This window comes from Desmodus rotundus, chromosome 1, assembly GCF_022682495.2.
Source record: "Desmodus rotundus isolate HL8 chromosome 1, HLdesRot8A.1, whole genome shotgun sequence".
In the NCBI taxonomy this organism is placed as follows: Eukaryota; Metazoa; Chordata; class Mammalia; order Chiroptera; family Phyllostomidae; genus Desmodus; species Desmodus rotundus.
The window spans coordinates 133196840-133318735 of NC_071387.1; the positions used below are offsets into that span (position 1 = coordinate 133196840).

Genomic DNA, 121896 nt, shown 5'->3' on the forward strand with positions numbered 1-121896 from the left:
GCAGACTTGTCTTTTCAAATTAAAGAAGAGTGGTTGGACATTGGGGTGCATGGGTTCTTGTGAATTGGTGTTTCAGGGCTCTTAGGGTATAATCCCAGCAGTGGAATTGTCAGGTCAAAAGGCAGTTTCATTTTTAGTTTTCTGAGGAAATTCCACACTGTTCTCCACAGTGGCTGCACCAGTCTGCAATCCCACCAACAGTGCGCTAGGGACCCATTTCCTCCACATCCTTTCCAACACTTGTTTGTTGATTTGTTTATGATGGCCGTTCTGACTGATGTGGAGTGGTATCTCATTGTGATTTTAATTTGCATCTCTCTGATGGCTACTGATGCTGAGCATCTTTTCATATGTCTCTGGGCCCTCTGTACGTCCTCCTTGGAGAAGTGTCTGTTCAGATCCTTTGCCCATTTTTTAATTGGATTGTTTGTCACAATCTACAATAGCCAAGTGCCGGAAGCAAACCTAAGTGCCTGTCAGTAAATGAATGGATTAAAAAACTATGGTACATTTACACAATGGAGTACTACACAGCAGAAAGAAGGAGCTCCTACCCTTTGCAACAGCATGGATGGGTCTGGAAAGCATTATGCTAAGTGAAATAAGGAGGCGGTGAAAGACAAATACCATATGATCTCACCTATAAATGGAACCTAATCAACAAAGCAAACAAGCAAAATATAACCAGAGACAGTGAAATTAAGAACAATCTGACAGTAACCAGGTGGGGGGAGCGATAAAGGGGGTAGGGGGTATTCAGGAACAACTATAAGGGACACATGGACAAAACCAAGGGGGGTTGGAATCGGGAGCGAGCTGCTGTTTCTGAAGGGAGTCAGTGGAGTGAGGGCGACAAAGGGCACTCAGGTGATCAGCACAAACAGGAGGCACCAGACACAGCAGGGAATGCCAGTGACACATTCTCCCCAGACTGTTAGGGCTTTTTACATCCAGAGCCTTTTCATTTTAATTCTTTGTGGTAGGATGTGTTTGGTGGATGTTTGGTTTGGGCTAATATACAAAATATTTCCTGGGGTAGGGGAGAGTGGTGGGGAGAAAATGGAGACAACTGTACTTGAACAACAATAAAAAAAAAATGGTTGGGCTTGTTAGTGAAGGAATTTGACAGGAAAGAATAGAACAATAGAGGATTTTCCTTTTCATACTGGGGAAGGTGAGTGGCTCTGTGATTCATTGCGTAATTGAAAGCATTGGAATGAGATGTAGCTCCATTCTTAAAGCTTTGATACTTGGAGAAAATGTCGTCTCTCAAGGTTATCAGCTGACATAAACTACACAGAAATGGCCCGGGTGGAAGTGTTCAGGACCTCTAGACATGGCGCACCCAGCGAGACATTTAACAGTCTAGAAACTCAAGGGTTGGGATGGAGGAACTGTATCTCCGGACAGGCGGATGCAGTGCCCAGGAGGGCAGGGTCTGGCAGGGCTCTGGTTTTTGCTGGTCCAGCTCGCTCTTTACGCAGCCTTGAAGCCTGTCTGAGAGATCTCCAGGTTCTCTCACACAGGAAATGGAGTTGGGGGAGATGACAAAAATGATCTACCTTTTCATCTAGATACCAGGTGTTACACTTTTCTGAAGACTTTCATTTAAAATAAGATTTACAGATTGCCTACAGCTAAAAATTGATCCTCTGCATTTTGGCAAAACCAAGCAACACAAACACAATCCAGCTGATTGCCCTCAAGTGCTAACTGGATTCTGTAGAAGAGAAAATGAACCATTATAACTGTTTGATCCGGGGTGCCCTGTCTAATTTAAAGAAAAATATATCTTAGAAAATGCAAAACTAGGAAGTACTACCTCACTTTCTTTGATAACCTTAAAAAATCCAGTGACTGAACACGGCATAAGGGTGTTGTGAGCATTTAAAAAATTACCTTTTTGGAATGTCTAGATTAGCTCAGAGATTTTAGATTGAATGCATTGTTTTAAGTTTTTTCGCCCCAAGAACAGATGAATGAGAGCTCATTGCTTAGTCTTTTGAAATGCATTTTATAGATTTTTATTTTAGGTATTGGAATAAATTCTATGAATACAAGTTTACTAAATAGTACTATGTTTAGATCAGCCTGGTTGGCCAAAACCTCTGAAAACAGGTTTAGCATCTCCTCTTTACCCTTTGAAAAACTTCTCTATTGAAAGACTAATAAAGATACAAATGAAAGACACTTAGGAAGGCAAGGCATTGAATTATTTTGGTCAACATTAACTTGCAAAATAGCAAAGCCATTTGTAGAAAAAAATCAATCATGCTATCATTACTGATTGTTAAATTTGGATTGTACACAAATTCTATTTTGGCTAATTGAAATGTGGAAAGTTGTAAGTCTAGGGGCACAGAGATTTACTTACACTAACATCATCCAGCAAAAGCTCTGTCCCTGATAGACTAGCAGCATCGGTTTTGAAGTGTTTTAACACATAAGAAATGTGATGCGGACAAACCTCAGCTACCAAGAGGCCTCCGGGATGCGTGTGTATGGGTTTATTCGTTCACTCTGGCAGTACTGCTTTATTGATGACTTGCCCTGTGAAAGCCTCCCCACCGGGAACAGTCTGGGGAAGAGTGAGCTGCTGTTTCTGAAGGGAGTCAGTGGAGTGAGGGCGACAAAGGGCACTCAGGTGATCAGCACAAACAGGAGGCACCAGACACAAGCAAGGAATGCCAGTGACACGTTCTCCCCAGACGGTTAGGGCTTTTTACATCCAGAGCCTTTTCATTTTAATTCTTTGTGGTAGGATGTGTTCGGTGGATGTTTGGTTTGGGCTAATATACAAAATATTTCCTGGCTTCTTTTCACAGAATAGGAAATTTTGCTCCAAGGTCAGAGTCTCTTAAAGGGGGCTCCAGTCTAATTGTCCACAAACTGCTGCCCAGTGTGCTCTGGACATACCCAGCCCCTGTGACCAGGGGAAGGGCATAGGTGCAACATGGGCGATGACGGCAGCTTGACGTGCACTGAGCACTGAGCTCAGGCACTGAGAGCCTGGCCCTTTGATCGGGGCTCTGTGTCTGTTACCCAGGTCTCGTGACCTTGTCAGGTTGTTCCTAGTAGCCTCACACGCAGCGGTTAAGTACCTGGAGCTGGGAGTTGCCATGGCTGCGCTCTGCTGTACGCTCCCCCACCAGCCGTGTGGCCCCGAGTATTCCTAAGGATCAGCGGTGGGGAAGGGCAGCTCTTTACTACATATACCAAGGGCAGTGTGTACAGACTCTCTTGGGAAGGCTAATTGTTCACTTTATGTACAGTCACTCTTGGTGAAAGACAGTTCTGACGGCTGTTGCCGGTTGCGCCAGGTGACCTGGAGTCAGTGTGCTGCAGGCATTGCGCAGCCCAGCGCTTTCGAACTTGATCGCTTGCAGGGTGAAGCAAGTAATACAAAAGAAGAAGAAGAAGAAATGGGACAGGTAGGCCTGGCACATAGGAAAGTGCACGTACCTTCTTCAGGGCAGGCCCTACTTAGTGCCACCGGGTTGCTACCCTGTGGTAGCAGAACTTCCAAATTTTCTAGAGAAATAAAAAGGCAGAGTTTTTTGACACTGGTCTGTAGGCCATGAAACCTGCTTGTTAATCTAGCTCATCCCCTGCACATGGTACTCTTCTAATTCCTCCTCATGTCGGATCACTACTGCCCACTCTCTCCCTCTCTCACCTGCAGTCGTCTCAAATTTTGATACCAATTAGAATCACTTGGAGGCCCCACATCAATGGAACCAGAATCCCCATGGGTGGGACCCAGATACTGTTGGGATCTCTACTCCCCAGGTGATTCCAGTGTGCAGCCAAGTCTGAGAACCAGTGCTCACTGGGCCTTGCTACCCAGCGTGCCCCTCACAGCACCAGCAACCACCACACGCTCATGGCAAGTGCAGAACCTCAGACCCCAGCCAGGTAGTACCGAGAGAGAACCTGTAGCTTACCCAAATTTCCAGGTGATTCCTACACAGGTTAACGTTTGGGAGGCATTGCCTAATAACTCTCAAGTGACAGGTCGAAAATCCCTCTTAAGGCTTAGGACAGGATCTTAACCACAGCTACACATTAAAGTCCCCAGGGAGTTTCAAAATTGCACCCATATCCCAGCCTGTCTTGGAAGAGTCTGATTTAGTTCATCAGTGTTGAATTCTGGCCATCGGTTTTTTTTAAAACTGTCCCAAAGTGAGTCTAAGATACCACCAGGGTTGAACATAACTAACTGCCTTAGCGCAGTTTTCTTCATTTTGTAGTTCTGTGAGCTTGTCTTCACACAATAAATATTTCTACTATAAAGTCATCGGGTAATTCATATTGAAAAAGGCTCTGGGAGAATTTTGCATGCTACCAAAACTATGTGAGCAGTTATATCTAGGTCTCAATGTTTCTGATTATGTATGCTAATTAACACTTCAACTGGCACTTTTGAAGATGGATTTAAGAGTTAGTCTGCCCTAGTTTGTAAACAGGCAGTCCTTTACTCTCTGGTTTTCAGTCCGTCTACATAGAAAAATCACGAGGGGACCTTTTCAAAAAACTAGGATACCTGAATGCAACTGCATGTACTGTGCTTTCCGAGAACTCAAGAGACCATTATGGGGTGAAGGGCACGACAGAGCTCCAGGTGTCCCAAACACAGGCCACCAAAACACTGCCAGGTTGGCTCAGTCAACCAGGTGTCTTCCTTGAGGGGACTTAGAGATCACTGGGAATAAGTCAAGTTCCTCCTGTGAGCTCCAGTTTCTTCAGCTGTAAGAAAGGAGATAGCATCTCTTACGTTACTTATGAGAACTTTATGTGGTGTTTACAACACTGAGCACAGTGTCACCTCACAATATGTACTCTGGTTTCTCTTCAGATCATATAAATCTTTCACCTCTTTACTCTCAGTACTTCCCAAAGCCTAATCCAACAGGCAGGCGTCTTCCGACAGAAGACATTCTTAAACGGTGCATGTCAGTACTCTGGCTCCCCTTTCTCTAACTTGAACCCAAATTAAAACAGCTTTCTAAAACCAGTTGCATGCCTTTTAATCATAAAGATATAAAATAAGATATACCTTATATCTTTATATAAAGATATAAAATAACTACCTTTCCCTATGCAGATGGCATAGCTTACCATAAAGAACCAGAAGGATCTCCAGTAAGCCAAAAATGTTCCCCATTAATGTGAAAACTAAGGTCTGCCCCCTGACAAACTGAGCAGTTCAACTGAGCAATTTAGTTTATTCAGCTTTGTGGGGCACGCTAGAAAGCTAATTCATGTGGACGAGTGAGCCATTTCACATACTTTTAGACTCATACTAAGGTTCTTTCATCAGAGTGGCCAATAGATTACACATTATTCATGTCTGATGGGTTAATTTACCTGTGGCACGTGCTACAGTGGCTTCCAATCTTCCTGTCATATCAGAAGTTAAAAAGAAAGGCTAACATCAATAGGGAACTTGGAGATAGAAATAAAGATAAAGCTCATCTAGGAGAAAGAACATGTTCAAATGCTCTGGCTGCTCCGAGGGCTGGAAAGATCCGCACAAGCATCCTTGTATGCTTGTCGCTTAACACCTGCGCTAGAGGTTCTACAGCGCCCCCTTGGGGCACATGGGAATAAGGTTCTCAATGTGGCTTCATTCACCGCAGCTCAGTTCTTGGGTTTTCTTATTTACGTTCCACGTAAGTCTTCATTTACAGAAAAGTAAAGAAAGTCTCTGCCTTTCTGGTGCTATCTCAGATTTCATTTTATAAACACGGATCCGATAACCCAGCAACATTTGAAAATGAAAATACTGATTTCCTCTCACTGATACATTCCCAACACTCCTTTTGGAGTCTGTTTTATTGACAGATTCTTAGGTGTTTCCCCCTGGTTTTCTGTTCTTGTTTGTGAAAAAGCATATATCTTTTGTGTTAATCGTAAGAAATCTAGAGGGTGAGATACACTGAGCGATTGTGAGTGCTTAGTTAGAATTCTTCTGTAAATTCAACATTAGAAGTGACCACAACCAATTCCCTTTTCAGAGGAGATACCTTACCTTCCCAGGCAGCCACCTGTTCAGTGGACTTCAGTGTCTTCCTCACCAGGCCCCAGCAAGGCCGTCAGGTTCCCCCACAGCTTTGAGGGGATATTGTGTATTTGGTAGCCTCAAATATAGAAAAACTGAATCAAGCTATGAAAAAAATGAAAATTCACTATTATTGTTTATAAACATGTACATTTGTATGTCAGAATATTATTTTTGAATCAGCATGCCTACTGTTTTTAGCTAACAAGAAGCATACACTATTTGATATAAATTTCTGAGATCTTCTCATCTTTGCTCTTTAGGAATCCATAAATTTGACCACTTGTATTTAGTGCCTCCTCTGACTGAATGCAGTGACACCTGACTGAGGACGTTGCAGTGCGGGGCAGAGGAAATGAGCATCTGTAGGAAGATGCTCCAAGGCCCACAGCTCTGCCGAGAGCCTTGCTTTTCAGGCCTTGCTTTTGGTACTTGGTGGTGCTTTCCAATCTGTCTACTTCTTTTATCCTAGTCAGAAATCTGACTAAAATCAAGGTAGGCTTAATTTTCCTTTCCTTTCTCCTGGCTGAGTTCTGTCTCTAGCCATTCTTCTCTCTGCAGATTCATTCTTTCAACATAGATTTCTTTAGTGTGTGTATTTTCCACATGTCAGATGAATTCTGAAGATACCGAAACATAGTCCGGAATGGTCCTGTCTTCAAGCACTTCTCTACTCTAGAGGGAAATTCTGACTGATCTAAGAAGCCACAAGTGAAACAACCATTATTCCTGCCAGTAATAAATAATGCCAAATGTAATAAAAAAAACTTAGTTTTCACTCAAAAATATTTAGTGAAACGAAATTCTTAGTTTTGAGTACTTGGAAATATGTTTTTTTTTAAGTGGAGTTAGAGACTATCGGTATAAGAAATGCTAGGAAATGCCATAAATTTAATCAGATAAAGACTTTGGCAAAACCATAATACAGCAATGTGTTTTTTCCTCCAGTGAATTCTAGTGTAGTTCTATGATCTCAGACTGTTAAAAACAAAGAAACACCCTCTTTATGCAAAGTTTAGGAGTTTGCATAAACAACATTTGCATTATGGAAATAATGCAAATACAAATTAGTTTGCATTATTTCACCTAAGTATTAAAACCAAACCAAAGTGAATTTCCAGCATACTGAATGGGACCTACTTTCTAGGTCATTTTAAAAGCAAGATGAGACTAATTCGTTTTGTCCTTTAAAAATAAATTTTAACTGAATTCAGCTGGGGTGAGCTGGAAAGTTCGGGGAAATACTGGTTTATATCTATAGCCTCTAAATATACAGGGGTCCAGCACAAATAGCACCCCTTTTTTATCACAATATCTTTTATTACAAAATCATAAGGATGTAATTCTGTAACATAATATCACATTCAAGCACACCATACGACGTTTTAGGGGAAATGTTCAAATTAAAACTATAAATTACTATGCCCACATTATTACCCTACCAACCACACTTGGGCAGGCCTTACTTCTACCAGACCCTATAGTGTCTGTATCCTCTCAGGGAACCACACTCAGAAGTTCATTGACACAGTAGACTGGGCTGATGTGTAAAATTTCCCCGCAGTGGCACAAGGACAGACGTAGGAGACTGAGAATATCAATCAACAAGATCTTTAAAAGATGACTGAGACCAGAAAATGAATAGTCATTTTTCTTTTCATGGAAAAAAACTAAATGGACTTTTTGGCCAACCCAATACCTCTCTGGGCCCTCTCCAGGCTTGGCCAGGCTTTGGGTCTCAGCTCTCAGCTCAGAGGCATTCCCTGAATCATCACCCTGTCTCTGATTTTCAACCCTTTTCATCTCATGGCACACATAAACTAATTACTAAAATTTTGCAGAACACTAAAAAATATTTTTTGCAGATTTGACAGGAAAATAGGCATAATTTTGATTCATCCACAGTGGACAGCTGTTGTGCTGGCTGCTGTCATTTTTTTATTTGACAGTCTAAGGGAAAAGAGGTCAGCGCCTCTGAAATAGTCAGGTATTGCATGTTTTAAAAAATTCTTGCAGCACACTGGTTGAAAATCGCTGCCCTATCTAAAGGAGATTCCACAGGGTCTCTGTTACACAGTTCAGCTTATTTGTGTCATTGAATTAATTACAATCAGTAATTATCTTGAGTATAGGTTGTTGTGCTTCTTTATTCTTTCTTTCCTTACAGCATTATGAGATCTCTGCGGGTGAGGACCTCGTCCTTCTCGCTCACCACCTTTGTCTTCAGCACTTAGAACTGTGCCTGGCAGAGTAGGTGCTTAATGTGTTTGTGGAATGAAGAAAAAGTTCTCCTTGGTTATGGTGGACACCGAGGACCTATTCTCAGCCTCCTGTGCTGGGTGTCCCCCTTCTGCCTGTGGTTCCTATGCCAGGAGAGACCCTGGAGACAAATAGCTCTAACTCACTCTCCTGCCCAGCTTCATATCAGTGACTTGATGGTCCAGTCCCCCAATAAGAGCCAGAGGGCAAGGAAGCTCAGTTGACACAATCCCAAATGTCAGTTTCCCAGGGCACAGAGTCAAATGGAACAGTCATTTTCCAAGCTTACCTTATTCATTCTTAAGGAAGAGTAAATGGTAATAAAGTGTTATTCAAGGGGCACATTGTAAAAAAAATTCTAAATATTCATGCTTCTAGTTTGTATTTCTTTCATCAAACATTAACTTACTAGGTGATCAATTATACTTTTTCACAAATTTCTCATAATTTTGAGGTTGTGGAAGAAGTTTATTTATTTATAATTTATTTTACACTGTAAGTGGTGTCACATTTCCCAAAATAAAGACACCTTCACCAAATTGAACTCTAAACTAATGATTCCCAAATGTAACGAGCATATGTACACCTTTGGTTACTTTAGGCTTATCTCAGGGTTGAAAAAAAAATCATAAGAAAATACTAGGAAATATAACCACAAAATAACCAAAATCTTATATTGGACAAAACCCTATAATAGTAAAAGGCAAACTTCAACTGGGAAAAATTCTGCAACATTTAATTTAAAAGAACTTATATTCTTTTCAATGTAAAGACTTATCAATTAAAATTTGTTTTAAATGGCAGCTTTCCCACTGGAGATGTGGCAAGTAGGAAATTATCAGGCATTTACCAAAAAAAGAATGCAGATGACCATAGCATGAAAAATAAGTTCAAAGTTATTAATCATCAAAAGTGCAAATAAAAATTGGAAACTACCACTGTCCACAATACTTGCAAAAGCAAACAAAAAGGCAATCTGATACAGCTTTGTGCATAAGTGGGCACAAACTTTGTGGAGGGCAGATGGTAAATTAAAAATATTCATGTTCTTTAAATTCTAGTATAACAATTACTCTTAAGGAATGAAAATCAAAGAAAACTTACATAAATAGATGTTTATGAGGGAAATGACATGGGTGGATATAAGTGATTGAAAGAAAATTTGTCAAAATATCAATAATAGAAAAAAATATCAATAGGAGTTATCATTGACTTTTCCTTTTTTTAAGATTTTATTTATTTATTTTTAGAGAGAGGGGAAGAGAAGTGGGGTGGGGGTGGGGGGGACAGGGAGAAACATCCATGTGAAAGAGAAACATTGTTTCTCATTTACACCTCAATCAGGGACCAAATCTGCAGCCCAGGCGCGTGCCCTGATCAGAAATGGAACCAGCCAGCTTTGTGGGACGATGCCCAACCAACTGAGCCACACAGGTCAACACTATCATTGACTTTTCAATCACAGTGAACAAATATTTATTGAAGGGCCAGTTTGACTAGTGCCAAGGACCAAATTGCTGTGTGTACAGCCATGCCTGAAGCAAAAAATAGAGCTTACATTCTAATTAAGGCTCATATTCAGTGTCTTTTGTTTTATTCCATATACTTTTCAGTGTATTCCAAATTTCTCCAGTGAATGTACTTTCTTATATCATCATAAATACAGGTCACTTAATTTATTCTAGTTAAAAGAGAAACATCTATTATTTTTAAATATCATACGAGGCTGAAATGTTTTTACTAAGTGATCTCTGTGGGGTTTCGTGTTTTCACATGTTACATATTAAACTGGGCCACAAGGTCCCTACCTGTATACAAAAAATATACAACTGTGTATTAACTTCTTTATTTACAACCATCTTCATGTCAAGCTAATACTAGACTTTCTAAACCACATTTTTCCAAATTTCTTCCAAAAATAAATTATTAGAGAATTTAAAAATGAGAAAACCTATGAAGAGGCTGTGGAGACAGTTCTCTCATCACTGATGCCCCTGGATCATAACAAACTGCTGAGCTGTACCTGACATCTTTACCGTTTTTCAACATGGACCATGTCTCATGGGTGATGGGGAGGAAGAAATGGGGTTATTCCAGGGCATTCCAAGGTTGTCACATTGCATGTTAAACCTGAGTGGTAGTTCTTCATCTCCATGTACATCAGAAGGACCTGGGGAACTTAATATAACGTTCCCCTTAAAATAAAGCTGATTGTCAGGCTCCTGCCCAAGAAATTGTGCTTCGTTGGGTCTGGGATGGAGCCAAGCCTCTGTAGTTCTGTCAAGTTATCTCATGTGGTTCCGATGGCAGTGGCTGCGTATTAGGTAACACCGGGAATGGGTGCCCTGGGGCTCAAAGTATAGCCCAGTAGGCTTCAGGGTGTTAAATTGTCTTCAAGGAAACATTTCCCTTTCGCTTAGCTCTCAGACAGATATTCCATTTCTGCGGTAGCTCTCTGAGTCCTCCGCACAATGATATGCTGAGCATTTCTCGATGGTCTACTTGTGCTGATGGATTCAGGCTGACTGGAAATAGCTAAGTCACCTCCAGAGGTTTTCTTTGTAGGTTTTCCTACTTTGTCACTGTGTTCAGACTTGAACCATTCGTGCTCAGAGAGGGAAAAATCTTTCAGACTTAATAAACTGCTAAATACCTTGTTAGACAAATGCTAACCGGAGAAGCAAAAACCTTATTCCCTGAAAATGCCTTCCACGTGGAAGTATCTCTACAAAGGATAATTTCTGATTTTCAATGAGCAAAAAGTTTTCCTTGCTACCAGCATCAAAATGAATACATAAAAATTAAAAACTTTGGTTTGTGGATCCCTACACATATGTGCAAACCCTACGGATCCTTAGTTGCCAGTTTAAGGTACATTAGATATTAAGGTAACATCTACTTAAATGGTGATCCTTCAGGCATGGTCACGACGTAACATTGGATAAAATTGTGAAGTAGACCAAGGTGGTCCCTCATCTCTGCTTCCTGATTCTGCTCTTCCTGGGCAAGTGTCCGATTCCATCTTCTGACACCAGGGCCTGTGGGAGCTCTCTCCGCTGTGGGCTCACAAACCTGCCTTTCTTAGTGCCTAAGAGTAGCTTACAAATAGAGCAGATGTTTTACTACATCCTGTGCGTTTTTGCATTTCGTGAATGGAGGGTTTTGTGTTATTTAGGAAGGGTGTTGAATATTAACAAGAGTTCAGAAAATATTTGTGGGGAGCTGAGGGGTTGCCCCTGAAATCAAAATACCTGAGACTACTTTTTCCCTCTGAGAAATCACCCTGATCTCTGTCATTCCTTCCTTAGTATTTTTATAATATGGTAGTCATATAGTCATAAAAACACTAACCCTAGACAGACACTAACATGTGTACCTGAATACATTTGTTACTTTTATTTTCCCTTTACAGTTTCTTAAAGCAAGCTAAACACATAAACATGAACTATTGTAAATTCATGTGACTAGATAATACATGTATATATAAACATATTCCCATGTTTTCTGTAAATTGCTACAAAAAGGGAGATTACATTCCAGTAACGGTGTTTGCATGGGCTGTTTAAATTATTGTGCGAGAAGCTCCTTGCATCCTGGAGACGTAGGACAATGGAGCTATACGTATTGTGTTGAAAACACGTGTTCGAATAAAAAATGCAAGAAAACAGCTCTACTAGCTAATGACACACTGGAAATGTCTTTAGTAAACTCAGGTATTGGTGCACTTAAATGTACTTTGTGATTTTTGTTCCTCAAAGAGTTTTATTTTTATATTATTTTGAAAGTTTCTATTGAGGAGAGAGCAATGGGACAGAGAAGCCACCTTTAACGTGTTCTAAATCTTTTTAAGTCAGAGCTTAGCCTGTTTCACATGGTGTGGGCCCTCAGTAGGGATTTGTTGGTTACTTTGGGAAGCACTGGGGATCTACAGACTTTCTGAAAGGGCGGAGTGGGACATGCACTGTCATTTCACCCTGGCTGGCACACTTATTCAATTGTGAGTTTACTCAGCTTGCAACTACTCATCAGGAAATTTCATAGTGGATAAGGAAATCACACACTGTCTAACATAACCCCCTCTTTTCCAGAGGAGGAATCTGAGACCCAGATGGCTGATGAGTTGCCTTAAGTAATTAGGAGCAAAACTATGTCACTAATTCTCCTCCCAGATCTTAATCGCATGCTTTCCCTATAACCCTTAATTTCTACAGAGTGTAACATGATTCTAATAGTTCTGAGCTCATATTTTATCCCCTCAATTCTGTGTGTATGGGATTTAATAAAGTTCGCATTTGACATGTGTGAAAAATGAAGGTCTGAGGAGTTAAGTGTCTCACTAAAGAACAGATTTTTGGTAGAAGTAGAAGCACTTTCCCTGTTGTTCTTTATGGTGTTGCCTCCTACTGAGTGTGCAATATTCCCAGGTCTCTAAACTGAGTCATTGTTAAGGTTGCTTTTATTGGAAATGTTTGGATTTCCTGTCGAATCTTGGAAAATAAAGTGAACTTCAATCCAGTTCTAAAACTTGAGGAGAATCATTTAAATCAAACCAAATCAACTGACAAAAAATAGGTAAGAATAAGTAGTTAAGCCCTGACTGGTGTGGCTCAGTGGTTTGGGTATCATCCCGCAAACCGAAAGATCAGCGGTTTGATTCCCATTCAGGGCACGTGCCTGGGTTGTAGGCCAGGTCCCCATTGGGCAGCATGGGCGCTCCCCAGTGAATGTGTTTCTCTCATACATTGATTTTCTCTCCCTCTCTTTCTCCCTTCCTTCCTCTGTCTCTAAAATAAATAAATCTTTTTAAAAAAAGAATAACTAGTTAAAATTAATAGGCTTTACACCATTCTGGAATTTGTTAACCTGATGTTTAAAATTTTGAGAGTATAATCTCAAACTATACTATTTGTGTGTGATGGGGGAGGTAAAAAGCTGATCAGTTGACATGATTTTTGAAACTTAAAATGAAAGAATGAAAAAGGAAAAAAAGTTTCCAAATGATAGGCTAAAGTGTTCAAAAGAAATTTTTAAGTGAGGCTGATTCTCATCTTCATGTAATATGTTCTTTTTCCCTCAGTGTTGGGTCACTGTGTTGGGTCACGAGTGTTAGTGGAATAAAGGGTGATGACTAGGAATAGCGAGATGACTTGAAAAGCAAGAAATACTTTGCAGCTTCCCTTCCAAGATATGAAGACTTCCCACCACGATGAGTCAGAACAGACATTCTTGCAGAACAATGCCTAAGAATATGTTTTACGTGGATGGTAGGGCTTAAGCTAATTGTATTGTTTTACCCAGACATGCACCAAAAAAGACAACCCCCAAATCCTCTGTGCTCTGTCTCTTCAGATCATGTTTCACCCTTCATGTTGAAAATATTTCCATGGCGTTTAGACTAAAATTGGGAGACTATTGAGTCAATATACTCATTTTATTGTTGAAGAAGCAAAAGTTTAAGGAGTTAGGTGCCTTGTCCAAGTTATCACGCACAATGCCAACCTGAAACCCAAGCCCTGCTTTCCTGGCTCCCTTCCTGGGCCACCATGTTGCTAAACTGTGCTCATCTATGAGGTAATCAGCAAGCAATCAGTAAACAAGCGTGTGGAATAATTTCACGTGGGGCCTGTGCACAGTGGACACCGCTGTGTGTCTGTGAAAGACTGTGAATATACAATTGATGGTCACGGGTGACATTTACAGTTCTCAGAATGAGATGCGCACTGATAGAAAACTGGGAAATAAAGGGAGAATTTTCCATGTGGGTTGAAAACAAGGTAGCTTTAGGAACAACAGCAGGTATGTGTTGGAGGAGGCCATTGAGAGGACTGACCACCAGGTGACCCGAGCGCTGGAATCCAGCGATCCAAGACTCCTTAACTCCTCACCCATCCTTGCCACTCACATTCTGCCAGCAGTTTCCATCGCCCCAGCTGTTTGAGAGATGAACCTTGAGAGAGTAAGGGGTTGAGACCATCTGGACTGAACCCAGGTAAAGCCTCTGTACACATTTCTAATGGTGGTTTGCGGTCACCTAAGACAAGCCTTATGGTAAGTTCCCTTGCTTATTAGAACTGCCACCTACCAATCTGGAGTGGTCTACCCCTTTATTCCGCCACTGTGTGTCTTCATGTCTTCATTTGCAAAGCAACGGTGTGATGTGGTGTTTTAGGGTGAATTTAGCAAAATGCCTGCAAAAAATTTTTTCCCAGATTTTTAAATGAAATGGCAGAAATTTGAGGGACAGGTTTAGACACACACACCAGATAGAGTCTCTGTGGTCCATTTACCCAAGAAAGTAGAGCCGCTGTTAAGCCACTGAGGGCAAAAAGGAATTTCTATTCTTTTAAAGATCCCTAGAGAAGGGTTATCTTTGATAACTTGTTCTAACCCTGGCTGGTGTGGTTCAGGGGATTGAGTGTCAGCCCGAGAACTGATAACTTGTTCCGATATTTGACCACACACACATTAGGAATTTTAAACCCAAAATATCACACGACAAGGTTCAAGCCTATTTGATCCATAAAATCAGGGTACATTAGACTCATTCCTTCTGTTAATCTCATGCTTTAGCAACATTCCTTAGTCTCTTTTCATACCTTTTTCCTATTTTCTAGAAGTATTATTTTTAAGACTATATTTTTTAGAGGAGTTTTGGTTTGCCAAAAAATTGAGAGGGTAATAGAGAGTTTCCATATACCCCCTTCCTAGCCTCCCAACATCACTCACCAGAATGACACCTCTCTTTTTTTTTAAACCAAGGATGAACTCACGTTGACATACCATAATTGCCCAAAGTTTGTAGTTTACCTTAAGGTTCCCTCTTGGTGCTATTCACTGCATGGGCTTAAATCAGTGCTAAATTACACAGACCCATCATTATGACACCATACAGAATATTTTCACAACCCCCAAATCCTCGTGCTCTGTCTCTTCTTTTCCCCCGTGTCCCACCCCCACCCCAGTACACGCTTTCCAACTCTTGGAAAACACTGGCCTTTTCATTGTCTCCATAGTTTTGCCTTTTCTGGAATGTCACACAGTTGGAGTCCCACAGTATATTGCATTTTCAGATTGGCTTCTTAGTAATATGCATTTAAGATTCACCCATGTAATTTTCAGGGATTGATAGCTCACTTTTTTCAGCACTAAGTAACGTTCCATTGTCTGAATGCACCACAGTTTGTTCATTCGCCTCCTGGAGGATGTCTTGGTTGCTTCTAAGTTTAGGCCGTTATGAGTAAAGCTGCCGTGAACAACCCTGTGCAGGGTTTTGTGTAGGTGTAAGTTTCCAACTCCTTTGGGTAAATACGTAGGAGCATGATGGCTGGATTTTATGGTAACAGTGTGTTTAGTTCTGTAAGAAACCACCAACCTGTCTTCCAAAGTGTCTGTGCCATTTTGCATTCCCACCAGCAATGTATGTGAGTTCCTGTTGCTCCACATCCTTGCCAGCATTTGGGGTTGTCAGTGTTCTGGATTTTGGCCATTCCTGTAAATGTGTAATGTTTCCCTTCATATCTTTAAGTCAAATATGGAAGACTGTTTGTTTTCCAAGTTAATTGTATATACATAAAATCTTTGGCACGCTGTTAAAACAGTTTCATGCTCTCACAGCTCTTTATTTGTGGAGTTGGTCTATGGCCATTCCACCCTGAATGCGCCCGATCTCGTAGGCTAAGCAGGGTCAGGTCTGGTTGGTACTGCTGGAACTAGATTGCCTGGGTTCGAATCCCAGCTTCACCACCTATTCGTGGAGTCTCCAGTAACTCTCAAGTTGCCACTTAACTCTTTCATGCATTTGTTCATTTTACATACAGGGTTTGGAAAAAGTAGGTTTGCAGTGGTTCGTATGGAAAATAATACAATAATTAATAAATAATAATACATTAATAAACTCTGTTTCACATACAACTGTACACCTACTTTTGCCCCACCCTGTATTTATTATATATGTAGTATGTTTTAAAAATAAAACAGTATAAAATGTCTAATAAAAAGCAATACCATGCCTGCCCATTCTTTCCCCCACATTCCTAAACATTTACTTCTTAAAAAATAAACAACTTTTTTTAATAACATACAGCCAGAAAAGTATGCAAATTGTACTTCACCATCTCAATGAATTCACACGGTGACCAAGTTCAGGTAACAAGCAAATCAAGAAATAGAACATTACCATTTCTTCAGAAGCCCTCATTGTGCTTTTTTCTCAGTTCTCCCTCCCCTCCAAAGGAAATTCTGTACTGACTTCTTATCCCACCCGTTAGTTTATCCTGTTTTTGAACGTAATAAGAAATTTTATCCACTGTATTATTAGTGAACATTTGTGTGGTTTCCGCTTTAGGCTGGGGTGACTGGTGCCGCTACGAACGACCTTACAGATGTCTCTTTGGTGGACATACGCACTCATTTCTGTCAGACACGTTAGTAGGAATGGAATTACTGGATCATCGGTTGTGCGTTTATAGAGCTCTAATAGAAAGCTGCCAGAAGGACTTTCAACGCAGTCACACCACTTTACATTCCTATCAGCAATCTGTAAGAGCAGCCGGTTGCTCTGCAGGTCGTTTTGTACCTCTGGTGGTTAATTCCTCTAAGTTATTTACACGTATGTTTTAAAAGCTGACATCCTTTCTAAATGCACTCATACCGTATCTGCCTTGTCTCTCCTCACCTTCCTCCCAAAACTGTGATTAAATTTCCCCTTCTGTTGGTTGTAACTCAACATATCTTCACCTTCTTGCTGTCAGCTTTAAGCAGTTTCCCTTGCCTCTCTACTATGTCAGACATAAATACTGACTCTACTTCTTTCTTAGCTTCTATCATCGATAACATCAATTTTTTAAATAAAAGTTTCATTTTGGATTAATTTTATTTTTTTATTTTTTTAATTCATTTTGGATTAATTTTAGATTTGCAGAAACATTGCAAAGAGAGTACAATTCCCCCTATGAGCTTCTTACATAACTACAGTACTTTGTCAAAAATAAGAAACCAACAAGGGTACGTTATTTTTAACTAAATGTCAGACTTTGTTTATATTTCACTAGTTTTTCTGTTACTGTCCCATTTCGGATCCAGGGTCCAGTCCAGTTCATTTACTCATCATGTTTCCTTCTCCTCTGGTGTGACAGTTTCTCTGTCTTTCCTTGTTTTCAGTGACCTTGAGAGTTTTGAGTACTGGACAGGTACTTTGGAGAGTCTACCATGATCTTTCCCATGGTTATACTGGATTATGAGACTTGGGGAAGAATACCACAGAAATAAAGTACCTACATCACATCACAACCGGGGGTACATGACATCCCTGGTGGAGTTAACCTTCATCGTTGGTAAAGGGAGTGTGTGGCAGGCTCTACTAAGTTACTATTTACCTCCTTTTAAGACACTATATTCAGAGGCCATTCACTAAACCTAACCCACACGCTCTTTGAAGTAATGTGATAGAGTTCTAAAGTGACCCCCAATGTTCCCACCCCCTGGTGTACAAGTTGTGTATACTCCTTCCTCCTGAACGAGGGCAGAGGTGGTGAAAATGACGGGATAGTGGCAGAGGTGAGGGGGTCGTCCCTGCTGTGGCTGTCACACCGTGAAAGACTGAAAGGAGATTCTCCTGTCGGAATAGAAATAGTGAGCCCCCCTGTTGGAAGAAGCTACATGGCTAAGACCTGACAGTGGCCTCTCAGGCCTGAGTTATTTTAGTTAATTTGTTATATAGCAACAGAAAATTCCAAAAATTACAGAAAATTAATACAGCTATTTAAGACACGCAAACGTACATTCTTTTTGCTATGGACTTTGTCTCCTATGCCTTATCTACAGATTAACTCCATGGGTAGGAGAGCAATAAATAACTTACATTACTGTGGTCATATAGAAACTCTACTGCAAAATTTACTGGTCAATACGCACTAGGATCCCATACAAGTCAAATGAATTTTCCTTTTTCCTGTTCTAGAGCTCAACATCATGGCGTACTTTAATTTGCTTTAGATTTACTTTTCAGTAAGCAATATTTTAAAGCTGTATTTTTTCTTATAAAAAGAAATATCCAAATACCTTGAGACATTGAATTATTTCTATCTGTTGGATAGAGTCATTGCATTCTTTAACTGAAGGCAGACTCCTTAGCGTCCATTGATTCTGATTCTGATCTGGACTATTTGAATTCTAGGCCTGATGGACAGATGTCACATTTGGGGTGTAAGATATTCTAAGATCTACCTGGGATGCTTATTAACATTTTTAAGAGTCCCTTGTTGTCCCTAAATTATTTATCAAGATCAGTTTTATCTGTTGATCTTGCCTTTTTTCTTTGCTGCTGGTTATTTTCATATGGCCAATAATCAGTGATTGTTTGCTCAAATTTGAGAATAAAAAACTGTTGATTACACCAAGTACTTGTTATGGATTCCTGATGTCTATGAACACGCACTTTTCTCACAGGAGTCTCCCCTGAATGAGAAGGCTGATTGGAGGCATCTCTCTCTCTCTCTCTCTCTCTCTCTCCCTCCCCCTCTCTCCCTCCCCCCTCTCTCTCCCTCCCTCCCTCCCTCTCTCTCTGTCTCTCTCTCGCTCTCGCTGTGTCAGATTTGCTAACTGACAAGTTTTGTGGTCAGAAGCAGAGCACCACTCAGTGAATTAGGAGTTCCCCCAGTGCTAGAATGAGGGCTTCTTCTGGGATATCCACACCAATGCAAGTACTGTAGCTTTCTCTAAGCAGCTCTTTACAGTTTTATTTAGAAGATGTTAAATGTGTTTTATGATAGGAAGAGAGGTAAACACTGGGGGGGGGGCAGGCAGAGGGGTATGTTTGCTGGTGTGTTTACTCTATGGAGAGACTTTTTTTTAATTTTTAAATTGCAGTTGACATTCAGTATTATTTTATATTCGTTTCAAGCTCACAGCATAGTGGTTAGCCAGTTATATAATTTACAAAGTGATCCCCTGATAAGTCTAGTGCCTACCTGGCGCCACGCATAGTTATTACAGTATTCCCTATTCTGTAACTAGCAATTTGTTCTTCTCAATCCCTTCACCTTTTTCACCAGCCTCCAACTCCCCTCTGATCTGATCACTATCAGTTTGTTCTCTGTAGCTATGAGTCTGTTTCTGGGTTTTTTTGGCTCATTTATTTTGTTCTTTAGATTCCACATATAAGTAAAGCCATATGGTATTTGTGTTTCTCTGCAGAGAGATTCCTATTTTGTTTTGCTCCTTTACACGCATCCTCTGTCCCTGCATACGCTGAGCTTAGCTGGTTGTGGGATTCTCCTGGGGAGTTTGGCTCTCACCAGCATCTGACTCTGGTGAGAGTCCGAGTTCCCTCCTGGGCTTTTGGTTCCCTCCTGGACTTTCTTTTTCGTGAACAGATTGCCACGTACAATAAGTCCTCACCTAATGTCATCAATGGGTTCCACGAGTTAAGTGAAATGACACCTAATGAAACCAGCTGTACTGAAGGCTAACTGAAGTGAGTTAAGTTCCTATAGCATCTTTTTAACATTATAACAAAACAATGTTGAACAAAATGACATTTTCAAAAACTTGCTGTACTTTCAGACTTCTGGAAAATTGTCAGTCTCAAAAAAAGAAAAATGTCAGTCTCTAGTTCCTGAATGACCACCTACAAATCTCTTCACCCTTACAAGTTTGTTCATTTTCATGTTCCTTCAGTGTTTCAGGAAAGAGGAGGTAAGTCAGGCAAGGCATATATGTACAGTTTTGAACTAAAACCAAGGAGCTCCCTTAAATCACAAGTTTCCACCACCAGGCTCAGGCTAGATCGTTAGCCTCGTGCTTCCGCAGTTCTTTTCCTGTTAGACCCACCTGCAGCCAGCGTTCACACAGGCAGGGGTGTCTTTGTGGCAGCAGTTGCAGAGTCAGATTCTTGGGTTTCCTTCTTGGCTCTGGAACTGTCGGATGCATCGCTTTAGGAGAGTTACTTAAATTTGTGCCTCAGCCAGGACCCAATCCAGATGATTGCTGTTGTCTGTTTCATAGAGGAATCTGAGAATGACTTCATGCATTTTCATGGCCACAGCATTTCTAAAACTGTCTCCTGACTTTAAAATAACCTTCTCTGTCATTAAAAAAACAACAACAAGCAGACAGAGGAGAATGCCAGCAGGCAGAGGTAAACTGAGCGCATTCCGATGTTCCATCACCACATCTTGAAAATTCATCATTCTCACTGGTGAATGATTCCTGCCCAGCATCCAGAAGGCTAGGCTTAGGGCCCAGCAGGCAAGACAGCAATATGACTTTCTAAATCCTGTCCTTGGTATAACATCCTCACTGATGATTTCACTTTTGTAATTCTCTGACTAGATGAGAACTTGATGAATCACTGCATAATTAAACAACCATGAAGCAGCAGGGAGCACACTGGGCTCTCGAACAGGCCAGCCGCCTTTCCACTTTACTGGGGAGAAGAAAGGTGACTCTGAGGGGAAATTGTTTTCTTACTACCTTTTTAAATATACAAAATGTACATAGGGAGAAATCAAGGTCTTCCATCTCAACCACCAGCATTTATACTTTTAAACTTTTACAGGCAATTAACCAAAGAAGGGCTACAACCTTTAAACATCCCTTTATGTGTTTCCAAGATTTGGATTAACAAAACAAATCATTTCCATCTAGGTCCGGGCTCTGACGCTGGCAGAGACACCGAAGGACTATGGTGGGAGGGCTTGGTCATTACCCTTGCTATTAGTCTCAGGAAATAAGCAGAAGAGCCAAAGTACATGGATTCCCTTGACATGTTATGAGGCCACCAACATATCTATGTACATCTAAAACTTTTGTAGTTCAAAATTGTTTCAACAGTTACACTTTAGGGGGGAAGCCTATAATTCTGTGACTGCTTATGCAATAGTTCTTTCTGAAAGCATTGCACAAGGCCCAGGCCAGGCGCTGTGTGACAGTTCTTGTTCTTTTCCTTCCACGTGGGTCTCCTCCATGACCTTTATGGCCACTCTTCTGGGTTGGGTTCACGTGTCAGAAACCAGAGAAATAAGCCCCCTGTCCTAGGTCATGATTGAGGATGGGCTCTGTCTTCATAGTCCCTTATCTCTAAATGTATTACCATACATCTTACCCTGGCCTTCCCCAGAAGATTTCTGTCAGCCCCTGCAGCCTTCTGAGCACTCTCCTCCTCAGTTTGATCTTTCAGTGTCCGGAGAGGTTTCCTATGGCCACTGCAGCCTTCAGTACTAAATAAGACTCTATCTGACAGTGGTCCTGAAGAGACCCTCTTCTTTATGCTGCTTCTCCTGAAGACGGGCCTGCCTGGTGGTTTTGATTTTTGTGATTTTTGAAAAACTCCTATCTTTGTACCAGCTATGTATTAAAATGTCTTCCCATTCTCCACTTTATAAAAGCCATAACAAGTAGCAATTTGTTCCTGGTTTCTGAAAGCAATGATTACCACACTGTTTCCTTGCATTTTCTGTCTCCCCCACTAAAAAAAAAAAAAAAAATTCTATTGAACTAACTTATAAACTCACTGTTCCTGGTAGATTACATGTACCAAAACCATTTCAATTCTTCATTGATTAATGAAAAGACAGGGCCAGAAATTGGCAAGAGGATAATGGAAATAGAAAATCTCCTAGCAAAATTTTTTAAAAGAAATTATTATTATTTTTTATTTAGTTTCTCAGTACTCCTTAAAAGCTAGAAACTTTGGGCTGTCATCTAAACATTCTCTTGATATTGGGTAAAGTAGGAAGGCCTGTTCAACATAAGAGACTATACGCCTGTATATACCTAAAGCAGTTCATTCCAGGGACTGGGGTTCTGTTTACGTACAGTCAAAGCATATATAATTTAATTTCTAGTAGTTGTATTTTAAGTTTGCCTTCAGTCAAGTGACTGATTAAATATAAAAATTGTTTATGTCTCTTTATGTGTAAGTCTTCTAAAATTAGAATGAGTATGTGTGCACATTTGAGGAGAATACCTTTAGGATACTACTGGTGATTGATACAATTTTAAGTGACCTCCACAGACCACATACGTAGGCCAAAGGAGCTTCATACATTTCATGGAGTTTTAGAACATTCAAGTGCTGTGTGTTTGGTGTCTTAGGATGATACCAAGGCAAGGTGCTGAATATATATTTTTAATAATAAAACAACCGGCATTTTATCTATTCTGCAGAAGATTAGCATCAGACTTTTAAAAGCAGTAGGGGAGCATTTGGAGGTCTACTTGGGTCAGGGTCAAATAAACAAGCATTTTTTTTCAAAATTTTATTTACTGTCTTCCCTGTGCAAAGCACTGTGTTGACAGCAAGAGTTACAGAGATAATTTAATATTATCCTTCAGTTTAAGCTGATTACAGTTTAGTAGAAGAAACAAGAAGAACTAACTATGAGGTAAAAGAGAAGTACCCTGTAGGGTTACAAACTTCCATGGAAACAATGAGAGACATCCTATTAATTCCATTTGTAGTGATACCCAAAGCTACAAGGAGCCTGCACCTGAACTAAATCTGTGCCCCTCTCTTAGTAGCCTTCTCTAGCTTCGGGAGCTGGAAGAGGAGAGTACCACATTTCTCTTATCTTCTCCTACCCAACCAGCTTCTAGTCATATTTCCATCCTAAGTTTCCTGACCTATACAATTAATTCTAAAGAACTGAATTTGTACATCTGGAAATCCTGCTTAACTGGACACAGAATGTAGAGGATTAGATAGATCTTAAACTTTTTGTACTTTGTGGGCAAGACAGTGAATGCCTTTGCCAGTCAGCCAAGAGTATATCTCATATATATGATTTATATATACGATTTTACATTTATATATAAATTTTATTGTATTTTTCCCATTATCATTTGTCCCCCTTATGTCCTCTTCCACCTCCACCCACACCCTTCCCCGACACTGTTGTCCTTGTCCATGAGTCCTTTTTTTTTTTGTTTGTTTGATCCCTCCACCCTGCAATCCCCAACCCAGAGTCTGTCTCTGTTTTGCTTATTGGTTCAATTTGTTCATTAAATTCCACATATGAGTGAAGTCATAGGGTACTGTCTTTTCCTGACTGACTTATTTCACTTAGCACGATGTGCTCCAGGCCCATCCATGCTGTCACAAAGGGCAAACAGTATTCTGTAGTATTCAAGTACCATTCTGTGGAAATGTGCCATAGTTTTATCTACTCATCTACGATGGACACCTGGGCTGCTTCCAAATCTTCGCTATCGTAAATAGCACTGCAGTGAATATAGAGGTGCTTATATTCTTTCAAACGAATGTTTCAGGTTTCTTCAGATAAATTCCCAGAAGTGGAGTTGCTGGATCAAAAGAGAGTTCCATTTTTAATTTTTTTTTTGAGGTAACTCCATATTGTTTTCTACGGTGGCTGCACCAGTCTGCATTCCCTCTTGCATTCCCACCAACAATGCAAAAGGGTTTCCCTTTCTCCACATCTTCTCCAGCATTTGTATCATATATTTTTAAACAAATTCTTGAAACGAACTTGAAGATAATTAAAATTCATGATTTTGACAAAAGCACTTAGATTTTTAACTTGAGTTGACAAGTTAACCTCACATTCATTTACTGTGAAGTTAAAAGTGACAGGAGAGTGATGAACATGGGAGTGGCCTGTGGCCAAGATCTTAAGAATGATGTCATTTTGTTAAGCACTCTCCAAGGCACACCCTATGTCTACTAGCTACACAAAGCTTTCTGTCCCGTTACACTTCAGTGTCTTCTGCTTTCCTGATGGCCTGTTCACTCTCACTGCAGTCAGGTTTCACTGTCATTGGTTGCAGGTGTAAAAGAGGGCCAAACTAAAACTAAGTGAACAAGCACAGAGACCTGGAGGGAGTGGGATGAGCTGTGGATGCACCAAAGGGAGAGGAGGTCACAATTTCAGCTGGTTATTTGTACAGGTGCCCGGTTCTAGCTTTTTTTTAATGTTCTGTGTATTTATTCTAATATTTTTTGTTCTCCCCAATGTTTCCATCATTAAATTTCAAGAATTTTAATACAAATTTTATAAGACTTTTCATGTGTTTTGAAAACTTAAAAAAAATTATTTTTCTCTAAAATCACTGGTGCTGAAACCACCTTGGAGCCATTGGCTGCTCTGGGCTGTGGAGAGCAGGAAACGCTGGGGCCTGGCTTGGTTTTCCTCTGCAGGCACATGATGCTGGGAGTCAGGTGTCCTCTGGCCTAAAGTTTAATGGATGAACATTCTACTGAATTTTTTTTTAGGTTTTTTTTTTCAATTTTTAAATTATTTTATTGTTGTTCAATTCATTCTACTGAATTCTCACTTTGAGTCACAACAGCTTCTTCTCAGAGACAATGGGCCGGCCTCTTCTCTGGTAACTGGAGCTACTGACTTAGGACAGATATCATTCCCTAGGGGCCTTCGTACACACCTGTTCTTGGCTGCTTTGGCTCAGTGAATAAGTACTAACCTTGAAGGAGGCATAGCTACGCCTGAGCCACTTTAAAGTCTACTCAGTTTTGCTACCAAATATTACTGAGTGCTGTTAAAAATTAAGGTATTAAACTTGATCTATTGACCTTTCTAAATTTTCCATAATTAATGTATTATAAGATAAATCATAATCATAAATCAGAAAGATTTATACTCATAAATGATGATTATAAATTATAATCATATTCCTAGTACAAGGTTAATCTTTCCCTGATAAACTTACACTGGATAATATCTTATAATTTTCTGGTTTCTTGAACAGTGAAATAAATGGTGGTAAAATTTTAACTCAGCTGTTTTACCTGAAAAAATGTTCACAGGAAAATAAAAGTAAAAAATGTCCTCTTATTTTTGAAGTGAACTCTTCTCACGACTATCTAGGTTATGAAGAAATCAATGGAAATTAATTCAAAGGGGTTCCAGAGAAATTGGCAATTCAAAGGAATGCTTATTTTGTAATAAACCTTGGGCCACAGAGTACTATAAATCTTGCATTCATAACATAGGATCTCTTTTGCACTATAAATTGTTTCATTAAAGTGTTAGTGTGATGGGAAAATACATACACTTGAGTGATTAGATATGAGGGTTTCACACTCACGAGTCCGGCAGTCTGCATCTCACTCTGGTTTACATTTTCTCCCTCTGCCCCTAAGGTACTTATTAACTTCTGACATATTAGATAGCTTACCAACTTACGTTTATGCTTCGTCTCGTCCTCTCCTTGCTTAAATAAAACCCCATGCAGATAGAAATCTTTATCTCTCTTTTTCATTGATAAATTCCAAGCATCAACAATAGTGCCTAGGATGTCATAGGTGTTCAACAAACAGTTGTTAAATGAATAAATAAGAATAATGGGATATTTTTCATTTTTAGTATTTATAGAATTTATTTTTTATCGTTTATTCTATTACAGTTGTCCCAATTTTTTCCCCTTTTGCACCTCTCCACACAGACCACCCCTGTTGCCCACAGTCGATGCCCTCTCCATTGTCCATGTCCATGAGTCATTCATACATGTTCTTTGATAATTCCTTCCCCTTCCTTGTCAAATTGTTTATCTTTTCAAAGAACCAACTCCTGGATTTATTGATTCTTTGGATTGTTTTTTAGTCTCTATGTCATTTAATTCTGCTCTGATCTTGATTATTTCCTTCCTTCTACTCACTCTGGGCTTTGTTGTTTTTCCTCTAGTTCTTTTAGATGTAGAGTTAGGTTATTTGAAATGTTTCTTTAAGTTAGGCCTGTAATGCTATGAACTCCCCTCTCAGGACTGCCTTTGCTGTGTCCCATAGGTTTTGGATTGTTGTGTATTCATTTTCATTTGTTTCCAGATACTTTTTGGTTTCTTTCTTGATCTCATTGTTAACCAATTCATTTTTAATAACATGTTATTCCACCTCCATGTATTTGAATGTTTTTGAGTTTTTTCCTTGAGATTGATTTATAGTTTCAAGCCATTATGATCATGCTTGACATTATTTCAATTTTCTTGGATTAGTTAAGGCTTTGTGTCCTACCATGTGGTCTATCTTTGGAAATGATCCACATGCATTTTAAAACAATGTATACTTTGCTCCTTTGGGGTAAATTGTTCTATAAATATCTGTTAAGTCCATTTGATTTAGAGTGTTGTTCTGTGCTCCGATATCTTTGTTGAGTCTTTGTTTGGAAGATCTATCCGTTGTTAACAGTAGGGTGTTAAAACCCCCTACGATGACTATATTGCTGTCTATCTCCTTCTTAAGGTGCTGCAAGATTTTCCTATGTATTTAGGTGTTCCTGAGGTGGGTACATATATGTTTACAAGGGTTATATCCTCTTCTTGTACCACTCCCTTAAGTATTATGCAGTGACATTCTTTGTCTCTTGTTATGGCCTCTCTTCTGAAGTCTGTTTTGTCTGATATAAGTATTGCTACCCCAGCTTCTATTTCATATCCATTTGCTTGGAATGTTTTTCCCATACCTTCACTTTCAGACTGTGTAGATATTTGTCCTGAGGTGGGTCTCTTGTAGACAGCATCTATGTAGATCATCTTTTCTTATCCACTCAGCTACCCTATGCCTTTTGATTGGAGTATTTAATCCATTTACACTTAAGGTTATTATTGATAGGTACTTGTTCGTTGTCATTTATTCCCTTTGTACCTGTGTTCCTCTCTCTCTCTTTTTCTTAAAGCAGTCCCTTTAGCATCTCTTGCAGTGTTGGCTTGGTGGAGATATACTCTTTTAGCCTCCTTTTGTCTGGGTAGCTCTTTATTTTGCCTTCTATTTTACATGAGAGACTTGTTGGGAAGAGTCATCTTGGTTGCAGGCCCTTGCTTTTCATTACTTGGAATATTTTGTGCCAGTCCCTTCTGGCTTGTAGTGTTTCTGTTGAGAAATCAGCTGATGGCCTTATTGGAGCTCCCTTGTATGTTACTGGCTGTTTCTCTTTTGATGCCTTTAAGATCCTCGCTTTGTCTTTGAATTTTCCCATTTTAATTATGATGTGTCTTGGCGTGGGCCTCTTTGGGTTCCTCTTGATTGGGACCCTCTGTGCTTTCTGAACTTATGTGACTTTTTTCCTCACAAATTAGGGAAGTTTTCTGTCTTCATTTTTTCAAACAGGTTTTCTATCCCTTGCTCCTTTTCTTCTCCTCCCTGTATTCCTATGGTGCAGATATTGTTACATTTCATGTTGTCCTGAACCTCCCTTAAACTATCCTCATTCTTTTTGAGTGTTTTTGGATTGTTGCTCTGACTAGGTGTTTTTTCCTACTTTACCTTTCAGCTCACTGATTTGGTCCTCTGCTTCATCTAGCCTGTTTTTAATTCCTTCTCATGTATTCTTCATTGCAGATATTGTATTCTTAATTTCCTCCTGGTTTTTATTCATAGTTTCTATGTCCTTTTTTATGACATAGTTCCCACTAAGTTCCTTATAGCTCCCATAAAGTTTCCTGTAGTTCTCACTGAGTTTCTTGGGCATCCTTATAACCATTATGTTGAACTCTATGTCTGATAGATTGCTTGCCTCAATCTAACTTAATTTAGCCCTTTTTCTGGGGATTCCTCCTTTCTTTTTGTTTGGAGATTGTTTCTTTATCTCCCATTTTAGGTGGCTCTTTTTGTTTTTTTCTGCATCTCAGATTGCTCTGCTTTGACTCCCTGCCTTTGTGGTAGGAGTTCTGTGGGACTCAGTGGTGCAGTCTCTTTGATCTCCTGAGTTGAATGCTCTAGGCATGTCCTTTATTCAGCTTATGTGGGCTTTCTTGTTGTACTTGGGGTTTGATTATTGATGGCTCTTTTGTTGGTGAGGTCTCCCCTCCAGCTGGCTGACTGAGTCATAACCCCCACCATGTCTTGTATGGTGTTGCAGAGGTGCTGGCAGAACAAAGTAAAACCACTCAGAAAACCAAAACCACACCAGCAAAAATACTCCCTACCATATCAGCAATATCAACAGAAAATGAGCAAAGATTAATAAAGGTGGGAAGAGATTAAGAATATCATAAGATAGGAAAAAGAATATGAGATGACTAAAGGAAAGAAAAGATGATTTTGAGAGGAAAGAGGGAAAAGAAATAATAAGAATGGGGAATAGAAACAAGACACAGACTAGGAGAAAATAAAATTTAAACATACATGAAAATGGGAAGGGAGATGGCAAAATGGAGTAAAAAAGGGGAGAGTATAATATGAGGTTTGAAATAAAAATTTTAAAAGTAGTGAAGCAATATGAGCAAAATTGAAGAAAAACCACAATAGGGTCAATAACAATGACAGAAGAGCAAAGTTTAATAAAGGTGGAAAGAGAATATTATAAGAAAGAGAAAAGAGAATGTGTTGTCTATAGTAAAGAAAAATGATTTTGAGAGGATAGATAATGAGAAATAATAAAAGTAAGGAATAGAATCCAGGCCTAAAAGGGAAAAAATAAAATTCAAACCTCAAATAAGCAAGGGTGAGAGGAAGGCAAAATGGAGTAAGACAGGGGTAAAGTAACCTATGAGATTTGAAATTTTAAAAATAGTAAACAAATAGGAATAAAATTGAAGAAAAATAGCAATAACTGCAACATCCATGCCAAACAAGCAATGATTAATAAAGGTGGAAAGAAAATAAGAATATTATAAGAAAGGGAAAAAGAATGTAAACTGACTAAAGGAAAGAAAAATGATTTTGAGAGGATAGAGGAAGTAGAAATACTAAAAGTATGGAACAGGAACAAGGCATAGAAATAAAATCTTAAATGAAACTAAGAAAGGGAAGGAAGAAGGCAAAATGGAGTAAGACAAGTGAAGGGAACAATGTGAGATTCGAAATTAAAATAAAATAAAAATATAAATAAAAAGAATAAAAAATAAAAGACAAAAATAACGAATTAGTTGAAATACAACTGAAGAAAAAGAAAAAATGTTTAAAAGACTATGTGAGAGAAAAAAACAATACAAATACTGAAGAAGAACAAGATGGAATTAATCTCAACAGTCTGTTTGCCTTCTGTCTTCTTCTGGATCCTCCTCTGGCTTTTTATCAGCTCAAGGTCCAGAGCTGGGTCATCCAACTTCTGGCAGTACCACATGTACCACCTTCACCTGCCCCAAGTGGGGGGCTTCTATTTTGATCAGGAGGTTGGGACCCCTGGGTCTCCCCTCAGAGATACTGTTCAGTCTTCTGGAAAAATTGTGGGTGTGTTTCCCTGCCCCTGTGCCACCTGTCTTGGTCTGTTCCAGCTTATTTCCAGTAATGTATAGTTCTAATAAACTACCTATTTGTTTCAAGGGAGGGGCAAATCTGTGTAAGAAGGTCAGCTCTTTACCGCTTGGTGCTGATGGCAGCTCTGTGTGAGAGCCGAGGCTGGGCAGGGCCCTGATTCCCCTTTGCTGCACCGACTTCTGATCTCACAGCCTTGCTGGCCTCAGTGGAATAGGGCCCCAGGAACCAGTGTATTTTTGTCTCTCTGAGAGTTCACCTTTTGAAGTTTCTTTTCTTCTCTTCCTTCTGTGGTTATGCACCCTACAGGGGTTTCTTGAGCCTGTCCTGACTGTTCTGCCGAGCTTCCCTGTTGGACGTGGTGCTTGCAAATCCTGCAAAAGGTGGGGGCTCGGGTATGTCCTTCCCTTCCCAGAAGTTTGCACTGTGCGGGGGAAGGGGGTTCTGCCTGGCTGTCAATAATCTCAGGCATTCAACTCTCTCCCATTTAATTCCCAGCCCACTGCCCTAGCAGTAGACACAGTCCCGGACTCTGTTCTGCACAGGCCCCAGCTTGCTAGCTGTGCTGAGTTGGGGCCCAGATATCCCTTTGCTGTGCAACTTTCTGATGTCCCTGTCTAGCTGTACTCAGTGGGAGCAAACTGTGTTTTCGGTCTTGTCCCTTTGCTGGTAGGGCAGCTGAACACCTGGTCCCTGCACAGCATGATTCAACTCCCCCTTTAAAAGGTCTCTCTGTTCAGCCCCCACAGTACCGAGTTACTCTCTGGTTCTCCAGGCACACCAGCTCTCCAAAAATTCAGAAGTCTGTCACGGTCATGCTGGCTGAAGCCTGCCACTGCCCGACCCAGGTGTGGTCCCTGATCATTTTGGAACATAGAGTCTCTCTCTCTCTCTCTCTCTCTCTCTCTCTCTCTCTCTCATTCTCCTGGTTTCATATGAATTTTAGACTTTCAAGGCTTGTTTTTTAGATTATTTAGCATAGGCCTAGATCAGCGTAGTCCCACCAATAAGTCGATACCCACCGGTGGCCTCTATCCAATGTATCACAGTCTTTACACTCTGGCGTCATACACTGTCTCCAGCCCTTTGTGAGCTGTAGGAATTGTTGGAGCTACTGCTTTCCATGATTTTTCTCTTCTGAGCTTAGATAGTTTCTCTCATACATGTATAGATTAGTACTCAGCCAAATATTTAAATGAAGGGACCATTCTGCAGGTCTCTGAAGTGGTCTCACTCTGCTGCTTCCTTTCCTCCTCTACTCTACCCTACAAATGCTAGTTGTTTTTGTCCCTGAATCCTCATTTCTGTATATATCCTCAATAAAAAATAGCGGGCCTTGATAGGGTTGCCCCTCTCTGTGGTGTGACAAATCCCTCTGTGCAGTGCCCTCTGGCAATTGCATAACTTGCTTTGTCTGTCTCTTGCATAATGTCTGAAATCAGTTGTTTAATACATTTTGTTGAGTTTTCTATTTCTGGAGGAAGTGAAATTCCTGTCACGTTTAATTACTCATGAACAGAGTAGAAGTTGCCTTGCTAGTTTTTATAATTTTCATTTTTCAGCTCAGATTCCATTTATGTTCATCCATTGTAGTGGTTTTCCTTTAGTTCTTTGACATATTTATAGTATCTGTGTTAAATTTTTGTCTGCTGAATTCACCGTCTTGGGCACTTTAGGGTTGGTTTCCAGTGATTGCTTTTCACTTTACTATGTATCACAGTGTCTTAGTGTTTGTATGTCTAATGTTTCTTCATGTTGCTCATTATTGAAAAAAAAATTATAGAAACTCTGGATTACTCTTTTCTTTTTTACCAGACAGTTAAATTACTAATTAACCACATTGGACTTGTGCAGGTGTGAAATTATGCTTTGTTAGACTCTGGAAAGTCCAGGGTGTTTCTCAAACACCTCTTACTTGTAAAGTCAATCTTCAGATTATTTCCTCCTCACTGATATTTTAGGACTTGGTTTTAATTTGTTTTAGGGTACGTTTAAAGTCACCTTACTTTAGGGCTTTGTCCTTATTTCCAAAGTTGGCTTTTGATCTGTGCTGAATGTACATGGTATTAAGGAGGTGTTAATAAGATCTCTGTACTGACATTTTCCTGACAGTATAAAAACAATAAAGTAAAGTGATGTAAACTCTAATCAAAATATTTGCAAGTCTGTCTTAGGTAATAAGTAGTTTTGGGTAACCAGACCTCTGTGGTATGTTCTGGAAAAGAGCCTTTGTAGGTTGGCTGTGCTTTAGCTTGTTGGGACTGTATCCATTATCCTGGAAACAGCTCTTTTTATTTCTAGAATGTTTTTGAAATTAGACTATGAAATTTACTTTATTTTTAAAAAATTTGGTGAATGGTATTTTATTTAGTCATTTTTTGTTTACAACTGAAACTCTAGGAATTTAAAATTAACAACCTTGACAACAAGCTTCTTACACCAGAAAAAGTTTCAACCTCATGTTCCGCACGTTCTGCGGTGCTTTATTCAAATAAGCCTTCATGAGCTGGGTGGCATCCGGGTTCGCTGGGGTCCCCTTGCCCACAGTTTCTCTTGGGGAGACCAAGTACTCCCCGATCACATTTGCACTGCTGCCAGAGTATGGTTTCTGGGAAACTTTTGCTTATTTTTTTTGTGCAGCTTTTTTACTTGGCTTAAGCAGAATTCTCCTCTGAGAATTAAAGACAGTGTGCTTCCCACTGAACTTTTTCTCCAATCCAAGTACTTACTTACCAGACTTGGTTTTCTGGAAACATTTCAGTTGAGGAATGAGAACAGTCATAATAACTTTCTGACCTCCATAAACTTCGATTTCCTTGGCCGCTGTTCTATTCAGCTCCCCTCAGCTCAGCCATCAGGCACAAATTCATCTCCAGCTCCAGGAGAGCCTAAGAGATGCTGGACTAGAACTCACCTGGCTTTTTGCCACTGGGCTTCACAATCTTCATGCTATAACTGACTATGTCCTCCTTGTGGAGCACTGGCCTATGAAGAGAATTTGTTATTTTTATAATTTCTTCAGCAATGTATTGGATATAATGAGATATTAAGGTACTAAAAAGACAGCCAGTGAGGTTACATTTCATTTCATAATCCATTTCATCAACCCTGTCTCTTTAATATCACTCAACTGTATCCCATCCTCTCTACCTTCACTGCCACAGTCTCTGTCCAGGCTCTTATAATTACTTGGTTTACTGTCGTTGATCTCCTGGTATCCACATTGCAGCCATATAGAGTATAACAGCATTTTTAACATGCAAATGCCGTCACTTGGAGTGTAAAATCCTCCTCTGCATTAAGTAGTGGAAATTATTTATAGATGAAAGGAATGAGAGAGGGAAGAAAAAATGTCCTTGAAAAATAACAAAAAAATCATAACATTCTCAGCAGCTGGGTCTTTATTTCATGAATTATCTATTCCTAAGGTTACAGACTTCTCTTTATAAGCCACTCTTTGACTCGGTGAATTTTCCCATATTGTATGTCCCACTTCAAACCATCTTGCTCTCATCCGCTTTACTAAGTGTCTCCCTCACTGACACGTATCTAAATCTCTCATGTTGACAGCTCACTTTCAGCTTAATAACTTCCTAGACAGTTCACTGTGCTTTGGAGTTATCTTTCTGAAATACTGCCTTCTGATTGTCCCCCTGCCCTAACAGCACCCAAGTGACTGAGTACATCCTTCCACTATGTTCAACCTAGGTTTCCAGAATTAGATTTTCTGGAAATTAAAATATACTAGGTCTGTCCAGAAGGTATCCAGCCGTGTAAGATGAAAAAGACATTTACTGAAGAAGATACAAGATACAGGAAACACTGTACATAGGACAATGACACCTCAGCCCCTTCAAGGTAGGCAACTTGGGACTGCACACAGTTCCTCCAGTCGCCATGAGTGGCCGCATCATATTTTCCTGAATCTCATCAACACTCTGAAATCCCTGCTCTTTCAAAGGTGATTTTAGTTTTGGGAAAAGCCAGAAGTTGCAGGGCATCAAATCTGTGCTGTATGGGGGCTGAGTCACCAGGGTGATTTGATGTTTTGCCAAAAAACTCTGCATGAGACATGATGCATGCATGCGTACATTATTGTGAGGAAGCTGCCAATCACCATGGCCCATAGCTGCGGCCTTCTGAATCATCCGAATAGTTTCCACGCAGGAATGTTCAAGCTTACTGCAAAATTTGTTGCAGATTTGTTGTTCTACTTGCTCATTTTGATTTGGACAGCCACACAGTACACATGCTCACTCAATGGCGTCTACTGCCCCCACTAACTAGTACAGTGAAGTCACCATTGTTCACACATGTGCATTCCAGTCCACTCTCCTTGACTGCCAGCTTACATAGATATAATGCAAACCATTCTCACTATGTTAATAATGGCTGGACTTTTTCCATACAGACTGTGTATTTCTGCATAGTTTGGCCAGGGGAACAAAACCCAGCTAAGATACCAGCTATCTTTTTTCCCCAGCTAACCCTACAACCCAGGCATGTGCCCTGACTGGGGACCAAACCCAGGACTCTTCACTTTGCTGGAGGATGCCCAACCAACTGAGCCACACTGGTCAGGGAGAACTTCCATATTCTTGGTCTTTACTTTAATGAGTCATAAATGGTTTCACTCGCCAGAGGCCTCCCGTATGATGCCAGCATCGGTTTTACAAGTTAATGATGGGATAGAGAATTGTAAGGCACCTAACGGCTTTCCCCAGGTCAGTGTGTCCTAAATCAGCCTCCACTTCCTTCTGCCATCCTTCATTTACATGTCCAACACTCCCCCAAGTAAGGCTAATTTTCACTAATTTTTTCCTAATTGTGGTAAATCAGATCTCACCCTCTGGAGGCTGTAAGCTAATGCGGTTACAGCCGGGAATCTCTTAACAGTCTCTCCTGGACATCATCGTCTTTCTGCTCTGACATTGTTCAGTGAGGCTCTGGGTGGGGAAAGGATTATGTTGAAATGTCTGGTTCAAAATCACTTTAATTCTTACTTTCCTAAACTCAGTAGTATTGACAATCTTTCCCCTTCTCTCCCTTTATTTTTCCAGGTTAACTCTTTTTTAGCAACTCTTTCATGATACAGTGGGGTAATTAATTGGAAGTACAACGTTGCTGACTAAATACCAAAACGAGCTTTTTCTAATTATCCCATTTGTGAAAATCCAGTTACCACATTTGGGTCTGTCTTCCATAGATCAGTTTTTTGGCTATTCAAATGGTTTTTGTTTTGGAAAGAGGTTGTCCACAATGTAAACTTCTTACAGAATACCTGGTGATTGGATTCTTCTGCAGTTCCCATACTTCTCTTATGAAAAACTGAGTTTTAGAAAGCTTTTGACCTGATCGGACTCTCTGGTTCTTTGACCTAGATCAGAGACGGCTATGGGCAAAAACAGGATAAATCATTTGCTTTAGTCAGAACTTTGCTCATGAGAATCACTTGGGGGCTCATTAAAAATAACACTTCTGTTTTCCTGACTACATCCCAGAAATGACATAATTAGAACATTCAGGAGAGAAATCCAGAGAAACAAAACTAATAGGATATGTAAGTGGAGGTGAAGGGGAAGGGATGTGTGTATATATGTGGAAACTTGTTATGAGAAATTGGCTCCTGTGACTGTGGAGGCTGGCAGTTCCCAATCTACCACCTGCAAGCTGTGGAGAACCAGGAAACCTTGTGGTCTAAGTTAGTCCGAGTCAGAAGGCCTGAGAACCAGAGCAGCTGATGCTGTAAATCCCGGCCTGAGGGTCACAGAGGATGAGATGCAATGTCTCTGCTCAATCAGTGAGGCAGGAAAAAGGGAAGGGAATTCTTCCTCCTCCAGTCTTCTGTTCTATTCAGGTCCTCAATGGATTAGTGATGCTCAGCCACTTGGTGGGGGCCAACTACTGAGTCCCCTGATTCAAAATGCTAATCTTGCCCGGAAACAACCTTAGAGACACACCTAGAAACAATGTTGATCTCAGTACTCCAGGACCCACTCCAGCTTAGAAACATCATAAGGTTTTAAGTACCCTCCCCAGATGAGTCCCAGGTGCACACAAAACAGTGGGTTCGTGGTTTGCATTACTGGTAGGCACAAATTTGCTATCACATTGTACAAAAGTTCAGTAAAGTATTATTCCAGATATGCACATTCTAGAAAGTAAAGAAAATTAATGTAATTATAAATTCTTGAAAAAAGAAAGGTTTAGACATTTAATCTCCCAAGATTCATTTGCTGCTTTATAAAGGAGACAACAGGAAGTACAACTAGAGAGTGTAGTAGATAAAAGGATAACCAGTTTATTATTACAACTACATTTATATATTTGTTTGTTTATTTATTTTGCCATTTTAGGATTTGCTATAATGTGAATTATTGAAAGCCTACCAGCAGGTGGTAGCACTGTTTAACAAACGTACCCTCAGATCTCAAAATAAGCAGTTGGTAATAAATTATAGGCTGCAGGTACAGCAACATTCAAATATATCAGAATATTGGATTGTGATTCAGAAAATTTGACTCCTGATGCCAGTTGTAATACTTGTTGGCCTTATCACTTGGGAAAAATTCAAGGTCCAGCAGAAGCAAAGCCTGCTTGAGTGTGGTTGGTAGGGAAATAATATGGGTGTAATAATTTAGAGTTTTAATTTGAACATTTCACCTGAAATGGCATATGGTATGCTTGAGGGTGATATTGTTATGTTACAGAATTACACGCTTATGATTTTATAATAAAAAGGGGACTTTATTTGTGCCAAACCCTATAGTTTAATCTCATATTATTTAAATAACAGTGTAAGTAAAGTCGGGATAATAACTGTCCCGCCTTATGTAGCTTTAAGGGTGGAAACAGAATGACTGTGAACTAACGGGAAGAGTAGGATGCTGTGTAAATGCAGATATCAATTCTTTACTTTCCTCTTTATTTTTTGTTATCCAGGCATTTATTGTAAAATTTTTTTTACTAGCAATAATTGTGGTCATCGTGATGGACCATAAAAGGATGATACTCATGTGTTACATGATTTCCCATTGTTCATGTATTCGACTGTTTTTGACCATTTTCAATTCTATTTCATTTCTATGTGGTGTAAGATGCCAAAACCCTACAGTTGCTGGGCCTGAGGAAAAGTAGCTCTAGCCTCTGAATATTTCTTTGTGCATAGGCATTGCTGCCTAATTTTTCAGTCATAGACTAAAGAAAAACTAATGACTTCAAGGATTATTTTAAAGAACATAGCTTCTCTATGCACTGGCATACTTAAAGCATAAGGACTATTGTGAGCCAGTAGTTTAACTTTACTGAGTATTTTACTGTGAGCAGAGAAATGTATCAACCATTGAAAAGATAGAAAGATACAGAACTCAGAGCCTCTTAAAAATGAATTTCCATTCTTTGTTTTAGGCTTTTTTTTTTCATTGACAGATATTTATTGATCACGCTCAATAGACCGGGCACTGTACTAGGTGCTGGAAATACAAGACGTGTAAAGACCACCTGCAAACAAAAGCAACCAGACACACTACAGAGTACAGAGACCAGAGACGAGGCCGTGGGAAGGAGTGCACAGCTGGGCGACCACTCGGACTGGAGCTGACCTGGAGAACGTTAGAGAAGAGGAGAGACTCCGGATGAGGGAGTGCGCACGACAGCAGGTATTTGATGTGGAGGCAGCAGAGTATATAATAAAGAGTGTAGGCTTTGGAGCCGGAATGATCTGGGCTGAGGTAATAACCACTTACACACTAAGTGACAATTGTCAAATTACTTTGATTTTTGATGTTTAGTTTCCTCATCTACAAAATGCAGGTGATAGTAGTATTTATTTTATAGACTTATTGTAAGAATCATATGTGAAAATGAGTGCACAATAAACTTACCAGCTAGCCAAATCTTTTTACATGAACTTGGAACAATAATTAATGTCCCTTCCTGGGCCAGGTTTTCCCTCAGGTCCATGACATCCCATCCTCCCTAAACAACGTCAGAGTTGAAGTGTCATGGTTCCTGATATACATTGTAACGGCCTTAGTCTCTGGCCTAAGGCATGTACTGCAGTGTCAAATACCAGGTACCTTATATCCTATTAAATCATTGCGTTCTTTGGAAAAACTTCGTTTCCCTGGGTTTTCCATGTAAAGAGAGTGGAATGCCTTTCTGGAACAAGTTGATCACCCATAAAACGTAAAAAGATGGAACAGTAAAATCAGAGACTGGGAAGACTTCCCTAAGATCCTCTCCCCGCAGCTGGGCCGGGCAACAAGATAGTTACAATATTGGAATAATATTCAGCATGTGCTCTTTTGTGTCTAATTCCTTTCACTCAGCATCGTGCTTTTAAGATTAATTTGTTACATGATTCAGTAATTTGTTTCCTTTTTTTCTTTATTGACTCAACTTTACACTGTATTCAAATTTCATTAATTTTTCCCTAATGTCTTTTTCCAGGACCCAATTCAAAATATCACATTATATTTCATTGTTATAGCCCAAAGGCATCGAAGGAGACACAACTGTTACTTGAACTTATCTTGTTTTTTGTGGCCTTGACATTTTTGAGGAGTGCTGGTCAGGTAGTTTAGAAAATGTCTCTCATTTTGGTTTATCCGCTGGTTTCTCATGGTTGGAGTGCGGTTAAGCATTTCTCAGAGTATAGCCACAGAGGTGCAGTGGTTCTCAGTCCATCACACCAGGAACATGACTATCAACATGACTCATCATGATGTTAATTTTGGTATCAGCTGGCTAAGGTAGCGTGTTTCAGTTTTCTGTGCCAGAAGTCACTCCCACACCCCTTTTCCACATTGTACTCTGGAAGCAAGTCACTAAGCACAGCCCATACTTGGGGCCGAGGAGTTAGGCTCCACCTCTTTAAGGGGAAAACAATATCTATATAAAATCACTTGGAATTCTTCTGTACAGGAGATTTGGCTTATCCCCCATTTATCTATATAACCATTTATTATAACAGTATTGGCTCATATATATTTATTTTACACTTTGGGTTGTCATACAATACTATATTATGTATTTGATTGCTCAAATTTTCCAGCTTTGTTTTTTTTAGGAAGAGAAAGAAAAAGAAAGGAAGGAAGGAAGGAAGGAAGGAAGGGAGGGAGGGAGGGAGGGAGGGAGGGAAAGATGGAGGAAGGGAGGGAGGAAGAGAAACCTTTTACTTGAGAGGATACATTTAGCCATTCAGTCTATACAATGTTACCTATAGATGTCTTATAGATGTCATGTCATAAATGTTCTCTTCTATTTCTAACTTGCTGAGATTTGAAAATTTGAAATAGATGTTGGATTTTGTCAAATACTTTTTGTGCATCGAGATTTTATAAATATATATATATATATATATATATATACACACACACACACACACACACACACACACACCTTTTTAGTTTGCAAGTATTTTGAATTACATTCATCGACTTCTGAATGTTAAATCAGCCTGCTATTCCTGGGGAAACTCCACTTGGTTATCACCATTGCCCTTGTTCTGTACTGCTTGATTTGTTTAGAATTTTTGCATGTAAGTTCATGAGGAATACTGGTCTGTCTTTCTCTTGCAGTGTTTTTGTCTGTTGTTGGGATCAGGGCTTCACAGAATATATTGTTAAATATTCCCTCCTTTTCCATTTTTAGGTACGTTTTTTAATGATTACATTTATTTTTATTTTACATTTTATAAGCACTTAGGTGATGCTCACTAGGTGCCCGGCAATATTCTAAAAATTTTACAAATGATAACCCAACCCTTGTAACCCCCTGAAGGTTGATACTCTTGTTATCCCCATATAATGGATTTAAAAACTGAGGCAAGGAGAAGCTGTGTGAGTTGTAAAAAGCCAAGCAATTAGCAAGTAGTAGAACTGCTTGCGTGAGCTCAGAGTTCACGCTCTTAGCTGCCACTGTATGTTACGTCATGAGAGTTGAAATGAGGAAGCCCTTGATAAAACTCTTCACAACTCAAACTGGTATTGACTCTTCCTCAAACGTTTAGTAGTTTTCACCATTAAAGCAACTTGGGTGTGGAATTTTCAATGTAGGAAGGTTTTTAATTATAATTTGAATGTCTTCAATGTACATAAGGCTATTCAGGTTATCTATGTCATATCTTAGTGAGCTTTGTTTATGTACATATTTCAAGGAGTTTGTTCGTTTCACTTAAAGTTTTTAAGTCATTTCCATGAACTAATATTCTCTTATCCTTTTAATATCCATAGAATCTGCACTGATGCCATATCTCTCACTTCTGATATTGGTAAATGTCTTTCATTTTTTCTTACTCGGTCTAGTCAAATATTTTATTAATGTTATTGAACTTTTCAAAGAACAACCTCTTGATTTAGTTGACTTTTTTCTGTATTTGATTTCTATTTCATTGACTTTTCCCCCCTCTAACATTTATTCTTTTCTTTAGTTTTCCTATTTTGGGTTTAATTGGCTCTTGGTTTTTTTAGCCTTTATTTGCAAGTCATTGGTTTTCAGACCTTCTTTTCTAATAGAGGCATTTGCTGCTGTAAAGTTTCCTTCAAGTATAGCTTCAGCAGCCTGTCACAAATTCTCATATGCTGTCTTTTTATGTTCATTCCGAGAAAAATACTTTTTAATTTTCTTTTGATTTCTTCTCTAAACTTCGGATTATGTAGAAGTGTTACATACCCTATGGCTTACATACCTAAAATTCTCCCATTTTAAGGTTTTTTGTAAGTTTACAGAGGCATGCAGCCATCACCACGATCTATCAATACTTTGACCATATTTCTGTCACCTGTTTAGATTCCTGATGTTCCCGGCAGTAAACCCAGGTCTCACCCCCAGCCCCAGGCAACCACTTATGTCCGGGTGCATCCCATCACTCTAGAGTCGCCTTTTCTGAGTAATTCATGTCAACAGAAACAGAATGGGTTATTTAGAGGTATGTTTAATTTAGAGGTTTGTTTAATTTGTAATTTACAAATTCTCCACATTTCCTTTTGTTACTGATTTGTTATCATGTGCTTTGTAGGATTTTCATCTTTTTAAATTTATGGTATAATATCTATGGCCTCAGATCAAGTGCGTTGTGGAGAATGTTCCACCTGTACTTGCAGAGAATATGGGTGCTGCTGTGTGGTGCGTGAGACGTTCGCAAGACATCAGTTAGGTCAGATTGGTTTACGGTGTCGTTCAGTCCTCTGTATCGCTGCTGGTTTTCTGTCTAGTTGCTCTTTTTATTATTGAGAGTATAGAGTGAAATCTCCAATTATTACTATTGAAATCTCTATTAATCCCTTCAATTCTGTCTTTTCTTTAAAAATCATAAATCTGGGGCTTATGTTGTCAGGTACCCATATATTTATGTATTTTATATTTTTCTGTTGAGTTGACCATTTTATTATTTTGGGGTCTGAAAGTGTATTATTTTTTCCTGATACTGGAATAGCCTTTTTCAGCTATTTTAGGGTTACTGTTAGCCTGGTGTGGCTTTCCCTGTTCTTTTACTTTCAGCTTCTTTGTGTCCTGATGTGGATCCTGGCCTGTGGGATCTGTGTGTTGTGGCAGCAATGCACAAATTCCCACGGACTACAGAGTCCTGTGGAGGAAAAGGGACAGCACGGCCACTCCCTCAAGGGGAGAGCACCCTGACCCCCGCCTGCACAGGCTTTTACTGCTTTTCTGGGCACATTACATTGAGGATGGTCCTCATTTACTATGCATAGGTTCGATTTAGGTGGTTACCTTTTACAGAAAACAAAGGAGAGGCTGTTGCTAATTACATCAAAAAGGAAGGATATTTGCAAATGTAAAGGGAAAAGTGGTTGAACTGGTTACACTCGTCCTTAGAAGGTTTAGCATAGATTTTAGGAAGTTACTTTAAAGATATGCAGCAAAGTTTGCCACCTCAATTCAGGGTTGGGGAGTTTTAGCAAAAGCAAGCCTCATAGCCGCCTAGGTACAATGCAGGCCTGATTCCCCACGGGAGAACCTATCCTTGGGCGTGGGTCCTGTGTGCTGGACCTCACTTTCCACTGGCCTTTCTGAGTGGAAGCTGGGCCCATGCCACACAGAACGGTCTCCTATAGTGTCCTTAAAACTAAAGTTCCTGTCTAGCAGTGGCCAGGCGGGAGTGGGGTGGGGACAGTGGGAAGAGGGGATTGCAGGAACTATTATAAAGGACACAAGGACAAAATGGGGGGGGGGGGGGGAAGAGGTGGGTTCAGCTGGGGTGGGATGGAGGGAAGGGGAGAAAAGGCATACAACTGTAATTGAATAACAATAAAAATTAAAAAAAAAAAACCTAAAGTTCCTTATGGATCGAATATGGTTGTATCATTCATATATATACGTAATTTTTCCACCCTCTATCTTTTAATCAGTATTTATTAATCCATTTTCATTTAATGTAATTATTGGTATGATAGGATTTATATCAGCTATTTACTGTTCCTCCTTTACTACCTTTGTTATTTTTATGTTTTTATTTAATCTTTATTTTATATTTTTTTCCATTACCATTTAGTCCCCTTATACTCCCTTCCCCACCCCCAACAATCACCACACTATCATCCATGAGTCCTTTTCAATCTCTCCACCCCCTCACCTACCACCCCTCCCCCACCAGCTGTCATCTTTACTGCCTTTTTTAGCTTTAGATAGATTTTAGGGTATTATTTTAATTCCTTTAAAAATTTTTAGAGTGATTTTTTCAATGGTTCCTAAGAGATTGCAATGTATATTTTAATTTAAAATAACCTGCTTCAGATTAATGCTAATTTAATTCCAATAAAATAAACTTTGTTTTAATTTGGCTCCTTCCCCTCTCTTATCCTTTATGCTATCGTTGTCATCTATATTATATCCTTAAATATTGTATAATAGAAGTTATAAAATAGCTGTATGATTGTTTTATGTACTTTTCTTTTATATCAGTCAAGAAAAAAAAGAAAAATATATTCATACTTTCTTTTATATTTAAGTAATTACCTTTACTGTTACTCTTTATTTCTTCATGTGGATTTAAGTTATTGTCTGATGTCATTTCCTTTTTGCCCGAAGGATTTTCTTTAGTATTTTTTGTAAGACAGGTTTGCTAGCAATGAATTCTGTCTGTCTTTTGATTATTTGGAAACGTCTCTAGTTCTCCTTCATTTCTGAAGACTAGTTCAAATAAATAATTCTGAATTATCTTCTTTTTTACATCCTCTAGGCCTCAGTATTGCTAGGAGGATCTGGTCTATCTCACAAGTTGTCCACAATATTTTTCTCTTGAGGATTAACAATTGCACAGAACACCAGCATCAGAAAGTCACTCTGTCACCACATTGGATCAAGACAAACAAAGCCACTCTGTAGTGATGTTTGAACACAGATAAGAAAAACACAAAACCACAAAAATGCCAAGTTATTGATTGATTTGGTTAGTATGAGTGATTGCTGCTGCTTTACCAAGTTATAGGTTAGTCTTAATTCTTTGCATTTCATAGATTTTGAAGATATAATCATAAATTTCCCACACTTCATGACATTATCTAATCCCTAGCCAACCCCTACTTCCCTGAGCCCTCTTCCAAACCACCTGACACAGACCCAAATTCTATAGCACCGTCTCACTAGGGTATGCCACAGTTTCTCATGTGTGTGGTCTACCCCATTCCAACAAGTTATTAACCCCACTTTGTTTAAATATAGGTAAGTTCCTGGGCTCTTTTGATGAAGGGCACTAACACCTAAATTAAAAAGGGTAAAAGTTAGGATGGGCAAAGACATACCAGTTAAGTGCAACCAAAACTAAATTATGGATCATAATGTTAATATCAGGAAAGTTCTAAATCAAAGCAAAATGTTAAATTAGATTAATATAGGTAAATAGAACAGGATAAAATCTATATAAAGATCTAACTTGCAAGTCTGTAGATACTCAAAAAAAGATCTAGAATACGCTTCCTCTGGGTTTAAAGGTCAACAAGATTTTTCTGTAAAGGGCCAAAGAGATAGTATTTCCAATTGTCGCAGGCCAGGGCTCTGTTGCAACCACTGAACTTTGCGATTATGGCATGAAAGCCGCCAGAGACCACACACAAAGGGAACTAAGGGACGCGACTCTGTTTTAAGAAAACTTTATTTACAGACACTGATATTGAACTTTTTATATAATTTTCATGTGGCACAGAATATTCTTTTAATATTTTTCAATAATTAAAGACGTAAACACCATTTTCAGCACAGGGGATGTACAAAAGCAGGTAACAGGTGGAGGTGGCCTGCCTGTGTGTCTGCTACTCATTCGTGAGATAACTGTACGGTGCAGGGCCTCACATCTTCATTGTTATGTCACCTTCTCAGTAGGGGCCTTCCTTGCTGACCGTTTAATAACAGTGCCCTCCCCCATCCCCTTATCTACTTTTGGCTCTTCTGTTGGACTCATAAAAATCAAATGGTCTCTTTTATTCATTTGTTTATTGTTTGGCTAGAACGTACACTCTAAAAGTTAGAATTTTGGTTTTGTCTACCACTTCAGGCCAGTGCCTACAAAAGTGCCTGGTGTATGACAAGCACTTAGTAATATCTATGCAATGAGTAAATTAGAACGTGTGGGAAGAACCACACAGCAGCAGATGGCAATAGTCACATGGGTCAAGGGCTAGAGATATTTCAATGTCTCCAGTTTGAGAACACCCATGGGAGATAGCTTTCCCTCGCAGTTGTGAGAACACTTGGAAAACATCTCAGGGAAGCCAAGGGCAAGGGCATGAGAGCTAAAAGATTGCCTTATACTCAATAGTCTGAGGTACTGAAAGAGACTGTTCAAACTAGGGTAGTGAACCGGAAACCCCAGTTTAAAGTAAATTTGTTTTTCCTTAATATCTAGCTGGTAAAAATTTATAAGGGAGTATTATATCAGCTACAAATAGAAACTATAGTTTTAATGTCTGAGTCGTTGTGCCAGTAATTTCTTGATCCTATTTTTAATAATAATTTTTAAAAGCTTCAAGAAGGGTAGAAAGAGATTAGTAGTGTTTGCGTACAGGAGAACTGGGGGTGTGACTGAGAGTAAAAGTTACTTTCATTTGGATTGTTTAGATATCATTTAAGGGGAGGCTGCAGAACTGCTGTGCGTGAGAGTCTTAGGATGCTAATCTGTTTTGAGGATGGGCATGCAGGAGGCTTCTGCTGGATACGGGTTTCCCTGGCAAACACACTTTCATGGCCTAGACTGGCTCGGAGGTGTGATGGGGTCCCAATGCCACCTCAAACCATGTTTGGGGTTAAATGTAACCATTTGCATGTTTCCTTTAATTTTCTAAAAGAACCAACTTTTTAAAGGTAGACAAAAATAGAAAGTAGATCAAAGTACACAAATCAGAATGTCAGAGGGTGACAGGAGATTTGACTTTGCATGGTGAACACACAATGCAATGTACAGATGCGGTACCATAGAATTGTATGCTTGAAACTTATGTAAATAATTTTGGTAACTCATGTCATCCCAATAAACTTAAGTTTAAAAATAGAGTGAAACGTGTCAGATATCTAAAAAAAATTCTTTCCAATTAGCTGTGTCCTTATTTATAAAATAGCCAAGAATACAGTGTGTTCGTTTTTGAAGTGTTTTTCCCATTTGCTTGCGAGCCTCATAAATAAGCACAGTTGTTCTGAAGTTTTCCTGCAGATCTGTTGTTAGGCAGCATAGACATCCAAAGTGCAGGCACTGCTGAAAATGCCGAATGCCTGTGACGAGAGCTCGGAATGCGGAGGCCAGAGTCTCCCACTTCCTCTTTGAGAGGAATGAACACTTCTTTCCTAATTCAGAGCAAATAAAATCGGGTTGGCAAATCAAATACCCCCAGACAGACTTCTTTTAATATAAATGCGGGGAACATGGCCTGCTGTGGAAAGAGGAGGCACAGTGGGGAGGGCGGCACCCTGAGGAGGGTGCCGCAGGGGAAAAGCACAGCAGCCTTCAGTGGTTGTGAAATAGTTCTGTAATTGTGAAATAGCCATTCAGCTGTTAAAGAGCATTCAACATGTGACCTGGTCTCGCCTACCTTCAATTTATTAAGAGAAGATAGACATCTAGATTTGTATGTAAGACAATTCTAATTTGTACATGTCGATCATTAACTCAAGATATTTTTTAAATGCTACGTAGCTCTGATAAAATACCATGGGGTAATTCCTCTTCCAGCTTCCAGCTTGGGGGGACCCCTGGACAAGATGACTGATCGAGTTGTGTTCTTCCACGGGATTGCAGAGCTGCAGTGCAGCACAAAGTTTATAGTGTCTGGGCGTGTCTGGCCCACTGTGCTCATACACTGGCATTGCTAAGGAGCGGGAGAAATGTGGGGGTGCATGTGGACTTGAGAACATGTGTGTTTCTAGAGTCTTGAGTTCAGATTCTTCACATCTAAATCAATAGATATAGGTGAGTATAGGTACAGATATATTTATTTCTCGAGGTCATCTTCTTGACAATGGCAGTCTGTTAGCAAGATGGGAAAAATCATGTTAGATACTCTGTGAAACAAAAATACTGATATTCAGAAAAATAGTTAAGGAGATAAATGTAATTAAAATGGTGTCATTGAAACCATGATTCTGTAGACTTTCAAAAACTTGCAAAGGCAATAAATCTCCTTCACAGCATGTTTTCCATGAGAATAAATTTAAAGGACTAAATTATTTCTATTCCAAGAAACATTTAAAATATAGATAGCCCTTCTATAACCTAGAGCCTGCCTGCCTGTGGTCTGTTCTCCCAGAGAACAAGATTTGGCTATAAGGAACAGTTTTACCATCTTGGAAGTTAATGTAGCTATTGAGCCAAGTTACTGAGAAAGGAAAAGAAAGAAAACGTGAGCTGTGGGTGGCTTGCAGGATGCTCCCTGGGCATTTTACAAACAGGGGACTGTATTTAAATTTGAAAAAGCTCTAAGACACATTTTCTTTTCTCCTGACCTTCTGATAAGAAACTTTCCTGTTCCTTTTAAGGGATGTTTGATCAGGCTCAGCGAGAATGACCCCTCGGGGACCCAAATAGGACCCCTGGGCAGTTGACTAAATTTCACAAGCAGTTTACCACCCTTCCTTCTACTTCTGATGCATGATTTTCCTCAGCATTTCTGGAGGCTGAGAAAGGTTCTCCATTTTCACTATGTGCCTGTAGTTCCTAGATCTATGTCAGTCTCGGATAACAAACACATTTCCCTCCTTCTAACTGTTGGGGTGTTTGGTGACTCAGGCTGTGAAAGAATTCACAGAGAGCCAAGTTTTTATTTTACGTTCCCAAGAGAGGGGAAGGGCTAGGTGTGGAGATGCACACCAGCACTGAGAGGTGGGGGCTCTGAGCTTTTATGAGGTGACGGGGTGGTCATAGAACAGTATGTTTCAGTTGGCCCCCTGGACAGGCTTGTTTTGATGTTATCTTTGGGTGAAGGGTCCAGTCTCTGTGGTCCCACGCATCCTGTTTCACAAGTTCCTGGAGCTCCTGCACCTTCAGGGCGCTTCCAGTAATTTTCTAGTCCTGAGCATAGAGGCTCATAAAACAAGAGTCAGTCATGCTAGGGGGTCCAGCTAGCTCTGGCAAAGAGGGCCTGACAAGGGGGCTTTTGTCCTATTACTAACTTGTCCATAGTAGCTCAGTTCAATGCATATGTGGATGTAAAAATAAATTTCTGCTTACTTTATGGGTGTTTCTCACTTAGCAGTAAGTCAAGACAATATCCTAAATTCTTAACATTTTAAAGGTTTCTTAATAAGTTTCTTCCTAATATTAAAGCTCTAAGTAAGCACTCATCTTTTAGCAAAAAAAAAAAAAAAAAAAATTGAGGGCTTATCTCATGATGTTTCTATATAAAAAATATTAAAAGAATCAAAATACATATCATTCTTGCTTTATTGCAGCCTGCAGGCTTCAACAGCACACTCATGGGCTGTCGTTTAAGAAGATAGAGGTGTCTCCATCTGTGAGCTCTTTGTGGTTTCTGACCTACGTTGAGACACTGTGCTGGTTCACTGCAGATTTTTCAGATTCTGCCCTTCCATGATCCAGGCGTGAAGGGAAGGTAGATCTCGTCATTACCAGCCACTTACTCATATTCCCCGTGCAAGCTATGGCTTCCAGCAAGCAAATGAAGTCCGATTTCAGACTTTCAAGTGTTACTTTGTCTCTATGTTACATAAGAGATCAAGAAAGATAACTTTTTCAATGAATTCAGTTCCTTTCCCCCTTATATCCAGTCCAAAGCTGTCTCCCCTATGAAACAATGTTTTCCAGTCCCTCACTGGGAAATTTTTTTAAGTTTTAGTCTCAAAGATTTCACTCAGTAGCCATTTGGATGCTGGGTTCATCAGCCCCATATGTGTCTCTCCTGCCTGCCTGACTGACTTGTCTGCCCAGCTCACCTGATGCCTCTCTGTTCCCAAGAATACTCACCTCAGAAACGTGGTTTATCTCCAGTGCACTCTAAACAACTTCCCCTTGCACATTCAGATTAGAAACCTCACAGAGAACTATGGGAAGAATTACTCTCGTTAAAACCCTGCCTTAGCATACTCTAAGAACTCCTATGAAGAGCAATCAGCCTCTTGTGTTACCTCCTCTTCTAAAACAGTCACACAAACGAAATCCTTACTTTAAAATTGGCCTGAAAATGCAAGCAGAAACAGGAACCTAAATGAAGGGTGGGGTAGGCAGAACCACGGCCCCCAAAATGTCCACGTCCTAATCCTTGGAACCTGTAAATATTCCCTTACTTGACCACGTGGATTTTGTATGTGTGATTAAATTAATGATACTGAGATGGGGAGGTGATCCTGGACTATCCAGGTGTACCCCAAGTAATCACAGGAGTCCTCCTAAATGAGAGAGGGAGGCAGGAGATTGGGTGTCAGACTCACAAAGAGATGTAAAGATGCTACTGACTTTGAAGATGGAGGAAGAAGCCACAAGCTAACCAGGTGGCTAGAAACTGGAGAAGACAAGGAACCACACCCCCCTTAGAGACCCCAGAAAGGAGTGAGGCCTCACTAACACCCTGATTTTAGCCCAGTGAGACCTCTTTCAGACTTCTGACCTCCAGAACTATGAAATTGCAGGTTTGTGTTCTTTTTAAGCCACTGAGTTTATGGTAACTTTCACAGCAACAATAGAAAACTAATAAAAGGGGATAAGGAGGCTTTGGAATTCTTTAGTAAGGAGTATAATTGCAGTGTGAATATTTCAATCCTTCAAATACCACAAAAGCTGTCTGCCATGTAGCATAATTGTGTGCACATATGTACGCACCTGCATTATACACAACAGCACGCAAACACTGGGGTGGGCAAAAGTAGGCTTACGGTTGTCCGTATGGAAAATAATACAATAATTAATAAATAATACAAGAATGAGCTGTGTTTCGTGCACTCACAACTGTAAACCTACTTTTGTGTGTGAGCATAGATACATATGCCAGAAATTAAAATTTTTGAAAATATTTAAAATGTTGAAAAATACTACTTTAGCATGTATTGAGATGATAAATGCCTGTCTTGATTTCAGGATCCTTCCCACCCAGCAAAATAAATAACACACGAAGCGTATAGTTACACACTGTCACCTTAGAGCCTTGCCACCTGTGTCAAAGGTCTCCACCCAGGGCCCTGTGCAGTTCTGTGCTTGTTACAGTTCACCAACCATCATGCAAACACTTGGAACTTTATTAAGATTCAGCAGTAATGATTCATGTATTTTCATAGACCGAAAATTATTTCTACAACTTTTACTTTGTGAAGTTAAACTAATCACATAAAAATTCAGAGGCCCTGTAATGGTAAACATCAGTTTTCCAGAGTTTTTTAATCAAGAAATTCTGATAATTGAATAAATATTTAATGAGTAATTATATATTTTTATAAAATGGCTGTTTTTGGTGAATTCAAGACATTCATGTTCCTAATCTTTTATTGGGTTTCCCTTAGCTTTCTTTCCATTGATTAATAAAATGTTTTCCATATTACACAAGTGGACATTTAATAATAATAATTTTATAAGTCTTGGTAACTGTCAATTGCTCTATGAAATGTATTAGTTTGGTGAAATAATTTTGTTTATAATATCATTATCTTATTGGTAGCATAATAACAGTGATAATGATAAGGATAAATGCTTTAATTATGATGCAGATATAATTTAAGACTTAATTTTCTATAGAAATGGCATATGCTCATTATAAAACTTAAAATGAAAGCATACAAAGAAGACAGCACAAGTATATCAAATATTAAACTACTGCATATATTTAGGTCAAAATATGAAAAATATAACAATGGAATTATATGATATATATTATCAATAAAAATTTTTTATTTTTTATTTTTTATTATATTTTTTCCATTACCATTTAGTGCCCTTATACCCCCTCCCCCCAGCAATCCCCACACTGTTGCCCATGTCCATGAGTCCTTTCTCCTTTCTGTTCAAACTCTCTACCTCCTATTATGCCCCACCCCCTTAGCTGTCATCCTGCTCTCTATCTATGCTCTGTCTTTATTTTCCTTGTTGGTTCAGTTGGTTCATTAGATTACACACATGAGTGAAATCATATGGTATTTGTCTTTCTCTGACTGGCTTTTTTCACTTAACATAATGTTTTCCAAGTCCATCCATACTGTCTCAAAGGGTAAAATTTTCTTTTTTATGGCCTAATAATATTCCATTGTGTAAATGCCCCATAGTTGTTGTATCCACTCATCTACTGATGGACATTTAGGCTGCTTCCATATCTTGGTGATTGTAAATAATGCTGCAATGAACATAGGTTTCAAAAGCATAAAAAAAGCACATAGCTTATATGCTTTTGAATTACTGTCTTGAGTTCCTTTGCTGGGTCAAAAGGCCAATCTATTTTTAATTTTTTGAGGTATTTCCATATTACTTTCCATGGTGGCTGCATCAATCTGCATTACTACCAACAGTGCAGAAAGGTTCCCCTTTCTCCACATCCTCACCAGAACTTGTTGTTTGTGGATTTATTGATGATAGCCATTCTGACAGGTGTGAGATGGTATCTCATTGTAGTTTTAATTTGCATTTCTCTGATGATTAGCGATGTTGAGCATCTTTTCATATGTCTATTGGCCATCTGTGCGTCCTCTTTGGAGAAGTATCTGTTCAGGTCTTTGCCCATTTTTAATTGAGTTGTTTGGGGTTTCGGCATTGAGTTTGGTAAGTTCTTTATAAATTTTGGTTATTAACCCCTTATCAGATGTATCAGTGAATGTGTTCTCCCATTCTGTAGGTTGTCTTTTTATTTTGTTAATGTTTTCCTTTGCTGTGCAAAATGTTTTAGTTTGATGTAGTTTATTCTTTTTTCTTTCTCTTGCCTAGGGAGATATATCTGATTAAATATTGCTACAAGCAATGTCCGAGGTTTTGCTGCTTGTTTTCTTCTATGATTTGTATGGTTTCAGATACAACATTTAAGTCTTTCATCCATTTTGAATCTATTCTTGTGTGTGGTGTCAGAAGGTGGTCTAGTTTCATTTTTTTGTACATCTCTTTCAATTTTCCCAACACCAGTTACTGAATAAACTATCTTTAGCCCATTGTATGTGCTTGCTTTCTCAGTCGAATATTAACTGACTGTAAAGGTGTGGGTTTATTTTATTTTATTTTATTTTCCAACTGGGAATTTTTTAATTGTTGTTCAAGTACAGTTGTCTCCATTTCCCCCACCACCACTCCCCACCCACACCCCAGCCATCCCCACCTCTGTGTGGGTTTATTTCTGGACTCTATGCCTATATCCCTGGCCAACCATCCCCACCAAATTTGTACATCACTGGTTATGTATAAGTGCTTATTTGTTGTATTATTAACATGAAAAGGATTTAAAAAGGAAAAAGAACCCCAGAACTGGAGAGTTGATGTCACAGTTCCTCGGGGAATTCAGGGTAAGTTTTTGTGCTTGAGGTCAGCCTTTGGGAATCCACTGGCTTCTGACTAATGCAGCTGTTGAATCTTTGGCCTCTGCATGTTTGAGCTCGTGGGTGTGTGTGTATGTGTCTCTGTGTGTATCTGTCTGTGTATGCTCACATGTGTCAGAAAGTCCCCAGGATCTGGGGGACTTTAACTTCCCAGATGCTAACTCTTAAGGAGTTAATTTTAGACTCTTAGCCCAGAACCAGGAGATGGGGAGGAAAGCAGGTATTAAGGGCAAAAAAAAGACAGGTGCAAAGACCGAAAAAGAAACAGAAGGCTGATTATTTGTCAGGTCTGGGGGCTCCCTGGTAAAATCAGAACCTGAATCCCTCAGTGCAGTACTTATTTCCTAAAAGTGTGTTATGTTGTATGGGCTGGTTCACCTCCATCTCTCCCAAGCTTTTCATCCACCTGATTGTCTTAAGAGCTTTCTTTTCTGGGGATGTGGGAACAGTCTACAGAATTTTCTCCTCACTGGGGCCTCTGAATATCAGAAGCACAAATTGTACCCAGAGTCAGGGTCATGTCCAGCTTTCTCCTGATACCATATGATCTCAGAAGCTGGGCCATGGACAAGGCTCCATCCAGGAAAAACTAATGGGCACCTATTCTCTGCCAGCCTCTGTGAGGTTCAGGAGTGAAGCAGGCAGGGTCCCTGCTGCTAAGGAACTTAGAACTCGGAGCTGCCATTACTTGAGTACCTAGGCTCTTATAATCATATAGGGACTTTTTCTACACATTAACCCCTCACTTTGTAACAACCTGGTAAAATAGATGTTATTGTCATCCCAGATAAGGAAGTGAGGTAGGTATTCAAAGATAGCACTGTGTATCTAATAAGATGCTCCCCTTCTCTGCAGTGACAAAAAGGGGCACACTGTCCTCATAGAGGGCACACGAATAAGGTCAAGGTTTACTCCAGCTGGGTCCCTGGCCCCAGAGGGAGCATTATAAATATGTGCTGGATGGGTGGATGGATGAATGGATGATGATGATGGATGACTGGATGGACAGAGGGATGGATGAACAGATGACAGATGATGAAGGGATGGATGAGTGGATGATAGGTAATTGAATGGATAGATGCATGGATGGATAATGTATGGCTGATGGAAGCATGGGATAGAAGAATAAATGAGAGATTACCCAGCTGAGTTGGGGCTTTGAATCCACCTGAGCTCTTCAAACACTATGATTTATTTGACCTTGAGAGATTGACAGTAAAGAGTCTCTCTCCTTTGGAAAAATAAAAAAAGTATTTCTTCATCGAGAGGAATAATGTGTGTGTGGGGGGAATGAAAGTTGGAAACATTTTTAGATATTTTCAAGATAAAAGAAAAAATGGCCCTTCAGTGCCAAATACTCTCAAATTGAGATATAAGTCTAAATGCAGTATGAAAAAGAAAGAAGTGCAGCCGGAGAAATAGATCTGCAGCAGCCTTGACCACAGTATTTCTGAGATCCCATAGAAATCATAATTAATTAGGAAATCTCCAGTTGGCTTGGAATCAGAGACTTTTCAAGCTGGGCTGAGTTTGGAGAACTCCTTGTCTAGGTCCCATGTTGTCTCTTCCCCAATTCCAGAGTGTGTGTTCAGAGGAGCCTGTGTTATTTCCCATCGTCCACTTCAGAGCCAGTGAGGAGGCTTCCGGCAGGGGCCTGCGCAATCTCTCCAGTCCCCGAGATGACCCTGCAGAATTCCAAGGGTCTCTGGAGTAAGGGGCTATTTCTGGGCTCAGGCTCCATGTCCATGTTTGGTCTTCAAGGAGCACATTGTGTACTTTCTCTCACCTGCCAAGACTTGGTCCTGAAACCCTCCTGGGAGGGCACTGATCCCCGCCTTCCTCCAAGGCAGCAAACAACAGCTGGGAATGCAGCTTCTGCAACACCCTCCGACAACCGCCCTGGGGAGGAAAACTGAAGGGAGCCTCTTGAGACACATCCAACTGACATTTGTCTCCTTTTTTTCCCTAAAAAATAATTTCAGATCCTAAAAATAACTCTTTGCATTGAAAAAACTCCAGGCAATAGTGATACATTTAAAGAAGGGATTTAACCGCCCACCCCCCAAAAAAATCACCTGAAATTCCGCCACCCAGAGCTAGTGTGTGTGGTCACCTGGACAAACACCATTTCAGATAAGCTCTTGTTACATCTGTTCGCACAGGGGCCATTTTGGAAAAAGAGGGCTTGAGCTGTTCTGTAACCTTTTTAATTTAAAACCCAACAGTATGCAATGGGCCTTTCTCCATGCCAAGGAATATGAGTTTCCAATTTAAAAAATATTCATGTACCTTTATTTAACTTTATTTATATTTTACTATATTAACTAATACCCTATGGATGGACATTTAGGTGGTTTCCTACTTTTTATTCTCATAATTTGTTTGACCTCCCCAACAGCTGTTTTCTGCAGAATTTCCCTTTCTGCTCCCTTCCACAGAAAGCCAGCTCAGAGCTGCCTGAAGGGAGAAGGGAGAGAGGGAGGAAGGAAGGACTGACTTTGGACTTCTATAAAGCTCCCCCAAGCCCTGGCCTGTGTGGCTCAGTTGGTTGGAGTGTTGCCCTGTGCACCAAAAGGTTGGGGGTTTGATTTCCAGTCAGGGCACATATGTGAGGCAACTGATCAATGTTTCTCTCTCACCTCTCTCTCTGTCTCTCTCTCTCTCTCTCTCTCAAAGCAATGAAAAAAATGTCTTTGGGCGAGGATAAATAAATAAATAAAAAGCTCCCCCAAGGAGCTGAGGCAGGAGCCTGGGGTTACAAGGTGGAGCTAGGAGCCAGAAGCCTCAGGCTTGTCTCAGATGCCCTTTGTCAGATCAGTGAGTTCCAGAACCTGGATAGCCTAGAGGTGTGGGTCCAGCCTGTCTCTGCCCCAGCAGCCTAACAGTAACCTACACATCCAAACTATGTGGAATGTAGAGCTGGAAGGTCAGAGAGGCAGCAAGGAGATGCTCCCATAGGGGCCAGGGCTGCTGGGGACACAACCCTGCAGCTCCCTGCAGAAACCAGTTAAGGAACAACAAGGCCTGATAAATGTATTTGGATTCTCTTCCCTCCCCTCCCACCACCAGCCTTGAACCAAGTTATCAGAACTCACGGCCCCAATCCTTGACCTTGCTCAGAGGAGCCCGTCATGGTCCAGGGAAACAGCCAAGGGGATAAGCACATGTAGATGAAGGTGAAATTTCTTGGAATCTCCATTCTGAGTCATTCAGGGAGACCCTTACCATGTAGGCAGCCTGTTACCACTTCGAAGCATTTTCAAGACAAGCCGCAGACTAGGAGAAAATACTTAGAAAGTGCACATCCAACAGTAGTCTTGTATCCAGAATATATAGAGAACTCTCAAAAATTAATAAGAAAACTAACTACCGGGTAATTAAAAATGGGCAAAAAGAACTAAACAGACATTTCACCAAAGAGGATATGTGGGTGGCAAATAAGCATGGGAAAAGGTGCTCAACATCATTGGTTGATGGTGATTAGTCAAAAGTTTTTAAAAGTATTTTCAAGTCCGTAATCCCATTGGATCATTTCATCAGTTCTGTGAGGTTAGTTGTTGTTGTTACCATTTTACAGTGAAAAAAATGAGACTCGTGGAGTTTGAGTGACTTGCCCAAGGTCAGAACAGAGACTCAAAACCAAGGAACTTCTTCCCCTTGGGAGATTTCTGCATTCTAAGAATGTTCTAGATGCCAGGATTTAGTATCCTATTGGTCAAGGCCGCACTTCTCATTTTAAGCAAGGAGAGAAGACCACAGGCCACCCACATAGCCCTCACCATCCTGACCAGCCTCGTAAGCGGTAGGACCTAGAGCGGGGCCTGCCCCTATGGGCGCCCAGGGAAGTATGGAGTGAGTAACTACTGAATGTCCAATAGCAGGAGCTCCCACAGGCTGGGCAAGGCCTGCCCTGTGGACCTTTCACAGCTGGTGCTCCGCTTCATAGAAAGGGGGCCTGTTTGGGAGCAGCTAGTTCAAGACAAGGTCCTGGCACACAGCAAGAAATCTGTAGCTTTAACTTCCTGGCCCTGAATCTGAACAAGGGGTCCGATGTACTTTGACATACCTTGACTAGAACTTGATATCATCTGAGGTTCTGGGCCCTGGTCTTGGTACTGGGGGACTCTCCAAGGGCACTGAGTGTGGGGGTCCTCAGGCTGGCAGGAGGAAGAGAGGGCACAGGATTAACCATGGTGCCACTCCTCCACCCTTATCTCCTTCCCAGTCCCTCTCTCATTATAGTGCTCAGCGCAGCGTTTCCCCACCAGAGGCCACGAGGCAATGCTTCAAAGTCCTGGATGGCAGAGAAAGTGTTAATTGTATATCTTCACTAGGGTCTAACAAAGAACTTGGCACAGAGTTCGAGGAACCTGGGAAAGGAAGGAAGAAAGGAAGGGGCAGGGAGAGACTGACACGCACACACAAATGCTAGCAGGCCTACGCCACCTGTTTGGAGGCAGGGACTAGCCCTGCATACATGTGCCAAGTCCAGGAGTTTCTGGGTGTAGATGCCGAGAATAATTCCCGTCTCAACTACCACCTGAACCAAGTACTGTGCTTGGAGTCATTGTTTTCATCACAGGGCTCTGGCTTTCATTCATTCAACAAATATTTACTGATCATCTAATAGATGCCAGGCACTTTACGTATATGCAGTCATCTAGTGCTCCTAACTAGCCTATGTGGTAAGTGCCCCCATTGCCCCCATTTACAGACAAGAAAATTGAGATACAAAGAGGTCACAGAGCTAGTAAGGGGCAAACCCAGAGAATCTGGTTTCAGAGTCCAAGTTCTTAACCACCACATTCTACTGCCTCCCAGTAAACAGATCAGGCCAAGCCCCTGCCCTCACCATGGTTACATTCTATGAGGAAAAGAGCGTTATTAATGATAATTGCTAGAAAGAAAAATAAAGCCATGCCACAGAGGCTGACTCGCTGTGTGTCTTTGGGTAAATTGCTTCACCCCTCTGAGCCTGTTTTCTCATCTGCTAAAAGCAGGTCAGAATTCATTGGACCCACCTCCCAGCCTAGGTTGTTGGAAGGATCAAAATAAGCTAGTGGGCACAGGAACCCTTTGTTTTTATTTTTGCCTACCAACACCAACCAATGACTCCAGGGAATTTTTTCCTCTAGGGGATTTGACTCAGCTTGCTTTCTGTAGAAAGGCATCACTAAACTTTCTGATCTTTACAAGCCAGGTGATTCCAAGTCCAGTGTGATTCTTACTGCATTTTTAAAGGCAGACACCATTGCATGTGCCCACCTACTCTTGAGAAGTAATAGTCACCTGACAGGTACTTTGAGGGCCTTCCCCAGAGCAAGCACACTTGCTAAAATGGAACTATCTGGAATGCTGACCACCAAAAACTCCCCTGTGAGAAGCTCAAACCATGAGAGACCAAGGGGCAGGTGCTGGATTTCCAACATTTGCTCCAGATCCATTTGCTGCCCTTCGACACCCTGTCTTATTTTCCCAGGATGTTGATCTCCACCAGCTACCTCCCAGGTCCCTGCTCTCTGAAAGTTAATTTTAATGGGCATTAAAATTAACTTTGTGCATCAAAGGGCATTAAGGGGAGGAGATGGGTGAGCAGGCAGGAGAAACAGTGGAGCCCCAGCTCTGTCTGGTTGGGCAATAGCTGTACCGTCCCCCTGAGGGCCACACTTTTCCTACAGCCACATCTAAGATGTGGTGGCTTTCCTGTTACCTCTCCAGGGGTGGAGGGTGCCTCGCCATCCCCTGTGGGTTTCCCTTAACCCTGCCCGATTAAACTCTAGGCAGTGACCCCATTGGAGCGTGCTCTTTCCTGCTGGGGCCCAGACAGAAAACCTGCGGCCAGGGGATATCTCCTCCCAGTATCACCATGGGGCAGCACCCCATTTCTTCTCACTGGCCCCTGCTCTCATTAGCCAGAGGATGAAGATCACGTGAGAGTAAGCTGGAGCACCGAGCGCCCAGGCTTTGGGTGGAGCATTCCAAGGATGGACTCATGGCCTGGCTGCCAGGGGAGGGCTCTCCCAACAGCCTATCCTGAATATCTGGACACTGTCCTCAAAGGCCTTCTCCCCTGCTGCATCCAGAAAAGCTCCATTTTTATCTGTTTACAACCCAGACTTCCACAAGAATCTGCCCATTAAAAGTTCTTCTGCTAATGGAAATAAAAACAACCCCATCGGTCACCAGAATTTGGGAGCAGCAGGTTGGTGAGAATGGCACCTCAGCAGCATTTGACAACAGCCATGACTGGAAGCCTCTTAGCCAAAATCTCATGTTACCGTTGGGGAAACTGAGGTCCAGCATGGGAGAAGCCAGGTCCTCAGGCGCGAAGTATTCAGGCAAAGCAGGTGCTAATAAAGGTCAGTTGTATAAGTGCTGATTAATACAATTCTTCATTGCTAATTCCATTTGTCAGAGTACAATAACATGCTGTAGGGGTCAGATGATAATAGAAAGCATATGAAAACCATTAGTACGTACTAAATAAAAGGTTCTTTGGGTGTCAAGTTGCTGATTCCCAGTCCTAACCCTAGAGAGAAAAAGGGAAATCAGCTCTGTGCTAAGGTGGGTTCCTTTTTCCTCTAAGAGTGAACTGACGCCTCAACTACCTGCATATAGAAGCTAAAGCCATACAACTCCTAGAAGAAAACACAGGAACAAATCTTCATGACCTTGAATTTGGCAGTAGTTTCTTAAATATGACACCTCAAGCACAGGCAACAAAAGAAAAAACAGGTAAATTGGACATCATTAAAATTAACTTTTGTGCATCAAAGGGCATTAAGAAACTGAAAAAGTATACAAAAGGGGAGAAAATATTTGCAAATCATGTATTTCATAATGGACTAGTATCTAAAATATATAAAGAACTCTTACAACTCAAAAATAGAAGACAACCCAATTAAAATGGGCGAAGGACTTGAAAAGACATATTTCCAAAGACATACAAATGACCAAAAGCACATGAAAAGATGCTCAATATCATTAGTCATTAGGGAAATGTAAATTAAAACCACAATGCTATGCTACTTCACACCCAGTAGGATGACCATGATAAAAAAAAAAAGAAAATAAAAAAAAGGGAAAGTAGCAAGTGTTGATAAGAATGTAGGCAAATTGGAATTGTGAATTGCTGATGGGAATACAAAAGAAAAACAGTATAGAAGTTTCTCAAAAACTAAACATAGAATTACCAGATGACCCAGCAATTCTATTCCTAGGTAAATATCCAAAAGCATTGAAAACAGGTGCTCAAACAAATACATGTACCTGTATGCCCATAGCAGCACTATTCACAATAGCCAAAAGGTGGGAACAACCCAAGTGTTCATTAATGAAAGAGTAGATAAAGAAATTGTGGTATATACATGCAACGGAATATTTTTCAGCCATAAAAAGAAATGAACTGCTAAATATCTGCATCATGGATGAATTTTGGAAACATACTAGATGAAAGAAGCGAGGCACAAGAGGTCATATGTTATACGATTCCATTGGTATGAAATACCTAGAATAGGTAAAACTATACAGACCAAAAGCAGACTTGGTTGCCAGGGGCTGGGGGAGAAGCTGTTTAAGGGGTAGTGTGCTTCCTTTTGGGCTGATGAAAATGTTTTGAAACTAGATAGAGGTGGTAGTTGTACAACATTGTGAATATACTAAATGCCATGCAGTTGTTTGCTCAAAATGGTTAATTTTGTTATGTTAATTTTTTTCTCAATTTAGAAAAAATAGTAAATTAAGGACCTTGGGGGTGGAAAATGATGGCAGATTCCAGGAAGAAAGTCCCCCAAGCAGTTTTTCCCTGCAGACCCATAGTCCCACCTGAAAAGTACACAAAGGAATCCTAAGTCCTCTCATCACATTTTACAGATGGGAAAGGCAGGCCCAGAAAGGGCAAGGACTTGCTCAGGGCCATGAAATGCTCGGGAAGCATTTCGAGCTCAAAGCTGGCTTTAGAACTCCGAGCTGGCCCTGCACCATGATGTCACATGACCTCTACTGAGGAACCTCTACTGAGGAACCATGGTGGGCTGGAGAAGGCCCATGGCCATGACTAGAGGAGTGAAGTCCAAGCTCACACAGGTCTTCCAGCCTGAGTGCATGAAAGGGACAAAGTCATCGGCAATTGGCCATCTGGGCTCATCCTTGCCAAAGGCTTTGGATGAGTCAACACAGGTCTTCCTCCTTGAGAGTCAGCCCCCTCTATGAGTGCAGTTACAGCTTTAAGAGGAAAACTCATTAGCTAGCTGTTCTATTTCTGCCCATAGCCTGCATCCCTGGGCTGAGGTCATCAGTTTCCCCAGAGGGGCAATGGGAGGAAGGCAAATGTCCTAGAATTAGGGCATTCACTGATCCCCCCTGAGGGACTGGGGAGCATCCAGTCAGGCCCTGGAAGGTGAGGCCAGCTAGCCCACTGGAGCCCTGAGGGGTTCTTTTCTTTTTTAAGGTTTTGCTGGCTCAGACCTGTTGGGCAGGTATAAAAGGGAATGGCCAGCCTCTGCTGGACACTCAGTCTCTTCCATTGTGGTCTCAGGTGGGTACCACAGGGGATGCTGGGAGACATGGGAAATGGGGTGGGGGTTCGTAGAGGAGCCACCTAAGGTAAGTAGATGAAATGAGGAGAGATGAGCAAGCGGGAGCAGGCGATGAGCATTTCTTGAGCACCTGCCTGACCCAGGGCCTGCAGAGTGGGGATCTCATTCAATGTTCCAAGATACTTGGACCTACGGGACTTGGACTACATTCCACAGTGAGGCAGGGGAGCATCTGGGATTCAAACCCAGATCAGCTCCACTTCACTGAACCACCTGTGGAGGTGGGGGGAGGGGAATACAGGGGGTGCTGGATTGATGCTGGGTTCAATCCCAGCCCTGCCTTTTCCATACTTTGTAATGCATCTCTCTCCTTGAGGACCCTTTCAGCTTTTGCATTCAGTGGACTAAATTTTTATGTTTTGTAGTTCTTGATTTTTTAAAAATGGGTCTTGGTTATCAAAGATGCCTGGAAAGAGCCATTGTCCAGGAGAAGGGGAGGACAGGAGTTGTTCGGATGCAGGAGGGACTTGGAGGTGGGGTCCTAACTGAGAAGGAGGCTGGTGGCCACTGAGAGTGGTGGATCCTGGTGTCAGAGGCCTGCACAGCCCTCAGGTATGACTGGTCCCAGGGACCCGTGCCCCAGGCCACCAGGCCAGGACAATAGCAATAACACCTTAGCTGGAGGTTCACAGCAAAACCACCGTTAAAAAAGTACAAGGAGCCATACTGGAATGAACAAGGGAGGGTTTCTGACCCTCCCCCATTAGAACAATTGAAAAGGAACCCAGCCCTCAGAAGCAGTCCTTTTGTTTTAACGATGAGTCTAATGCATTTTAATCTGACCTGGATGATACTTGCATTTTCTTTTCATGTGGATTTTGGTCTCATCTCCCTGGTGACTTCCATCTATGTTAAACAGAACCAGGCAAATGAGACAGCAAAAGACAATGCAACTGAGCCAGCAGGCACAACAAATGGCAAAAGTAGGTATATGTTGAGCAACCATATCTTTCCTAAAAGGGGTGCGGGAGGCCCAAGGAGGCCACTGAGCTAGCTCCCAAGGTGACCTGTGGCACAGCTGAGTGAGACACAAGTCTCCTGGATGAAGACTGCTCAAGGTCGATGGCAGGAACCAAGGACTCCCTGCCCAGGGTTCCTCAGTGATGGGACTTAGGAGGGATTAGGCAGGGATCTTACCTGGGTCTCGGGCATCTTCCATGGGAAACCCATCCCGTTGTGATTTTCACTGCCTTCACCTGCAATGTACCATTTCCTCCCCTCTTAACACAGGCAACAAGTCACAGTCATATTAACTGTACCTGTGTTTTTGTCAGCAATGAAAGTCACCGGTATTTTCACATCATGTTACAACTGTTGCAAAAAGCTCAAAAGATTGAGCTTTCCCATTGTTGCTTCAGAACAGTAGCTATTAGACCTGCTGTTAGATTGAGTTATTTGATGTGTTAGTAAAGAAGCACATGTTAATATATCATACATGTTTAATATTTTGTTAACATTTTAATGCCATTTGTTTCCTTGGTGACCCTATATATTTTATTACCTGAATTTAAAACATTTTATCCAATGGAACTACAGACATGACCAGATGGCACAAGACCCACCCCCCCTCCGCCCCCCACACTGTCCTCCTCTCATTTGTAGTTTCTATGAAATGGACCAATTCTGGGGTTGGGGGACCCAGGCTCCAGCCAGAACGGTCTAAGCTGGACCCCAAGGGAGATGAGAAGAGGAGAAAGAGTCTGGCTTTGCCTCCACTGCTTGCCTGCCCTGGCTCAGCCTTTTTTGGAAACACCAGGACACCTCCCAGGGCCCCTCCTAGGACAGCTCGGTGCAGCAGGGGTCCAGGGGCTCAGTAGTGAGACCCTCCATCTCCAGCTAGGTTATTTAAAGGTAGAGGGTGGACTCGGCCTCTAGAACCGCAGTGTGGGCAGATGAGCTCAGAATCACACCCCCCCCAAAACTTCAGTAAGCTTCTTCTCTCCCAAGACAATCTGAGACACCCAGTTGTCCTCCTTCCTGGTGGTTTGGTGAAATTGCTTGGGTTTGGACACTAAGAGGCCCAGGCTTGGACCCAGGCTGGCCTCATCTTAAGAGAGGTAATCACTGAACCTGGGCAATTACTTGTAGCCAGGTTTCACTTAGCATCTGGTAAAGCCTGTGGACTTCTGATCGGATTAGTGTTTTAGAATGCATGAAAGAAACTATATAGGGTTAAAAAGGAAACTGATGGTATTGAACTACAGTTATCAAAATATTAAAAAATCAATGTGTGACATAGTAATTAAAAATGTGCTGCTTTGTTAGTGGATTTCAGTAACCTCCAACTGAGAGTCTAATGAGACCAGAATTTCAAAGTTGAGGTGAAGGTAAATTCTATTTTGTAATGTCTGCAACCACACTAAAAGGAAAGTAGCTATGGTTTTGTTGGGGACAAGTCACAGCAGTTCTGGTACTACCATGGCTTGTGGCCTCTGTTCATACCTTAAGGGAAAGTGAAAACCAAATGGTAATTGTTTCTTTGTCTATTTTATGGTTGAAAATCCTTGCTTTAACCCCTCCTGGCTCTAGTCTTCTCCACAAAATGATCCAGGCTTACCGCACAGCCTGAATGTAAGTGGTATATCAGACAAAAAAAATGCAGAAGTGTTTTTTTCTTAGTGGGGTGTAAATAATTCTGAGGAGTTATTAGCTTATTCTAAGCAATTAAGACCTAATGTTGCCAAGACATCCAAAGTGACATGAGAAGCAACCTCATCTCTCTCAGGGCCTTCGCCTCAACCCATACATCAGTCCTGACAAACTGTCCTTGGTCTCTTTCCCTTACAGCACCTACGGAAGTCCTGGTTCCCGCCCTTGGTTCCTTCTTGCTTCTCCCTCAACCAAGCCACAATGCCCGGTGGGTATAAAGGCGAATGTGGGGACGATGTGGACCCAATGCCCTTCCTGGCACCTCCTGACAAGGAGAAGATTGAAGCCATGAACAAGCCCTATGACATCAAGAGGTCCTGCTGGGTCAAAGACGATAAGGAGGGCTTTGTCGCTGGTGAGATCCAGTCTGAACAGGGGGACCAAGTCACCATAAAGACGGTCACCAACCAGGTGAGTGGGGAATACTCTCCAGGATGAAGCTGAGTTTTGGAAGTGACGGACACTCAGACTCTCTTGTCCATGCTTCTGCTCAAGAGACATCTGCTCAAGAGGCAAGGTGGTAAAAAGAGCAGAGGCCTCTGAGCCCCGTGTGCTGGGTTCAAGTTCAGAGACAAGGACACCCAAGCTGTGTGGTCCTGGGAAAGACTTTTCCTCTCTGAGCTTTGACTCTCTCACAGTAGAGATTCCAACATGATAGGACATAGGAAAGTACTTTGCATGCTCTAAAACAATACATATGAACAAGAGATTATCATGAATTACTCATCTTTAAAGTCCCAAACAGTTCTCCTGTGGAATCTGTTTTCTAAGTGTGAGAGTGAGCATCCCACCCATCAGTAGATGCACTATGTGCCCATGACAGCATGAGGAATGTGAGACAGGGCCTGGAGCTCTCTGGCCAACTTGGATGAGCTCTTCAGTTGCACAAACAACAGATGGTAGCTCCTGAGCCCCTTGCTGCCTGATGGTGGTATGCTGGAGCCGGCTTGTCCTGAATTGCAAGCACCCAACATTAAACATTCAAGATTTTCAGCCAGTTGTTAAACTTTTGGCAGCTTGATGTCAGCCATGATGTCAGTATCTACACCATGGGAATTGACAATACAAATCAGAGATTATTCCCCCCATACAAATGGTTTACCAGCGCACCACTCTCTCTGCTACTCCACACCGTCTACCTCTGAGGGGTGACTCAAGAAACTGAATAGAAAATTTGTTTTATTAAATCCCTACCTTGCTGCACACTCCTGATGAGGCACTTAACATTATATTTAATCCTGTTGATAACCTTATGTAGTAGGATCAAGAAGACTTTAGGTGACTTGTCCACAGTTACAATGACTCATGCAAAGCAAGAGCATCTGGCTCAAACACCTGTGTTCCCTGTACTTCACCATGCCATGTCTCCATGGTGGCTGCAAAGGGGGAGTGTGAGGCCAGTGCTTGGTTAATTTCATGCATAAGAGAAGCCACAGACCTTCCACGATGAGAATTTGCAATAGTTGAGCTGTACTTTGCATCCCCCTTCCAGGGAAGTGACAGGAGATGAGGCTATAGTTGGATTAAAGTGGATTTGAACATAAAAGTCAAACCTAATTCTCAGGAGGAACCTACTTTTCGGAAGAGCAGAGCATTATAGTGCTGCAGGAAGTGACGGACGATAAGAGTGGAGCCCCAGAGGCCCCAGTTTGGATGCAACGTAAGGGCAATACTTCTGTGAGCCTCTGCAGTGGACACACCATCCAACCAGGTTTGGGACAGAAGAGACTGACTCACTTGGTTCCTAAGATAAAGGCTGGAGCTGAGAGATAAGTGTTTGCCTGTGGGCAAAGCCCTGAGATCTGGAAACTACTGGAAATGGACTCTGAATAAAACTCAGCTTGACTTACTAGGGGTATGGTGGCCATTACTGGGTGGATAGTCCAAAACTGTCAAGATATCAAATAACCTGCCTGTTGGATTCATAAATTATTAAAAGTCTCAACATTCAAATGTGTGTTTAAGCCTCACATCTCAGGCTGTAGGCAGTTCAACGATATTATTTTCTGGATCACAGGTTTTCAGCTTTGGCCCCAGGAGATGAAACTTAAGAGTTGGTGCTAGTTTGCCTCTACATATGAAAAACCAGGGTGCAGAAGGGGGCAGGATTTGCCCGCCATGCACAGGAGCTCCGACTCTTAATGCTGTACACCTACTGCCCAACACTCATTGTTCTCTTCTTTTTCTTTGTTTCATTTGCTTGCTTGTTTTCAATTTTATCCTTCCGAGTGGTTTGGTGGGAGCAGGAGAATGTCCCTTTTTAAGTGAAAAAGTTCATTACTATTTAGAAACCACCACTAATTCCCAAGGCAGAGAGCCAAGAGTCACTTCTCTGCAAAGTGTCACTGGGATCAATGAGAAATGTCTGATCAGCTACCAGGATGGACTTGGTGGGAAGAGAAGCATAGGCCAGAGGTTCTCTGAATGTAGGGAGGGAACTTCACAGCTTACAAGTCATTTTTCCAATAATCCCACTTAAGTTCATGTAATTCTCCCAGAAACCAGCCATGGAGGCTATTGCCACCCCTATCCAAAGGGCAGGCAGTTAGGACTCATATGACCTCATATGTCCTCCCCTTCTCATGCTGCATGGGGGCATGGCTGGACCAGGAGTTGCACCCACTGGACTCCTGACTCCAGCTCCTTTCAGGACAGTGTGTGTGGTAACCGGTGCCAGATGCTGCTGTGGCTATGACAGTACTGTTCCCTAATTCATGTGCTGTGTCTTGACATCTCCCCCAGACTGTCACCATGAAGAAGGATGATATCCAACAGATGAACCCACCCAAATTCTACCAGGCCAGTGACATGGCGGATATGACCTTCTTGAATGAAGCCAGTGTCCTAGACAACCTGCGCCAACGCTATGTCAACATGAGGATCTATGTGAGTGCCTGGGGCTGGGGGAGAGAAGGAAGTGGGCACTGCAGGTCTTCTGCCCCTCTCCTGATGGGAGGGGCAGCTACTCCACCTTCCCCAGCAACCAATGCACAGTACGAGTCAGACAAGGGCACAGAGACTGTGTTTTTGACCCATTAGAACTTCCACTCCAAGCTTTCAACATGTCAGTGATGGCACCATCTCCCACAGGCAGCTGAAATACATTTTGCTGGAGCTGTCACCCAGAAGTCTTCCTCCCTACCCCACCCCTGCACACTCCACAATCAAAATATCATTTTCCCTTTAGTGACTTTATATGGCTTGATTAGAAGTCCCTCCCCGCCCCTTCCCATCCATCCATCTATCCAACCCTTTATTTATCTATCCTTCCTTCTTTCCTTCTTTTCTTCCCTTCTTCCTCATCTTTCTTCCTTTCTTCTTTCATTCTATCCATGCATCCAATCATTCGTCCAACAAACATTGTACACTATGGTAGAATGAGCAAGGTGGTTTACCGTCAGTCCCCGGACCATCTTGGAAATCCCAAGACAGAAGTATGATTCCCTGAAAGTGCTGGTGGCTAAATTCAGCATGGGATATAAAGAAGTTTTGGTGTTTGCCCCTCTACATGTCTTTACTAAAACAGAAAGATGCTTATCTTCTAAGAATAGGTGAGGTGGGGCCTACCTTCAAGATCAGGAGCCCCTGGGGATTTCTGGTGATTTGCAGGGACAGCCAAGATGGCTGCTGCATGCTTCTTCCCTCAGCTTACTTCAAAACTACTTTAGTTCCACATTCAAGGCCCCAGCAGCAACATAGCCCCAGGCATGCTGACAGATCTCTAGAAAGCTCTTGGAAATATTTGCTGGGCCTGAATATCTTAAGGATATTTGCTGCACCTGGAGACTAGTGAGGATGTCATTGGACCTCAGGTCTGGGAAGAACCACATTCTCCTCCTCAGCTGAGCCTGGAGCTTGAGCTGAGAATGTCTGTGTGGGCTTGATGGCCAAGCTCAGGGCTGCAGCTTACTCAGGGTCATTCTGCAGCCAAGCCTTTGCTCACCTTGGGTAGCCACACCATGTTTTTGAGCTAAGGGACTGTAGGTTCTGTGGAGTATGGCCTAAGGGCCCAAGGCAAGGAGTCCCCTCTTAAGGCCCCTCAGTTGCTGGTTGAACATCTCTGGCAGGCAGGGGCTATTCCACAGCTGCAACTGCTTCCTTTTCATGTCCCTTCTGCAAGGGAAGGTGGGGACCAAATGTGGGGATCACTTTCATTCCAACCAAAAGAGGGATATAACTGGTGTCCAGACCACTGTCTGTGCCACCCACCACCCCCACTGATACTGGGCTAGAGGGAAAGAGTGATTAAATGACTGGAGTCCTGGGATAAGACACTGCGCATCATACTTACAACTCAATAAGATTCCTTGTAAAACTTAACATATCACTGCTATGTTAAGGGGAAGCTGGGTCTGGCAGGGGCTGGGGAGGGTGGTAGGGGGGCAGTAGTCCCACTTCGACCAAAGTGGAAAGTCTTAAAGTTGAACTATAAAGAGGCACAGAGTGGGGACAGTGGATCAATATGAGTGTCCAGCAAGGAGAAGGGAGAGTGTAGAAGCTACGGATGCACACCCATGCACTTGGCCATTTCCTGTCCTCACTTATTCTCTGCTCAGATAATTTCTTATACTACCTCATTGGTTTTTCTGATTCTTTTTATGGGATGATTTTCTCATAAAATTGCCTGGGGATGAAAAGAGAAGCTGATGTCTCTTTTTAAGAGTAGATCAAACCCAACCCCTATGATTCCTACCAGTAGGGAATCATGCCCACACAATGAGCACTGCTCAGCTGTGAAAATGCCCCAGAAATCTCTGTAAACTCTCAGGGAAAAACCTCCCGGATATATTAAGTGGAGAAAGAAATATATAAAACAGTATTATAAAATACTACTATCTTTAGTTTTAAAAACAAGGCGGGGCATAGGAACGTGTCTGAATTTGTTTGTATATGCATCAGAAACCGTGGACATGGATATTAGAAAGCGCTTACCTGTGGGAGGAGGGGCAGGCACCACACAGTTGGGGGAACTTTTTACTACATGTTTGTCCATACGGCGACTGTGTTATCTATTCAAATAATTAAACCAAAGGAAAATTAAACATATATATTAAGTAAAATACTTATTTTCCTTACTGAATAAAGACTCAGACATAGATTTTGCCCCGAGAGGATACCGCTCTCTCTCTCTCCAGGCCGGCAGTGACCTCCAGCCAGGCTGCTCTATGACAGGCTGGAGACCAGAGGGAAGAAGGCAGCAGAAAGAAGGGTCAGTTAACCATCTTCCTTCCCTCCCATCAGACCTACTCAGGCTTATTCTGCGTGACAGTCAACCCCTACAAGTGGCTACCCATCTACGGGGCCCGAGTGGCCAACATGTACAAAGGCAAGAAGCGCACAGAGATGCCACCCCACCTCTTCTCCATCTCGGACAATGCCTACCACGACATGCTCATGGGTGAGTGGGGTGGGGCCTGCTGGGGCTCTCATGGTGGGTGACAGGTGCTTCTTTGCCACGGTTGCTCCAAATGCATGAGAACCATGTGCTACCCAATCCCAACCCTGACCCTGCACCACCTGTTGCAGTGTTTTGCTAAATGTTGAGCAGCAACAGCATGTGGTTTTAACACCAGGCACCAGTGCTCAGTGAGTGCACTTGCTAAGTACCAGCCCTGCCTCACGCCCTGTCTCATTAAGCATCACAAAAGCCAGGATGCCGAGTTAGGTAGCTTGCCCAGAACTCAAGTCAACTTTTAACCATTCCCTGTATGATCTCTGCCGTACAGTACAGAGGCCCCATGAAGTGATTTTTATTATCATTTCTCTTTATTTTACTTATGATTGGGTAGCTTTATGGGACAGACGAGTAGAAACAGGGTGGACAGACAGTTCTTGGGCCTTTCCACAAAGTTTGATGCAGAGGCTGGCGTGTCACCACAGACCCCGCAGGACCGAGGGATTTCAGACTCACCTGGCTTCTGCAGCCACTCTCCAAGCTTGGTGGGATGCAGGGATACGCAGACTGTTTGGCAAAGATGATGTCAAATGTCTAGTTTCTAAGTGTTTCCTAATTATGTTTTCCGATTGCTATTTTCTTCCCTGCAGATCGCGAAAATCAGTCTATGCTAATCACGTAAGTGTCCCTTCTGTCCTTCAGTCTATATACATATAATTAAGTCTGTGTCTTACATGTATAAATAAGCCCTCTTAAATTAACTAGTGGGACCTTGTATAGAAATCTGTGGGCAGCAAGTGGGCTTAGCACAATTAGTAAATCTGCACCGGCTAAACTAAGGGAGCCTCCATGTCCCTAAGCCCCCCACCTGCCTGTCACAGCTGAAGGGTGAAGTGTGATCACGCTCAGCCTGAATCTTTATCGCTCCCCTCCTCCGCTGCCACTCCCCTGCTGGTGCTTCACTTGTCTGCTCCCATCTTCCACCCGCAGTGGAGAATCTGGTGCTGGCAAGACTGAGAACACGAAGAAGGTCATCCAGTACTTTGCCAATATCGGGGGAACTGGCAAACAGTCCTCAGATTCGAAGGTAGGGCTGACTGCGCAGGCTCAGGTCTGCAGTCCTCGGCCTGCCCCATCTTTGGGCCCATGGGGCGGCACCCTTGTGACCCTCACAGCTACTCCATGGGTTAGGGCCATTTCACAGACAGGAAGACTGAGGCTTGGGGAGATGAGACTTGGGTGGGGTCACACAGGGAGAAGGTGGCTGCAGACCCGGGTTTCCTCCCACAGGATGAATTCTGCTGCCTGGGCCACATCTTACACACAGGCCCGGGGGCACAAAGAGCATTAGCTGTGCCAGTGGCAGCCATCAAATGCTGACCAAAAAAAAGGAGGCTTGGGAGAGAGACCAGGGATGCCCAGGGAGCATGTTCACCTTGTTCAGGGGTCTCCGCCAAGAGCAAAGTGAGGAAACAACAGCTAAGAATCAAGGCCTATCATCAGTCAGGTGCCCCTCCAACATCAGAGGCTGCAGGGGGACTGTCATCAGTCATCATGCAGTGGCTGTCCCCCTGCATGATGGAGGGGATCCTCCTAGGTCCCTTCCAGCCCCAATTTCCTAGCCTCCCAAACCTCTTCCTCTTCTGGTTCCTGGCACATAAGACACTGTCACTTGAAAGCCCTGAGTCCCCAGGCAGTAGCCCACAGGCCACCCCACCTGGTGTTTCTGTTTGGGGCAGGGGTCCCTGGAGGATCAAATCATCCAGGCAAACCCTGTGCTGGAGGCTTTCGGAAATGCCAAGACCACCAGGAACAACAACTCCTCTCGCTTTGTAAGTGTGAGCAGTGGCAGTGGTGGGCCCTGGGGGAGGTGGGATGGGTGTCCTCACCCTGTTCCAGGTAAATGAACTGGGGCTGATTTTAACACAACAATGGGATTAGGCAAGTCAAGGCATCCTCTCCCCAGAGATTTTCATGTCAGGCTCTACATCAGACAGAACTCACATCGGTACATAAATCAAGGGGCTTAAACACAGAAACTTGGGGACATGGTGGTGTTGGGGCTCCGAAGTCAGACAGGGGAGCCAGAGACTTGCAGTGTCTGGAAGCTGCAGACCCTCTCCCCAATCCTACAGGTTACCTCACAGACCCAAGACTGAGCTCCAAAATCCATCCACCTCCCCTGCCCTTCTGCATGGGACATCCATGACTCAGAATACAGCCACGCCTGGCCCAGTTACATTCCCAAAGTGCCCTCTGAATTCAGGGGGCTGTCAAAGAGTGACTACAGCCAAACATGGGCCCTGTGTTGCTCTAGCTCTACACACACACTCCCTCACAACCCTGTCCTCTCCTCCCTGCTCAGGGCAAGTTCATCCGAATCCACTTCGGAACTACAGGCAAACTGGCCGGAGCTGACATCGAGAGCTGTGAGTCAGCCGTTTCGAGGGGTTCTTCCAGGCAGGCCCAGCTCCATAATGTGGGGCTCTGTGCAAAGTGACAGTGAGGGGTCCCCTGTTCAAAAAGTATTAGGAATTTCAAAATAGCAACAGGGGAACATTCTATCAAGTGGGGGGCCCTCCTGAGTGTAGCCTGTCTGCCACCATCCACAGTCAGGGCCCCCCAAAGCTGTGTGTCTGGGGGACAGGGGAGAATGAGCCCAGGACTGGCTTTGGCACTGGACTCTGTGCAGAGGAACCCTGCACTCCAGGCAGAGAGGGCTGAGCTTACAGGCATTTTGCTTATTCTTTCCCAGATCTCTTAGAGAAGTCTCGTGTCATCTCACAGCAAGCAGCTGAGAGGGGCTACCACATTTTCTACCAGATCCTCTCTAACAAGAAGCCTGAACTTGTTGGTAAGATCTTTATCTCCGTCTGCCTGCCCCTGAACTCACTTTTCCTCTTTTTTCTTTTTTTTTTAATTTTTATTGTTATTCAATTACAGTTGTATGCCTTTTCTCCCTATCCCTCCACCCCACCCCAGCTGAACCCACCTCCCTCCCCCACCTCCACCCTCCCCCTTGGTTTTGTCCATGTGTCCTTTATAGTAGTTCCTGTAATCCCCTCTCCTCACTGTCCCCTCCCCACTCCCCCCTGACCATTGTTAGATTGTTCTTAACTTCAATGTCTCTGGTTATATTTTGTGAAACACCAATCCAAAAGAACTTTTCCTCTTTTTTCAATAACAAAAAAGTTCCCTTGTGTGGAGCCCATGGTTCTGCCTGAATCCCTTTAGTTTACAGTTTTGTAAGTAGGTTACAGGGAACCTTCTCAAAGTTCTACTCCCATCTCATCTTCACGACAGCCTTATGAGGCTTAACTCCATTGTGAAAATGGGCCTTATAAGGCCCATTTCATAGATGAGGCTTTGGGATGCCTGCAGCTCGTGGCTGAGACGTAGCCCTGGGATGTGGAGCTTTAGCCCTCTTGTGTCTTGGACCTGTTGCCTCTGGGCCCGATGCTCAGACAGCAGCAGAGAGGTCAGCCAAGGACCACGGTTAACCCTGGCAGTGTTGCCAGTGCAATGACTGCAGGCTGCACTCTGGGGCCACACCGCTCACTGAGGGCACTGCTCGGCCAGCAGGGTGCAGTCATTCTCTCAGCCAGATGCCCTTGGGCAGACACCAACCTGCTCAGCTGTCCTCGACAGGCCTGTACCTGGTGTCAGGGTGGGGAATGTGGGGATGAAGACTCAATCTTCCTTATACACACCTCCTGACCCAGCCAGACACTAGAGCATTGGACACCATCCCCACTCACAGATGGGCTTTATTTGTGTTCAACACACTGTACTTTTAATTAGTGGAAACCAATTTTCTGGTTTCTCTGAAGTAGCAGAAGATTCGGTAGTTATGGGCTTGCTCTCCCAAGTGGCACTAATCAGGGCAGCTGAATGGTGGTCGTCCCTTTGGATGGAGCTAAGGCTCTCCTTTTTACCACACTCCCCACCAAGCTCTAGTGCCTCTCTGGTACAGTGTGGCAGCCTCCATTTATCTTCATTCGGGAGCTGTAGTTTTTCTCAATGGTAGAGATGACAGGAAAGGCAAATATTTCTTTCACCCATGTCTCTTCCAAAAGTGAAAATACAAAGAGTAGGAAGGACACACATTTGAAGAAAAATAAAAGTGAGGATATTTCTTTTGGAAGCAGCAATGTTCCATACATGCTATAGAAGTGATTATTACTGCCCACTGCTATCCTGCATTACCTTCTGCCTTAGAGTCTGACCTGCTCTTTATAGGAGACAGAAAGGAGAAAGATATGAATTCATTCATCCCAAAGCTATCTACTGGGTGCCTACTAGATGCCAGGTATTGGGCCAAGTGACACAGGACACAATCAAGTCCCTGAGACTCTTGCCACTCTCAAGCTCCTCCTGTGACCTTGCTCAAGTCTCTCTATAACTCTGGGTGATCCCAAAGGGAGGGGACCATGTCTTGTTCAGCTCTGTAACCCCCACAGTGTCCACCGTCATACATGGCACATGAGAGGCATTTAGAGATATTGGTTAAAAAGGAAAGGGAAGGACATGTGTCACCAAGCTGTTAACTCTCTTTCCTGCTCTTGGCAGAGAGTTTGCTGCTGCTCCCCAACCCTAAAGAGTACAACTGGGTGAGCCAGGGCGTCACCATGGTGGAGAACATGGACGACGGGGAGGAGCTGCAAATCACAGATGTAAGTGGGTGGGAATGGCTGGTGAAAGATGAAAAGAGTCAAGAGGGAAACTTTGGGGGCCGGCATGCACTACCATAAGAATTGGGGTGGGGGAGAGCCCCTATGAGTTGTCAAGCAACAACCCAGACTCTTCCCTGGATTTTTCTGGGGTTGCAGTTAGAGTTCCTCCCAAGCCTGTCATAGCAAGCAGAGTTTCTCTTTGCAGTATTGAACTAGAATTACATAGAGAGCCCCAAAGATTCCGCCATGAACTATAATTCTGTAGGGATTTAAGGGGGCCATGTATGTCATGGATTTTTTTAATCCTCCCCCAAGGACACACTTACTGATTTTAGGGAAAGGGAAAGGGAAAGTAAGGGGGGCGGAGAGGGCGGGGGAGAAGGAGAGAGAGAGAGAGGAACATCGTTGTAATGAGAAAAACATGGATCAGTTGCCTCTAGTATGCACCCTGACAGGGGGCAAAACCTGCAACCTAGGCATGTGCCCTGACCAGGAATCGAACCCACCATCTTTCAGTTTAGGGGACAATGTTCCAACCAAGTGAGCCACACCTGCCAGGACTACTCTATACATTTGTTTCCCCTTTCCAGTCCAGCTACACATTCCTATTACACCCTCCCTTTCTCCTGCTTTTATGGCACTGAGTACCCATGGCTTCTGGTAGGAGTATTTGTGTAATCCCTCCTGTTTGACAGCACAGTTGATTCCTGATGCATCTTTGCCTTCTCTTCTCCCAATGCCTAGCATGAAGCCTTAACAATAATAAAGATGGGAATAATGATACTACTCCTCAGTTTTTATCATGTGTCAAGCACTGGACTAAACATTTATTCGTCATTCTGATTTATCCTTATGACCACCTACTATTGCCATTTTGCCAAAGACTGAACAGAGGCCAGAGAGGTTAAACAAATACAGGGACTGTATTGCAGAGCATCTGGTCTGGGCCCCTTGGAGAAGAACAGACCTCCCTGATCAGGGTGTGTCTGATCTCCAAAGTCCACACCATGGTGCAGTGGCAATGTTGTGGCCTCCACTCAGGAATGGGAAGCTAGGAGGTTCTTCGCTTTCTCCTCCCTGTGGCCTTGCAGGTTGCCTTTGACGTGTTGGGCTTTAGCGCTGAGGAGAAGATGGGCGTTTATAAGCTGACTGGGGGCATCATGCACTTTGGCAACATGAAGTTCAAGCAGAAGCCCAGAGAGGAGCAAGCTGAAGTGGACACCACCGAGGGTAGGTGTTGGGCTGGGGCCTGTCAGAGATGAGGCAGCCAGTGGCAGGGCTCCCCAGGGCTTCGTGCACATTTCCGAGACAAGCTTTAAACCAAGGATGTTCCTTGAATGTCCAGACAGTGATATTCCCAGAGAGACATGATTTTGGTTTCTATACTTTACTTTGCCACTTGGCCTGGAGGGAGTGTGGAAACCATCTCAGACCTGTATTTTCTCATTGGCTACATGGGATCTTCTCTCCACCCTCGCCTCACCTAGGGAGACCATACTAAGTTTCTCAGGACACCATCTTCTTTCACTCACCTGCTTTTCTTTCCGTCCCTGCCCAGTGGCTGACAAAGTCGCCCATCTCATGGGTCTCAACTCCGGGGAACTCCAGAAGGGCATCACCAGGCCTCGGGTCAAAGTAGGCAACGAGTTTGTGCAAAAGGGCCAGAACATGGAACAATGCAACAACTCCATTGGGGCACTGGGCAAGGCTGTCTACGACAAGATGTTCAAGTGGCTGGTGGTCAGGATCAACAAGACCTTGGACACCAAGATGCAGAGGCAATTCTTCATCGGGGTGCTGGACATTGCCGGCTTCGAGATCTTTGAGGTGTGCCTGGCCTTGCCTTTCATTTCTGCTTTGGGCTGGCTGTTGTCCTTTTATAAATTACTTTTCACCGTGGTTCTCTTGCTTCTTACCTTGGACCTGGGATAGGCCAATTGTAGTTTGCTCCCAGGTATCTGACTTTGGGCCTCCAGAAAGTGTTATCTTCTTTTCCATAGTCATAAAGAATGATAATGGATAGAGTGAGTGTGTGCTGGACCTGACCTGTACTGGCTCACAAGAGTAGATTGTTAAATTTTCTGGAATTTTGTGAGCCAGCTGACATCATATTGATACATGGCCCTGTGAGTGTTTATATTGGAAATTGGCCAACACTACAAACCAGGCTTTTCTTTTTTTGAGAGAGAGAGAGAGAGAGAGAGAGAGAGAGAGCTGACTTACCAGCATACATTGGTGGCCTGCCACTTCTTGCCCACAGAAATGGGATTCTGCTCTAATCACAAGACTAGTGTTCTCCGTCAGGAAGATTTTACCTTGACAATTGGAAGCAGCACAATTAAGAGTCAATAGACTGGTTCTGGACTCAGGCTGGCCACCAACTAGTTGTGTGGCCTTAGGAAATTGTCCACCCCTCTCTGAGCCTCAATTTTCTCAACTGTAAAATGAACAGGCTGGAGGAGGTGATCTCTAAGGTCCATTTCAGCTCTGCTATCCTGTTATTCTGAGATTTCTACTAGCCACAGATGGATTTGTTTAAACAGCTCAGCCCAGTTTCTTTCAGGTTCTAACAGGTTAATTTGGCTGCTGTCTGCAATAGAATACTTTCATTTCATAGGTAGAAGGAGCCTTAGAGTTTCCAAACTGTGCTCCCCAGAGTCCTGGGCAGCCACCGACAGTCAGCCGGAGGGGGAGTAGGGAAGAAAGAGGATGCCTTGTGCCAACAGCAGAGTGTGTGCAACAAACACACAGGGACCAAATCCCAGCTCAGCTATTTCCAAGCTCTGTGGGCCTCTGTCCCCACATATAAATGGGAACACTAACCATTCTTGCCTTGTAAGGTTTTTCGAGCAGATGCAGCCTAGCCCAGGGTCAGATGCTTGCGCATGCTACATGAATATTGCTCTGTGATTTCAGTAGCACCTCGACTTCAACTGGTTTTTCACATGAGGCTTCAGCATGGGGTTTCATTCAGAGAAAGCAGTCTCTGACTTCAGAAAGGGGGTTGTATACATCCCTCAAACCCCTTCATTCTACAGATGAGGAATGAGAAAAACTACACAGAGAATGGTCCAAAGGCACAACAGGAGTCAGATCCATAAAACATCTAAGATAATTTCCATATCTGGCAAGAAAATGGTTCTTTCCATGAAGATTTTTGTTAACCACACAGGGCCGGAGTCTGGCTGCCGAGGTCTCGGTCCTGGAAGCAGCACTGTGTGGCCGGGGGCACGTGCTCCAGCTGCTCTGTCTTTGCAGGAAGAGTAATGGAGAAGGGCTTCTCACAGGGCTGAGGGGGCCACTGGTGAGATGGTCGGCATTAAGGCATTTGGGACAGCGTCTGACATGGGTTGGCCCTCAGCGGTTTTAGCTCTGCTGTGGCTTATCATTTGGTCCTGGAAGAGGCTCTGTCGGTGCCTGGGCTGAGACCCCTCTTTCTGTCCTCCTGCCGCAGTTCAACAGCTTTGAGCAACTGTGCATCAACTTCACCAACGAGAAGCTGCAGCAGTTCTTCAACCACCACATGTTCGTGCTGGAGCAGGAAGAGTACAAGAGGGAGGGCATCGACTGGGTCTTCATAGACTTTGGCCTTGACCTGCAGGCCTGCATCGACCTCCTGGAAAAGGTAACCTGCTTCTCAAAGGAGGGGCTTGGAGAGAGGCTGGGGCTCTGCCCAGGGCTCACGTCAGGAGGGAATGTCACTGGGGTCTGCAGGGAGGCGGCACCTGGATCCGGGGCAGTCAGCAACACTGCTGATGATCTTGGTTGGTCTGAACTTTAGCTTCTTATCTGCAAAATGGGTACAACGGTGACTGCAGTGACCACACTTAGTTGGGCTGTTGAATGCCTTAACTCATTGAATCATCACAAGCTACCATATGTGGGGGATAGATTAGTATAACCATTTCAGAGATGGAAACATTGAGGCACAGAGAAGGGATATCACTTGTCCAAGGTCATACAGCCTGTGAGTGGCGGAGTCAGGCTCCCCTGTAATCACACCATAGGGATTTTGGTGTTTTAGCAGATGGCCTAGTTCAAAAATAGACATGGTTTGACTAAATGCAGGAAAGGAATAGAAAAAGGACATTTATGGGACAGATGATCAAATTTGAACAAAGTATATTCATAGTATTACACCTGGTTTTTGTTATTGTACAGAGTAAAATATATTAACTTTTGGAGAAGTTGGATGGAGGGTATATAGGAAAACTTTACATGATTTTTTGAAAGCCTGAAATTGTATCAAAGTGAAAAGTTAAAAAAGAAAAATAGAAAGAAAAAAAGAACATATCTTGTGGGAGGGTGGAGGTGGGGGAGGGAGGTGGGTTCAGCTGGGGTGGGGTGGAGGGATGGGGAGAAAAGGCACACAACTGTAATTGAATAACAATAAAAATTAAAAAAAAAAAAGAACATATCTTGTCTCCTCGACCAGCAATTTTCAACCAGTGTGCCGCAAGAATTTTTAAAGCATGCAGTATCTGACTATTTAATCAGGGACACTGACATCTTTTTCCTCAGATTGTCAAAAGAAAATGACAATAGCCAACACAATAATAGCCATCTGGTGTGAATGAATCAAAATTATATTTACGGTATTTTTCTGTCGGATCGGCAAAAAATGTATTTTTGGTGTACCGCAGAATTTTAGTAATTAGTTTATGTGTGCCGTGAGATGAAAAAGGTTGAAAATTGCTGTCATAGGCTCATTCTTTGGCCTCTCATAGAGAATCTATCATCAAGATAGCCAGGGGTCTCCGATGTGGGCTCAGCTTTAACTCCCCAGGAAAACTGTCTCCAAAATCAGGCTACATGCATGATTCACCCGCCCACCCACACCTACACATATGTCCCTGTCCAGCTGTCACAGAGGCTGGAACATTCTCATGCCTGAGCTTTGGGGTTAAGCATTACCCTCTTCCAGAAGTCTTCTTTAAAAAGCCAGACCCTGCATGGAAGGGGGAATATTAAGGCACTAATAACATTTATGAGCTCCACTTTTTTGTGTCAGTAGAGACCTAGAACATGAGGCCCCTTGGTAACCAGGAATGTCATTAAGGAGGAGGAGTAGATAAAAGCAGATAAATCAAACACAGAGAGATCAGGTGTTATTGATCTCACCCTTTTCCTGGGGGCCAAACCTGCCTGGTACCACTGTTTAGGTGGCATTAACACTCGGGAAGCTACTTGCCCCCTTCAGACTTCAGTCTTCCCTTCTTCTGGACTTCATGAATTCTAGTCTCTTTCAAGTCTAAATGGCCATGGCATTCGAAGACCAGACCATGGAGCACCAGGCACCATTCCCAGAGTTCTGCTTCCTGGCCACATGGGGGTGTGGGCACCTGTCCCACCAACCCTTGGCTAATGTCAAAGTACCTTCTTTGGGATCCTGTGGCCTGTTCTAATGCCACCCACTCCTCTTCTCTTCTAGCCCATGGGCATCTTCTCCATCTTGGAGGAACAGTGTGTCTTCCCCAAGGCCACCGATGCCACATTCAAGGCAGCCCTGTACGACAACCACCTGGGCAAGTCCAACAACTTCCTTAAACCCAAGGGAGGAGGAAAGGGCAAGGTGCCCGAGGCCCACTTTGAGCTTGTCCACTATGCAGGCACAGTGAGTATTATATTAACCTGTGGCCACCTTCTGACTCCCGTTTCCTCCTGCTATTATGGGTTCATCCTGACACACCCTTCTGGAAGCTTCCAGCCTCCAGCTAGTACAGCCACAATAGAACAAGGTGATCAGTTCATTGAAATGAGCTTTAGCTCATACTCCATCATTATTTCTTTATCTGAGAATTCAAAAGCTATCCAGCCAAGAATGCCTGCCAGGGAGTGACCGACAGTTTGTGCCCCCAGAACTGCCAGGGCCACACCATTGTCTAAGGCCCATGGCTTGACAGCTGAACTTCAATCTTGGTCAGAAATGAGTACACTTAAAAAAAATTTCCATGAGCCCATTAATTAGTCTCCAAATGATTAACCCACCTCTCTGGCAGCTTGTTACCACCAAACCATCAAAGTGACATCTATGAAGCTGCTTTTCACTCATGACAAACTCAGTCCTCAGGGAAGGGAGTAATTAAGTGCACACAAGACTCAGGTTCTATTTGAATAATTGATTGGGATGACAACATTCATCCATCCAGCTTATAAAACCATGTTTGGCTTCCTTGGGATTTCAGTATTGCCATAAATGCCAATATTGCTGTTACCACTAGAGTTCATTGACTCTCCTTGGGTTTAAATGCAAGGAAACAGCAGCCTTAGCACAGAGCCGTCAGGAAAGGTGCTGTCAGATCAGGCATCGGGACCCAAGACTTTATCATCTCATCAACCATAGCAATGTCAGTTACTCGCGAAATGAATAGTACTGACACCTAGAGCAAATAGCAGGCTTGGGGCCGAACTGCAGCACTCCACTTCATCTCCCACGCTATTAGAAGCAATGGAATGTTTATAGCAATGGAATGTTAAAAGTGAAATGGGAGCTCTTCACTTCCAACAAGGCTCTAAAATAAAGCTCAGAAATGACAAACATATATGTGCTGTAGAGGAGATGAGAAGCCCAAAGGTTTGAGCTTCCCATCTGCTCCCTCAGTTCTTGGTACTCAAAGGAAGGATCTGAAAGGCTTCTTCATCTTTGCCTCTCCAGCTGATGCCACAGGGCAAATGGGAAACAGAAATTTGTGGATGTCCAATTATCTGGACACATGGAACCCCAGTTGTGGATAAATGCAACACCTCCCCCAGCCAATTCCACAAGGCAGTGTCCCAGGGTGTATGTGCTTCTGGGCAAAGAGAGACCAGATGCTCTTCTAGGGAGTTGTCTACTGGTCAGGCCTGTCACTGACAGCAAGATCAGCTCACCTGAGTAGAAGAAGATCCAGGGGTCAGGGAGGCTCAGAGTAGCCAGAAAAACATGACATGCAAGAGAAAGTCATAGCCCAACAGAGAGTAGCTGGGAGTCCTGGTTTGTGGGCAAAGCCCAGAGGTGCGGTGCCCAAAAAAGTAAATTGCAAATGACTTAAGAAATCAGATGATGGGGCCCATACCTGGGACATTCCAGGACTCCAGGCAAGTCATCAGGACAAGAATGGAAGTACCAGGAGATGGGAGATTGATCTTGGGAACTAAGAGCAGATAGAGCTGTAGGTAGGAATGTACTCACCAGTATTTGTCCCTTTTCAGGTGGGTTACAACATCACAGGCTGGCTGGAGAAGAACAAAGACCCCTTGAATGAAACAGTGGTGGGCTTGTTCCAGAAATCATCAGTGTCTATCCTGGCCCTACTCTTCAAAGAAGAGGAGGCTCCAGGTATGGCTGAACCCTTGTGTCCAGTCTCCCTGTAGTGATGCCCTTCAGTGGCCAATATGAAAAGAAACAACATTTTTTATTCAACTCTCATTGGATGGATGGATGGAGGGAGGGAAGGAGGGAAGGAGGGAGGGATGGATGGATGGACGGACAGATGGATGACATGCTGCTTGAGGTAAACCATAGAGGATATTGCCATAGAAGGATACAGATGCAACAACTGAATTGATCACTAGGCCCATATCACCTCTAGGCAGAACAATACTGCTGGGGAAAAGCTGATGCCCAAAATAAGCTCTCTGTGCTTATTTTCTGCTCCCTGCTCTCCTTTGTCTGAGGCAAATGCCAAGTCCATCCTTGCCCCCCACATAGTCCAGGCTGTGTGGCCCATAAGGGAAAACCCTGGGTGAGAGCTGCCTGCTGGAGCTGCCACTCAGTGGGGCAAGAACTGCAAATCTCCTTTGGCTCAGAGATGTTTTCACCAGCAACATGCAATTCTTCAGATGGTCTGTGGGCTCTTCCTCCTCCCTGGGCAATAGGAGAAGTTTATGCCCTTGTGCCAGCCCTAAATCACAAAGGGCTACCCCCTCTCCAGGGAGCACAGCACTCCTTTTGGCAATCATTGGCCCATTGGCCCACTCCCTGGTAGATCTTATTTTCCTGGTGAGAGGGCCCTGCCTTAACTAGCCCTCAAAAAAAAAAAGCTCTTTCAAAACCAGAGAACGCATGTCCTTGAAACAGCCCTTCACCCATGCTGGGTGCTGAAGGGAAACATGTTTGTCTCTTTTCCTTAGCTGGAGGCAAGAAGCAGAAGAGAGGGTCCTCCTTCATGACAGTCTCCAATTTCTACAGGGTGAGTAGGGGCTGCCCCAGAGGCCACCTTCCATTCAGTGCACCTATCTCCCCTTTTCAATGGTATGGTGGTTGGGCTGCCACCTCACAACCAAGGACAGGATGGCTTCATTTCTATGACTATGGTTGGCTCTTGCATTCGAGGAGTCTGTTTCCTTCTGAAGGGGTCACAGAACCATAAGACCATAGAGCAGAAATGACCCTCAGAGATGGTCCAGTCCAACTGTATCATTTCAGACTGAAACCCAGAGAGTGACGAGACTTGCCCAACATGACAAGTGGAGAGCTATCAATGGCTAAGCTCTAGTGCCCTAGAGTTAGTTGACACATCTTCTTTCACAAAGCTTGGGCTTTACTGGAAATGTTCCAAAGTGCAGAAATGCAGCCCATGGGGAGATGTTACACAAAGAAAACCTTTGCTATTTCCCAAGGATCAGCTGTCCTAAGGCACAGTGGGTTGCCTCATTGGAGGTATCCAAGTGGAACAGGAGGGACCGTTTAGTAGGGAGGTTAACGATGGGCAGGGGTTTGCCCACGCACAAGCACTGTGGCTCCCTGCACTACCAAGGGTCTACAATGACCCAGCCCTGAATGGGAAAGGGTCCGGCATCTTGTAAATCATGCACCTTAAGCAAGTCGGTGGACCTTGAAGAGTACTGCCATCCAGAAGAACTTCCCACAATGACAGAAACACTCTCTTCCTTCCAGAGGGCAACCACTATTCAATGTGCTGTCCCGTGGGGTAGCCACTAGCAATATGTAGTTAGTGAGTACTTCAAAAGTGGCCGCTGTGATTGAAATAACTGAATTTTAATTTTAATTTAATTAATTAAACTCTAAATAAATACCTCTCCTGGGCATGGATATCCTGCAACACCAACACCAAGCTTTGCTCCCAATTTTCCTTTTTCTTCCAACCCCAGGAGCAGTTAAACAAGCTGATGACCACCCTCCATAGCACTTCCCCCCATTTTGTCCGCTGTATCGTCCCCAATGAGTTCAAGCAATCAGGTATGTCATGGGGACATGTCTCCCTGCTGGCAGTTCTCAGGATTTGTGAATTTGGCGTTTGCTCCAAATTAAGTCGACTTTCAATAACCAGGGATGATTGGGGCTAAACAGAGTATGAAATAATCCTCAATGGATCATCCAAAAACTGTGTTCTAGTTGCTTTGTACAGCAGAATGGTGCCCACCCAGAGAGAAGTCACACACGGGAGAGCCTTTGGGTCTTTGCTGAATTGTGAGGGACCAGGGATTCCTAGTCAGTGATGGGAGAAGACTGGGGTTGATAACGTGGATACTCCCTTCAGTCTCCGTGAGTGGCAAGGAGTGGCCTGTCCCACCACAGGGTAGCGACTCCCCATCCTGTGCCCTCCCTCTTGGCAGGTGTGGTGGACGCCCACCTAGTCATGCACCAGCTGGCTTGCAATGGAGTCCTGGAAGGTATCCGTATTTGCAGGAAGGGCTTCCCGAACAGGCTGCAATACCCCGAGTTCAAACAGAGGTGAGTAATGTCTTCCCGAAACCTTGGATACAGTTCTCAGTTTTCAATGATTGGCAATGGATAAATATCCCATTGTCACAGACACTGTAGGTATGATGATGTTTGCAGCCTCACTATCACTACTTCAGTACTTCACTACCTTGGCCCAACTTTTAACTGTCAACACCTGCGTTTCTTTGCCTGAGGGCTTTCTCTGGCGGCTTGGCTACTTGGCAGGCTGAAAGTATCAGGAATTAATGCCTCCCCTGATGTATCCCTCAACCAGTGACTAAGGACAATTGGCATATAAATATTTCAGCTCCCTCACCCTTCTGGTGGGCTGACACTGAAGTGTGTCCTATACTGACTGTCAGATCCGATAGGAACATGCTAGTAAATGTTTAACAACAGGCTCTCCAGGTTATTTAAAAAAAAAAAAAAAAGGAAGGTCTGTTTTAGTGTCTGCCTGTATCTATGGCTTAAATACTCCCACCATGGCTGATTTCAAGCTACCAACATGTCATCACTCACTGAATATGATCTTGGAAAGAGATGCACACTATTCCTTCTTGTGAGCCAGCAGGAGCAGGTTCCAGCTCGCCACTGCTCCTAGTGTCCCCAGCAGGATTAAGACCCAGTTGCCTATTGTGATAACTGGCTTGATAACATGCCTTTTACTTGCTTCCCACCCCACTTCCTAACTCTACCACATCCCAGTTAACTACTTGCACTTCAATCCTGGTCTCAGGGTTTATTTCTGGGAGAACCCAAACCAAGTCCCCATCTTTTGGGAGTATTTTACTTCTAGGCCCCCTCTAGACCATGTGACCACAGATTGATGGAGTAGGAAGGATCACCTGAGGTCATCTTGTCCAAGTCATCTGAAGTCCCTAACTGGGGAAGCACTTGTCTAAGACCACAGAGGGGGCTGCTGGCAGGTCAGGAAAAAAAGTAGTTCTCCTATGCCTGGGAAAACAGAAAGAGTTTAGTGTCTGCATTTTTATGAACACCTGTCCCCTAACCCCCCACCGGCAATGACATTCAGTCCCCAAAGTCTCCTGTCAGACCCATCCCTCTGCCTGCTGGGGCCTCTGTAAAGGAGTCTATTCCCTGACTTGAGGGGATAGGTCAAGGGAAAACTGCATGGACGTGCTTTCATGCTGCCTGCTTGGAGATGATGACAACTGCATGACAGTTGTCATCCATCCCTCTCCTGACAGGTACCAAGTGCTGAACCCCAACGTGATTCCTCAGGGGTTTGTAGACAATAAGAAGGCCTCAGAGCTGCTGCTTGGGTCCATCGACTTGGATGTAAATGAATACAAAATCGGACATACCAAGGTAGGGTCTTCCTGTTGTGCTCCCACCCTACAACACTCAGCCTTGTTTTAAGAAGGTGAGCCCCAGGGTGTGAATTCCAGATTCACCACTGGCCAGTTGCCTGTCTTGGACAAGTTTCTCAGCTAATGAGAGCCCCAGTTTCCTCCTTTGAAAAACCAGGGCTCATAAGGTCAGTCTCGTGGGACTTGGGGACAATTAACAGTAACTTACATGAGAATCCAGCTCAGACAGAATGCTGCTCAATAAATGGTGGGATATTTCATAGGAATGTATGTGCCCCACATTTCTAAAAATAAAAGTAGCCAGTCAGAATCAAGGCCCTGGATTTGACTGGGGCATGGTAGTACATGTATGGTTGAAGTCTTCAGGTGAAGCACCATAATCCCAGGCCACTCACACCAAGAACCTCAGCCTCAAGTGGCCGGTAAGTCAGGGTTAACTCAGATGGAGCAGCCACCTGATCCTGATTCACAGGGCCTGGGCTGTCTTTTGTCTGTCCCACTTCCTGGCCCAACAGAATCCTGTCAAAAAAAGTTAGGGTTGGCCAGGCTGACAATGCAAGGTGTCCATCTATAGCTACAACCAAACTGTATCCCGACATGGGAGGAGCACTGGCTTTACAGTCAAGAGTGCCTCTGTGTAGCCTGGAGCAGGTCGTTGGCCTCTCCGGGTCTCCTGGGTGGTACAGGTGAGTGCAGCTTCTCTACGGGCCTAGTGTGGCTCCATGCATGTGAAAGCTCCAACATGTGTGTGCATCCAACATGTCAGCAAATGCTCAGGGAGTGCCCCCTGGATCCCAGGCATGATTTTCAACTGTAGGGTTAAACCAATGAACCAAAAAAGTGTCCCTAGCACCCTGGAGCTTACTTTATATAGCAGCAGGTGCTAGCAGAATTTTAACACTGCTCTAGAATCTGCCAGGACTATTAGCTTTGGCCTCCTTCACAATTGATATATGTTAGGTGTAGCTAAATTGGCTTCAGGAACACTCCAAGTTTTGTCACAGAATCATTAAGTACTTGAGCTGGAGAGAGCCTCGAAGACAAGCTCCTTCCCCCACCCTACCTTTGACAAATGGAAAACATAAGAAAGCTTAAGGGTGGGGTGGAGGTGACATGACCAATTTCATAGAACCAGATGGACAGAGCAGGCCTCAGACCCTACGACCGTGGGTCATGTGAGCTGAAAAAATAGGGCTGACTTCACCAGTATGACACAGTCTGACACAGCTACCACCTGGGCAAACAGACTGCATCGTGCTATTGTTCAAGAATTGCATTGGGCATCTCAGGTCCAGATAAAGGCCTGGGCTGGTGGGGACAGTTTTGTTCCCTAAGGACCAGGCAGGCTCTGGTGTCTGGGGTAGAACAGGGAACAGGGTGCTTCTGCCTGTAAACTGCATCCTTATCCCCAGTGTTGGCCCATGTGGGCCTCACACCCCTCCCCCAGCCACAGGCTCACCACCACTGCCCTTCAAAGACCAAACCTCAATGCCAATTAACTTTGAAATATCAAATATTTTACCCCATGATGGTTAGTTCCCTGGGTTTCTGGGGAGGCAGGGGAGTTGAAGGGGGTATTCTTTTCCTGTCAGTGCCTATAGCATCCATGTAAAGGGTTTAGTTGGGGGCTCCACTCCCTTCTCCTACATATAGAATCACAGACTCTCCAATCTCAGGAGACTTAGGGTCCTACACTTCCCCTGCACAAGAGGAGAGACCAAGGTCCCCCCACAAAGGACAGTGACTTGACCAATGTTACATGGACATTCAAGACAGGCTGAGGCCAAATGCAGGTCTCCTGGCTCCTTCTATCCTTCTAGAAATTTCTGTCATGTCCTATTAGAAGCCTATAAAAAGATGTTACATTATGAACCCTGGCAGGTGTGGCTTAGTGAATTAAGTGCCGGCCAGCGAGCCAAAGTGTCACTGGTTCCATTCCCAGTCAGGACACGCCTGGGTTGCAGGCCAGTCTTCAGTAGGTGGCACACAAGAGGCAACCACACATTGATGTTTCTCTCCCTCTCTTTCTCCTTCCTTTCCCCTCTCTCTAAAAATAAATAAATAAATAAATAAATAAATAAATAAATATTTTTTAAAAAGATGTTACATTATGAAACACACAATAAAGTGACCCCACCCCTGAGCCCACTTAAAAATCCAGAACTTAATGTTTGATCTCTTTCATCTCCTTCCTCCCCACCCCCAGGAGTAACCCTTGTCCTTAATGTTAACTATCCCTTTGCTTTTTTAAAAACAGTTTTATCACATACTCAATATGGCCCAAAGTTTTGCCTGGTTTGAGCTCCACGAAGGTTATCATACTTGATAAATTCTTGTGTGACATGCTTTTATCATTTAATCATGTTTCTAAGATGTATCCTTGTTGGTTGGTAGGTGACATCCACTCACTATCATGGCCAAATTATACTGCCTCGGGTGGCTACACCACAGTCATCCCTTCAGTGCTGCTAGATATATCCCTATAAGTCATGGTCCTATGTAGACTTTTCTCTAGAACAAATTCTCAACCTTGACTGTACATTAGAGTCAACTGGGGCGTTATAAACCACTGATGCCTGAGCCCTGCCCCAGAAATTGTTTGAAATGACCGATGCCCAGGTATCAGCATCCTTCCAGAGTCCTCAAGGTACAGCCCGTATGCTGAGATATATGCTGAGAACAGCTGCCTATTGCAGATTGTGCAAATGTCCAATTTGATGAGAGAAGGCCAAACCATTTTCCAAAATTGTTGTACCCTCGAACTCACCTTCCCCTTGATCCACATCCTTGCCAACCCTTGTTTGATCAGAAGTCCTAAAGATTGCAGTGGAGGGAGGGGTGAATGGTATCTTGTGACCTAAGTTTGCATTTCCCTCAGGTTGGGTGTTCGGGGATCTTTCTAACATGATATGCAAAGCTGGTCTTGTTTTCTTGGGGGGTGAGTCCCACTGACACAGCAGAGCTGGATGCGTGAAATTATGCAGTATTAGTACAACTCTGTCTGCTTTCTAGAAAGTTCAACAACCCACTATCCACTATGCGCCTCCGATGATCACTATCCCCTCTTCCCACTCCCAGATCCCGTGGGACCATGACTATCCAAAGGCTGCCGTACATGGTGGTAAAAAAGGGAGGCCCCTTGCCACCCTGGCTGCTGGGCAATCACAGCAGTGGGGGTTACAAGGATCTCACATTTTACTCAGAACTTTATACTTTACATAAGTACCTTTCCACCTGTTATCTTATTTAATCTTTATAGCAACCCTCTAAGAGAGGGATTAGCATCCCCATTTCACAGAGGAGTATCTGAGGCCCTAAGATGTGACCGAGCTAGTAAGTGCAAGACCAGGGCTGGAACCTGTAGGAGAATCCAAGGGCAAGAGGAACTGGACACTGAGGCTGGCAGCGACTCTGCTATTGGAGGTGTCCATGCTGGGGCCAGCTGAATCTGAGGGGCCTCAAACACCAGCACCAGACTGTGTCTCTTAACCCTGAAAAGCCCTTCTGAACCTCTGGTGCTTTGATTTTAACCACCGCCCCCCAAGTGGCTGCTACTGGTGACATCTGAGCTATTTTCAGATAGGCGTGCCTTTCCTACAGGTATTCTTCCGAGCAGGCATCCTGGCCAAGCTTGAGGATATGCGGGATGAACGTCTAGCCAAGATCATGACGATGTTACAGTGTCGGCTCCGGGGTTTCCTCATGAGAGTTGAGTTCAAGAAGATGCTGGAACGAAGGTAGCAAACACAAACACCAATGGGACATGACCGCTGAAGCCGCCCACATCCACACAGAATGACCAGGGACCCTGCCACACACACAGTGGTCAGCTTCATTAGTGACATGGTGCAGTGAGATGAGAGGAGGGTGCCGATATCTCTGCTGGCCCAAAGAACCCTGTTTGGGGTCTGTATTAGTCTCCTAGGGCTGCTGTAACAAAGCACCACAAACTGGGTGCCTTAAAGCAACAGTAACTTATTTTTGCATAGTTTATGGAGGTGAACAGTCTGAAATCAAGGTTTTGGCAGGCCATGCTCCCTCTAAAGGCTCTAGAGGAGGAACTTTTTTTGCCTCTTCCAGCCCTGGTAGCCCCAGGCATTCCTTAGCTCATGGCTGCATCACTCCAATCGCTGCCTCCGTCTTCATAAGGTCTTCTTCTCTGTGTGTGTGTCTTCCAATCATCTTCTTTCTTTTCGTAAGGATACCAGTCATCTTGGGTAAGGGCCCAACTCTATTCCAGTGTAACTCATTTTAAAGTCAGTAATTTTACATCTGTGAAGACCCTATTTCCAAATAAGGTCGTATGTATTCACAGGCCCTGTGGTTAGGACCTTAACATGTCTTTTGGGAAGAGACACAATTGAACTCATAACAGGGACCACCTAATGTAAGCCCTTCTCTCTACAGTGTATAAACCACTTTCACAGCTGTCCCCTTACTTGACTCATATAATGATGATGCTGTAAAGGGGTGGGGGACAGCCAATACCCCTATTTTACAGATGTAAAAACTGAGGTCAGAGGAGTTAGGGAACTGGGGCAGGTTCACACAGAGTCAGGATTAGAACCCAGAAATCCTCATTCCACACCCATGCCCTCAGAATTCTGTTTTTCCACCATCTCCCTAAAACAGTAATTAGAAAGTAGTTCAGACTACCCTGCTTGACCTGTGGCGACTCTTGCACGTTGTGGTCATAGAATTAATATTAATAATAATAATAATAATAATAATAATAATAATAATGGATAAATAATAGCAGTAGTGAAGTCCTGATGTCCAGCAGCAGGCCCCCCGTGACCCCAGCTGAAGGCAGGGTCATCAGTTAGGGGCCGGGTGGTGGATGGCAGCGCAAGCCTGCCCAGGGCCTGGTGCACAGGAAGTCATCAGTAAATGACAACCAAATGAAACTGCAAGGGACAAGAAAGAGCTGATTCAAAAGACTACTGATATGTGGGATTTAGGGACTAATGGGTGATTTCTAATGAGGGAGCAGAAGGAGGGGAAATGCAGGAAAATGAGCGGTCTGTCTCAGCCTCCTGCTGTCTGGGAGGAACCACCCTGACACCTGCACGTTAACCCATGCAACCCCGAATTCTCTTCTGCAGAATTGGCCTGAAAGTCATCCAGCGCAACACACGCAAGTTCCTGGAGCTGCGTTTCTGGGGCTGGTGGAAGCTCTACAACAAGGTGAGAGCTGAGGGCCAGTCTAGCCAGGACTGCTGCTGTCTGCAGACTGGGAGCCTCAGTCCTAGGCAGACAGAGGTGCCTCTTGGGGCTGGAAAGCCACGGGTTGCTGCAGGGGCGATCTAAAAATGAGACTGCCTTGGAGACAGAAGAGTCTGGCTTCCTTCCAGATGGGCTAATTATTTCCTCAAAAAAATCATAGTGAGTCTTCCCACCTTTCATTTCATTCCTTAAAATAAAATACACTTAAAATGGAGAGGGACCCCCGGCCCCTGCAAAAAGTGGGCTTGGCTATCAGTACCTCACCCTTGGGGATGGGGGCATCTTCAGCTCCTTTAGTGAAATCCTTAGCTTCAGAGCTGGAGTGACCTCAGGAAATCATGAGATCTGACGTCTCATTTCCCAGTCTCTTCCAAGACAGCAGGGAGGGCAGTGCGAGTCAGCCAGGTGATGGCACTGCAGGCGCCCCAAGCAGCCAGGCTGCCCTCAACAAATGCAGGAGGCCACAAATCATCCTACTGCATGCAGGTCCAATCACACTGGGTCATGGCATCCCACAGAGGCCCGCATTGAGAGGGAACACACCAATGGGCACAAGACGAGGCCGGATGTAGGGATGCCACATTCAGGAGACAGGAGAATGGTTGTCTCACGGAGCAGCCACGTGGGGGATTAGGACCGGCTCCAGGTCATCTCTGGTAGCCCTGGGCCCCCATAGCTCACGCAGAAGCTTCTCCCCCCAGCCCCAGAAAAAGTACTTTCTAACAGCTGGTGCTGACAACAAATTCAAAGGGAGAGTAGTGAGTTCTGCATCCCCAAATTTGCCCCCAACAAAGGCCAGTCCTCTCAAGGGTCTGAGATTGTAGAGGGTTCTAGGTAAGCATTTCTCAGTTAGTACCAGCACTTTCCCCACCTGTTCTATGACTGACCTTTTTTCTTTACGTCAACTCACATTTTTATTTTAAAAGGAAACTTTATTTCCTTATCCTGCTTTAATCTCATCCTAAGAAAACGTTATCCATAAAATTATGGATTTAAGTTCTTTTTCATTTTAAAAACTTTTTCAGAATTGTTTATTAAATTATTATTCTTAAAACTGTTTTTAAAGTAATTATGTAGCAATAGAAATCAAAAGGTTCCAGTGCAGTGCTCGAACCCTTCTCACCTGCCCCCTTTGTGTGCGCATTACTGTGCGGGAACGCCCAGGCCAACAGCGTTTAAGGTCCCCTCAAGCAGAACACGAGTGACCACAGATGACAAGGACACAGAATCTGGAAACCGCCCTGTTCTTTACTAGAAAGTAAAACTTCACTAATTAACCGTGCAGGGCAAGGTCCTATTCCAATGAGTAAAAACATAAAATAAAAAATCCTTTACTCTTAGTATAAAGACTAAATGCTAATCTTATTTAATAATCTGGGTAGGATGAGTCCATGGAGAAAAACACACTTTTTAGTAGGCTTTCGCTGAATAAAAAGTGTGACATAGTTTCAAGTTGTGATGCTTACTATAACCTTTTTAGAACTTTGCCACTTTGGAGAACAGGCACAGGAGAGACAAAGAGACATAAAAAGATAAAGAAACAGAGAGATGGAGACAGGGAGAGAAAGAGAGAGATAAATATAGAAACAGAGAGAGATAGAGAGAGAGTGCGTGAGAGAGCACTCAATAAGGGAGAAAGCTGAAGGAAAGCAGAGTTGAGAGTGTAGCCAGGGGTCCAAGAACACACAACTTACAGAACAGATGTAAACACTTGGTGCAGCTAGTTGCTGAAGGCAATCTAACTTTATGATCAGTCTAACTCCTCGGATCAAAGAACATCCTGAAGACTGATCTTAAGCAAGGATGAGCCTTCTCGGTGAAGGCCAGAGATGCTTTGAGGGCTGTGGAGAAGGGTTCCTCCTCACAGCTGCAGCCAGAGTTGCTTTCCACCCCACTGGGGACATAAGGACCAGTCTGACAGAGCCCCCACAGCCCACCTTCCAGCCCCCTAGCAAAGCCCACCCCCCTAACATTCTATGGTATTGCTCACCACCCAGGTCAAGCCACTCCTGAATGTGGCACGGCAAGAGGAAGAGATGAAGGCCAAAGAGGAGGAGCTGAGGAATGCCGCATCCAAGACACAGGAGCTGCTAAACAAGGTCAAGGATATGGAGGAGAAGATAGCCACGCTCAGCCAGGAGAAGAATGACCTCAACATCCAGCTTCAGGCCGTATGTGGGGCCTTGGGGGAGGGATGGGAGCTGAGGGCCTTGGCAACTGTCCAGATCCCCAGGGTTGAAGGATGAAAGAGCCTTCTGAGAATTATGTGCCTCCAGACTATGGGAAATTCCCAGCCTCTCTTCTCTTCACTGTAATGTCACCCTTGTCCCGACTACCAAAAAGTCTCCATCAAATTCTTATTTGCCCACAGCAGCCAGCCAGGCACACACAGATATGCTGGGCCTGCGAGGATTGTCCAGACCTGGGGCCACAACATGTGGGGGGAGGAGGCCCCGCAGTGAGCACAGCTCTGCTGAGGGACCGTGGGAACTTGCCGTCTTTGCCTCCTTTTCCTTGCCTGTCAAGGTGAAAAACAGCAGTGAGAACAAATGACCTAGTTTCCATGGGTGCCTGACTCAATGCTCCCCCACCCCTGCATTCCACTATGATGCCTGCAGTCACTTCCATGTGTGACCCTCCTGGTTTACCAAGGGTCCTTCTCTGGTTTTACCCTCACAACCACCCCTTAAGATGTCCCATTTTCATGTGTATCCTGCAGCACAGAAAACTCAGTTTGACCAACATTTGCAGACTTCATCAAGGTCTTGAGCCCATCAGTAGAAAACCCACAACTGGGAGGGGTCCAATTCTGTCTTGGGTCCTTCCTGTTCAACATTGTTTCTTCACACCCTGAGAAGTTTCTCAAGCCAAGACGCTTATCTTGTGTTTGGGAAGACTGAGACTGAGTAAAACCGCAGTAATGGAAGAACCTGCCATTTGCAGAAGCACCTCATGTGCCCCATCCCTTTATGCCTCACAGTGATTGGTTTCCCTTGTTTTGCAGACAAAGATCTGAATTTCAGTGAAGTCATGCTGTGAACCAAAAGTCACATGGCTGGTCTGCTCTTCTGCCTCTGGCCAGTTGTTGTTTTATACCACTGACCCCATCTCCACCAGGAGAACCTAGTAGACGCCCAGGTTGTCCCTCTTCTACCACTTATTGCCTGTGTGACTTTTGACAGCTCCACCTCTGCTAAAACGTTAAGGTTCATCTGATCACCTGGGATCTTGTTAATATGCAGATTCAGATGCAGGCAGATCTCAGAGGAGGGCCAAGATTTGCATCCTAACCAATTCTCAGGGGCTGTAGCTGGTCTAGGGATTGCACTCCTACACTACTCTTTGTTGTACACCTCACAGAGGAGCTCAGAGCTAGCCCAGCGCAACCCCAGGACACATTTGTTTGGAGCCTGTCAGGCCAAGGATCTTGGTCCCCTACAGGTGTCTGGACCCCTGACTCTTACTGGTGCTCTTTCTTTCATCAGGAGCGAGAGAACCTAATGGATGCTGAGGAACGCCTGACCCAGATGATGAAGACCAAAATGGACCTAGAGAGCCAGATCTCAGACATGCGGGAGAGGCTAGAGGAAGAGGAGGGCACAGCTGCCTCCCTGAGTGCCTCCAAGCGCAAGCTGGAGGGGGAGCTGAGTGACCTGAAGCGCGACATGGAAGGCCTTGAAACCACACTGGCCAAGACAGAGAAGGAGAGGCAGGTGAGGAAGCCCTGGGTGCAACCACGCTCCTCTCAGGGCCAGGAAACCCCCAGTCCACTCACCCTGCAGGGGCCACACCTGGAACCCTCACAGCAGTGCTTCCTAGAACCCTAGCCACCAGCCACAGGGGGTTATTTTAACTTAATTCGATATAATGTGAAATGTGGTTCCTAAAAATGCGGCTAGTCAACATAGCTGCACTTTGAGTACTCATCAGCCACACATAGCCAGTGCTACCGTGGTGGACGAAGCAAACTGAGAACATGTCCGTTGTTATAGAAAGAGAAGCTAAACAGAGAAGCTAAGGGGTCTGAGAGCTCTTCCTATCATGGTGCCATCCAGCCCCAGCCCCAAATGGTTCTCCTCAAGCCTGGAATTCCAGGAGTCTGCACTAGCCTGCTGCCCAGTTGGTCTCCCTGGCCCCTCACAGAGTGTTCTACAGCACCATGTCCACCCTTCCTACCTTCCCAGAAGCAACCCTATCAAGTATAGGGTGACAAGCAAGTATAGTGGTGACACCTGCTGATGCTGGATTTCTGCCCAGACAAGTAGTTGCTGCCCCTCCAAGTGGCTCCAAGGGGAACCTCTGGCTCCTGATACCATCTGGCTGGCCCGTGGCCCCAAGGCCCACTTCCTACCCTTGTAGGTGGGTGGGGTCCATGAACAGAGGAAGGGAGACATCACCAAAACCATGCCTCTCCAGCTCTGACATGTGCTCACACCATCGGGATCCCTATAAGATGCAGGTTCTGGGATGGCAGGTCTGGCAGGGCCCCAGGATCCACATTTCTAACACACTCTTGGTCAATGCCACAGCTGACATCCAAGGACCAGGCTTTGAGTAGCAAAAGCCTAAACTGGTGGTTCTCGCTGCTCTCCTCAACCCCAAGATTCTGACTTGGTTGGATGGGGTGTGCCCTGGGTGTTGGTATTTCTCCAGCTCCCAGGTGACTCTAGAGTATAGCCAAGCCATAGACCCTGTCTCAGAACAAGTGCCTTTCCCTCCTCTCTTCCCACCAGAGGGTGTTCCCAGCCTAACAACCTGTCTCTCCCCCACCTGGGTTTCCAGGCCCTGGATCACAAGGTCCGCACCTTGACTGGGGACCTCTCACTTCGAGAAGACTCCATCGCCAAGCTCCAGAAGGAAAAGAGGGCACTGGAGGAGCTGCATCAGGTAAGTGCTGCCCACTCCTCCCCTTGGCAAAGCAGGCAGAGATCAGAGACTGGAGACCCTGGCTCAAATCGAAGCTTTGCCACCCTTCAGCTAGGGACCCTCAGGGAATTTACAGACTCCCTAAATCTCAGTTCCCTCATCAGTGCAGTGGGCATGGTCACATGTTGATGCCTTCCTTCTGGGTTTTTTTAAGTGGCACAACCATATAATTTATCACCCAAACTAAGACAGTTTTGAGAGTAGAAGGAGGGCAGCAGGCAGGAGTCAGGATGGCCCCAGACACACTGGGAGGTGTGATCCCCAGAGTCAGAAGGATGACATGGGGCATATGGAAGTGTCCTTGAGCTCTAAAGCCCCAGCAACCCCTGACACATTGCTGCAACAACATGCGTGAGCTCTTGAGGTCATAGGGAGACCCACCCAAATATTATGGGCTCAGGCTCCTAAATGTAGAGCCAGCTCTGACGAGCACCAGTGCTGACTGCGGCACAGGGGACCTTCTAGCTCTGGAAACAAAGGGGCAAAAAGCGAGTCGAAGCTCAGAACCAGACAGTGGAATCTCATCTCCATGTGTGCTGACTCCTGAATCCACAACACGTCCCCTGAGCTGCCTCTGGAAATATCTCCCTTTAGACTGTGATTCTCACCTCCATCAAACCTGGAGCCTCTTTCTATAACAAATACACCCAGTTCTCATTGTTCAAGGGAGAAACGTTCTATAAACTCACCACACACACCAAATTAGCAAATACTGATGTTCATTCGGTTCCTGCAAGCCTCTGATCACAACACTTTGTCAACCAATCAATACATACCACATACAATACAATCAATACATTAGGTTGTTTTGTGTGTGTTTGTTTAAAGATGCTTTAGTACCTGTTGTCAATTTCTTAACATTGAACCCTTGGTCAACAGTACTCTATCTCATGGCTGAATGAAGCTTATCTAATACACAGTTTTCTCTGTAAGGCACATCAAGGCTCTCGTGCTTAGGAACACTAGACAGCACTGTTTTGTGGTGCCATTTTAAAGAGTGAAATCACCCCCAAAAAGCACAAGAATGTGAAAAACGTGACACTAAATAGACTCTGAAAGGAACACATGTTTGGAGCGTGAGCTGAAACAAGAAGGCAGAGCATGATCTCATTTGGCCTCAGCTGGAAACCACAGGCGACTCAAATTTTTTTACCAATCTGCTCATGTCTGTGAATGACTGTGAAAGCACCATGAGTATTGATTTGGGGATTACAAATAAATTTTAGCAATTAGGTAAATTGGCAGGTAGATAACCCACAAATAATAAGCTCAACTATTTTGGAAGGCTCTCTTACTATCCTGAAATAAAAATTATAATGATATAATTAATACATGACTTCAAAAAATCAGTAGAGTGCCTACCCTTTAATATAAAGGGGAAATAAATGGAAAATAACTTATAATAAATAATGGGGTTGAACATATGTAAAAGATCAGGCAGACCAAGCAGAAGAAAGTATGAGCAGTGGCTTGTCTGCTGGAGCCTATCTGTGACACGCTCAGGAGGGCGTGTTGGTGACCCAGCTAGCAAAGTGTGGCTGCTGTCGCTAATGAAGTTTAACCAAATGGTGAATAACTCGTGGGGAGATTTTGACAACAGCACATATATCTTCTCAGTTTTCATGGTAGGTCATTCTGTAAGAATATAGTGTATACTAAATGAAGAAGTTCTTAGAGTTATATGTAATAAGTGGTTGTGGGTTCAGGTTCAGAAAAGGATAAATGGTTGTTCTATTTACATGAAAGCCTGGGTGGGACGTCAGGCATGTGGGCTGCAAGATTATTCTTCATGGTGCTGGATTGTCCAGAGCAAGGCAACATGTCCAGCATGCCTGGAACTACTTACTAGGGCCAGTGTGGTCCCCAATCACTGTGACATCCAGAAGGCCCCCCACCCACATTTTCATTGCCCTGTGGAGAACCAGAGCCCCGCTACTGACCCAAGGGCCTACCTGCTGCTGACAGGCACTTGGGTCTGCCCAGACCTCACCCAGCACCCGGAGCAGGGGCTCAGTAGCTAGTCACTGCAGTCAGCTCAGCTCAGCTCAGCTCAGAAGTGATGGCAGAGAACTAGGTCTGCTCAGCTTCTCCTGCATCATGGTACACACATCTGTATCTTTCCTTCCAGAAAACCCTCGACGACCTGCAAGCTGAGGAGGATAAGGTGAACCACCTGACCAAGAGCAACAGCAAGCTCAACACCCAGATTCATGAGGTAATGCCCCACAACTGGGCCAACAGCTTAAGGGCCAGGTTCCTATGGGAACACAAGGTCCTCAGATACATTTTGGGAACTGGACTGACATGTTCCCCCGGAAGTGAGGGCCTTTCTGATGCCACAGCTAAGGAACCAGGCCCAGTCTCATTCCTTCTTGTGTTCTGACCTGAGACCCCCCCCTCTTCTACTTTCTCTTGCTTTTCTTGTTTCCACAGCTGGAGGATAACTGGGAACAGGAAAAGAAAATCCGGGTGGAGGTGGAAAAGGCTCGTCGGAAAGCTGAGAGTGACTTGAAGATGACCATTGACAATCTCAATGAGATGGAGCGGTCCAAGCTGGATCTCGAGGAGGTGGTGAAAAAGTATGCCCTTGCAGTCATTCATTTCATCTGTAACAATAGTGGCAATATCTTGCACTTCGTGGATGGTGCCAGGTGCCAGGCACTGTGCTGAGGGCTTCACAGGCATCCATGCCTGTTGCCAGCACCTGCTATGTGCCAGCACGGAGGACATGGGGAGAAAGGGGTAAGTGCTGCCCTGTCTGCAGGGAGCTCCCAGCCTCGAACAGGGCCTATTGGATGATGAAAAGGAGACTGGTAAGAAGCAATGCATGCACCCCAGAGAGTAGAAAGTTTGTAAAAATCTATATACTGGGCTCTCAAAGATCACAAGTTGAGGGGGTATTTTATCAATATCACTCTGCCAATAACATGGAGGAAAGGTGGAGTGGAGGAAAATCCAAAAGCAGGAAAACAATTGGAAAGCTACTGCAGTAGTCCAGGTGTAAACTTGAACTAAGTAAGAGTCTGAGAGGATGGAGACAAGGAGTCAGGTAAGAAAAAAGGAATAGAATTTGGACAATGCATCTTTGAAGTATATTTTTCTAAGGCAGTTTTAAAGCACCACAGACCGCCATGAGGCGCAAATGCAACAAATCTGCATCTCAGCACGTTTCTTCCGTGGCACCCCCAGAAGGTGCATGTGCCCTTGCCCACCCTCCTCACCCACTTGGTCTGTCCTCTCAAGTGTTCATACGTGGCTCCTTGACACATGGAACTCACACCTCAGAAGGAGACAGCCTTTGGTGGAAAGGTTTTGGAGGAAAATTTCCCCTAAAATGGCAAAGCATTAATGTGGTTCTAGAGCCTCTAGAACGTAAACTGCACCAGAGCAGTGATTTCTGTCTAGTTTGTTCACTGACATAAACATATGTCAAATTAATAAATGCACGAGTGAAATAATAAGTGAATGAAGAGCCTGTGGAACAGATTGTGGGACTCTGTGGGATGAGACCTTCTGTGCTGTCACCCCCAAATGCTAGGAGTTAGGGGGCGAGTAGTTTTCAGCAAGTTTAAGACCTCCTCCGGTAGCCCCATCTCTGTTCACTGGCCAGCTTGCTGGTCTATCCTCCGGGCTTTTTTTCCTCAGGAGATCAAACCTTCTCTTGCAGGAGGGATATGGAAATCAATTCTGTCAACTCTAAATATGAGGATGAGCAGTCTCTGAATTCCACACTGCAACGGAAACTAAAGGAACACCAGGTGTGTCCAGGATGGAGAAGACTGAACTCACCTTTTGAGCTTCACTTCCCTGTACCCTTTGCTCAAATCGGCTGATTGCCTGCTATGTTCTCCTGAGGAGCAAGACTGCCACAGAGAGTCCTCGCAGAATGACCCATGTTCCCCTCACTCGGGGTTAAACCCAAAGTCCTTCCAATGGTTACAAGACCCTCCACAATCCCCTGCTCCCTCACCGACCTCATCACCCACCATTCCCCCCATCATTCTGTCCAGCCACGCTGGCTCCTTGAGGGGACTCACATATGCCTCCCTCCTGCTTCAGGGCCATTGGTTCCCTCTGCTTTTGACAGTGCCCATTATATGTTTAGCTCCCTTCCATTACCTACATTTTAAAAGGCCAATGGACCCTGGCTGGTGTGGCTCAGTGGATTGAGCACCAGCCTGTGAACCAAAGGGTCACTTGTTCAATTCCCAGTCAGGGCACATGCCTGGATTGCAGGCCAGGTCTCCGGTAGGGGCGTGTGAGAGGCAACCACACATTGATATTTCCGTCCCTCTCTTTCCCCCTTCCTTCCCCTCTCTAAAAATAAATAAATAATATCTTTAAAAATAAATAAATAAAAGGCCAAGTGGGTAAGTTTCTAACTTCACAGGGAAAGATAAACCCCCTAAACCCTCTTCTTCTGCTTATTTGTCCCGTAGGCCCGAATTGAGGAACTGGAGGAAGAACTGGAAGCTGAAAGGGCAATGAGAGCCAAGGTAAGAGATACACTTCTACCTTTCTCGAGTCAAAGGACCTCGTGTCAGCTACAATCCAACCATAAACAGAAACAGAGAGGAGGACAGCTTTCCATTTGAAAGGTTTCATTGTTTCTTGAGCACCTATGTGTGCCAGGCACTGTGCTACACGTGAACATTGATTAAAACATGTGATATGAGACCAAGGAGAGGAGACAGGTTCTGCCTGGGGTAGGTGGAGGAGGCAACATTAGCCTGAGGACTTGAAGATTGAATTCAACAAACTGAGGCAAGGGGGTTTTCTAGGAAGAAGGGATGAAATGGCACCTACCTGCACAGGTACAAAGATGTAAAAGGAAAAGCAAAGAGTCGAGGGAGGGTTGAGGGCAGAGATCCTACAGGAATGACAACAGAAAGCTGGTGGGAAATAAATCCTAAGACACCTGAACTCCAGATTCAGCCAAACTGGGCTGGGGGGTAAGATGGGTATGAAGGCCCATCCAGTGCAGGGAGAAGGACCGACAGCCTCCTTCACTGGGCATGTAGGGTGGCAGAGAGAGTGCAGACCCCTGGCCTCACGGACACCTGCAGAAAAAGGGGCGCATGGGTGGCTTCAGTCAGTGTCATTCACTCTCACCTCAGGTGGAGAAACAACGCAGTGACCTGTCCCGGGACCTTGAAGACCTCAGCGACAGGCTAGAAGAGGCTGGGGGAGCCACATCTGCTCAGGTACCATCCTTGGGGGCCCTGGGAACCCCTATTCCTGCCTGCCTGCAGGGGGAAAAAAGTGCTGGATGATGAACAGTAGGATAAAGACCAGCCAGTTTTTGTTGAACTCCTGAGGCCAGCATGAGGAGAAACCCATTAGTAATAAAGAGTAGGCAAGAGAGGGACTGGTTTGGTCCACTTCCTTTTGGAGCTCCTTAGTTCAATAGCACTAATGGAAGCAGGATTTGGACTGAATGCAAAGGGTGGGTGTTCTAAAACATAGTGTATTAAAAGAAAATCTGAAGTACTATAAGGCCAGAAGCTGAGGAGAGACTTGCTGTTGAAGATGTATAGCTGACCCTTGAACAACACAGGTTGGAACTGCATGGGTCCACTCATACATGGCTTTTTCTCAATTGACTGCAACTAATTGACCTGTGCAGTTAAAACCTGCATGGTTTAAGGGTCAACTATAGTTTGTTACAGTTCCCAAAAGGAGGGGGAACACCAGGCAGAGCCACACAGAGAAGCATCAGGGTCAGTCAGGAGGCAGAGGGAGGGGGAATTGTGGGTAAGAGCCTTTATTATGGTTTCCAGGGAAGGAACAAGTGAGGCCTGGGAGCAGGCTTAGGTCGGCTAGTTCAGATAATTCCAGAGGGCTGTGGGGCGTAGAGGCCAACTCTAGTTGTCTGGTGCCTGGCCCTGGGTGATTAGGGCAAGTGGATAGTGGCTGAGAGTATGAGAGCTGTATATAAAGGAAGGGGGTAGAGGGTGGGCTCTAGATTGGTTGGTTTGTCATTGAAATTGAGTTGTTTGCTATCTCTAGGGATTAGTTTATTCTGGGAGGGGCCCATCTTTTGGAGGTTAGCAAAGCCCCAGAAGCTAGAGCACCAGAATACAGGAAATAAAGACAAGGTTAATATGGTGGGGCGACCCCACACTCCAAGAGCACCCACTAACAGGCAAATGGGGGCTAGAACCTGAACCATGCCTACTGGGGTGGAATGTATCTTCCTCCAATCACATGAAGGAATCATGGAGACCAGCAGAAGCCACATGATACTCTCCTAATTTCATGTAGTCAGCTATGTGGACCCTGGGTAAGAGCAGAGAGCAGAAATGGAGTCTCTTATCACCAGGGGGCTGATAATCTTTTCCTGTACCCCCCGGACTTCAGGTCCTACACCATCATCATCCTGGCCACAGCCCGCTCCTTCAGGAGCTGGTCTGAATCAGGTATCCAGCTGTGGCTGGGCCCTGGCAGAAAATAAAGTCATCCCAGATAGTTTGAATGAGGGGCTTTAAGAAAGGGAATACCTCTAGCAGCGCAGGGAGTTAAGAGAACAACAGGGAGCCATGAGAGCAAAAGCTATGGATGAGGGGCTGCCTGATGGGTTCCTCCTGAAGGCTCTGAGACAGAATCTGTTCTAGGCCTCCCAGCTTCTGATGGTTTGCAGTCGATCTTTGCTGCTGCTTGCTTGTAGCTTTATCATCCAGTTACTGCCTTTGTGGTCACATGGCATCTGTGACCAAATTTCCTCTCTGGGTCCAAATTTCCCTCTTATTGTAAAGACAACCAGTCATCAGATTAGAGTCCACCCTAATCCAGTACAACATTTCAACTGGTTTGCATCTGCAAAAACCCTGTTCCCAAATAAGGTCACATAAGGTATTGGGGTTGAGATTTGAACATATCTTCAACACACAACACTATCAAATCCTATACTCAGCCCACCTAGAGGCTTAGGATTGATATTTCAATGAGGACATCTCATTAGTGGGGTGTAGGAATGTCAGAGGACCATTGATCAGGTGGGCGGTATCCATCCCAAGGAGACCAGTGCCAGCCAATCCTGCTAAACCTTAATCCCCCTCTACCCCAGATTGACCAGAACCGCAAGCGAGAGGCGGAGCTACTGAAACTGCGGCGGGAGCTAGAGGAGGCGGCCCTGCAGAGCGAGGCAACGGCCTCTGCACTGCGCAAGAAGCACACGGACTCCATGGCCGAGCTGACGGAGCACATAGAGAACCTGCAGAGGGTCAAGTCCAAGCTGGAGAAGGACAAGCAGGTCATGAAGGCAGAGATCGATGACCTCAATGCCAGCATGGAGACTGTGCAGAAGTCCAAGGTGAGGGAAGCCCCACCCCCAGAGACGGGAAGGTGCCCAGGCATTGGCTCCTGCACAGATATTTCCTGAGCCCGCAGCAGGTCCCAGTCCTGTTTTAGTTGGAACCAAGGTGAACCCATCACATACCCCCACCAACTATGTATATAACCTTGGCCAAGTTACATAACCCAATTGTGCCTCAGTTTCCTCCTATGTAAAATGGGGATAATAATAATCCCTACCTCATAGCACTATTGGGAGGTCTATAAAAGTTCCTGGCACATAAGAAAAGCTCAGTAAATGCACGCTATTAAGATTATCATTACATTAATATGAATATATCCTCAAGGAGCTGGAAACCCAGGAGGCTGCACTAGGGGAACTCAGGTGGAAGTAGGGAAGGCCTGGCCTGGGTTTCCCTAGTACATGCGGCCTGGCCCCATTTCCCCACTGAATGCATTCTTCCTGAGCAGATGAATGCCGAGGCCCATGTCCGAAAGTTGGAAGATAGCTTAGTAGAAGCCAACGCCAAGGTGGCTGAGCTGGAGAGAAACCAGGCAGAAATCAATGCCATCAGGACCCGTCTCCAAGGTGAGTTCAGTCCCCACTGCAGCTTCCTTAGGAACAGTGCAAGGAACAGAAGAGGGATCTGCAAGCAAACTGAAAGAATATCTAGGTCCTCTCCCCAGAGCTCTCTTGGTTTTGGAAAATTCACATCCTCTGTGAGGACATGAGGAGATTTTATTTTACCCTCTGAGTGTTCCAAGTCACGGTTTGACAGGGTAAAATAGGGAACCAAAGCAGTTCTCCCAAGTACCCTGTGAGATCTGCAGGAGGGGAAGCCATACTGACACTTTATAAATGTTTTAAAACATGACCCACATACTAACATAAAGCAAACATGTATGAGTAATCAGGGAACCAGAAGAATAAAGCTGCCTTTGAAGAGCACAAGGGGCTGAGATTTATCGATATATAGTCAGCAGGGAAAAGAAGGCTTAAGGAATTCTGCTAAGTTAGATACAAAACTGGTCAATGTCCTTCAGGACAACAATACTGCAACCACTGGGTTTGGTTTTGGTTTTGGTTTTCTATTAGAAGAAATCTTTTTTTTTTTTTTTTTTTTTAAATATATTTATTGATTATGCTATTACAGTTGTCCCATTTCCCCCCCCACTCCACTCCATCCTGCCCACCCCCCTCCCTCCCACATTCCCCCCCCCCCCATAGTTCATGTCCATGGGTCATACTTATAAGTTCTTTGGCTTCTACATTTCCTACACTATTTTTACCCTCCCCCTGTCTATTTTCCACCTATCATCTATGCTACTTATTCTCTGTACCTTTACCCCCCTCTCCCCCTCCCACTCCCTTATTGACCACCCTCATGTTCTAGTTGTTTGCCTAGTTTGCTCTCGTTTTTGTTTTAGGTGTGGTCATTAATAACTGTGAGTTTGCTGTCATTTTTACTGTTCCTATTTTTTATCTTCTTTTTCTTAGGTAACTCCCTTTAACATTTCATATAATAAGAGCTTGGTGATGATGAACTTCTTTAACTTGACCTTATCTGAGAAGCACTTTATCTTCCCTTCCATTCTAAATGATAGCTTTGCTGGATACAGTAATCTTGGATGTAGGTCCTTGTGTTTAATCTTGGGTAATGTAATTATGATGTGCCTTGGTGTGTTCCTCCTTGGGTCCAGCTTCTTTGGGACTCTCTGAGCTTCCTGGACTTCCCGGAAGTCTATTTCCTTTGCCAGATTAGGGAAGTTCTCCTTCATTATTTGTTCAAATAAGTTTTCAATTTTCTGTTCTTCCTCTTCTCCTTCTGGCACCCCTATAATTCGGATGTTGGAACGTTTCGAGACGTCCTGGAGGTTCCTAAGCCTCTCCTCATTTTTCCAAGTTCTTGTTTCTTCATCCTTTTCTGGTTGGATGTTTATTTCTTCCTTCTGGTCCATACCATTGATTTGAGTCCCAGTTTCCTTCTCATCACTATTGGTTCCCTGTACATTTTCCTTTGTTTCTCTTAGCATAGGCTTCATTTTTTCATCTGTTTTTCGAACAGATTCAACCAAGTCTGTGAGCATATTGATAACCAGTGCTTTGAACTGTGCATCCGATAGGTTGGCTATCTCTTCATCGCTTAGTTGTATTTTTTCAGGAGCTTTGAAGTGTTCTGTCATTTGGGCCATTTTTTTTGTTTGTTTGTCTTTGCACGTCTGTTACTTTAAGGGGCGGAGCCTTAGGTGTTCACCGGGGCGGGGTAATGCTGGTGGCTGCGCTGTGACGCTGTACGTGGGGGAGGGGCCGAGTGGGAGCAATGGCGCCCGCCTCACTGTCCTCCGGATTTCAATCTTCCACTCCGATACCCACAATCAAACTGGGCCACTCTGGTGCTGGTTCCCGAGTAAGTGGGCCTGTGCACGCTCTAGGCCCCTGTGGGTCTCTCCAACGACCTCTCCTGTGAGGCTGGGAATCTCTCCTGCTGCCGCCCCAACCCCCAGGGGCGTTTTCAGTCAGAGGTTTGAGGCTTTATTTCCCCGAGCTGGAGCCCTGGGTTGCGCAGCGGTCTGCTTCGCTGCCCGCCGTTCGTCCGGTTTATCTGTGGGCGAATGTGGTGCCGCAAGGTGCTACCCGCCACTCTGCCTGCCCCACTCTCCGCCACTCTGAGTCCGGCCCTCTGGGTTTATCTGTGCATATGTGGGACCACAGGGTCTGCTAGTGCTCGGACTGCCTGCGCCATTTGTCCCACACTCCGCCAGTCTCAGTCCCGCCACAGCCACGCGAGTCCTCTCCACCCCGGTGCCCGTCTCTGCCCCTCCTACCAGTCTGGATGAATGATTATTTTCTGTTTCCTTGGTGTCAGTCCCCCTTGCTGTTCGATTCTCTGTCAGTTCTGGTTGTGCGAGGAGGCGCAGTGTGTCTACCTACGCCGCCATCTTGGTTCTCTCAGAAGAAATCTTTTACATCTCTGGGACTTAAATAATTTGGAACTTACCACTATACTTAACTTTGCAGAGGCTAGCTCTAGCCAGCATAAACAGTAAGTCAAACAAAGGTGCACTCCCTGAGAGAAGTTAACACTCCTTGGGTGAGCCCGTTAGACGGGCTCCACTGTGACAGCAGAGAACGTGTGGGCATCCTTCAGCCTCATTTCCCACATCCTGAGTACATGTGAAAATCAATATCCCCATTGGACAGATGAGAAAAGTGAAGCTCAGTGAGATGAAGTGACAAAACTAATGACTTGCAGAGCAGAACCAGAAGCCCTGATCTTCCTCTCTGACTCATGCACCTCTTCCTGGCCTCTGGCCCCAGTGATCAGCCCACAAATGACAGGAGTGTGGCCGGTTCTGGGACTGTGACAAATACAGTTTAGAAAGTAAACACTCTACCCAACTGTTCTCCAAACTCCTTTGCTGTATCTCCGGCCAGGGGTCAGGTCTTCATTAAAAGAAACCTTTTACCCCATGCAAGTCACTTGGATGCTGGAAACTATGGGGAACTTGCTCCATTCCTGGGATGATTTAATTGGGGTGGCTGGTATGGTGGTCACTGTGCTCCCCATTCCAGCTCAGTCGGCCACACTGCCATACTTCCTGGGCACTTTGGGGGCACTGCCCTTGGGGATCCTAGTATCTGGGCTGGGGAGCCAGATCTCCATCCAATATTTCTCCCATTTTCTTCTCACCCAGCTGAAAACAGTGAGCTGAGCCGGGAATATGAAGAATCGCAGGGCCGACTCAATCAAATCCTGCGGATGAAGACATCGCTGACATCGCAGGTGGACGATTATAAGAGGCAGCTGGATGAAGAGTCCAAGGTTTGTTTAGGGGTGGGGGTGGCAGAGCTGCCTCCTTGAAGAAGGTTATAGATTATGAAGATGTAAAAGGAACATAAAAAATATTTGATCCACTCTCAAGTAAAAGAGTTAACTACAAAACAGAAGTATGCTATGTGTATGACAAATGAAATTATATATCTTGTGGATGGTAATTGGAAAAAGACAAGGAAGATAAACCCTGATGACTAGGGTTGTAGAACATGTGTCTTTTCCCCCTTCACTTGCTGCACTGTTGAGCCAACATTACAAACATCTGAGTACTGGCCCTGGGGGGCGTGGAGAGACCAATGGGCCTCTGACAGGCTCATGTGGTCCCCACAGTCTCGCAGCACAGCTGTGGTGAGTCTCGCCAACACCAAGCACGACCTGGACCTGCTGAAGGAACAGCTGGAGGAGGAGCAGGGAGGCAAGTCGGAGCTGCAGCGCCTGGTGTCCAAACTCAACACTGAGGTGACCACCTGGAGGACCAAGTATGAGACTGATGCCATCCAAAGGACCGAGGAGCTGGAGGAGACCAAGTGAGCTCACCCTGTGCCAGGACAGGGGGGAAGGCCAAGCGGGTGGGTGGGTGCTGGGGGATCCCTCCATCAGCCACAGCTGAGGCCAGTACACAGGACCATTGTCCTCCCTCCCTCAGGTCTTTGCTCACGTGTCTGCTTCCCTGCTTTATTTTCTCCATAGTGCTATGTCCATATGCCGTGTATTGCCTGTCCTGGTCTAGAACAGAACTAACATAAGGACAGAGATCGTAGAGTCTTTTACTCACTGCTGCTTCCCTAATGCCTAGAACAGGGGTGTCAAACTCCTTTTCACCAGGGGCCACATCATCCTCACGGTCGCCTTCAAAGGGCCAAATGTAATTTCATGACCGTGTAAATGTAACTACTCCTTAACTAGGGGCAAGGAGCTCGGCGCCGTCACTGGGTAGAAACAAGGTGCCGGACCAGATAAAACAAGGTGGAGGGCCGGATTTGGCCCGCAGGCCTTGTGTTTGCCACCTGTGGCCTAGAACAATACTTGGCACAGAAGTATTTGTTGAATTAATGAATGGACAGTGGTTGCTTCCTCTAAACACTCTACATTCTGTCTACATCTTTTCCATCATGACAGCAGATCTTAGCTCCACACCCCAGGCCGCCCTGCCTGTGGGCTCCTATGTTTCCTTGATAGCTCCTCTTGCCCTCATTCACAGGAGGAAACTGGCCGCCAGGCTCCAGGAAGCAGAAGAGACAGCTGAAGCTGCCCAGGCAAGGGCCGCGTCCCTTGAGAAAAATAAACAGAGACTCCAGGCAGAAGTTGAGGACCTCACCATTGACTTGGAAAAGGTCAGAGGGTCAAAAGTTCAAAGGCTGCCTATTTGCCCGATAAGACTTAGCACGTGTCTGGGGTGATCAGGAAGAAACAGTGGCCCATGAGGGTGAAACATAGGGTTTGTGTACAGGCTCACTAGACACAGGCTCCTGCTTGAGTGTGTGTTTACATATACTCATAATTCTAAGATCTTAACACTCAGCAAGCCACTATTTAAATAGATCCATGACAAGGATAAAACAGTCTCAGTAAGTCATGTAACATATTGTCCCTGTTCCCTTTTCTCTCACAGAAACCACATCCCACACAGTTTGTATGGCTAAGTAGTCCTCTTTGCATCCCTGATTCAGACTGATTTGCCGGTCGCCAGCCAAATTAAATAAGATCTCCAGTGCACACACCAACCTGGTCTGGGTCCAGACAGGGCCATTGCTTCATGCCAGCTGTGCAGGGCTGAGAGAGAAACACAGTGCAGGGAATTGGGTGAATGTCATAAATCTGGGAGGGATGTTGTGGCCCAGATTTCTCATTCTATACCTGAAAAATTCTAGCCTAGGAAGGTAAGGTAGACCACCTGAGGCCACATCTAGTAACAGAAGTTTCAGAACTGGAATGTAGCTCTTTCCTGTCTCCCTAGTCTGTGTTTGTGCCAGAAATGTTGAATTATATCCCAATGCCCAAGAAGTCTGTGGTCATCAGAGTTACTGGGGAAGGAGAGCAAAGAAGGGAGGGGGCAGAAGGAGGGGAAAGGGGCAGAAAAGTCAGACCCTCAGAGACTAGCCCTACCTCTCCCTAGGCCAATGCCGCAGCGGCTGCCCTGGACAAGAAGCAGCGGGTCTTTGACAAGATGCTGGCTGAGTGGCAGCAGAAGTGCGATGAGCTGCAGGTGGAGCTGGACGGTTCACAGAAAGAGTGCCGCATGTACATGACTGAGAGTTTCAAGATCAAGACCGCCTATGAGGAGTCCCTGGAGCACCTTGAGTCAGTGAAGAAGGAGAACAAGACTCTGCAGGGTGAATCTAAGGGCAGGCGGGTGGGCCTGCAGGGGCAAAGACACAGGCAGGGCCTCCTTCCTGCCCCCAAAAGTGCACATCTTGGGTTAGCACTTGGCACACGGTAGATTCACAGTAAATATTTGTTGACTGGCTGGTAAGCACTTTGTAGAAGCACTTGAGCATTCAGCAATATAACTTCAAGCAGGTGAGTTACTTACATTTTCTGTGGCTTAGTTTCCTCGTCTGTAAGATGGGGAAATAATACTGCCTTCCCTGTAAGGTTGTTGTGCCGATGAAATACAATGAAATATGTCAAGTCTTCATGTAGCAGAGTAGCTGGCACAAATAAGGACTCAATCGATTTTATTGGAGCCTTGACATCTGTCATATGTAAATAATATACATATGCGTATATATTTATTACGTACAAGAGTTTGGGGCTGGAATTTGAGACCTGGGGTATTGTGGGGAGAGTGTCTCTAAGAGAGGAAGGCCTAGCACATAGAACTGGCAGACCCTGGGAGTCCTGGGCACTGGCCCTAAAGCTCCTCCATGCTTGCTTTCTCTTCTCTGGGCTTCAGCCTCTCATCTATAAAAAGAGGAGCTCGGATCCACTGTTCTCCAGTGTTCAAGCCCTGATGCTCCCTGAGTCTATGACTTGAAGTGTATGGCTTCCCTTTTGGTAGTGTGAAGTTAGGAGTGCCTGCTTCTGGCCCCAGTGCAGAAATGTCTGTGCCACATGCCACAACCCTGGGACGCTCGTAGTCCTCATGTGCCTTATTAACAAGAATATTTTTTTCTCAGAGGAGATAAAGGAGCTGATTGATCAGCTGGGCGAGGGAGGACGGAGTGTGCATGAGCTGCAGAAGTTGAAGAAAAAATTGGAGATTGAAAAGGAAGAACTCCAGGTGGCCCTGGAGGAAGCGGAGTCTTCCCTGGAGGTAACCTCGTGGCTGTTTGGGCGTCTTTGGGGGCTGAATACTTGGCCAGGGACTGCACACATGCTTAGCCAGAAAGAATGATGTTTACACTCCTGGCAGGTTGAAGAAAGCAAGGTGATTCGAATTCAGCTGGAACTGGCTCAGGTTAAAGCTGACATCGACCGAAGAATTCATGAGAAAGAAGAAGAATTTGAAGCAACAAGGTATGGTGCTGAAAGGATGGGAGGCTGACTTAGGTAGCACTGTGGAAAAACCTGGTCTCTGCCACCTACCAGTCATGTGACCTAGGACAATTTAGTTGAACCTCAGTTTCTACATCTGTTAAACAGGAATTATACCGATTGGGTTTGCAAACACTTTGAAATGTCATACCTTAGGGATTCATCACAAAACCCCATGAGATAATAATCCATTTCAAAAATGGGCAAAGGACTCGAATAGACATTTCTCCAAAGAAGATATACAGATGGCCAATAAGCACATGGAAAGATGCTCAAAATCACTAGTTATTAGGAAAGTACAAATCAAAACTCTAATGCCATGTTTTGCCATGTATAATGCACACCCACATTTTTATGTGCATTATACATGGAATTGTTATGCCCATGGTATGTAATCATTATACCCAGGTATAATGTGCATCCTTATGTTTCCCTCAAAAATGTGAGCAAAAAAAGTGCACGTTATATGTGGCAAAATACACTAGATACCACCTCACACCCATTACAAGGGCTACTATCCAAAAAATAGAAAATAACAAGTGTCGACAAGGATGTGGAGAAACTGGAACGCTTGTGCACTGTGTGGGAGTGTAAAATGGGACAGCTGCTGTGGAGAACAGTATGGAGACTCAAAAGTGGGCAAAGGACTTGAATAGACATTTCTCAAAAATTTTAAATAGAATTACCATATGATCTAGCAATTCCACTTCTGGATACATACCCAAAAGAATTTAAAGCAGGGTCTAAAAGAGGCATTTGTGCACCCACATTCATAGCAGCATTATTCATAACAGCTAAAACATGGGAAGCCAGCCAAATGTCCGCTGACAAATCAGTAAACAAAATGTGATATACACATGCCATTGAATATTATTTAGCCTTAAAAAGGAAGGGGATTGTAATACATCATACAATAGAGATAAACCTTGAAGGCATTATGCTGAGTGAAATAAGCCAGTTATAAAAAGGACAACTATTGTATGATTCTAGTTATATGAAGTTCTTAGAGCAGTCAGAATCATAGAGGCAGAATGTAGAATGGTGTTCGCCGAGGGCTGGGGGGGCAGGGAGGAAATGAGGGAGTTACTGTCTAATGGGTATAGAGTTTCAGTTTTACAAGATGAAAGAGTTCTGGAGGATGGTAGCGGTGGTGGTATGAATGCATTTAATACCGCTGACCTGTACACTTAAAAATAGTTAAGATAGTAAATTTTGATACGTGTACTTTGCCACAATAAAAAAAAATCAGAAAAAAAATCTGTGAGAAATGTCATAAACATTAAGTGAAATTATAGGTATGAAAGCACATTGTGAGGAGAAGCCCGATGACGCTACAGCCAGTGGGCTAAACCTGAACCTCACCCTAAGTTTCTAGCTATGCCACTATGTGGTGTGTGTGTGCACAACAACTTTATTAAGATACAATTCACATACCACCTGGCTGGTGTGGCTCAGTGGATTGAGCATTGGCCTGTGAACCAAAGGGTCACTGGTTCGATTCCCAGTCTAGGACACATGCCTGGGTTGTGGGCCAGGGCCCCAGCTGGGCGCACGCAAGAGGCATCTACACATGGATGTTTCTCTCCTTCTCTTTCTCCTCCCCTTCCCCTCTCTAAAAATAAATAAATAAAATCTTTAAAAAAAAAAAGATCTAATTCTTTATATCTTTTTCCAAAGATATAAAATCTTTTCAAAAAAGACATACTATACAATTTACCCACGTTAAGGAAAAAATTAAATGGTTTTTAGTTGTACAACTATCACTACAACTTTAAAACATTTTCATCCCCTCCCCAAAGAAATCTTGCATCGTTTAGCAGTGATACCCACTCCTCCCCACTACCACCATTATCCCCAGCCCTAGGCAACAACTAATCTTCTTCCTGTTTCTTTAGATTTGCCTATTCTGGACATTTCATATAATTGGAATACAATATGTGGTCCTTTGTGACTGGATGCACTGAATCCCATATTAACAATATTAAGACATGAATGTCTTTCTATTTATGTAGATCTTCTTTAATTTTTTCAACATGTTTTGTGGGGTTTGCTTGTATTTATCCTTAAGTCAAAGTGAATCCCGATTTTGTTCATATTTGAGAATATCATGAAACCCTTGCGCATATCTGGAAATTGAATACACCTCAAGGTGCTGCAAATCCGGCAACGTGACTGAACATAGTGGGTGTTCATGGGTGTAGTGGAGATGAAGTCCGCATGCGGCAGGTGACAGGATCTTAACATGCTAATCATTTATTTGCTTCAATGAAACAAGTTTTTTTTAACATATAAGTTATCTCCTCTGGTCCCCTCCTATAAAAGGAGATTAATACAGCTTATATACGGGCTTTACGGAAATGTTTGTTATGTTGATTACAATATAATTAATATATATTAAATACAATCAATTAATGACTGTCGTTTTGAAGAGAGGTATATATAGCATAGACTGAACTGGTCCAGTACACCAATGCCTTCTCTGCTTGGACTTGCAGGAAGAACCACCAGCGGGCTATTGAGTCTTTGCAGGCCAGCCTGGAGGCGGAAGCCAAGGGCCGGGCAGAGGCACTTCGGCTTAAGAAGAAGATGGAGACTGACCTAAATGAGATGGAAATCCAGCTGGACCATGCCAACAAGAACAACAGCGAACTTGTGAAGACACTGAAAAGGCTACAACAGCAAATCAAGGTAGTGATCTGGGAGGGGGAAGAACTAATCACAAATCAAGCCACCCCCAAGCCTGCAGGACGCTACAGGACGCTAACATCATGCATGTCTTCAGCTAGGATAGAGGCATGAGAGTGAGAATGTGGGGTGGCTGGCAATCCAGGGAGCAGGAGACTTGGAAACTGTATAAATGAGAGGCCCCAACCACCAAAGTCCATATCCTGGACCACTGGAATAGGAGAAAAAAAGGGGGAAAACAGGCAGTTGGACCTGTCTTGATTTTTAAAATAATTTTTTATTTACTATCAATGATTTCAGACATCGAAAAATAAAAAATATAAATATCCATGTACCCACCACTTACTCACCTTCAGAAATAAACACAAACAGAGTTGAGATCCTTTGTCACTCTTCATCATCAGGCTGGTCTTTAAAGAATGCATAGATGGAGCCATGCATTCAAAATGTGTTTATCGGAGACCTCCCCTGTCCAGGTGCTGTATTAAGTGCTAGGGGTAGGAGAATGGACAAAACAAAAAATATCTTAGCAGATAAACAATAAGCAACACATAAATAAAACTGTAGAATTAAAAAATTGTAAGTGCTATGGAGAAATAACAAAACGGGGGAAGGAAGATGGTGATTAGCCAAGGGAAGGTGTAATTGTCAAAGGTCATTGAGAAAGGCCTCATTGAGAAGGTCCTGCTGTAAACACCAGATGTTCTGTTATCAGTAAAGCCTTGACCTCATGATGACTACCTGCTGGACAAATCCTCTGGTCACCTGTACTGTGGCCCGGCTACACCTCAACTAGGCTGTGAACTCCCCGAGGGCAGGTCTACACCTCTCACTCACTCTCTTCCTCTATGGTCTCCACTTCCCCACCACCCCCATCCCAGCACCCTCCTGAGCCAGCTCTGTGAAGGTCATAGCACCCTCAACCCCGGCCATCCCCAGGCTGTGAGATGGATTCAGGTCATGTCCTCTTGCCCCCACAGGACTTGCAGGTTCAGATGGACGAGGACGCCAGGCAGCATGAGGAGCTTCGAGAGCAGTACAACCTGCAGGAGAGGCGCCTGAGCCTGCTGCAGACGGAGCTGGACGAGGTGCGCTCAGCCCTGGAGGGCAGCGAGCGCTCTCGCAAGCTGCTGGAGCAGGAGGTGGTGGAGATCACAGAGCGACACAACGAGGTCAATGTCCAGGTAAGACGGTGGCTCCCTGGGGAGTGCCCTGCAACTCACACTGGGCCGAGAATGGTGCCCAAACCTCATGGGCTCCCCTCAGCACTCAGAGGCAGCTAGTGTTCTCATTCATCAAGGCCTTGGAACTCACCTGCAGAGCTTTTTTTAGTTTGTTTTTGTTATGGTAAATAATAACATAAAATGTACCATCTTAGCCATTTTTCAGTATACAGCACAGTGTGTTGACTACATATACACTGCTGTGTAGAGCTTTTAAAAACAGACTCCCAGAGTGTTCCCTGGAGATTCTGATCCAGCGGGTCTATGGTGGGACCCTAGAAGGCTAAACTTTTAGAAACTTCTCAGAAGATTCTGATTATTAAGCCAATTTTAAGAATCCCTGGTATAGCTGAAGCTGGAACTTCAGAACCTAAAGGGATCAAAAATATTCCAAAGTAACCCCTGGTATAGCTGAAGCTAGAACTTCAGAACTTAAAGGGATCAAAAATATTCCAAATCTGACATTCCTTTCCAAATGAAAAAACATGGCCCAGAGAGTCGAGTGGTTTATCCATTGTTGACATGGGGAGCCCTGTCAGCTACTGGTGACACCAGGACAACTTACTACTCACAGCGCAGTCCTTTGCAAGCATGGCTTGATCCTTACTCATGATCTCATTTGAATTCATCAAAAGGAAAAAAATGCACATGGGACATATAGGAATTATCCCATTTAGAGACAAGTAAACTAAAGCCTAAAGGTAAGGAACTTATCCACATAGGTGGAAGTACCCAACCTTGAACCTGGGTTTTCCCACCTCTGAGTTCAGGATTGTTCTCCAGCTGCCACCTCCCCAGGCCTAAATAATGTTATTCCTGGGCTCGTCATAGTGCACGTTCTACTCTAAAACTCAGAGAAGAATGCAGGGGAGAGATCCTCACCCCAGGCAGGGTCCCAGAGCTATCACCTGTTAGGGGGTCTGGCAAGCATGTCTGGGAGACAGTCAGTTTCTTTCCTGGAAACAAAAGGGCTGCGTGGACTCCTGTCTCACAGTGACTCCTTCATTTCCCCCTCCAGAACCAAAGCCTGCTGGTGGTCAAGCGCAAGCTGGAATCAGATGTCCAGCGCATCTCCAACGAGCACGAGGAGCTCATCAGCGAGTTCCGTTCGGCCGATGAGAGGGCCAAGAAAGCCATGACTGATGTAAGTGTGTGCGCTGTCTGCTGCTGGTGGGAGGGGCCTGGGCATGCCACGCCAGGCCACCTGCCGGGCACCCAGCTACCATAGTCAGGGAAGGCCAGCCCCCGCTCATGAGTCACTATGGAGTCCTGGCGCCCTACCAGTGGGAATGTGGCCCCTGCTCCCAGGAGTCCAAAGTCTGGGGGAATGCTTACACGCTACACATGATCACGTGAGAGATGAGAGTGGGTGGCCTAGGGACACAGAACAAAGGAGACGTTGACGTGGGCCCCTCTGGGCAGGCTTTTGGCAGGGAGGAACAAACGAGCCCTGAAGGGAGGGTTAGTGAAAGGAAGATGGCTGCGGTTCCCCGGGGACTCTGGAGTGGATGTTGGCAAGATGTGCTGCCAAGTGTTTTTACCGCAGCATCACTTTGGGCGATCACACGCACCTTGAGTGGTAGGTACTATGTATCCCACTTTAGGGCTGAGAAAGTGCAGGCTTTTCTTGGCAGCCTCCTCACACCTAATTGAAATGTAAGGAGGTTGGGAACATTTGGTCTAATTTGGTGGTATGTCCTGAGAGCATAGATACATACAGAGCACACAGTAGGTCCTCCATTAATATTTGTGGAATGCATGTAAGAATGAGTGGGTAAAATGACTTGCCAAAGGTCACACAGGGGCTGGGTACAGACCTTCATCTTCCTAATCCAGATGTGTGCTTTGCCCACCCTCCGTGCTGTGTCTCTCTCGGAGGAGACAGCAAAGAGTCTGGCTGGAGAGCACAAGGCTGGTGGAGTCTACAGGACTGGAAGGCCTAGTTGTGAGTGCAGAAGCCTGCCTCCGCCCCTTGTACTTGGAAGGATATGGGAGCGTGGAGCACCCTTCACCAAACCCCAGCAGTGTGTCAGCGAGGTTCTACAAGTCAGCCACTTGGTTTCCCAGAGACTGGGAGACAAGGTTCCTTGTCGCTCAAAGGTACTAGGAGCCTGGATGGAGACCCAGCTCCAGCTCATGCTCTTCTCATCTCCCACAGGCCGCCCGCATGGCAGAAGAGCTCCGGCAAGAGCAGGACCACTGCATGCACCTGGAGAAGATCAAGAAGAACTATGAGATCACCATCAAAGACTTGCAGGCCAAGATGGAGGAGGCTGAGCAGCTGGCTCTAAAAGGAGGGAAGCGCACAATCATGAAGCTGGAAACCAAGGTGAGGGCAACACAGAGCGGAGTCAGGAGAGAGAGAAGAGAGATGTGGCCAGCCTGGAGGAGGGAGGAGGTCTTTTCCCACAAAATCATGCTCAGCATTTGATGAGGAATTGGGTTATTCCAGAGCTAGGAAAGAAAAAGAAATTGAGATTCCAGCCCTCATTTGTTTATGTCATTTTACCCTCAGAATGTCCTGAGGCCCCAAGCAGAGCAGTTTCCAATATTCTTCCTCTTTCTTTGTTCCCAGTCTTGGTTTCCAACATTATTCCTCTCTTATTACTTACTTAAAACAAGTTTTATTTTTTTTAAGATTTTATTTATATATTTATTTTTAGACAGAGGGGAGAGGAGGGAGAAAGAGAGAGAGAGAGAGAGAAACATCGATCAGTTGCCTCTTGTACTCACCCCAACTAGGGGCTGAACCTGCAACCCAGGCATCTGCCATGACCGGGAATCAAACCTATGACCTTTTGCTTTGTGGAACGACACCCAACCAACGGAGCTATACAAGTCAGAGCACAAACCTTAGTCTTTACTTCATGGAATGTTAGAGCTGAAAGAGGCCAGGAGCTTTGGTCACATTTCCTGACCCCTGCCTCCTCCATTTCCCAGAAGAGGAAACTTGAGGCTCAGGGAAAGTCATCACCTGACAACTACATCAGGGCTCTACCCTCCTATCCAGGGCTCACCTGCTCACCTGCTCACCTCTGAGAAGGAAGTAGACAATGTAGCCACAACACTCCTATTCAACATCATTGAGCTCTGAAGTTCAAAAATATATGTTCCCTCAGCCACGTTCCTCTCTTCCTTCCTCAGATCAAGGAACTAGAGACAGAACTGGATGGCGAGCAGAAACGGCATGTGGAGACGGTCAAGACACTGCGGAAGAATGAGCGTCGCCTCAAAGAGCTGGTCTTCCAGACAGAGGAGGACCACAAGACCAACCAGCGCATGCAGGAGCTGGTGGAGAAGCTGCAGAACAAGCTGAAGGTCTACAAGCGGCAGATTGAAGAGGCGGTAGGTGGTTCCCACTCGGCCTTAATTCCCCATCCCTTCCCAGCCCAGGTCTCTAGGCTTGATTAGAATTAACCACAGGGAAGGAATAAAGTATTGGCCAAAAGACAACTCCCATGAGTTCCATGGCACTGCATCCTCACTATCCTGTTGAAAGTGGACTGGCAATAAGAACACGTGAAAACCAAACTTATCCTCTAAGAACACCTGCGTTCAGGGAAGTGCCCTCTGCAGGGTGTGCTCTAAAACTGGGGAAGGTCTTAACTTCCTTTGTCCTGCTTCCACAGCCCCTGCGCCTCTGCCAAGATAACCTCTCCCTCCTGGTCATACTGTTAAACAGGAGGACCCACCCTTATTTGATCCTCTTGATGCAGGGCAGAAAAGCTGATATTTTTAGTACATTTCACAGGTGATTAAATAGCCCAGCATGGGGTATTTATGTTATCTTATTCAATGTTAAAGTCAAAGTCAAATGGTTAGCAAATGGTGGGTTCAAGTCTCTATCCTATACCACCATCACCCAAGACATAGATATTGGGCTCCTATATCATTTGCTGCCAGTTCTAAAGCCACCACATTGAATGCATCAGCCACCCATCCACCCAATGCCCCTCCCCAAGTGTTCGATAAAGTCCAGGCATACAGTAAATATGGTCTCAACCAAACAACTACAACTCTACTGGGAAGACGAAGGGATAGGAAATGTGTGGCGAGGGCTAGGAGAAGCGTTAAATCCAGAACTTCAAAGTGGGGCCCAATGACTAATGCTTAAAACCACCCATGATAGAAGCCACAATAGAGCACAATTGATTTAGAAATATGGGTGTCAAGGCCAAAAAGGATCAGCTAACAGTGTTGAAGGTGGTTGTCCGTGGTAAGCTGGAGGATGACCCCAACCTAGGACTGCTGTGTTTTGTAACAAGCCTGATAGAACAATTACGCTCTTAGATGACACTGCAGGATGGATCCCGTTAACCACAACAAGCCAGGTTCACACCCATTTCCACTGTGTCATTGTCACAGGAGGAGCAGGCCAACCAGACCTTGGCTCGCTACAGGAAGACTGTGCATGAGCTGGATGATGCTGAGGAGCGGGCTGGCATGGCGGAGACTGCTCTGAACAAGCTGCGCACCAGACACCGTGTGGCTGGCAAAGGCATGACCTCTGTGGAGATCATCCAGGTGTCCAAGACAGGCTCCTCCAAAACCCTTTCTGAGGAATGAGGTTATCCGTGTTCCAGCCCACAGCCGGTAGGTGTGATTCCACTCTCGACGACCATTTTCCTAGTTCGCCTTTTCTGCTCCTGCTTTTCTCCTTCAGACTTCTGTGTTTCCTGGCTTCCAGTCTGCCATGCCCTGATCACACACAATAGGAACCCCAACAATTTCTCTGTCCCTTCATCTGCAGCACTCCCTCTCTAGAATCTGAAGGCTCTCGGATGTGATGCTATCTCCCTGCACCACAGGTGCTGGTAGTCATCCTGCATCCCCATCTGAGGGGAAGCTCATTGCAAGTAGGTTCCATGTCTGATGATGCCACTCGACACTAGGCCTGGCGAATAAGTGCTAAATACAAGCTCGTTTTCACTGGACAGTCACAGGGATATTTGCAAGCTTATAGGCAATGTATATTCATCTTTCATATACCCCACAATGTCATTATTCTTGAGGATTTTGTCAATACTGGTTGCATTTAGATTTCTAACATTAAGGAAATAATAATCGCGGCCCCACTTCTTGAGCACTGAGTGTAGGTGGGGCTATAGGGAACAATTTAAAATAGTCCATTCTTATTTTCCTTAATTCAGAGCTATTTAAAAGAATGCAGGAGACAAATATGTAAAAGCTTTTCTGCTATGGTTCTAGATTGAGAATTTAATGGGTGTCCATCATGAACATTCTTGTACTTCACCCCAGAATTAAAGGTACCTGCAGAACTTAAGAACGTAAGAACCACAGCCCTGCTCCCAGGAGAGCAGCCCACATTCCAAGGGGAAGAATAACCAGAATTCATCAGCCCTGCAGGTAGATCTGAAAGGAGAGACTGGATGGGCTTCACCCCTGCCTCCCTGGTTCCTTCTTCCAAATATAAGATAAATCATTCCTCTTCCCAGAAGAGAAGAAAGGGAAAGGTGAGAAGAGAGGAAAACATTATTCTAGAACAATGGTCCTCAAAATGTAGTCCTTTGGACAAGTAGCGACATCAGTATCACCTGGGAAGTTGTTAAAAATGCAAATTCTTGGGCTTCACTCAGACCTACTGAATTAGAAGTTCTAGAGGGAGGCCCAGCGTATGTGGTTTAACCAGCCCTCCAGGTCATTCAGATGTACGATCAAGTTTGAGAACCAAATGCTACGGCAGAAATTGTCCCTTAGAGAAACATTGAGCCAGGGAACAGAGGTTTACCTACTTTTACAGGAGCCAGGCACATGGTATGTATTTTTTAGTCTTATTTACCCTGTGAGGTAGGTGTATCTCTTTCAAGTGAGGAAAAGAATAAAGAAGTCATAGATGTTCAATGACTTGCTCGTGGTCATCCAAGCCCCGTGCTATGGAAAAGGAAGTTGTCTTAATTGCTGTGAAGATTGAAAAAGCTGCCCTCTGTTTAGGATTAATCAGGACAACTCAAGATCAAGGACTTGAGTTAGGGTGGGAGAGGCAGGGGGCTGGAGTCTCAGTGCTGATGTGCCAACGATGTTCAACTCCATGGATTCTGGGAATTTTTTCAGGCCTTGTGTTTGAGCTTCCGGTGGAATCAGCCCTCAGTAAGAGTAAGGTTCCTCACTCACCTATAGCAGTCTTGCAGGACTGGGTCAATTTGGGTTTTAGCCAAAAGCGGCAACCCCATTGACATTTGAATTCAAGCTGAGCCTGCTCTTCCCATTTGCTTAGGAAGGAAACAAAAAAATAGGACACAGAATCTTTCTGTTAATTCTCTAACTCTTAAATAATGGTTAGGCCAGGAAATTAAGTTAAACCAGAGGCTTGCCTATGGATGAGTCCGACTATTAATGTGTAACCGTCTCCTTTCAGGAAAAAAAAACCCCTGTAAACAGTTCCTCTTGTTAACTTCTCACCTTTGCAAAGGTTCCATGTAAGGCTTCCTGCACCGATAGGAGGAATTTCAGCTCCTTCCACCTGTTAAGTCTTAGCCTCTAGAATTAGAAAGCTTGTAAAGCACATCCCCTGCCTTGGCTTGGTGATTGTTTATTACTGGGGTCTGCTGGCACTGGTGCAATTGCTCTCTCTCCACACGACTATGACAACAGCATGCAGAGGTTATAAAGCTGGGGCTCCTGGGGTCTGTTCTCTATATCTTGATTCATCTGTACTCTCTTATCCCATTTCCTCTTGTTGGTCCTAGGGCCAGATATGCCATCTGTAGCCATGAGATGTCCTGAGCAAACCAGCGCATGGGTCGGCACTGAGTCAAGATGCCACAGAGTTTAGTTTTCCAAATTGGCATTATATTCAGTCCCACAAATATCCATCAAGCTCTGGATACGGGCTAGGCCTGCACTATGGGTTACTGAGATGAATAAGGAAGACCATCCTTCCTTGTGGAGCTCAGAATCCAGTAGAGAGGTAGACATACACATCAATTACCATAAGGTTGTGAGCAAATGTTCTGTGATGTGGTGTTTGCATCTCATGGGAAGGGCTCACAGGGAAAAAGTGACTGGTTTAACCTGGGGCGACTGGGTGGAGCAGCTCCACAGTGGACATGACCTATATAATAATCCAGAGCAATGTCACTCACTGGGTAGGGCCTGTTTTTTTTTTTTCCTTCCAAGAAAACAGAAGTACAGAAACTGAGAGGAAGTTTTTAGAAATTTGTATAGCAGTTGAGGCTGCATGACATCCAAGGATATGATCAGTGTATTTTATAAATGTATGTCTCTGGTATTAAAATAAATGAAAGTGAAAAACATTTAATGGAAATTAAAAATAAATAAAACTGATCCCATGCCAGGTAGAGAAGAGAAGAAGGGAATTCCATATAAAAGGCCCGACAGATGCAAAGGTGCAGGGGTGGAATTCACACAAGGGTGCACGATGACGGGAGAAGAGGGAGAACACGAGAGGAGACGAGGCACGAGTGATGGACAGTGCGGGAGAGGAAGCTAGCGGGATGGGCATGGGCGAGGCTGTGAAAGGCTCTGTTACCTGCAAGTGTTCCATAATCTCCATAAGGAAATCTTGCTAATTTTCAAAATCCATTTGTGGGATGTAGTGAGCAGTAACTTTTCTTTCTTGGGAAGACACATCACAACAGCAAAACAAGCCTCTTGGGCCCTCGTGAAACAACACAGACAAGTTCATGGTGAGCACTGTATCCCGGGGACTGCATTCTGGCCTTTCAATGGCCTATGTAGAGTCCAGACCTGCTTGAGCACGGCAAGCCCAAAGAAAGTTTCCCTAAGCCATCACAACCTTACACCGAATGAGCCAGTTATGACCCAATGGTGTCCATTACAGAAAAGAAAGCCTATAGAAGCAGCCCAGACATTTTTCTAGCAAGAAGGGTCAAAAATGTCAGAACTCTCAGCTCTGGCCCACAAAGATTTTCTCACCCTCTCTCTCTTTTGTCTTCTAGGGTGATACAGATCTCAACAGCAGACCACTGAGAGGGAAAATGTATGAAAATGGAAAACTAGGTCTTCCCGAGAAGGTTTACTACGCAAAGGAAAGTGCAAGCCAGAAAGAGACAGTGCTAAAGAATGACGATAGCTGTGGGGGAAGTGGGTTCAGGAATGTGAATACCCAGCCACTAGAGGGATTAAAATTAGCATGGCTTCTCTGAGACTGCATTCAGCTGTGTAAGCACTTGGAAAACAGTACAGTGGGTCTGTTTCTGTTGAGATTGTACATATTCATGTCAAGGACGGAATATGTAAAGCCTGTGTGACTCGGCTGTTCCCTAGAAATAATTCTTCACGTGGACAATTTTAATGCCTTGTCCCAATGCAGCTTAAATAAAATAAATATGAAAAGTAGACTGACTGGAGATTGCTTTTAAGTAAAGAAATTTTATTTTTCTAAAATTTCCAAGTCCAAAGGCAATTTTTACAATATATCAGATTTCTGTTGTATCCCTATATCCTAATTCACAGACTTGTTTCTATAGAAACCATGCAGTCTTAGTGCAGTTCTTTGCAAATTTTGAAAGGGTATTCTCAGAGATATGAAGACAATAAAGTTCAGGAAGTTATGGAATCCACTGAAGGGATGTTAAGATCCATCCAGCCCATCAACCTCAGCATCTTCCAGAATGTTCAGACACAGGCAGGTCAGCTCCTGGAGGCAGGTAGTTTTGTGCGTTTTACTCTCTGCTATATCCTGAGCAGCTAGAGATCTCCAGGCATGGGATAGGCACTCAGTAAATACAAGAGAAGTGAATGAATGATGGAGAACAAGTCGCCTCCAAGGTAGTCCTTCCAGGCATTGGCCAGACAGTTCTTCCTTAAACCAAGCTGAGATCTGCCAGGGTGCTAACCCTGGTTTTGATACCTAGGACCCTGCAGAACAATCTTAATGCTAGACAGTTTTCATGATCCCTCCAGGTTTTCTCTTCTCCAGGCTGAATATTCCTGGGTCCTTCAAGCATTCCAAGTGTAGCAGGGTCTCTGCTGTCACCTTCTAACACTATTCGATCCTGTTCCTCTCCTCAGTTTCCCAGCCTTCAGAGTGCAGGTGTAGAGGGGGCAACACTAGGAGGGCTCCTTGCCAGTTCTCAGCCCTCAGAATGCACCTTTCCTCAGCTTTCTGGAAATGGTGTCTCCCCTTTGACAATTACTGCTTTGACCTCTCTCCAGTCCATTGGCAGACAGAAATCACTGTTTGGGCTGATAGAAGAAGGGATAGTAATACTTTATTGGTGGGTCCCTTTCCATATTCACATGGACCCATATCACCCTTGCAATGGGTCCAAATTTGCTGTTCTCTAAGGAGCTCCACAGAGAACCATGTTTGGTTCCTTCTGTGAAAATGGACCAAGTGTGAAGCCACTGCCCTCTAGTGGTAAGGTCCCCAATTGCTGTGTGTGAATTCTGTGTAAGAAACTCACAGAATCTTAAGAATTATGTTAGAATTTTAGGGTTCAAAGGCACATTCAGAGGGTATCCAGTCCAA

General features: G+C 44.0%; 1 protein-coding gene and 1 pseudogene across 1 annotated transcript; one reads left to right on the plus strand and one right to left on the minus strand.

Moving 5' to 3' along the window:
* Window positions 1–31865: 31865 nt before the first annotated feature.
* Window positions 31866–32581, minus strand: LOC112314715 (small ribosomal subunit protein eS7-like; annotated as a pseudogene).
* A 4863-nt stretch (window positions 32582–37444) lies between these two features.
* Window positions 37445–120824, plus strand: MYH16 (myosin heavy chain 16). Its single transcript, XM_024571468.4, has 45 exons — window positions 37445–37557; window positions 59893–59979; window positions 62828–63100; window positions 65432–65575; window positions 67931–68087; window positions 68735–68762; window positions 69075–69171; window positions 69824–69916; window positions 70450–70513; window positions 70840–70938; window positions 72654–72757; window positions 73849–73987; window positions 74316–74584; window positions 76212–76382; window positions 78189–78371; window positions 79949–80075; window positions 80870–80928; window positions 81851–81938; window positions 82316–82433; window positions 83633–83753; window positions 87356–87492; window positions 88861–88942; window positions 90979–91152; window positions 92467–92694; window positions 93764–93868; window positions 96036–96122; window positions 96341–96486; window positions 97575–97665; window positions 98347–98403; window positions 99025–99111; window positions 100974–101219; window positions 101672–101789; window positions 104897–105024; window positions 105367–105563; window positions 106238–106370; window positions 107153–107369; window positions 108156–108292; window positions 108392–108495; window positions 111009–111201; window positions 112179–112382; window positions 113440–113565; window positions 114580–114750; window positions 115566–115766; window positions 116787–117014; window positions 120362–120824. Exons 1-44 carry the CDS (start codon window positions 37534–37536, stop codon window positions 116985–116987), a joined length of 6015 nt encoding a protein of 2004 aa, XP_024427236.2. The 5' UTR covers window positions 37445–37533; the 3' UTR covers window positions 116988–117014; window positions 120362–120824.
* The last annotated feature ends 1072 nt before the right edge of the window (window positions 120825–121896 follow it).

Coding starts and splice junctions, on each gene's coding strand:
- MYH16 (XM_024571468.4), top strand. CDS start 37,534: ATGTACTGCAGTGTCAAATACCAG. Junction 87,493..88,860: donor AAGAAGATGCTGGAACGAAG/GTAGCAAACACA, acceptor TCTCTTCTGCAG/AATTGGCCTGAAAGTCATCC. Junction 108,496..111,008: donor GAAGAATTTGAAGCAACAAG/GTATGGTGCTGA, acceptor TTGGACTTGCAG/GAAGAACCACCAGCGGGCTA.